Consider the following 125,645-nt stretch of genomic DNA (forward strand, 5'->3'; position numbering starts at 1 on the left):
CAGGACATCCTGGCACTTCCTCCCGGTGGCGGGGTAGGGAGAGGGTGCAAGCATTTGGCAGGTGCGCCTCCCTGCACGAATTCCACCTGATTGTCTGCCACTGCCCCCGGAGACCAAAGTGCCTAGAGCAGCAAGCGCCCCTGAGTCACTGATCCTCAGCAGATGCAGGGCTTAGCTAGTCAGAAATGCACCTGAGCGCTTCGTGCTCTGGGTCCAGAGGTTTCTAGGAACACAGTGTTCCCCCGTCCGTTATCACCGCGGCTGCTGGCCTATCTGATCACGGCGCTTCTCTGCTTGAAAACCACCTGCTCGTTTGTTTATCTTCTGAATTTTTTACATGTCACTGTGTTATCTCTGAAATAAGTCAATTTTTTAGCCTTTACCTATTTTGGTGACGACCACTTTTGATTCCTTTCGTCCTCAGATGGGCTGGGCGCCCCCCTCCCACCTGGAGTATTTGTACATGCTGGTCCCCTTCTGTGCGCTGGCTGCAGGCACCCCGCACCCCTCCTGCCCCCACTCAGCGCCGGCACCTGGCAGGCCCTAGCCTTTGGAGTCCACAGCTTGGGTGCATCCAAGGCCTGATTCTCAATCCCCTAAAGCCCCTTGCCTCCCTGAACAGCAGCACCCACTCAGGCTTCCGTGTGGGTGTGACTCTGCCAGCAGGGGTGGGGGGGAGGTGGTCACCGGCCAGCCTTCCCACCAGGAACCTTCACTTCGAGCTTCGAGTAGGTTCACCCTACCCCACCCCTTCCAGGCCCACGGTGCCCCTCCCATGCAGGGCCTGTCCGGCTCTAGTTTGGGTGTGCATCAGATGGACAAGTCCAGTCCCTGGAGACCTCAGTTTTCCCATATATAAATTAAGTAAATGGACACAGTGAGGCCTATCCCCAGGGTGGGGTGGGGATTGAATGAGATGTCTAGGCCCCTGGACACCCTCCTTCTGTGGGGTCAGGGCGCAGACACACACCACCCTCTCCACCGCCCAGCCAGGTCAGACCCTACCAAGTGTAGGGGCCTGTAATAGCTTGGGGAGGGGATCACAGGCACAGCCCAGCTTCCCAAGGGCCTCAGATAGGACCTGCCCGTGTTGGTGACAATGCCAGCCATGTCAGCTAGGCCCCTGCGGGGGTGGACAGCGGGGCCCCACCCACCAGCCCTCACTGGCCTGGTGAGCTCAGTGCACCGGGGAACTTCTCTGAGCCTAGGAATGTGGGATACCCTTGTCTGGGGCTTGTTAAGGGTGATGGGTACACAGCCCCAGCTCCATCCACAGGCGGGGACAAAGGCCCAGACGGGTCCCCTTGGCCCCCAACTCTCCTGCATCTGGATCTGGACTGGTTCTGGGACACAAGCCCCCTGGCCGGGAGCACCTGGAGGTGGCGGGGCCAGAGGACCTAGAACCATGAGGGAGAAGGCTGACCTCACGGCCAGGCCTCAGCTCCTCGCCTGCCTCACAGAGCAGGTGGAACGGTCCACGGGGGACTGAAGCCCAGCAGCCTGGCGGCTCCAGGCCTGCTGGAACCCCAGTGGCCCACCCGGGCTTGCTAGCAGAGCCCCGCCTGAGCAACACCGTTGTAAACCGCGGCTACCCAGAAACCCTCAAACACCACAGGAGCGGGAAACATCGAAACCTCACCTACCCCAAGCGCTATCACACCCGAACAGCAAGCAGAAGCACAGCCTCCTCACGATGCCCATAAGCAGGTGACGGTAATGCCAGGACTCCGCCCCCTCGAGACCCCCGCCTTCTCAAACCGGGACCTGCTGGCTCAGTAAGGAGCATCCAACAGCGAGCGCACGCATCTCACCACCACGCCCGCATGTACGGAACACACAAATATGCCTACAGGGGGTGGGGCGGGAACACAGGAGCCAGTCCCCCTGGCTCGGGTGCAGAGGCGCCCAGATTTGGATGTGGAGGTATGGGGCTCCTAGCTGGGAAGGCTCACGGTCTCCAAGCTCCGGGGGAGGGAGGTCGGTCAGTCTGGCCGGCAGTGGGCTGGGCCAGAGACCCAGACGAGCTGCGGCAGCGGCCTCACAGCTGACCTCTGCCGGCCAGGCAGCCGCCACACACACAACGCAGAAAACCTCCCGGAAGCAGTTTAATTCCCAAGGTTCCCAGGGATGGGCATCCCTTCCTACTTGCAGGAAGCCTGAGTCAGGACGGATGGAGTCTATTAGGCGAGCAGGGCAGCACCACGGGCCTGCTCCGGAATCCAGTCCAGCCAGGGTGGGAAGCCGGCGCCCGCACCCTGCTCGGCGCTCAGCCTGGGAAGGGGCCCTGGGAGCCAGCGAGGCTGCGCGGACGACCTCAGGAAGGCACGGCTGTGCGTCTGCTTCTCTCTTTTCTGTGCCTGAAGCTGCGCAGGGGATTCTGGGTCTTGGCCTTCTGCAGGGCAAAGCCACAGGTTAGCTGGGCGCACCTGACGTCTGTCCGCCCAGACTCAGGGAGGTGAGAGGTGTGGCCCTTTGGCAAGGCCCTACAGGCCACCGGGCCGAGGGCAAAAGCTGCCGCGGTCACCGTCTGTGGCCCACTAAACACCCACGTTCTTCCTCCCACTGCCTGGAGCAGAGGCTGGGCAATGAGGACAGAAAAACAGACCATCCTGTGCTCCTGAAGCTGCCTGGGGGTGGCCCAGGGAGTGCCCGGCCCCCACGACTCTGCCCCTCAACCCCCGAGTCTGGGGCCAGGCCTTAGGGCCTCTCCCCTCCCTCCCAAAGGCAAGGTGCACGCGCACCCTGATGACAATGGATGAGGGAAGAGGGGAGCCCCGCAGCATGGCCAAGGCCCCGGGGCACATACCTTGACTTTCCTGGAGGCCAGCTTTTTCCGCTTCTTGTGAGGGTGGACGAGGCCACGCAGAGCGGGGGGGACTAGAAGAGGCACAGACTCAGCAGCTGCAACGACCCCTCACACCCCACCCCCTCCAGCTGTGCCCAGCGAGCCGCCCCGATTCTGACCCAGGGCCCGGCACACCAGCCCCAAGTCCGACGTGCCCAGGGCTGCAAGAATGGCCACCGTGGGGGCGAGGGCGCAGAAACTCGGGCTAAGTCGCTCCCCTGCTGCCTTTAAGCCGGCTGCAGAAAGCACGCGGCAGAAAAGAAACATGTGCATGTTTCTAAAGGAAAAAAACACTGCTAAAATACAAGTCTCTCTGTAACTTCTCCGTACACGGCCCCTGATTACCGGTTCATCCCTCACGGGACATATCTCCCCCCACGGCCTTCTGACACCTGTCAGGCCACACTGTCACTGCTGCCACCTGCGGCACAACCCCCAAGGCCCCCCGGCCTCACACTCCTGCCAAAGACTTTGCTCCTACAGGACAGAAGGGGTTCCCTGGTCCCCACGGGGCCGACAGACTCCCCCTGCGCCACCCCAGCTTTACCTGGTGATTGGGCCCATGTCCTCCGGCAGGGGCGACAGCGCCTCCTGCCTGTGCCCCCTTCCACATCCCCATGGCTGCCTGACCAGTTGATGCAGCAGGAGCACCCCACCTCCGTGCCGACTCTGCCCGCACCCACCACACAGGGGCCTCCGTACTGCCTGCTTCCCGTGTCCCCAGCACAGGGGGATCCCTGTCTCTATGGATCCTGGGGGAGCACGCCCACACATTCAAGCAGAGTGTCTGTGTGCTTGTGCGCGTGCCAGCTGCCCAGTCTCTTGAGGTTCCATCCGCTCACCCAGGTAGTCAGGGACGTGGCCCAGGTGAGGCTTCACCACGGCAGGGTGCAAGGGCAGGTCGTGCCGCAACAGCTGGAGGTCCCGGGGGTTGTCTTCAAAGTATGTCTGCGGGGGAAGATGGGCACACGGCAGGGTTGGTCTGCCTTTTGTGGCTCCACGGGGGCCCTTGGGCAGGTGCACTGTGCTCTCCCAGAGGTGCCACCACTCTGGTCTCCCCCCCTCCCTCAGGCGCCGCGTCTGCAGGGACATGGCCCTTCCTGAGGCAGCCATGCCCCACACGGCCTCCACACAGGCCCCCACATGGAACCCCACCATGGCAACATGTGCCGAGGACAAACTCCACAGCGGTGATTCTGCGTCCCCCACGGATGCTGAGCCTCACCTTGAGCCTCTCTGAGTGCAGAAGCTCCTCCTTGATCTCCTTCAACCTCGCCTCTCGAATGGCCTGTTTGGTCACTGAGCGCATGGCATCCTGGGTATAGACACCAAAGGTCAGGATGGGGGGCGGGGCGCTGCCCTGTCCTCCCTTGTGCCTGGAAGCTCAGGGGCAGGGGTCTGACCCAGGGGGACTCACCCCCACCCCCAACCACAAGATCCCGCTCACCCGGCAGCGGTAGCGGAAGCCCTCAATCTCCTCCATGCGGAACTGGTAGGGAAGCAGTACGGGGGCCCCGTTCTCTGTGGAAATCACGGCAGTGAGAGTCCCCTGAAGATTCAGGGTGGGTCTACCGGAGGCCATCTGCTCAGAGGTCCCCCCCAGGCCCTCCCTGGGGCGAAGCAGCCCAGCCCTCAGCCCACGCCTTCCCTGCGAGGAGCGCGTATGGTGAAACAGCCGGGTCTCGTGCACAGCCCGTGACAGTTGCTCCAGCACGCTGTGGCTGGGCAGCCCGTTGTCCCCCAGGTGCCCGTCACAGCAGCCTCAGAACCTGCCCACGTACCCAGTCTCCTCCCCCATGGCCACTCTGGACACTTGACATTCGTGACAAACCAGCGTCTCAGCACAGAAGCAGCACTCGCACTCCTGCCAAGCAGCGCCCTGGCCCCTCTTCTGTACGATCCCACAGGGTCCTTCCAACACAAGCAGAACTGAGGACCCTTCGGGGAGCCTCCTGGTTGGTGGGTAGCCCCACCCACGCCTCCTCTGCCAGCCGCTGCTCACAGCCTGAACAGCGCCAGCTACACTGCCTCAGCGTCACCTCTGGAAGGCCCAACGGGCGCCCAGACCTGAACCTGGCAACTGACCCCCCCACCCCCCACCGAGCTCCCTCTCCCAGGGTCCCTGGGAGACACCACCAGCCCCATCCCCATCTCCCAAAACCCCTTTTCCTCCTTTAGCCCTTCTGCCCCTCGAGTCCAAACCTCGGCTTGTTCGTCTGTGGGGAACCCTGCCTGCCCCATGAGGCAGGAATGAGGATAGAACAGGAAGAAGGCACAGGGCATCTTACCACCAGTGGGCCTAAGGCGTTGTGGGAGGAGAGCGCCGGGGTTCTTACCTCCGCTGAGAAGCTCCTCGATCGTGCCCAGGTGGGACTGCTCAGTGGGCAGCACGAAGGTCAAAACCATGCCCGGGTTGTTGGCGCGTGCCGTCCTGCAAGAACAGACGGCCCAGCCTGAATCTCTGGCCCACAGCCCATGGTCCTGGTGTCTGCCCACCACGCCCCAGCTCTCCCACCTGCCAGCTCGATGGATGTAGGCCTCAGGGGTGGGGGGAAGGTCAAAGTTGAGCACAGTAGACACGTGGTGGAAGTCTATGCCCCGGGCCACGCCTGCCTCCGGATCAGAGGCCCTGTGGGTAGACGTCCCAACGTCAGACCGACCACCCCTCCTCCAAGCCAGCAACCTCAAGCCGTTTAATCAGCAAAATCGCTTAGTAAAGCCTTCCACAAAATCAGAGAACTCTAATAGATTGAAAATCCTAAAACCAGAACTATTTCAAAAGCTGGAGTAGCAGGGGTGGCCGAACCCTCGCCCTGACCTCAGTGCCGGGGGAAGGACAGAACTCACCGTGCCACAGGACAACCTGAGAACCACCCCTCGCCGGACAGCCTGCTGGGCAGGCAAAGACCGGAGCTCCCGATGGCTTCAGAAACCTCCTCCTCACGAGTCACAGCTGCACGTCTCTCCTTGCAGGACGACCCCCAACAACCCACGACAATTTGGCCCTTCCTGCTGCCTCAGGGAACATGCATGCGCGCCCTTCACTCTCTCCAGACCTCGGCAGCCGAACGGGGCCCCACGAGCAGCCAGGCCCCAACGCCGGATCCCTTGCTCTGGGCATCCGGTTTCACCACCTTCCGAAAGATGGGGAAACAGTCTCCCTGCAGTGCACTGGCGAAGGGAGACACCAGCACTCACCTGTCCCCTTTGGATCCTCGGCCCCGACGCTTGCCCTTGACCGGAGCCCCCAGGACTTCGGCGTCAGTCGCTATGACGCAGTCGTAAAAGCCCTGGTTGAACTGTGAAATGATGTGGCACCTAGAGCCCAAGAGCGGAGGAAGGCTCAGCCCCCAGAGCCAGTCGGAGGCTCCCTCCCACCCCCAACATCATTACAATCGTCATCCTGACTCTTCCCTCTTCTCCAGCTTGGCTCCTGCACAACCTTTGTGCCTCAGCTCCTCAGCTGAAGACGAAGCAACGGCAGAAATCTCAAAGCCGTGACAAAGAAAGCCAGTAAGAATCAGTCAAGCCCACAGCCTGGCCTCCACTGCCCACTGAAGACCCAGGAGCACCCCTGCGTCTCCCCTTCCCATGTCTTAGCCGTGGGGTCAGGCCAGGTGTACCTGGAGCACAGCGGGAGCTCTCCGTTGAGCACGCAGGTGGGGATGCTGAACTGCTCCAGGAACAGGCGCAGCCGGTAACTCCTCTCCAGAGTGTTGACAAAGAGCAGGGACTTGCCGCGGATCAACGACAGCTTGAGCAGGGCATAGAGCAGCAGGAATTTATCTTCCTCTGTCTGACAGACTACCTGGAACTGCCGCAGCTGGTCTGGCCCCGGCAGCTGGGACTCCTGCAGCTTGAGAGTCACCTGCAGGGAAAGAGCCCTGTGGTCAGAAAAGAGGAGGAGACGGAAGAGAGGCGGCACAAGAGAGGCTGCTGGCTCAAACCAGGGCACCCCGCGTCCCCTCCCACTGGGTGACGTGACAACTCAAAGCGCCCCAGCCATTACGCTGTGCAGAGGACGTACGATTACGACACGCAGGGGGCACAGAACAGAGAAACACATGGTAAGTGCGGAAGGAAGCCCCGCAGCAGCAGGCTCTCAGGACAGCCAAGTTCACAAACACAAGAGCTTTGGCCGTGCCACTCAAAGCAGCCTTTCTGACTCTCGAGGGCCCCTGCTTCAGCCTTTAGGTGAAGCATGTTTGAACCACCCCCAGCAGACATCTGCAATGACGTAGCGACTGCAGACTGGTGGACGGTGGGTCTTGATGACCACCAGCTTCTAGTGCCTCAGAACCAGGAAGGCCACGTGTCAGGGACCCCGATGCTTCCATAGCGCCCTTACTGGATTATGGAGTACCAGCTCCTTGAGTGCTTGGACGTCCTCGTTAAAGGTAGCCGACATCAAAAAAGCCTGGTAAATCCGGGGCAGATGACTAGAACAAAACAGAGCCAGTCAGCCTCCAGCTCCAGGCCCCGGCCTCTAGTCACAGCTGCACGCAGCCCTCCCTTACCAGAGCAGACTCTTGAGTTCTTCCTCGAATCCAAAGGAGAACAGAAGGTCGGCCTCATCCAGCACCAGCAGCTCCAGGGAGTCTCGCAGGACCAAATTGTCCTGCTGCAAGTGGTTCAAGATGCGCGATGGGGTCCCCACGACTACGTCGGGTTTCTCCATCAGCACAGATCTGCAGGTGGGCAACACCTCCGTGTCAGGGAGTATGCAGCAACTCACACCGCACCCCGAGCAGCCCCGTTTACTGCACACAACCCCAGCAAACCCAATCCCGCATCCCTGTGCAGGTTCACTCCTCTACGGCCCTGTGGCTCTCACCCACCGCTGAGAGGCTGAGTCTTCCGCAGCAGAGACGTCAGCCACCCGGATATCTCGAGCGCAGTAGGCAGCCAGCTGCTGGATCATGGACCGGGCCTGCCGCGCCAGCTCCTTGGTGGGCACCAGGACAAGCCCTCTCACAGCCTGCTCTACTGCAGGGCCTGTCTGCAAGAGCACGAATGAGAGACTTCAGCCAGCCAGCCCGCGACCTCAGGGCCACCTAAGGCCCCCGACAATCTGACCGAACGGTGGGCCTTCCACCAACCCCTCACTGACTGTCACCCTCCCCAGAACAGAACAGAACAGAGCGTAGAACAGAGAGCTCTTTCCCCGGGCACTGACCCTCAAAAGACACAACTCCGCGGTTAGCATGTTACTGAAAATCCAGCACCTAGAGCACTGGACGTTCATGCTAATTCTACAAACAGAACCCGCAGACCTGCCCGCTTTTTACAGCAAGAAGAAGGAAAGGGGACGCGCTCGAGAAGACGCCAAGAAGGATGACAGCAGCGCCCGGATCGGGGGCAGGCGACTCGAACCCCAGCCCGGAGCGCTGAGCACAGCGGCATCCCGGGCCGGCCTTCGGGGTGCGAGGCCGGCGGGAGCCCCGGTCCCCTCACCCCGCCGCCGCGACCCACCGCCTTCCTGTGGAGCAGCAGCTGCAGCACGGGAATGGCATACGCGGCCGTCTTCCCCGAGCCCGTGCGCGCCCGAGCCAGCAGGTCCTTCCCCTCCAGGGCCAGCGGGATGGCCTTTTCCTGGATCAGCGTGGGTCGCGACCAGCCCAGGTCGGCGACGGCCTAGGAGACACGACGCGCGGCTCAGCGCGCCGCCCCGCTGCCGCCCCCAGCCACGTCGGCCCGGCCGCTCAGTACCCCCGGGTACCTGCAGGAGCCGGGGGTCCAGACCCATGTGCTCGAAGCCCAGCGCCTCCGGGTCCGCCATGCCGCGACTCTGCCGGGACAGCGCGCACACACGGCAGGAAGGGCGCGACGGCGCGTGGGACGCCACCACCAATCAGCTTCGCGGGCACCGCCCCCTCCCGGAAGTGCTGGAGCGCGGGCTTCCGGCGTCCGGGCGGGGCTCCGCGGCTGCGCAGGGCGCAGGGCGCAGGGCCCGCGGTCTCCGGGAGGGGCCCTCGCTGGCCGCCTCCGCTGCTCGTGCGCGGGGGCGGCTCACGGCTCTCCCCTCAGTCAGCGCTTCCCTTTAGCAGCCTCGCCCTAGGAGCTGCGCCGGCACCTGCCGTGCCCTCCGAAGCTGTGGTGCCCGGCGGGGGCGGCCCTGGGGGGGGGGCGGAGCCAGAACGGGGTCCAGGGGCACGGGCGGGCGTGGCACGAGAGAGGAAGGTGGGCTGGCCTGTGGGTGCCCATCAGTTACCCGCACAGCCTAGCGAGCAGTGAGCACTCTCGGTCCCCAGCTGTCGGCTCCCTACAGCTGCCATAACCAGTCACCATAACCCAGAGGCAGCTATGCTGTGGTCCTGCGGTTGTCTTGCGGGGTCTGGCTGGGCTGCACTCCCTTCTGGAGACGAGAGGGATGGTTCCTTCCCTGCCTTTCCCTTTGCCTGATGGCCCACTTCCTTCCTCTAAGGAGCCCGCGACGGAGGCTGGAGTCCTCACGTCTCGCCATGGCGACCTTTTGCCTCCACTTTTAATGAACCTTGCGATGACCCTGTGTTCACCCACATAATCCAAGATGATCTTTCCATTTTAAAGTCAAGCGATAGCAACCTTCATTCCCTTTTGCTGGAAAACCAGGCCTCACCACGACGACGACCCCCCCCCCCGCCCTTCCGGTTTTTGTGGTAACGATGTCATACAGTCTAAGAAAGCAAGAATTTCAGAATAGAAGCAGGGTAGTATTGGGAGGAATATCAAAATTCCCTGAATGTGGCCAAACTGCTTTCTAAAAACAACTTCCCTAGACCACGCTGTGATTGTCACACAGCAGCATGGAAATCCTCCCCACAGCCGCCACCCGCTGGCCCATCCTCTGGCCATCGATATTCTACCTGCCCCATCAGTGGGACAAATGCCCCTTCCCATCAAACCTTGACAAGAGGAGACACCCAGAACTTACCGACCTACTGGCAGAAACAAGATGCACTCAATTCTCTCTATAGTGGGACAGACCAAAGAAGGCCGCCCTGGCTCTCAGTGGTGGCTGCCTGCCCTCCCACAGCCGAGAACAGGCACAGGAGCAGGCAGGTTCCCTTCCAGGCCTGTCCCAGAGTCCCCAGGAACCTCAAGCCAGAGGCCCACACGGCTAACCAGTTCCAGCATCATCTCATTTTCCCTGGGTTCATTCTAACCTAAGAAAACTGAAAACCATCCTAAATTCCCAAACTTTAGAGAATAGTCACTTACGGTTATTTCACCTCATTGGACAGTTATACAACCACCCAGAATTAGAAATATGAAGAACACTTAGTTTTAAAAGATACTTTAAAAAGATTGAAAGTCAAAACCTAGAAAACAAACTTTCGTGTTTTTATGAGTAAAAATAGGTACATATGTGAACTGTGTAGGACATAAAGAAAAAGATTTCGCTGTCAAATTAGTGTATGTTAAATAGACATGCGTCATCAGGATGTCAAATAGACGTGTAATCAGTAAAGGCAGGGAGTAAAAAGCCAAGGACAGGCAATTTTTTTTGTTTCTAGTTTTTTGAGAGAGAGGAGCACAAGCCAGCTTGGGGGGGGGGGGCATAAGCAGGCTTCCTGCGGAGCAGGGAGCCCGATGCGGGGCTTGATCCCAGGACCCTGGGACCATGACCGGAGCCAAATGACGCTTCACCGACTGAGCCCCCCAGGCAAGAGCAGGCAAGTTTAATACAGCAGAAGGGCAGAAGGGCAATGTACTAAGATGCTTCAGTGTAACTCCAGGGGCCGAAAAACAGGGACTTCATCTCCTCACGTGATTCCTGGCCGGTGGGCCTACGTGTCTGACCTCTGAGAGTGGCCATGCCACTGCATCCACGGACGCCCATCAGGCCAAACCCTGGCAGCAGGAGCCCCCCTGCTGACACCCTCCCACTGCCAGCCAGCATGGCAGCCAGCAAGGCCAGGGGCCTTTCTTCCACTGCCCTCTGTGCCTCCCCTCTGCCCACAACCTCTTAGTTCATTTCCAACACAGCTACTACAACACGTTTTATTTCACTGGAAAAATCCGTATGAAGAACCAAATGTGGTTCCTGTGAAGAAAACATTTAGCACAGTTTAAATAAAAGTGAAGAGAAGAGCGAGGGGAGGAGGGCCCTGCCTGCGCGTGCTCCGCCACTACCTCAGTCTGGGGCCCCACGGCATGGAAATCCCAGGTGTCCCGGGGAATCCCTGCTTGGCCCTCTCAGAAGGCCTTGAGAGCACCCGTGGTGTCTGAGAGCTGCTAGGGCCCTCAGCAAAAACGTACGGATACACAGATTGCACACAAGGCCGCACTGGTCTTTTCAGCTACTCACACACAGGCATGAACACTTCAACTAGGAAGTAAAATATATATAATTTATCAAAAAATAGTTCTAATATATAGAAAAACATTTCAATCCTCTGAGGCCTCTGCCCCTTATTTACATTCACAAAGCCACGGAGCAAACCCAGGACTCTGACGAGGGAACAGTGAGGCAGGGACCCCCTGGTGGGGCATTTCAGCCGCCTACTGCCTAAGTAGACGGAAAGAGAGAAGTTAAAGGAACAGCAGAGGTTTTTTTCACTTGCTCTTTTTGTGACAGGATAGAGGGGAATCACTGGAGGTGAAAGCAGCAAGACTTCGTCCCGGGTCAGTTTCGACTCTGCACAAACCCCAAAACAGCCCTTTGAAAACTTGGACCAATGTCCTGGGTCCTTGAGAACCCATGTGAGTGCTTTGTTGCCATGGAACCCATGTGGCTTGTATTCTTTTTTCATTTTTTTCTCTCAAAATCCAGATGGATAAGGTAGTGGGTGGGGAAAGTACCAGGTAATTGAGGTGACGGGGAGGGATCATACGAAGAGGGCACTACACCAGCTTCTTGGCCTCGAAGAAGCTTTTGAGGTGGCGCATCTGCCAGACGCCAGTGAGGATGAGGATGGCCGTCTGAGCGATGGACCACCACAGGACCCTCTGGTTGGTGCTCTCGCTGGTAAGACGGAAGCGCTCTTCGCGATACTGCGGGGGACAGCGGGCCAGGGTTAAACGTGCAGGACACACGGTCCCAGCTGTTGGGAGGCCCCGCCCTCCTGCGAGAAAGCCACCTTCAGGACAAATGGCTTTGGAGACACGGCCTCGGATCCCACCGGGAGTGCCCCAGGAGAGTGTGCGCGGCCCTCCACAAGCATCTCTGCTAGGCCAGGCGCTGTGCTCACTTCACTTCCGTCTACAAAGCTTGGAAACGGCCGTGTAGACGGACACTCTCCACCCCGTTCTCTGAACAGCTGAACTCCCAATCGGGAAAGCCCCCAAACAGAAACTTCCAGTGGGCGTAGCAGACACAAAGGTCAACTGCCACATCCGAGCACAGTCAGACGCATGCTTACCCTCTGGTAATCCTGCTCCTTCTGGATCTGTTCCACCTGATCAAGCAGCTGGCGGGCTCGGAGCTGGAGCTCGGTCAGTTTGTCCTTGGCAGCAATCTCGGGGTAGTTGTTGGCATGCTCCCCAACCTGGATGTCCAGGTGCACGCGCTAGAAAGACACGGGGGTGGTGCCCCAAAGCCCTAAGGTCAGAAACCCTCCGACTCTCTGTTCCAGGCTGGGGATCCTACCCTCGTCCCTGGCTGTGGGGCAGAAATGCAACACCCGTCTCTCTGATTGTGACTGTGTCCCAAAGTGTCCCAAAGGACGGTGGCCGTTAACTCAAAACTCGGTGGAATCGGGGGAAAGATTCCGAACTGTGGCCGAGGAGGCAATCTTCTTACCAGCCTGCCGCCGGCAAAGAGAGCCATCCTGGTGGAGTTCGAGTGGAGGCAGATCTGATGGTCACCGGGCGTGTGGGAGGTGAAGGTGAAGCGGCCCTCGGAGCCGTACTGCCGGGACAGCACCACCTGCAACGGGACACACCGTGACAACCCCCACCTGCACGCAGCCCTGTCCTCTGAGCCGGGCACGGCCCAGAGAGCCCCGGGGAAGGGTGGCCCCGTGGAGGCTGCAGACCGCCCGCGCCACAGCCCGAGCACGAGCAGCGGTGGCCCCACCTTGCCTTCCGGGTCCTTCACCTCCACATGCATGCCCAGGCCGGGGGTCGAAGGCAGGAAGACCTCCTTCTGCTTGTCCCACATCTGGGTGCGGTAGTTCCCTGCGGAGCAGACAGAGCTGTCACGACCCGCCTGCTCCGGCCGGCTCCCACACTCCGCGGGGCGCCGTGGCCGCGTCTGGGGGACACACAGGGCCCTGTCCTCCCCCGCCCCGCCTGACCGATGACCATGGTCTCGTCGGGGATCTCCTCGATGAAGCAGCGCTTCTCGGTCTCGCCGATGTGGAAGTAGAGTCCCCGGGCGCCGGCTGCGCACAGCGCGAGCAGCAGCACCGCCGGTCGTCCCATCGCCCGCCGCCACCCGCCCGGACACCTGCCAACGCGCGCCCTGGACCCGTCGCGCATGCCCGCGCATGCGCCCCAGTCCAGGCGACGTAGCAGCGTCGAGCGAAGAGTGCGCATGCGCTGTGACCGCCGCCCTGCCTCCTTCTCCCTCCGCGGGTCTTCCCGGCCAAGCAGCAGGGCCGAGAGGAGAGTGCGCATGCGGGGAACGCCCGGATCTCCTTCCAGCTTTCCCGGCGACGGTACTTACCCCGACACCTACCTACGCGCTTCCTCCGCCCCGCGCGCATGCGCAAGCCTGCGCCCCGCTTCCAGGAAAGGCTGCGCAGCCGGGCTCGCAGCGCGCATGTGCCGATTCGCTCGCTACCGGCTTCTCCGCGGGTGGGACGTGGCGGGGGTCTCGCACTGGAGACGGGGTGTGGGGACGAGGGGTCCCAGGCGGGGGACTGGGAGTGGGGTCCCGCGCGTGGGGGAAGGAGCGTGGGGGCGGGGGTGCACTAGGCGGGCGAAGGGGCGTGGGGACGAGGCATCTCCCGCGGGGAAGGAAGATGGGGGCATGGGGTCCAGCGCGGGGGACAGGGCGGAGAGGAGGGGTCCCGTGTTAGGGGAAGGGGCGTGGGGACGTGAGGTCGCGCGAGGGGGAAGGAGCGTGGGGGTGGGGGAACGGCCGTGCGGGCGCGGGGTCCAGCACTTGTGGGGAAGGAGCCTGGGAAGGAGTACGGCGCGGAAGGCGGGGCGGGGACGGCCCGAGCTGTCCGCGTGGGCTCGGGAGTGGTGACCGCCGGGCGTGACCCGTGACCCTGCTGTTGTGCTGGGGTTTCCTGACCCTTGCGTGGGAGGCACTCACTGGGGGCGGGGGGGGCGCGTTAGCGACCCTGCTAATCACAAAGGAGATGCGGAGGGCGTGGCACGAGGACTAATCAGAAAAGGGTTTCTTCCTCAAGTTTACTAGACTCTGCGTCGCGTCAGCCTCGTTCTGTCCCCTAAGGCCCCGCGGTTTTCTGCCAACCTGTCAGACTGGACTGCCCTTTGTGCCCTGGGTGAAGGCTGAGGACCTGGGGGTCCCTGCGAGGTGCACGGGGTGCTCAGCGCCCCTCTGCTGAGAGCTGTTCTTGCAGAGAAACCCTGTAGCAGCGCTCTGGACCTGGTTGGTGTTGTGTATGCTGCTGTTTATCCCGTTAAGCGCTGGTTCTGAGCCAACACAAATATCCTGGGGATCAAAGAAAGTCGTTTGAAAGGCAAGCTTCCTCAGCAGCAGTTGTGTGAGGACCCGAAGCCTCTGTTTAAAGCGCTCTTCATCAGAAGCTGGAAACTGGGGTTTGGCATGAAACTCCCTGATTTTTAAATATGGGCATTTAACTCACTTATGTCTAATGGATTGGACAATAAATCTGGCCACCCTCTGCAGTCTGAGCTCAGTTCCAATCTGGGGGACAGGCTTGGGTTAACTGACCACCTGTGTGCTGTTGCAGCCCTTCCCCCCCCAGTTGCGTTGAACAAAGTGGTGCAAAATGAGACTGAAAATCTGGGCTAAGAAAATGGAGGGAGAGTATGAGAAAAACAATGAGTAGGGTGACGGGGCGTGTTGGCCTCTCCTAGTTACAGCACCCCTTCTCTGCAACACAGGAAAGATGCACACCAAGCCAGAACATTACAGCACCCCTTCTCTGCAACAGAGGGAAGATGCACACCAAGCCAGAACATTGTTACTGGGCATAGAGTCACAGCTGGGCATGGTTGAAAACTTTGTTTTAAATAAAGAGAATTTCCAAACGCACATAAAAAGGGAATAGTTACAATGAACTTCGATATACTCATCACTTGCCTTCAACAAAAATCAGTTTTTTGCCTGTCTCATTTCTTTTGGCGTGTTTTCCCTGAAGTATATCAAAGTGTACTTTTTCTGGACGTACATCATTTCACCTATAAATACTTGAGTATCTCTAACAGACAAGGACTTTTAAAAATACCATTATCACATCCAACAAAATTAATTCTTTAATGTCATCTAATACTTAGTATATGTTCAGTGCTCCCCCTCCCACCATTGCCTCAAAAAATCACTTTAGATTGCTTAATCAGGGTCCAAACAAGGTAAAGTCACTGCATTCAGGGACACAGCTCCTAAATCTCTTTGTTGCTGATGATGGTGGTGCCATTTCTTACTGAAGCACCTGGATCACTGGACCAGTAGAATCCTCCACGTTCTGGATTGGGTGGGTTGTATCTTAACATGTCATTTCACATGTGTCTTTGTCACTGCTGTATCCTGTAAACCGTTAGATCCACAACCAGGGAGGATTTGCAGTAAAACTACATGTGACTGCATACATTACAATCATTACCCCTTTTAATGTTCAGATTGTCTCAGAAGATGTCCAAGTTCTCTGCCCTTTTAACACAACTCAGTCTTTAGTGGCTTCCTTGCTTTCCATTTTGTACACTTGCCCACCCTACACACAAAATCTGCCGTTTAGGGACGCCTAGGTGGCTCAGTCGGTTGGGCGTCTGCCTTTGGCTCAGGTCATGATCCCAGGGGCCTGGGATAGGGCCTCACAATGAACTCCTTGGTCTGTGGGGAGTCTGCTTCTCCCTCTGCCCTTCCCCCTGCTCATGCTCCCTCTCTCAGAGCTCTAATAAATACAATTTTTTAAAAATCTGCTGTTTATCCAAGGAATCTTGATTCACTTTAGTGACAAGTAGTATTTACATTTCTAATGTTGTAATTTTTTTTCAAGACCCTAAAATTTGTCCTGATGGGTAATCTTAAAAGAGATTGCATTACCCACAGTAGAAAACCTACATTAGGTAATCTAAATCCCCAGACCCAAAACCTTTTCCCCTTAAAGGTGGTGGGCAATTCCTGCCAACATTGACCTAAGCCAGCTGCCCCTTCATTCAACCACTATCTATGAGCATCCACTGTGCCAGTGTTCTAAACCCTGGGGACACGATGGTGAACAAAACACAAAAATCCTTGTCCTTGTGGATTTATTTTACCACCCTTCAATACATACGCTATAGCATGCCAGAGGGAGACAGGTGTCAAGGAGAAAACTGAAGCAGGGAAGAGGTTAGGGAATGTATTGGGTTGAATGGTGTCCCCGCCAAAGAGGTATCATCAATATTGAAATCCCTGGAACCTGTGAATGTGACCTGCTTTGGAGTCTTTCCAAATGTAATTAAGGATCTGATGTGATAATCCTGGATTATCCTGGGCCCTAAATCCAGTGACCAGTGTCTTTATAAGAGACATGGAGACACCCACACACCCACAGAATGGCTGCTATAAAAACCAAATAGAAAATAAGGATTGGTGAGGATGTGGAGAAATCAGAACCTCGTCAACTGTGGGTGGCATCATAAATGGTGCAACCACTATGGAAAATAACATGGAGGTACCTCAAGAAATTAAAACTAGAACTACCATATGACCCAACAACTCCACTGCCAAATATATCTCTAAAAGTACTGGAGACACGACCTTGAAAAGACACTTGCATACGCATGCTCACGGAAGTACTATTCACAGTGGCCAAGAGTAGAAGCAGCCCAAATGTCCATCGATGGATGAACAGACAAGAGATCGTAAGTGGTACGTACACACCATTGAATATCATTCAGCCTTGAAAAGGAAGGAAATCCTGCAGTGTGCCACAGCATGCATGGACCCTGAGGACAGTATGCTAAGTGAAATAAGCCTGTCACAAAAGACAAATACTGCATGATTCCACTTGCAAGAGGGTATCTAAAGTAGTCAAACGAGTAGAGACAGAGAGTAGAATGGTGCTGGGGGAGGGGGAGGATGGGGAGTTGTCTAATGGATACAGAGTTTCAGACTTGTAAGATGAAAAAAGTTCTGGAAATCTGTTCCACAAGGTAACTGTCACTGAACTGTACACTTAGAGAGGCACAGATGAAAGGACTCAGCCATGTGATCACAGAGGTACTAGACATTGGAAGGGATGCAGTCACAAGCCAAGGAATGCCTGGAGCCACCAGAAACTGGAAGACAAGCAAGAAAATCTCTCCTAGAGTCTCTGGAGGGAGCACAACTCAGCTGACATCTTGATTTTGGACTTCTGCTCTCTAGAATTGTAAGAGAATACATTTCTGTTGCTTTAATCCACCATGTGTGTAGGAATTTGTTATGGAGACCTGTAAACATAGGGAGTGTCTGGTTAGAGGCGGGGTCGGGTGCAGTGGAGTGGCCAAAGAAGGCTCACCGAGGTGCTGTGTGAGAGAAGTCCTGGGGGGCAGGTCACATGGCTCCCTGAAGAGCGAGCAAGAGCCCCAAGGCTGGCGTGAGCTGAACGTCAAGGAGGCCAGTGCAGAAGGGGGCACAAGCATGGGAGGGAAGTAGGAGGAGATGAAGTCCTAACTGAGGATGGGAGAACTGGGTGGGCCCGTGAGGCCACTTTAAGGACCTTGACAAATGAGTGAGAACCCCTTAGGGGATTCTGAGTGAGGAATGACTTGATCTGACTCAGATTTTAAAATTCTGATCCTGTCCAGGCAGCAAATGATCACTGTAAAATAATAGGGTCATCAATGGATCAAAGGGTCAAATTGCTGATGTAAGTAATGTTCAATCTACATCAGGTCTTTTGGGGGCGCCTGGGTGGCTCAGTCGGTTAAGCATCTGCCTTCGGCTCAGGTCACAATCCCGGGGTCCTGGGATCGAGCCCCACATCGGGCTCCTTACTCAGCAGGGAGCCTGCTTCTCCCTCTCCCTCTTCCTGCTGCTCCCCCTGCTTGTGCTGTCAAATAAATAAAATTGTTAAATAAATAAATAAGTAAATAAATAAATCAGGTCTCTTGTTCCATCTTGCAGTTCACAGGAAATTTGAAAGTTCTAGGACATGATGAGGAAACAAGAAGGCAAATCCAGAATATGGAGCAACGGGCTTCTTCCAAACACTGAAGTCAAGATGAGAAACAAAAGCAGGGGAAATGTACTTAAAAACTGAGCTGAAAAGAAAGGACTAGAGGTGCACAATACTACAGAAGGTGTGTGACTACCCCTGGGCCTCAGTGTGCTAGAATTGATGTGGGAAACAAAGGCAGAAGAAAAATTATTAAATTTCCTTATTACCTACAGTCCACTGACAAGTCCTTGAAACAGGCAGAGTGACCTTTCTCTAGGGACTCAACTGCCCCGATGTTGACACTTTGCTAAGGGCAAAAGGCAATCTTAGGTCCAACCCCCAGGATCCTGTAAGTCTACTTTAACATATAAAAATTCCTTTGGAAACTTCCTTTATCTCTAAACCCAAGATACATGTTGGCAATCATCCCCCAAGCATATGGCCCACCGATCTACATCTGAAGGTTCTCAGGACTAGGGTTTTATTAGACGGTAATAAATGATCTCTTCCCAACAATAGCTAGCCCCTCAAGGTCCTGGAAACCTTGCTTCCAAATTCCTTAGGGACTCATGCTATCCCTAACCCCCTCCCAACTTGGGAGTATATAATGGGCCACTTTTCCTGACCCCCATGCGGCTCTTTCTGCCCACAGGTCCTCTCCCGTGCTTTACTAAAATCACTTTTTTTGCACCAAAGACGTCTCAAGGATTCTTTCTTGGCCTTGGGCTTTGAACCCTAACATTCTTTCCTACATCAGAACGGCTGCAAAGACCATGCCAAGCACCCCTCCCACCGCCGAGTCTGCACACTGCTCCTTCTGTGAAGAGGTGGAGTGTGTCCCCCGCCACGGGAACCTGGCCTGGCCCTGTGGCTTGCTCTGCTCAATTCAGTGCAGTGCAGGGAGGCTGCGTGGCCCCCACTTTCCCAACCTGGGAACCTGGCAGACATGAGGCTCAGCGCGCCCCAAGCAGCCAGAATAAGCCAGTTCGATCCTCCCGTCCCAGAGGGGTTACCCTGGCCAGTACCACAGGGAACAGAGACGAGCTATCCCCACCAGAACCATGCTATGTCATTATGTGACTGGCAAAAATGAGGACGCTCCCTATGAACTGATACAGGGAGATAGCCAGCACGCATTACTAAGTTAAGAAAGCGAGTGCGCAGCAAGCTGGAAGACACCGAAGACCGTGTGAGCTTCTAACATCAGTGGTTACTTACAGTAACGCGAGTGTTCAGCAGTATGGTTGTACTGGTTAAAATACAGAAATAATTCTTTCCTGGTTGCTACATGGCCATGCCCCACGCCCCTGGACTCCCTCCACCTCTGCTCTCTACCCTGTAATCCAACGAATACAGAGTTGCCCCCGGCAGGGATGGGTCTGGCAGGCCAGCAGATAATGAAGTGGATGGTAAGGGAGGGGGGGTGAGGGAGACTTTGCAAACTAGACCTTTAAACATCTTACTGATTTCTGAGCCATGTGAATCTGTTACCTATTTAATAACATAAAATTCAAAACCTGAAGCAGTGCTCCTGCCATTCTCTGTTTTCTGGATTTCGGTGGCTGTCAATTGCTAGCTTATTGGTTTGTCCTAGAATGTCAGCTCTGTGACAACACAGAACCTGCCCATCTCCTGGGTTTGCCTCTTACCCCAGAACCCCAAGCCAAACTGATACAAACAGTTTTGAATGAAGGCAGAAAGTACAGTTGATGAAAAAGCACACTGAGCAAAAGCCATAGGATGCAGTGAGGGCAGTATGCAGAGGAAAACGTACAGCTGAAATGTCTACATTAAAGCAAAAGAAAGATAGCAAATCAATAACCTAACTTTACACTTTGAGAAACTAAAAAGAAAAAGAAGAGCAAACTAAACCCAAAGCTAGAGGAAGGAAAGAACAATGAAGATTTAAATAGAGATAAATAAAACAGAGACTAGAAAAATAGTCCATGGAAGCAAAAGTTGGTTCCTTGAAAAAATCAACAACACTGGTAAATATTTAGTTAGGTTGACAAAGAAAAAAGAAGACGTAAATCACTAACATCAGAGATGGGAAGTAGAGACATTACCACTGACTTTACAGAAATAAAAAGGCTATGTGAGCACTCTGACCTGCATGCCAACAAGTATGGTAACTTAGGTGAAATCCCTAGAAATACACTAGATTACCCAAAGCGAAAGGCTCAGGACCTGATGCTTTACTATTGAATTCTACAAATATTTAAAGATTTATCACCAATCCTACTTAAACTCTCCTGATGAACTAAGGAGGAGGGAACACTTCCTAATTCATTCTATGAGGCCAGCATCACACTGATACTAAAGCCAGGCAAAAGTATCACAATGAAAGAAAGTAAGACCAATTTCACTTATGAATATAGATGAAAAAAACCTCAACAAAATACGAGCAAATCCAAGAACACATTAAGAAGATTGTATATCACGACGAGGTGGGATTCGTCACATGCATGCAAGGGTGGTTCAACATAAGAAAATCAGTGGAATAAATCACATTAATAAAATGAAAGGGAGAAAAACACACGATTACCTCAACTGATGCAGAAAAGGCACTTAACAAAATCGAACACCCTTTCACCACCAAAAACACTCAGAAAACTAGAAATAGAAGGGAACTTCCTCACCACGATAAAGGGCATCTACAAAAATCCCACAGCAAACGTCATACTCAGTGGTGAGAGGCTAAAGCTTTTCCCCTAAGATCAGGAACAAGACAAGGAGGCCCATGTCCACCACTGCCATTCAAGATTGTCCCGGATGTTCCGACCAGATCAATTAGACAAGAAACAGAAGGCATCCAAACTGGAAAGGAGGAAAAAACTATATTCACACGTGACATGATCCTATATATGGAAAAAAATCCTCAAGAATCCAAGAGAAAATTACCAGACCTGATAAATGAATTCAGTGGGAGCACCTGGGTGGCTCAGTTGGTTAAGCATCTGCCTTTGGCTCAGATCATGATCTCAGGGTGCTGGGATCAAGCCCTGCATCAGGCTCCTTACTCAGCAGGGAGCCTGCTCCCCCTGCTTGTGCTCTCCCTCTCTCTGTCAAACAAATAAATAAAATCTCAAAAAAAAAAAAAAAATTCAGTGAAGTTGCAGGGCACAATATCAGTACACAAAAATCAATATACCAGGAATGGACAATCAGGAAAGGAAATTGAGAGCAATCCAGGGGCGCCTGGGTGGCTCAGTCATTAAGCGTCTGCCTTTGGCTCGGGTCATGATCCCAGGGTCCTGGGATGGAGCCCACATTGGGTTCTCTGCTCAGCGGGAAGCCTGCTTCTCCCTCTCCCACTCCCCCTGCTCTTGTTCCCTCTCCCGCTCTCTCTCTCTCTGTCAAATGAATAAAATCATAAAAAAAGAGAGAGAGCAATTCCACCTACAGATGCTTCTCAAAACAAACATGCTAGTAATAACTTTAACCAAGGTACAAGGCTAGTACACTGCAAAGTAAAAATAATGCTAAAGGAAATTAAAGAAGACACAACCAAATGGCAAGATATCCTTGGACTGGAAGACGCAATATAGTTAGGACCCTGGAATCATGACCTGAGCCGAAGACAGATGCTTAACTGACTGAGCCACCCAGGTGTCCCTGTGGAGATAATTTCTCAGTGTATGAAAGTATCAAATCACTATGATGTACACCTGAAATTAGTGCTACACTATAACTCAAGTGTACTTCAATTAAAAAAAAAGATACTCATCCAGTTTTGTAAAAAGCTAAAACTATGACATGCTCAGAAGAAACACGAGAATAAACCTTCATGATCTTGGGTTTGGCAACGGGTTCTTAGCTGTGACAGGAGAAAGAACAAACAGAATGGACTTCCTCAAAATTAAGTTTTTGTTCATCAAAGAACATTATTAAGAAAATGAAGACAACCTATGGAATGGGAGAAAATATGTGTAAATCATAGATCTGATGAGGGATTATAACCTAGAATATATAAAGGAATCCACCAACTAAACAATGAGCTGACAATCCAATTCAAAAACAGGGAAAGTCTTGGGGCGCCTGGGTGGCTCAGTTGTTAAGCGTCTGCCTTCGGCTCAGGTCATGATCTCAGGGTCCTGGGACTGAGCCCCACATCGGGCTCCCCGCTCAGCCAGGAGCCTGCTTCTCCCTCTCCCACTCCCCCTGCTTGTGTTCCCTCTCTCGCTGTGTCTCTCTGTCAAATAAATAAATAAAATCTTTAAAAAACAAAAAACAGGGAAAGTCTCCAACAGACTTTTCTCCAACAAAGATGTACACATAGCCAGTAAGCACGTGGGAAGATGTTCATCACTGGTCATTAGGGAAATGCAGATCAATACAACGATGAGAATACCTCACATATACTAGGATGGCTATAGTACAATTTTAAAAAGGAAATAAATATTCAGCAGAACGTAAAGAAGTCGAAAGCCTCGCATATTGCTGGTGGGAACGCAAAATGATGCGGCTGCTGCGGAAAACCTAGCTAGTTACCACTGACCCACCGATTCCACTCCTAGGTACACTCACAAGATGATTATAAACACGTACTGCGCTCCACAGATGCTTGTAAGCCACTGGTCACTGCAGTGCTAGTCATGGGAGCCAAAATGTGGAGACAATCCAAAGAGGAAGGGACACACAAGGTGCAGTATAGCACACATGAGGGACCATAATCCGCTCATAAGAAGGACGGGAATCCTGACACCTGCTACAATGTGGATGAACCTTGAAAACATTATGCTCAGTGAACTGTGAACTAAGTTCACTTAGTTTACTTTTGGCAAGGCCAAAAGAACAAATACCGTATGATTTCACTTCTACGAGGTACCTAAAGTCCTCAACTTAGAGCGACAGAAGGTGTAGTAGAGGTGACCAAGGGAGGAGAGGGAAAGGGAACTCGGAGAATGCAAAGTTATTATTGAAAGGGTACAGCGTTTCTGTTGGGAGCCCTGAAGAAGTTTCAGAAACAGAAGGGTGATGGTTGCACAATATCGTGAATGTAATCAATGCTACTCAATGTACATTTTAAAATGACAGCATTTTCCCCTTATGTACATTTTACCACAATTTACTTAAAAAATGAGAGGATAAAGGGGCGCCTGGGTGGCTCAGTTAGTTAAGTGCCCGACTCTTGATCTTGGCTCAGGTCGTGATCTCAGGGTCCTGGGATCTAGCCCTGCACTCATCCTGGAGTTGGCTTAGGATTCTCTCTCCCTTGGGTGCCTAGGTGGCTCAGCCGTTAAGCGTCTGCCTCTGGCTCAGGTCGAGGATCGAGCCCCGCATCCGGCTCCCCGCTCCGACGGAAGCCTGCTTCTCCCTCTCCCACTCCCCCTGCTCGTGCTTCCTCTCTCACTGTGTCTCTCTCTGTCAGATAAATAAAAAAAATCTTAAAAAAAAAAAGATCCTCTCTCCCTTGGCCCCTCCCCCCAATAAATAAAATCTTAAAAAAAAAGAGAGAGAGAGAGAGGATAAAAGCATACTGAAGTTTGCTCGCTGGCTCCTTTACTTCTCCCAGGCTCCGGATCCTTACCCCACACACCCGTTCAACTTCGCTCTTAGGAGCACTTATACTCCTTTTCAAAACTAACAAAAAACAACCCCCCACCCCTTACTTTAACCTTCCCTTCTAAACACTGCTCTAAGTCTATACCACATCCACGAGTGGGTGGCATAGTCCTTGCCCTGGATTCCAACCCAGATTCAGATATTTGTATCCTTTATGGAACTATCATTGTCAGCGGGCTGCCCCTGGTCACCCAGTACCTACGCGGTGTCACAGGACACCGTCTTTGTCTTCAAGACGTGGGCAACACTCAAGGAAAAGGCAGCATGACCCAGCGTTTCCCGATGTCAGTCACCGGGACGCCGCCTTCCCACCCTGACATCCAGCTCTCACGGCCTTTAAGCGCAATCGTCTACTGCAAGACAAAACTTTTTATCGTTGCTGTGAACAGGGAACCAGCACTCGCCGGAAGCATCACAGATAAACTGTCGGGCATCAGGAAGACGGAGCAGCTCCGGGTCCAGCTCCGTGACTGCCCGCCGGGCGGCCGGTCAACAAGGGGCCGCGGAGAGGGAACAGCCGCAGACCCACCCAGCGGCGCCCACTGTCCCCGCGGGTCCTCCCCACGGGCGCCCGGGTGTCCTAGCACAGCCCTCTTCCTTCCTCAGGGAAGCGGCGGCCCCGCGCAGCCGTGGGCGCGCAGGGCAGCGTCCAGCGCCCGCTCGCGGCCCCGCCGCCCGTGGGACGCCCTGGGGTCCACGACGGCCTCCACACGCACTCGCCATTTGCTGAGGCCTCCCGTCCGACCAGCTACTTCCGCTCCGGCCACGCGGGTCCAGCTCGCGGAGCGCCCCCGCAGACCACCGGCACTGGCCCCCACAACGCCGGCGCGGCTCTATGACGCCAGGCCACGCCCACACGGCACGGGCGGGCCTTCTCCAGGGGCGGGGCTGCGTGCTGACGCCACACGCCGGGGCGGGGTCAAGAGTTTGGTGCCCCGGAGTGGGGTGTCGGCGCCTCATTCGGGTGGAGCTGAGCCGGGGACAGGTAAGCGCGCGCTGCCGCCGGGCCTGGCCCGGTGCGGGAAGACCCGAGCCCTCGGGCAGGAGGCAGGGGTTGCGGCAGAGGCCGAGGGCGCCGCGTCCTCGTTGTCGCTGGCGCCGCGGTGACAGGGAGTGAAGCCGGATGGAGCAGGGCTGACGGAGGGAGGTGGGCGGGACGGGGCCTGACGAACGGGCGTGACAGCCAATGGCGCGGTGAGCGCCGCCTGACGGGCGGAGATTGGCGGGTGCGGGCGCGCGCGGGCGACGCGGGGGGTGCGCAGCGGCGCGCCATTGGCTGTGGCGGGCGTGGGGCGGGCCGCAGGGCGGATGTGCGGGAACTGGCGCCGCGGCCCGGGTGACCCCCAAGGTCGAGGAGGCGTCACGAGGGAGCCGCCCGGCGCTGTCCTCTGCCGGGTCGGAAGGGTGGCGCGCCCTTGTTGGAGCGGCTGCGGACTGCGGGCCGTGCTCCACCCGCGCCTGTCCCGGCTGCGCGCCTGGGGAGACGCCCTTGTACGGAGCACCCGCAGCACGCCTTGCTCAGTACTCCTCCGGACTCAGTACCCCGCCTTGCCCAGCCTCCTCCCTGCGCTCCTGGGGGGACGCCCAGCCGCGGACCACCCCAGCACCCCGTGGACTTAGTACTCCTCCAGACTGAGTACCCCGCCTTACCCGTCTTTCTCCCTGTGCTCCTGGGGGGACACGCTTGAGCAGACCGCCCCCAGCACCCGGTGGACTCAGTGCCCCTCGGGACCGAGTGTCTCGCCTTACCTAGTGTCCCTGTGCTCCTGAGGGGATGCCCTTGAGTGTATTTAGTCTCCACAGCACCCTGCGCACTCAGTACTCCTCCAGGCTCGGTACCCTGCCTTGCCCGTTCGTCTTCCTGCTCTCCTGGGGCAACGTCCCTGAGCATGTTTAACCTCCACATGTGCTCAGTGCCCCCCCGTACTCGGGACTCCGCCGTACGAGCCCTCCAGTGAGCACCCCGCGGCATCACCTGTACTCAGCACCCCGCCATCGCCATCCTCCCTGTGGGGTGGCACCCTTGAGCGTATTTAACCGCCGCATCACCCCGTGTACTCAGTACCGCTCTGGACTCCACTCCCCACTCACCCACCCTCTCCCTGAGCCCCTGGGGTCACGTCCTTGAGCACACTGAATCTCCACAGCACCCTGTGTACTCAGTAGTGCCCCGGACTCCCTGCTCCGCCATACCGTACCTCACATGCCCACCCTCCCTGTGCTCCTGGGGTGATATCCCCACAGCTCCCTGCGCACTCAGTACTCCTCCATCCTTAGTACCACTCCATCCCATCACTTCCTGCGCTCCTGGGGAGATGCCCTTGAGCGTATTTAACCTCCGCATCACCCCGTGTACTCAGTACTCCTCCGGACTCAGCACCTGCCTTGCCCATCCTCCTCCCTGCGCTCCTGGGGAGATGCCCTTGAGCGAACCACCCTGCAGCACCCCACCATACTCGTCCTTTTTCCAGAGGTCTGATAGCCCATGTTGAGATGACGCGCATTTCTTGGAGCAGCGCACCAGTCATGCACCTCTTCCACTTCACAGAGCTACCAGACGGAAGTGTAAGTTGTGTGCCGAGACTCAGTGGTTGCAGAATGGAAGACAGATGAGTCTGAGGCCCGAGGCGTGACCTCTGTCTGGTGCTTCTCTGAGCCTTATTCTGCAGGCCCGGACTGTGGAGCAGGGACTGGGGGCGTGCTTCCAGGCTCACTGCTCTGAGCAGCTTCAGGACAAGTGGCCTGGAATGGAGCCTTGTTTGCGTAGTGGCAGGAGCTGTGACAGTCTAACCACAGCGTTTTCGTGCAGAGACGTTTCATATGAAAGTATGCAGTACTCTTCTAGCTTTGCAAAGTAGCCAAGGACTGGATCTTGGAAAGTTGGGGAAAGATCAGAGTTTCCTGATGATTGAGAGCACTTTCCACATTCCAGTTTTTTTTCTTTTGCGACACTTTGGAGATACAGTTCGTGTGCTGTACCATTCACTCACTTAAAATACACAATTAAATGATTTGTCGTTTATTCACAGTTAGGCAACCATCACCACAGTTCAGTTACTTTTAAAAACTAATTTCAGAAGCCTGAATTTCTGTGGGTTTAATTTAAATTTGCACAGTTTATTAAATATCAAACATTTTTTTGTATGTCTATCACACCTACACATGTGTGGACTTATGTGCATATCAGATCTACTTTTAGCTGATTTCACTCCCCACTGCCCCATTTGAAAAAAATACTATACTATCTACCTTTTAAATTTTTAGATAGTTTTTTTAATTTTGGGGTAATTGTAGTTATTGAGCCTTATTTTGATAATTGTACATATAAATTTGTTATATGCAGTTACAACAGATAGTACAGAGAGATTCCAGTGTCCCTTTGCCTAGTTTCCTCAAATGATAACATTTTGCAGAAACTAGAGTATGACATCACAGCCAGGTACTGGCATTGATAACAGCCAAGAGACAGAACATTTCCCTCATCACAAGGATCCCTCCTCTTGCCTTTTTAGAGCCACACGTTCTTTCCTCCTGCTTCCATCTCCTTAGCTCCTGGCAGCCACCAATCTGCTCTCCATTTCTATGATTTTGGCAAATGAAGCGGGTTATATAAAGAGAATCATAAGGTATGTAACCTTTTGGGATTGGCTTTTTGCACTCCTCACTTCTCTGAAAATGAATGCAGCTTGCTGCCTTCATTTAGCTCCTTTTTATGCCTCCAGGCCTTGGATGCAACACCATTGGCTCACCCATCAAAGGAGGTCTGAGTTGTTTCCATTCTTTGCCTATTATGAATAAGGCTCCTAGAAGCATTCCTCTGCAGGTTTTTATGTGAACATAAGTTTTTGTCTCTCTGGGATAGATGCCTAGCGGTGCAATTATGAAGTCATATGGTGGTTGCATGTCTAGTACTTTTAAGAAATAGCCAAACTTTCCCATAGTGGCTGTGCCATTTTACCTTCCCACTAGTAACGTATTTGAGGTCCACTTTCTCCACATCATTGCCAGCATTTCATGATGTCACTATTTTTTTTTTATTTTAGCCATTCTAATAGCTATGTAGTGATGTCTCATTGTGTTTTCAGTTTGCATTTTCCCTGATGGCTACTGATGTTGAACACATTTTCCATTTGCTTCTTTGCCATCTGTATATCCACTTGAGTTATGCCCCTTTTTTGGTCTTCTGCTATTTTATGGTAGTTTTTTTTTTTTTAATGTTGAGTTTTGAGAATTCTTTATATATTCTAGCCCTTTGTTGGATATGTGGTTTGCAAATATTTTCTCCTCATGTGTAGCTTGTCATCTTCTTAAGATATTTTGCAGGGCAAAAGGTTTAATTTTGATGAAGTCCAGTTTATCAATTTTGTCTTTTATGGATCCTACTTTTTTTTTTTAAGATTTTATTTATTTATTTGACAGCGAGAGAGGGAACACAGTAGGAGGAGTGGGAGAGGGAGAAACAGGCTTCCCGCTGAGCATAGAGCCCGATGCAGGGCCTTGATCCCAGGACCCTGGGATCAGGACCTGAGCCGAAGGCAGCCGCTTAACCGACTGAGCCACCCAGGCGCCTCCTGGATCCTACTTTTGGTGTCAGGTTTAAGAACTCTGCTGGCTCTCGTTCCTGGAGATTTCCTGTTGTGTACTTTTCTATAAGTTTCATAGTTTTGTATTGTACATTTAAGTCTCTGATTCGTTTTGAGTTAATTTCTATATAAGGTGTGAACTCTAGTTTGAGATGTGTTTGGTGTTTTGCGGGGGGAGGGGTTGCCTATGAATCTCCAGTCAACACTATTTGTGGAAAAGATTGTTCTTCCTCCATTAAATTGCTTTTGCACTTTTGTCAGAAATCAGATTTGTTTATGTGGGTCTGTTTTAGAGTTCTCTGTTCTGTTCCATTGGACTTTTGGTCCATCGTAACCATCAATACCACACAATCTAGATTACTGCAGGTACATAGTAAGTCTTGAAATCAGGTGGATTTGTTCTTCCCACTTTATTCTTCCTTTTCAAAATTGTTTTAGCTAATTTAGTTCCTTTGCTTTCTCATATAAATTTTAGAATAATCTTATCTCTATCTATGAAAAAAATTACTGGGATTTTGTTAAGAATTGTGTTTTACTTGTATATCAATTTGGAGGTAATCAACATCTTTACCATGTTCAGTGCTCCAGTCTGTGAACACAGTATGTCTCTCCATTTACTTAGGTTTTTTATTTTTTTCATCTGTGTTTTGTAGTTTTCAGCCTATGGGTCCTGCATATGTTTTGTTGGACTTAAACTGAGTATTTCTTTTTAAAAACTTCTGGTTTCCATGTGTTTGTTAATAACTTATAGAAATACTATTGATTTTTGTGTGTTTATCTTGTATTCTGTGACCCTGATGAATTCATTTATTCTGTGAGTGTTTTTGTAGAGGTGTTATATAAAGACAATCATGTCATCTGCAGATAAGAGTGGTTTTCTTTCTTAATCTCTGCCCTGTATGCTTTTCAGTTCCTTTTCTTGCCTTTTTGTTCTGGCAACAGTTCTCAGTACTATGTTGAATAGTAGACATGAGAGTAGACATCCTTGTGTTGCTCCCAATTTTAGAAAGAAGCATTCAGTCTTTCACTATTAAGTATAATGTTCGCTGGATGTTTTTGTGGATGCTCTATATCAGGTTTATGTCCCCCTCTAATCCTAGCTTTCTGAGGGTTTTTATCAGGAGTGGGTGTTGAATTTTGTCAAGTGCTTTATCAGCATCTATTGATATGATCATGTGATTTTTCTTCTCTAGCTTGTCAATATGGTGGATTACATTGTTTTTGTTTTTGTTTTTTAATATTGAACAAGCTTTGCATCCCTGGAATAAACCCCACTAGAGTATAATTGTGTCTGTGTATTGCTTAATTCTATTTGCTGAATTTTGTTAAGGTGGTTTTTTTTGCATCTGTGTTCATGAGGAATGAATTTTAAAACTTTTTTTTGTATAGCTATTTTTGGGTTTGGTTTCAGTGAAATATTACCTTCATAAAATGAATTATCCTCTCATATTTTCTGGAAGAGATTGTGTAGGATGGGAATTAATTAACCTTTAAACATGTGGTAGGATTCCCTAGTGAACCCTTCTGGGCCTTAAAATTACTTTTTTTAAAGATTTTTAATAACACATTAAATTTCTTTAATAATTGTGGGGTTATAAAATTATGTATTTCAAGTTGGGTTAGTTGTGACAGTTTGTACTTTTGTTGAGTTCCTCACGTCTAGCTGTTCTGTCCCTTGTTGAAAGAGGGCACTTCAAGTTTCCAGCTATAACTGTGAGTTTGTCTTCTTCCCTTTTATTAGTCTGGTTAACATATTTTGCACTTACGTTGTTTGATACACATACACTTAATTGCTCTATCTTAGTGGGTTGATCTGTTATCATTATGTAATGTCTCTGTCTTGTAATTTTTTTTGTCCTGATGTCTACTTTATCTGATAATAATATTGCACTCCTGCTTTCCTTTGATTAACGTTTGCATAATATGTAATTTTTCACCTTTTCGCTTTCAGTCTTTTTTTTTTTTAAGATTTTATTTATTTGACAGAGAGAGACCCAGTGAGAGAGGGAACACAAGCAGGGGGAGTGGGAGAGGGAGATGCAGGCTTCCCACTGAACAGGGAGCCCAATGCAGGGCTCGATCCCAGGACCCTGGGATCATGGCCTGAGCCGAAGGCAGACGCTTAATGACTGAGCCACCCAGGTGCCCCTTCACTTTCAGTCTTTATCATTTTTTGAATTGAGTTTCTTGTAGGTTTGCATAAAGTTGGATCCTTTTGTTTTATCCACTTTGCCAATCTCTGTCTTCTAATTGGTGTATTTAGATCCTTTACATTTAATGTAATATGTTGTTGCTATATTGGGAGGTAAGTACCATTTTCTTTACTTTCTGTTTTTTATTTCTTTGCTTTCTTTTTCCTGACTTATTGCAGATTATTTGAACACGTTAAAATTTTACTTGTTTCTATATATAGTGAGTTTTTTTTAAAGATTTTATGTATTAGAGAATGAGAGGTAGAGAGCACGAGAGGGAAGAGGGTCAGAGGGAGAAGCAGACTCCCTGCTGAGCAGGGAGCCCGATGTGGGACTCGATCCCGGGACTCCAGGATCATGACCTGAGCCGAAGGCAGTCGCTCAACCAACTGAGCCACCCAGGCGCCCCTATATATAGTGATTTTGAGTATATTTCTTTGAATAGCCTTCTTAGTGGTTGGGTATCACATTATATGTATGTAATTTATCATAGTCTGGGTGTCATCGTTAGTTTGAGGGAAGTGTAGAAACCGTACGTCCATTTACATCTCTTTTCCTTTCCTTATTTAAAAAAATTTTTTTTAAGATTTTATTTTTATTTATTTGACAGAGAGAGACACAGCGAGTGAGGGAACACAAGCAGGGGGAGTGGGAGAGGGAGAAGCAGGTTTCCCACTGGGCGGGGAGCCAGATGCAGGGCTCAATCCCAGGACCCTGGGATCATGACCTGAGCCAAAGGCAGACGCTTGATGACTGAGCCACCCAGGCGCCCCTAAAATTGTGTTAAGTATTACCTTTATATATGTTTAGAACCACATCAGACATGTTGTAATATTTGTTTCATCTATCACACATAATTAGAAGATTCAAGAGGTGAAGGAAATTATATTTATCCATACATTGTTCTTTTTTATTTCATGATGTTGCAGTATTCTTTATCTTATCGTTTCATTTCTGTTCAGAGAATTTCATTTAGCCATTCGTTTAAGGTAGGTCTGCTGGTGGCGTATTCTCTTAGCTTTTCTTCATACTTTCATTCCTGAAGGATATTTTCACTGGATGTAGGAATCTGGGTTCACAATGATTCTCCTTCAGCCCTTGAACACGGTCGTGCCACTTTCTCTTGGCCTCCATAGTTTCTGGTTAGAAATATGCTCTTCAAATTGTTTGTACTTTTCAGGTTTGATTATGGTGTGTCTTGCAGTGGATTTCTTTAAGTTTATTCCTTTGGGTTCATTAAGCTTCTCAGATCTCTAGGGTTTTGTCATTTGCCAAATTTGAGAAGTTTTTGCCATTATTTTTTTGAATATTTTTTTAGCCCCTACCTCTTTCTTTTTCTCTTGAGATTCTGATGACATTTTCATGTCATCAGTAATATGATGACATTCGTATTCACCATGAAATCTTGTGTTATGGTCCTACATGTCACTGAGGCCCTGTTCATTTTTCTTTTCAGTGTGTATTCCCTGTTGCTCAACTTGAGTAATTTTTTTGTTCTTTGTTCACTGAGTTTTTTCTATCCCTTTCATTCTGCAATTTAACCGATCCATCAATTTTTTTTTTATTTTGGTTGTTGTATTTTTCAGTTCTGAATTTCCATTTGGTTCTTCTTTATAACCTTCATTTCTTTGTTGAGACTTTTAAAAATTTTTTTTTACTTGTTTTCAAGCATGTTCATAGTTGCTCAAGGAAGCATTTTAAAGCTGGCTCCCTTAAACTTTTTGCTAGATAAACTTTTTGCTAGATAATTCTAACATTTCTGTCTTCTTGGTGTCTATAGATTGTCTTTTTGGGGGCGTTTTGGTTGAGATAATTCTGGTTCTTGATGTGGTGAGTGATCTTTGGTTATGTTTTGGACATTTTGGGTGTTACATAATGAGACTTGAATCTTGAATGTCTGAACACAGAGAACAGGTTTCTGCTGATGCTGCTGAAGGTCAGTGGGTGCTGCCTGGTTACTACTGGGCAGGGTGGAATCTAGGCTCCCCACCCAGCCTCCTTGGTATCTGTGGGGAGGGACTTCTTGTTATTGCTGTGTGGGTGTAAGTTCCCCATTAACCCTTTGTGATTCAACCCTGCCTGGGAAGGAAGGGGTGCTGCCCTGTTACTGCTGGGCACAGGTGGAATGCAGTCTCCCTCCTGGCCTCCACTGCCCTTGTGGGGGTCACCTGGTGGGGATGGAAGTCCCTGATCTTCTCTGACACGACTGGTTGGTGTAGAGGTGGGCAACAGTGTTTTCTGTAGGGTTGGCTGCAGGCTGCGGTAGAGTGATGATTGTCTAAAAATTTCTGTCCTGCTATGCAACCCTTTTCTGGTCCTTTGACCAGAGAGAGCAGGCTTTGTTTGCAGCTTGTCTATGTGAGTCGTCATTTCTGGGTTGCCAGCTTCTTCAGCACCTAGTCTGGGATATATGAAGCAGAAAGAAAATTGAGGACTTGATGCTGTGCCTTTTGGGGCCCCCAGATCCCTTTCCAGTCTGCCTCCTTCTCTCCACCTTTTAGAGTCTTATGTTTTCTTTGGTTTAAATGTAATGTCTTATTTCTTCAGGAGCATTTAGTGGGAAACAGAAGTCCTATATGTGCCTTTGTTTGTTTGTTTGTTTGTTTTAAGATTTACTTATTTTGGGAGGGAGGGGCAGAGGGAGAGGGCAAGAGAAACACAAGCAGACTCCGCGCTGAGTACAGAGCCTAATGTAGGGCTCGATCTCATGACCCTGAGATCATGACCTGAGCCAAAATCAAGAGTCAGATGCTTAACTGACTATGCCACCCAGGCACCCACTGTATGTGCCTTCAAATTTTTAATAAATACTGACAAATGGCCTTGTTTTCCATTAATACTTAATAATCTATAGTCTGATCAACACCCTTGAAGAATGCCTGTCTAGCTACACCCCAGAGTACCACACAGTGGTGGTCTGGGTGAAGACAGGTCAGCCTTGAGACCTGCGCACTGAAGCTTGTTGGGAGTTCTGACTTCAGAGATGGAAGCTCTTCTCCGTAATCTGGTCAGCTACCTTCCCCATATTAATTTGTGGTAGGTTTACCTTGAGAACTTAAGCTTTTTAAGAGATATCATTAGTTGGTCTTTTTTTTCTGCTGGTAAGCAGTGATTCTTTGGTCATAGAACACTTTCAGAGTGTGCAAAGTGCTCTCATGTTTGTACCATAATCACAAAAAGCGATGAGTGGGAGCAAGAGTGATCGCTGCTGTCACTTTCTGGCAAAGGACCCTGAACACAGAGCCCGTGACATGTTTGAGGCTCGTGTAGCAACTGAGAGTCCCTTTGCCTGTTTGTCCTGTAGGCTCACTCGACCATCATTTCTACCAAGTAATGGTGAGATACCTTTGCAGTTTGAAAGTGATCCTCACTACCTCCCTGTCCTTCAGTTTATGCTTGATGAGGCGTCACAAGTGAAAGACATCAAATTCTTTGAGATTTTCCTCCAGGGAGGGGAGAGTTCCTATTTGTGCCCTCTCCGTGCATGTCCTTGTGTCACCGTGGGAAGTATGGTAAGTGCAGCCATGGAAGGAACAGCTGTAGGCATGTCGCACACATGATCTTCTTGGTTCGTCATGAGCATCTCAACGAGTCTGTAACCACAAAAGAAAAAAAGAAAGGAGAATGTCTTCAAGATCAGTTGCTGTGCTTTTTAAATGGCTGTCAGGCAACACACATGGGAAACAGTCACTTAACGATGCGGGCTCTTTTCCTCAGACGCATTTCCTGAGGAGCTGCCTGGGCTGTCCTTTCTAGACCTGGCCTCTGTAATTGCACCTCTGCCTCGCCAACGTGACTTTGATAGCGTCAGGAGTCAGTTTATCTCTGCATTCTCTGCATGGGGAGATGGCCTTGGGTAAAGTGTATGTCCAACAGGGGAAGGTCCAGGCACAGATAAAGTCCTGTTCTATGTCAGCATATAATTTCCTAAGGGCAGTATACCGAATCCTTAATCACAAGTTTTGCCTTGGTTTTTGCTTATCTTAAATGTTCTTTTTCTCAAAGGCACAGGTCTATACCTGCATCTTGAAATCAATGGGTTACAAATAGGGTCATTTTATGTACTTTACCAATACTAATAGATTCACTTACGTGTTTTCTTAGACGTAGTTTTTTTTTTTAAACAATGTCTTTGATGCAATTCATATACCATACAATTCACCCATTTAAGTTTCACAATTGGACGTTTCTCAGTATATCGGAAGGTTGTGCAGCCATCAACATAATCTAGTTGTAGAGCATCTTCATCCTCCTCTGAAGAAAACCCACACCCATTAGCTGACACATGTCCTCTCTGCCCCACGCCCTTGCAGCCACCAGCAGGCTCTCTGTCTGTAGAGATTTGCCTGTACTGAACATTCTACGTGATAAAGTCATATGACCTGTTGTTTTCTGTGAATGACTCTGTTCACATAACATTCTCGAGGTTTGTGTGTGTCACAGCACAGATCTGTATCACATCCCTTTTTATTGCCAGCTACTGTCACATTGTGTGGCTGTAGCACGTTCTGTACACCCTTCCATCAGTTAATGGACATTTGGGTTGTTACTGTGTTTTGGCGACTTATGAATAATGCCACTGTGAACATTCACGTACAGAGGTTCATATAGACATATGTTTTTGTTTCTCTTGGTTAGGACCTAGCAGTGGGAGTGCTGAGTCATGCGGTAGCTCTATGTTTAACTTTCTGAGGATCTGCCGCGCCGCATTCCCCAGCGGCTACACCAGCTGTACTCCCACCAGGAGTGCGCAAGGGCTCCCATTGCTCCACGTCCTCCCCAATACCTATTTTCTCTTTGACCATGTCTAGTCTAGTGGGCATCAAGTGGTATCTTACAGTTTTGTTTTGAAGTTCTCGAATGAACAATTTTGAACATCTTTTAATGTGTTTGTTGGCCAACTCTGTATCTTGTTTGGAGAAACGTCTACTTGTGTCCTGTGGTGCTTGTCTGACTTGGTTATTTTTCTCTTTACTGTTGAATTGTAAGAGGGTTTTTAGACATATTTTGTATATAATCGTGTGATTTGTAAATGTTTTTTCCTATTTTGTGTTTGTGTTTTCTGTTTCTTGATGGTGACTGTGATGACGCACAAAGGATTTTATTTTGATGGGGTCTAATTTATCTGTTTATTCATTCGTTTGTATTTTTGGTATCCTAAGAATCCATTACCTGACTCAGGGCCTACAAAGATTTCCTACATTGTAACTTCGAAGTATTAAAACTTCTAAGACTCTTAGAGGTGTTTTAGCTCTTGCATTTAGTTCTTTGATCCATTTTGAGTTAATTTTCTATGTGGTGTGAGATAGGGATCTAATTTCACGCTTTTTTGTGGAACTGTCGTTATCCCATCACCATCTTTTGAAAGGACTACTTTTTGGCATCCTTGTCAAATAAAAACCTTCATCCAAACCAAAGTCAGAACACGTGGACTTTTTGGCTTTCATGAAGGCATTTGAACAATTGAACGTCTCTACCAAATGATGCACAGTTTTTGGTTTTTTTTTAAGATTTTGTTTATTTGACAGAGAGAGACACAGAGAGGGAACACAAGCAGGGGGAGTGGGAGAGGGAGAACCAGGTTTCCCGCCGAGCAGGGAGCCCAATGTGGGGCTCGATCCCAGGACCCTGAGATCATGACCCAGGCTGAAGGCAGACGCTTAACCGACTGAGCCACCCCAGCACCCCTGATGCACTGTTCTTATAGTGACTCTGGGATTGGAAAGACAGAATCTGGTTCTTCCAAAATCTGGAATGTAAACCCAGTGTCTGCTCAGGTCCATCAGATCATGGGCATCCTTGGGTGGAGCCATCCACTGACGAGCAGTCTTTCTGATGAGTCCTGTTAAAGGGAGTTTGACAGTTGTCATGTATCCCGGTGACTGTCTGGGCAGCCGTGAGCTGTGTGTCAGTTTCAGTGACTGCAGACAGCAGCTAAGATAACACGGGCTATTTGCAGCGTCGTGTTGGAAGGACCAATTTTGGCAGAACCGAAGGAATGAGTGGTTTTGTGGTTGTCAGTGTGGTACCAGTGTCACTGGGCATCACAGCGGCTCAGTAATGACAGTTGGTGGCGGTGAGACTACTGCGTCCTGGGAGGAGAGCCCGATGCAGAGACCGTGGCGTGGCTCAGGAGGCTCGGACGATAGTGACGCTGGAGGGGAAACACAAGCGCTTTGCTTTGGATGTACGTCATGAAAAGCAGCAGCGGTAGTTTCTGCCATCCCTGCGTTGGCTGGGGCTCGATGGAGAGACGCGTGGTGGGGGCAGGGAGAGTGGACGTGAGCGTGTGACTCCTGGGGTGAAAATAGCGCAGCCTGAGATTTCGTTCTGTGGCCACATTCGAAACCCGCGGCCTGCCTGTCTTGAACCTGTGAGGGGCAAGATGTTGTTGGTTGTGCACCTGCTTTCAGAGCACCTGCTCTGCTTCTTCCTTTTGCTGGCCTGTCTTTTTGAAGCAGCAGGGCGGGCCGGCGCCCTCTGCGTCCGAGGCCGTGTGTGTATTCTGAGCATGTTTGGGCCAAGAGGAAGAGTTCCTGTAAACAGTACTCTGAGTAGTTTGCACAACTGTTATTTCTGGGGAATTCTTAGCACAATTCAGGGCTTGGATCTCCTTCAGGTAGGTGTAGAGCTGGGTGTGATTCCAGCCAGGGCGTCTGCTTCGAGGCACAGGCTCAGGCAAGGCCTTAGGCCAGCATGCATGGCAACCTGGGGCTGTGGTGTGAGCCTTGCTCCCCTCCCCTCCCTGCCCGGGGCTCCTGGGCACCCAGGATTCTTGGGGAGGGGGAGCAGCACTATGTCGTCGCTGCCAACAGGGGCCCTGCCCGCAGGCGTACTGGGTTCTCAGGCATGGTTGGAATTGGTTCAAGATACTCTTGCATGGTCTGGCGGCTACAGTCGCTTGTTTTATAACACGGCTGTGTTTGTTAGAGGTATGTGTTAAATTTAGTAAAATTGTGACCATCAAGCGCAAGGTCCACTCAGAAGCAAAGAAATACCTGCCCCCCCACCCCCGCAGTCCTTTCCTTCTCGTCCTGGGGCCTCACCCTTCCTCTCCAGCTGCTGAAGGGCCAGGCAGAACAGGAAGTCGGGCATTGCATCCTGGCCCTGCTGTTAGTGGCCCTATGACCTTAGGGATTTTCTTTCGAGAAAGAAACTAAAACTCAGAAAGGCAGTCGGTAAACAGAAGAGCTGGTTCCTGCCTTCTAGGGGGTTTGCCAGGTTCGTGAGAAGTCCTAATGTGTCACAGGGCAGGTAAACATTTCTGTCACGGTCGCTGTGTGCACTTCCCCTTTGGAACTTGTTTAGAGTGCAGCCCCTGCCCTGTCAGGTCTTCCCGAGCTCCCCGGTGCTTATGAAGGGTGGCCATGCTCTGGGGGTGGCGTCAGGCCCTGTCCAGCTCACCCCCCTCCCCCGTCTCGTGTCAGACAGTTCTTGCTCTTCTCCGTGTTCCTCACCCTTTCCCACCTCTCTGTCTCTCCCGCTCCTGATTCTTCGGCTTAGAATGCCTCCTCCCCTTCATGGCTAAATGCTTCCTCGCAGCCTGAAAGCCGCAGCCTTCCCAAAGCTTCCCTTGTCTGCTCTTTCCTCCCACCTGGAAGGAAGGGGCCTTTGGAGGGGTTCTCTTGGCATTTTGGGTGCCTCTCAAGGACTGAGTGTCTTCTCTGCAGTGTTTTTTTCCTTTTTTATTCTTTTTCTCTTCTGCCTGATGATAAATTATTTGAGGGTGACCAAAATATTTTTCCAGTTTCTCTGTATGTTCCAGAACACCATGAGTCCAGGAGGTGCTCAATAGTTTCAGGATAGACTAGAAATGTTTTTCTTCATTTTATGGTTAATCTTAATCTAATCCTCATGAAGTAATCCTTGCTGCCTTTTCTGTGATTGTCTTACGCACAAACTTAAGGGTGTTCCATGTGTATCGTCGGCCTCACATCCCTCCAGCGAGACCACAGCTGCGTCCTCGCCTCTGTGTCATGTGGAGCACGGCCCCATATGTAGAAGATGGGGTAGGGTGGCCGCGTGTGCACACGCTCTGTTGTCTCCTCTGCGCCCGGACCCGGGCCCTGATGCGGAGCCCACGGCCACGAGTGTCTCCGCCAGCCACAGTCTGCACAAGTTTTCCCTGTCTGATGAAATGCCCTTTCTGACTTTTCTTCCTTTTTGTTGTGCAGACCGTCGTGAGAGACGTCAGGACAAGGATGTTTCACTTAAGGACTTGTGCTGCTAAGTTGAGGCCATTGACGGCTTCCCAGACTGTGAAGACATTTTCACAAAACAGACCAGCAGCAGCTAGGACGTTGGGGCAGATTCGGTGCTTTACCGCCCCCGTTGCTGCTGAGCCCTTCCTCAGCGGGACTAGTTCCAACTATGTGGAAGAAATGTATTATGCGTGGTTGGAAAACCCCAAAAGCGTACACAAGGTAAGGCTCTCAGAAGCGGATGTCTTCGTGTGTTTGGAGTCTTGGCCTGATGTTGGCCGGCCGTCCAGGTAAGTGCCTATGTCCTGAGGAGCCTTCTGGAAGGCAAGCCGGCCGGCTGGCAGGCAGCAAAAAAGCCCACCGAGCGGAGTCCTCTGCATCAGCAGCTCGGCCATCAGCCCGGGCCCTGCAGCGACCACCTCTCTGGAGGAGCGCTCCCCTCTTGCTTGACGCACCGCACACTTGAGACCCGCTCCCTGGGACAGAAGGCCTGTTTGACTTGCAGGGGTCTGAAGAGGCTCGTGCACCCTTTCCAGGGCCTCCCCGAGGACGCTGTGGGATAGACACCAAAGACAGGATGCAAACAGAAGCCACGACCCTGCCGGATGCTCCATCCCATCTTCCTGAGAAACCTTAAAATCATCGCATGCGAATGCTGTGTAAATGGCATTTTTGATCAGTATGCTCCTGTATCTGAAAGTAAATTCCATGCGGGCTTCTTTCTAATTCCCCTCTGTCGCCGGTAAGGCACGTCCTTGAGAGTCCCTGTGTGCACACGTTTGCTCGATACAGGGCGTGCCTGGCGGCCGAGTTTCTTCCTTGCATTCTGGCCGGCGATGTTTATGGGTTTTCAGGCTGGGCAGTTGGCCCAGTTGCAGGAACTGGAGGGTGGGTCCCCAGGTTGCCATCTGTGCCCCATTTGCAGGCCATGGGAGTTTGGAGGAGACATGGGTATGTGTGGGGTGCCCAGGGTCTGCACAGAGGAGTGCCCGACAGAGGCTGGCCACCATTAACTGCTGCTTTGGCGTCTTCCTTACTCGTGAATCTTGGTGTCTTGTCATCAAAAGGCAGCCTGCTTCCACTGGGCCCCTGAGAATAAGCTTCACCCTGAAATGTTCATGACATTTAAGGGTGGATACGTTCGTGTGGCTGCTGGAGCCACTGGCCCTGTTTCATCCTGGTCTGAGCCTCCTTGCTCGGCAAAGGAGGGCATCCAGCCGGGTCCTTCCCCGTTCCCTTGGCAACCTGGGGGCCACGTGGCTCCCTGAACAAGGTGAGACCTGGTTTCCTGTGAGAGTAGATGTTTCCCTGGCCTGTAAACAAAGGGACCACGCAGAGGTGACCCTCGAAAGCGGCCCTCCCTGCGGTGCTGGCCGTCAGACACTCTGAAGACAGGTGCGCAGTGGGCTCTGGACTAAACCTTGCCAGAGGCTTCAGGGGTCACACTGTCATCTGGTGCCCAGGCCTGTCCCTCGGCCTTCCTCTCCCCAAACATAACCTCTGTGGAACCAACCACATCTTCTGTCCTCTGGGCTGTAGCAGTGTGTGGGTTCTGGGCACGGGGCCATGTGCTTTTTCACTCTGCAGTGTCCTGACTTCATTCCCACTCCCGGGGAGCACAGCACGGTGACGGCTCCACTCACAGGCCAGGGAGGAGTCCAGGGTGGGCACTGGGTCCTTGGGCTCTGCTGGTCAGAGCGAACACTCACAGAGATGCTGCAGAGCAGGTGTGCAGGGTCTCAGAAAGGGACTTGCCAGTTGAATACGAGAATCCATGCAGGTCGCCTCCTTGGGCCAGATTTTATGTGCTGGTTTCTGTTGCGGGGATTCCCCAGGGGACACCACGTCTTGGGGGGGGGCAGGGCGGTGTAAATCAGGGGGCGTGCCCCTCATCCACCGTCCCAGCCACAGGGAATCGATTGCCTCTCCATGGTGGAACCGGCCTCCTACCTGATGTGTTCACGTTTCTTCAGAGACACAGTCCTGAGCTTGCATCAGATTCCAGTGGCCTCTGTAACTCAGGGAAGTCCTTAGAAATATTGACTTTATGAAGAATGCTTCATTTGTGCTCATGTTTTAGAACATGTACTTCAAGCAGAAATGATGAATTGGATTTGAAGCTTGAGATCGATTGGCTTTCAGACCCCCCCACATGTGGGTTGTGCGGTGTGGGCTCCGTGCCCTGAGGGCTGGTCCCGTCGTCTCTCTCCTTTGTTGACGCAGACTCGGTTCATATCTGGTGGAAACAACAATTTTAGCATCTGCCCTCCCTGCCCTGCTACACTCAGCTTTCCAGTTATTTTTTTGACTTTTTATGATGTTTTCAAACAAATGGTAGAAAGAAGAGAGTAAAGCGAGCCCCTGCGAGTAGACCCATGTCCAGCCTCGACAGCACTCCACAGTTTGCCAGTTTCCAGAACCCCTTCCTGCCCCACTTGTTTTTGCTTGTTGGTTTTGCTTGGGTGGGGGCCCAGGGGAGTGTTTGAAGCAAATCCAGACCCGCGTCATTTCGGCACGACTCTCACTAATGGGAATGTTGTCTTCACCACACCTAACAGACTTCACAAGATAACTCGCCAGCATCTACTTCTCAGCGTCAGCCAGCTGTGCCTCTCTTAAAGTGTATGTGCTTTTTCTTTGTTGTTTTTTTTTAAGATTTTATTTGTTTGTTCAGCAGAGAGAGAGAGAGCATTAGCAGGGGCAGAGGCAGAGAGAGAAGCAGACTCCCTGCCGAGCAGGGAGCCCGATGCGGGGCTTGATCCCAGGACCCCGGGATCATGACCTGAGCTGAAGGCAGACACAACCCACTGAGCCACCCAGGCACCCCATGTGTGCTAGTTTTTAAAGAAGACTTGTATTTTCAAATGTTTCATCGTGAACATTGTTTGTGGTGACGTACGTGAGCAATTCTGAGCTGGAGCCCCTCGTGCTCCTGGTGCCCAGGCGGGCGGCTGGCCCCGACTGCACCCCTCCCCGTCGTCACCTCCAGTCTAAACGCCTTGTCAAGCGTGGCCCACCGTTGGACCCCATTAGGAGCCCTCAGCAGGGGCCTGTTGTGTCAGCACGCGAAGTCTCCCTCATCAGGGTCTCAGCCATGTTGGGGACAAGTCAGATCTTTAAGTCTTAGAAACACATAGAATGAAAACCAGATTGCCCTATCAGTATTTAAGACAAGCAGGTATTGGGCACTGCCAAGCCCCATTTGTGCGCGGAGGCACGCCCCCCCACCCCCCACCCCAGGTGGAGCGTGGTGTCAGCCCCACCAGGCAGGACCCTGGCTTGCTCCCGGTGCTGGAGCTGGAAGGAGGGCCTTCTCTGCCTCTGGCCATCCCCAGAGCCTCAGAGCTTGCTTTCCCTGCCAGGCCTTCTTAGTGGCCTCAGCCCACTTCCGAAATACTATCTTCTTCCTGTTAACCACACCCATTTCTTATGCCATCGGGGCCGCTCCAAGGGTAGTGACAGCTCTGGTCCCTCGTGGTCACTGCACCAGAGGCAGTCTCCACCCTCAGTCCCACCTCCTGGGGCCTGGGCCATTTTGCCTCTTCCTCCTGTGCTCATGAGACACAATCCTGTCGTTTTGTTTTAGGGGGGCAGACAAGCAGAGAAAAAACACATCATCCCCAGTTCACAGTGACACGTGCCTTCTCATCCTGCAGTTTTGAAACCTCCTTGGCTGTGCTCAGAGACCTCTGTGCCAGCCTTGGCGACAGACACACATATAGTGCAGGTCCGTGGGGTCCTTTGTGGATTTCGGTGATGGAGGCCGTGAAGCAGCGGTGACACTCTCCCTCGATGATGCTCAGCTTCCGACATCAGAGGTACCTCCACCACGGTGGTTTGTGTATGGAGTCACCCAGTAGGCAGAGTACCTTCGCTAATGGCAGCACGTACCTCCAGGGGGCCTCACTTGGACAGTTCTGGTAGGGAGCTAGGGTTTGCAGCCTGTCACTGTCGGTCTGAGCGCGGTGGCAAGGGGCTGCGGGGAGACATGCTATGGCAGGGGCCTTGTGCACGCCGGCCTGGGCGCCACCTCTCAGGCCTCGGGCCGCAGGTCTGCCTCCCCTGGAGGGGGCTGTGGTGAGCCAAGCCCTGAGCAGTCTGAAGGTCTGCTGGCTCTTGGCTCTGCGGCCGTGCCCTCAGGGGTTGGGAAGGAGGCCTCTCCTCTACGTGGTCATGACTCCCAGACTCATATTCTCTGGGAACCTGCGGGGTGTGTGCTGCAGGCAAGGCCACGAGACAGCCCCCCGAGGTCCTCTCTGTCACGGTCCAAAGGGGCTGCCAGCCTTCGTCTTGTGCAGAGGCCAGGGAGCGGTGGTCAAGGTCAGCAGATTGCACAGGGCAGAGCTGAGGCAGCGTTCCTTTGTTCGTCTTGACGGGTTGCTGTGGTTCTGCCCACACGCCCTCACAGAGGGAAGGTCACCGAGCTCGTCTGCAGACATTCCCTCACCTGTGCTCTGCTGGGCTTTCAACACGACAGTGTCGCTCTGAGATCAGTTCTCTTGGTTTCTGTGACCGAGGGGTACCCAGGCAGAACCCCCAATTTTAACTGCTTGCAGTATAGACAGTTCCGTGGCAACAAGTCAGGCAGGCCCAGACTCCAGGGCATGGAGTCCCTGCCTCCCAGACGTGGTGCTGGGCCAGGGCCAGGTGCGGCCCTGCCAGTGGACGGAAGGGGCAGAGCCACACGGTGGGACCTTGGGGCAGGCACACACGGTGTTTTCAGGGAAGGCTGGGACCCAGCAGTTGGCACAAAGAGGGCACATCGGGCACGTGTGGGGACTGTCCAGTGCAGCCTTTTCGTGCACAGCAGGGACACGAGACATGTGACCGCACGCCATGGCTGGACTGCTGGGCACAGTAATCTGAACGCATACAACACGGTGCAGAGCTTCAAGCACACCTTCTAAGCTGGAGGACCTGTGTGCGGGGGGTGCTGGAGAGGATGGGAGCCTCAAAGCACCACTGGCGGCCCGAGAGCCACCAGTGACCACCCTTAGCCACTGCCTGTCCATCTGTTTGACTGAATTAGCCTGAAGCAGCCAAACCCTTGCTTCAGGATGGCCAGTGGCCACTTATTGCCCTGACTTTCATGCTCATGGCAGTTAGGAAGCATTGTTAATACCAGGACTTAATAATGCAGTTGTTTGTCAAGGTGCTGGGGTCCAACCCAGACCCAAAGTTCATCAGCCTCGGTCTGGCCTTTGAGCCCAGGGTTTGGTCCAGTCCAGAGGCTGCCTTACTCACTCCCCACTCACTGGATTTACGTCAGGGTCCTTGGCAGGGCGCTGGCACAGGGCGGTGGTGGCATCAGGTGACATGTACCAGACCGAGATGTGTTGCGCGGGCGTGTAGGGCCAGGTGAAGCAGCATCTGAAAGAGACTTTGGACAGGAGGAAACAGGGTGGTCGGCCCAGAAGCCAGCGGCGTGGAATTGCGTGGCTAGAGTAAAATCAGTAACCCCAGGGTTGAGTGTTGATCTCAGCTTCTGGAACAAATCCAAATATCCTGCGGCTGCTTTTCACAGTGTGAGAAGGTGTGCAAGTACAGGGGTGTCTCCCTCAGCTTGCGGGTGAGGATCTGGCACACATACAGCTGAAGTGGCTTCCCTGGCCCTGCCCAGCCTGTGGGAGGCAGGCTCGCCGCCACGGTGCACTCGCTGCGCATGGGGCCCTTAGGTCACTCACTGCGCTGGCTGCCATGTCACACACACCCTGGGGGCCTTCCAGGCGGGTGAAAGGGTTCGGGGTGGCATGTTTGCCGCTCCTCCAGACCCTGAAGCGCTCCATGAACAGTCTCTGATGGGAACTGCACAGCCAGGAACTGGGCCCTGAGGTGCCTGTGATCTGCTGACAATACATAACTGAGGGCAGAGTTCACTTGCCTCACTGACCCCTCACACCTGTGTGCCACATTCATCAGCATCAGCACCTTTTCCAGGTGAGGTGGAGCCTCTGGATTCTGGAGGCCACAGGCGTTTACAGCTGACACCCCACCTGACACCCCCACCTGCCACCCCGCCGATACTGCACCTGACATCTCCCTCAATACCCCACCTGACACCCCTGCCTGCCACTGCACCCAACACCGCACTGACACCACACCTGCCACTGCACCTAACACCCCACCTGACACTGCACCTGACACCACGCCTGCCACTGCACCTGACACCCCCCCAACACTGCACCTGACACCACACCTGCCACTGCAGCTGACACCCCCCCAACACCGCACCTGGCACCACACCTGACACCCCCCCACACACACCGCACCTGGCACCATACCTGCCACTGCACCTGACACCCCACCTGACATTGTACCTGACACCCCCCCCGACACTGCACCTGGCACCATGCCTGCCACTGCACCTGACACCCCCTGACATTGCACCTGACAACACACCTGACACCCCCCCCAACACCATACCTGGCACCACGCCTGCCACCGCACCTGACACCCCCCCGACACTGCACCTGACACCCCACCTGGCACCACGCCTGACACTGCACCTGACACCACAGCTAACTTGTCAGACTGTTCACCCTGTGGAGGAGTCTGAACCTGTCTGAATTTGACTCTACTGTGTGCAAAGCCTGGAGTAGCCTCCTTAGGACGTTGCAGAGGAAAAGGGACATGTGCGCAGCCTTCAAAGGGCTTCCTCTGCTTAGGTAGAGATGGTGTGTGATGACCAGGAGAGCCCGTCATGGGTACGGGAGGTCTGGGAGGTTGGCAGGGTGTGGGGGTGATGGATTTTGGAACAGAGCTTCGTAGGCTATAGGTGAATGCTTTCGTTTACGTAAAATTGAAAATAAGAATTCTAATGTCGTTTCAACCATAATACTCTACTCATTCACACTTAAAACCTACCGTGTTTTGGTGAGGTCGTTTTAGCAACAAGTGATGGTCTCAGCTCCGCTGATGGCTGTCCCCTCTTCCCACGTGGCCTGTGGCCTGGCTCCATCCAACTCTGCAGTCTTGTCTCTACCGGGTCACCCTGTCCTGCAGGGCTCATGGCACTGGCTGCCCCTGAAGTGCCATCTTCCACCTTTGCCCCCGTGCCTGTCCCGAATTCCCATGCTCACTCCTGTTCCTGCCGTTCCTGAGGGAGGGGTTCTGTGTGGTCGTCCACCTGTCCCCAAACCTGAAAAGCAGGCTGCGCAAAGGCAGCCTCAGCGGGTGTCCATGGGATTAAACTTGTGAGTGACAGTGCTCACCTTGTCACAGAGCACTGCCTGCGCACGTCCTGAGTGCCTTTGGGAAGACCGCTCCTGCGCGGGCAGAACATCCCTGGAAGCCTCCCGTCCTGCTGGGTCGAGGAGCTGGCCCCCCGGAGGCAGGCGCCTTCTCTCATCCTCCTGGTGGTCAGGCCACCACTCCCTCTCCAGCGGTGCACAGAGGACAGAGTGTCCGTTAGCAGCCACTGGTAGGTTCAAGGGCAGGCAGGGGGACGGAGAGTTTCGTCGGTGGGTTAGTTGTGCGCCAGAGGCGGATGGAGAGGTTGGCGACAGGGTATCTGGACCCCGGCATGAGTCTGTGGCGGCTGGTGGCTTGCATGGCACTTGGAGGAGGCAGTGAGCGCATGGCTGGACGGGGTGGGCTGGGCCTCGTGCCCAGCTGCGTCTGACATAGAAGGCCACCCTCTGGGCCCAAGTACCGCAGCCCCAGACCGCAGCCAGGGTCGACTGTGCCTTGTTGGTCGTGGATGTTCCAGAGACTTTGCCGGTCGCGCTCTTAGAGTCTGTGCTGTGAAATCTGCCCCACTGGCCGGTCCCTGGACTTCTTTCACTTCTGCTTTGTCGCTGCAGTTACTGCTGGAGCCACAGGGTTGGGGTGTCCAGACGAGGAATGAGTTTGGCTCGGAGAGGAACACGAATGTGCCGCGTGCGCATGTGCACACGCACACTCAGAAGCCTGGGGCCACTCGCCTCAGCGGCATGACGGCCTCACACTGCCAGCCTCAAGGAGCAGGTGGGCAGGGGCAGACATCCTCTTCTGGAAGCTTCCTCCTCCAGAGGGAGGGGCTCCCCTGACAGGCCGCTGCAGCCTCGCAGCCCCCTCTCCACCAAGTATGGCAGCCGGCGAGCTTGCAGGTCTGTAAAACCTGCTGCCCAGGTGTGCACCAGCGAGGGCTGCACCCCTCAGACAGGAAGCCCTCTCTGGGTGATGACAAGGCCCCGTGTCCCTCCCTCCCCCCCCACCCCCCGTGTTCGGGTGCCAGGGGTGAGGGAGGGAGAGAGGTTCCTTGGGCAGCAGAAACCATTGGAGGGATGGAAGCGGCTCTGTGGGGTGGTGAGGCCTGCAACCAAAACATGACCTCCACTTCCAGAGACATATTCAGTCAGCTTTGGTGAGGTCTGAGTGACCCTGAAACGTGCCCGTTTTAGGTTGAGGGGCGATGGGTGTGCAAGTGCGTGCAGTCACGCCACCCCGGACTCCCGCTGCAGAGGTCTGCATGTGAAAGCCTCCCGGGTCTTGGTGGAAGGCGGCTTGCTGCTGTTGGGGGGGGGTGTCCAAGCCGGCTGGGTGTGGGGGTGAGTGATGGGAGGCAGGCGCCGCATTCCCACCGTGGTCCTGCTGCTGGCTCCCCGTCCTTGCAAGACTGGCATGAACCAGTTTCTTCTGACCGCCTCCGGTACCAGCAGAGTTTGCGGCTGTGCGTTTGTCCTCAGCCAATTGGAAATCACCTGGAGTTTTATTCCAAGCACAAAAGAAGGTCAGAGAGAGGAGGCCTGATTGAGAGGTGGCGATTGCCTGTGCCCCCCACTTCCTGGACCTGGGCTGGATGGGGCCCCTGCAGCTTTTGTCTCTGGCTGTGCCCTCTGCCTCTGCTGGAGAGGCCTTTCGTGTCTGCATTTCCTCGGCAGGGTGGGCGGGTGAGCGATGGTGTTTACATGAGGGCTGCCCGCTGACCCATGTCCCTGCAGCCGTCCCCATGGCCTGGCCATCCAGTGCTCTGGGTGGCATGCTGTTGGCTTTTGCCTCATTGCCGCCTCCGAGGGGCTCCTTCTGGGCCAGGCCCTCAGTCACTGGAGGCCTGGACGGAGGCCAGCGAGAGCCCTGGGCCAGAGCCCCACCCCAGATGCAGGGGCTCACTCGGACATGCTGGAAAAGCTCCACAAGGTCAGAAGTATGTGGGGGGTCCGGTGTGTTAGCTCCTTGTGTCCTTGTAGTGAAGCAGGTGGGAGCAGAGAGGCAGCGTTCCCTTCCCTAAGGAGTCGATACTCAGGTGGCCTCTCTTTCCCTCCCAAAATGAAGGCAGCTGTCTTCCCTCATGAACACGCTGCCTTTCACCCATGTCGGAGGAGGGCCAGAGAGTTGGCGGCACCAGTTTGAGGGGTGAAGGGTGACGGGATGGCCTGGGCCCCCGAGTCCTGGATTGCAGAGGGTGCCCCGGCTATCAGTTTTCATGGCACAAGGGGCTTTATGTCGGTGTTAAGGCAGGTGCCAGGAGAGAGCCCCACATCCTGTCTACCATCAGCTGACACGCTAAAAATTAACCAGAAAGATAGAAACAGTAAAACCCGGACTAATGAGTTAAAACATTTTAAAATTGTTATTGAGACACAAAATCACATGAAGTGTACAACTCCATGTTGGATGGTCATCCCGCTAATGGTTTGATTTTTAAAAATTATGTTTTCTGAACACACAAGGAATATGTTCTTATTGTAGAATGATTTAAACGTTCTGCAAAGCTTCCTCCAAAGCAGTTGTAGGGAGAGGCCAGACTGCTCCACGTGACGCAATGCGCCAGGCCTGCGCTGGTGACAAGCCTGTGACGGGTCAGTCAGGGGCCCCAAACAGCCCTGAGCAGAGCCTGCCTGAGAAAGCCAGAAGACCATGAGGACCCACGCCATGGCGTTAGTCCACATATGGGCCACCCGTGCGATGCCCCCCGAGCCCCGGCCGAGCTCCTCGGGACGGCGTTCCGGTAGCTCCTCCTGGGATGGTGAGCACAGAAGTCCAGCGGTGTTTGTCATGGGTCTCAGTCTGCTTACTACAGGAAGATCCTCAGACGCTGAGGAAGGACGACATTTTTGTGTGTCTGAACTTGCTGGTTTTCAATAGTGTTCTTTTTTCCAAAGGAATGTTACTAAGCCTTCATTTCTCTGAGCTCAGAAATATGTTTTTTTGGAAACCTTACATCTTTGCTTGAGGTGATAAATTGTTACAGTTCATGGTATCTCTGTAAATTGCAAATGGAATCTTTCAAGCACAGAATACCGAGAACAGAAGGTCAGAAGGAAATGAGATCGTTCGTGTTAGCACAGAGGAAATCACAAGCAGCGGTAACACCAGTGAAGTTCTTGCTGCCCACAGACTACGTTCTGAGAGTCTTTAGCCACGTGATTCGATCTCTGCAACAGACCTGCGAGGGTTACACACGGGTGTCTTCCCTCCTCTTACAGGTGACAGAGCACAGGAAGTTGGGTGACTCCCCATGTATCGGAGCTGAGATCCCAAGTTCAGTCTCTGAGCCCGCACCCCCGCGTCTCCTAAGTGGCCCTCCTGAATTACGGACAAGGCTGTTTCTCTAGCAGTCAGTGAAGGAGCATGGCAGGCTTCCAGATACGAGCCCTGGGCTCCTTACAAGGGCCCCAATTCCATCTTGCACCTGGGAACACAAGCATGAGCAAGGCCAGCCCGGGCCCCCCAAGACTGTGCCCAGCCTCTGGGTCTGGAGAGACACTTGGAATGCTCGGCCCCCCTCAGGTGGTCCCGTCGGCGCAGCTGCAGACAAGGGCCAGGAGCACTGGTCTTCCAGATAACCGGGCCGGGGCCAGATGGGGCGGGAAGGCCTCTGTTTACCTGTATCCCAGGCCGCCTGCCACGGAAGCAGTTGGCATGTCACTGGAGTGCCGCAGAGCTGCACAACCTTGGGCCTTCGGGGTTTTGATGGAAGGGCAGCCTTATATCATCTGCGTCTTAGGGGTGGGGGGTAAGAGGGGGCATCCCGGGGGAATAATGGAAGCAGGGCCCCACCCTTCTGGGGTGGAATCGGGCTGTCCAGCGTAGGAGCAAGTCGGCCCCACCAGCCTGCTGGTGGGTGAATATAACCAGGACGTGACTTGCCTGCCAAGAACACTGTTCTTTGGGGCTAAAAATGAGTCCTACATCCTAGGTGAGCCATGGGGTAATGCGAATTCCTTCTTTGTCTTTAGTCATGGGACATTTTTTTCCGCAACACCAATGCTGGAGCGCCGCCGGGCACCGCCTACCAAAGCCCGCTCCCCCTGAGCCCGGGCGCCCTGTCTGCCATGGCGCGAGCACAGCCCCTGGTGGACGCCCAGCCCAACGTGGACAAGCTGGTGGAGGACCACCTGGCAGTGCAGTCTCTCATCAGAGCCTACCAGGTAAGGCCCACCCACCGGCCGGCAGTACATCAGTAACGGAGGGCGCCCCAAGTGACTTGTCTTGGAACCAGGCACCTCTCCCTGCCCGGGAGCCTGGGGAGGCAAACACGAAATATGCCAGGGGCGGAAGAGCGGGACAGACAGTCTGACCCTGCTTGAGCACGTCCTTGCTGCCTGTAGCACCTGCCCTGTAAATAGCTCCCGATTTCTTTCCACAAGTTGACAAGAAAAACTGGTGGGCAGGGAAAAGCAGTCCTTGCCGGTCTGTCAGGGGGACTGCTGATAACCAGGAGGGAGCAGTGACCGGAAGGGGTGTGCCCCCTTCTCAGTCGCCAGCACCCACGTACGACAAGAGGAAACGAACCCGTAGAGTTTGGGACAAGCAGAGCCCATGGGTGCATGAGAGGTGGGTGAGGGGCAGGGCGGCCTCCAAGAGCCTTCCAGTTAGCAGTCCATGCCATCAGAGGCTGTTGGGCAGGACACGTGGGGCTCCCCCCACCTTTCTCCACCTGGCAGGGAAGAGCCCAGAATTCAGACCGGAACACCTGTTCTGAGAGTAGCTCTGAGGACAGGAGAAGAAGTCAGGCCTGGGGGGAGTCCTTTCCAGGGTCCCTAGGCACCTGGGCTCCCCTGCTGCTGCCTCTTCCATGGACCACATGGAGTTCTTGTCTCTCCTGGGTACGTTTCCAGGAGACGCCACGGGTCGGGACAGCAGGTCCTGGTGAGTGGACAGACGCTCCGAGCCATGTGGCCGGCATGGCCGTGTGCTCTGGAGCATTGTTCAGTGGGCATTTCTGGAGGAAGGAAGTGCATTTGGTGTGTTCTGACTGTTGCCTGCCTCGTGTAGCCTCAGTAGCTTCACACAGTCGCAGGTCCCCCTTGGCAGCCACCCCCTCTCAAACTGCTAGCAAACAGTCGTGGGTCAGGTAGCCAAGACTTGAAGTTGGGAGGGATTGTCTTCCGCCTTTGGCTTCTTAGACAGTTCAGATCAGAGACCGAAGCCCTAGCGCCCTTCGGCGGGGCCTGGGCTCCGCTCCTTGGGGCACTAACATGCTGAGGTGCACGGCCCCATGCAGGCACAACCACGTCCCACTTCATTTACCAGGGGAACTGCAAGGGTCCCCAGAACTGCCAAGTTTACTGTGACCCGAGTTTATCTCTTTTTATAAGCACAAGACACTTTCACGATAAAATATTTGAAGGCTTTTTTTTTTAACTAATTTTGTTAGTTTGGGTTCAAGTTTGACCGAGTGTAACTTTTCCCCCCCACAGCCCGCGGGTCTTGCTTAACGACTGCTTGTGTTATTGCTTCCAGGTCAGGGGTCACCACATTGCAAAACTTGATCCTCTCGGAATTAGTTGTGTAAATTTTGATGATGCTCCGGTAACTGTTTCTTCAAACGTGGGTGAGAATTAATCTGTAAATGCTAATTTTAATGTAATTTTACTTTTTTTTACCCCTTCCCTCTTTTTTTTCTCCTGTCCTTTTGTGTGTGTCCCCCTACCTCGCTGGCCCGTCCGTAGATACGAGGGCACCATGTAGCGCAGCTGGACCCCCTGGGGATTTTGGACGCCGATCTGGACTCGTCCGTGCCCGCTGACATTATCTCCTCCACAGACAAACTTGGTGAGGGTCTGGGAGCGGCCAGCGCTGCGCTGCTTAGCTGCTCTGCGTCACAGCTGTGGCGGCCAGGACGTCCTCAGACGGAGGGGAGAGGCTCTTAAGTTTCCTTCGTTCTGATCACTTGAAATTTAGCATGTTTGGGGCAAGTTACTTTTATCCCAGCTTTTCAGCCAGACTCCATGAGCTCAATTGTCTGAGTCTCAAAATTGGAGAGTAAAATTTGGGGCAGACAAGGTTTGTGGCACCGAGGAAAAGATGACCTCCCGGGCAGGGGGGTCACCTGACATGCCAGACGCCGGCTCTGCTGGCTTGGTTTCCAAGTCCTGGTTCAGCATAGCCTCCGCCCGACGACGCGGCCTCACTGCGTGCTGGGCTCCTTGGCACACGGCACGGCCTGCCTTTAACGGGCGGGTTCCAGAGCGCGCTGTGCACTGGGTGTTGATTCCTAAACGCTGGTGATCACACTGAGGAAGGAAACTTTGGAAGGCACCCCAGCGCGCGGGGAGGTGCGTGGCGCTCAGGCAGTTGCTGTCACGCGTCCCTGCTCCCTCCTCTGCCACCAGGAAGCACACACAGGGGCACGGCTGGGCTCACCCTGCAGTTGCTTTCTCAAGTTAATCTGCTCTCAGTCACCGTGCCGCTAACCTGTGCTGAGATGACTGATCCGGAAATGGCCAGATGCCCACCGGACGCACTGTGCATGCTAATAAAACTCACAATTGCCTCCCTGCCCTAATACTGCTCTCCGGGAGGGGATGGAACTCACCTCCTCGAGCAGTGGTCTCTAACCCTCTGTGATGCCCCAGCACTCTGTAGGCACCCCTGGGCTGTGGCGTGGGTGGTCAGCCTCGAGCCAGGTAAGGCGAGGTTTCTGATGGCATCGGCTCCAAGGTCCGTGTTAGCTAGCAGTCTGTCACCACTGTCTTCACTGGAGAAAGACCCCCCACTGCTGGGGGGGTCCAGGGCTGCTTCCCCTCTCCTTCTCCCACGCAGCCCCAGCGGCACCCCGCCCCACACAGCCTGTGCTCACCTGTCCTGAAGCCCCTCGGTGGCTCCCCCAGGTGTTGAAGTCCTGGGGCCTCTCTCCAGAGAGGGGTGAGGGCCTCTGACACCGTGAGGCATTCCAACAGGAAAGGGGGCACAGGAGGTAGGGGGCACCCTCTCCCGCCCCAAACTGCATCACCCTGTGGCTCATTCATGGTCGTCAGTTTCTTGGTATTAAAATGGGTGTTTTTTGGTGGTTCTCCGCTCTTCATTCAAACTTCGGGGGGTGGGGAGATGTAAAGCTGTGCTCGGTCCCACGTGAGACTGGTAAGGCAGGACAGAGCCGCAGCCTGCAGGCACCAGCAAAGGTTGCTTAGAGGTCCCCCGACAGTCCCAGCCCGGCTGGTCCGTGCAGGGACACTCCAGTGTCCCTGTCCCGGCGCTGGTCGAGGGCAGATGCAGAGGTGGGGGCAGGGCCTCTGTCATTCTTCCCAGTTTGCTCCCGGCCACCGTGGCCTCACCCTACATTCCCCCCCTAGAGTAGTGCCCTGAAAGTTTGTGATGCACGAGGAGAGCCACACAGATGTGGCCCCAGAGCCCCCCGGGCTCTTTTGAGGAAGAGATGCTGCCTCCCCTGGCCAGGAGCCCTTCAGAACCACCAGGACCAAGTCGGGGAGCAATCCCCTGCTTTGTAGAGGAAAGTGCATTTTCATCTTGAGAATTTGAAATAGTTGTGATGAATTCTTTCTCTGGGTGCAAAAAGCAGAAATAGTGAATCTGCAGGAAAGTTAGTTTGGAATTGTATCACCTTTGGTGCGTGCAGGTCTTCTGGAAAACAGCCGGTCCAGCCCAACTGCTGCTCATGGACCTGGACACTTCTGGGTACTTCCATGCCCCTCGCTTCCTCTGGGCCACGGGCCTGGCCTCAGAGTTAGCTCCCCGGGCGGGAGCCCTGGCTCAGCCAGGACCAGCCGTGTGTCTGCACCTCCTCATCTGTAAGGCAGCTTCAGAATTAAATAAACTCCTTAGAACAGTGCCTGGAGCTTCCTAAGCTCCACGAAGCTGTGAGCTAGTGCAATTGTTTACAATCTTTCGAGCTAGGTCGCTGCTAGGCTCTCTGGTAATGAGGTAAACTCAAGAAACCGAGGGACGGAGCACGCAGCCTGGGGTCACACCAGAGCTGATCGTGGTGAGGGAGCCCTGGAGCTGGGGCCAGAGCAGGGTGGCCTGCGTGTTCTGTGTGGGGCCTGCGTCCTTCTTGTGCCTCCTCTGGGCTGACCTCTCCTTTCTCCCTGTGGATGCAGGCAGTTTCTCCATCCCCTTGTGGGGAACCCAGGTTCGGGAGATGCTCGCTCCCCACACGTCTGAGAGCACGCTGTAGTGCTGGGGAAGCAGGTGGGTGGAGGGGCAGCAGTGGTCAGGCGTGAGCCCAGGGGGCAGCAGGCTATCTCCGAGGGCCACTGATGCTGGTCTGCCGCGCGAGCAGGGCTATGTCCGCTCCTAGTTTTTTAAATAAAGTAGATTGTGTGAAATAATTTCCATTAAGCTCTTGACCTTTGACTGGTTTGGAAGGTTGGGAATTGTGGGCCTAGGGTCCCTACCCTGATGTCACATGCATTCTCCTGGTCCCCAAAGTGACGGGTGGAGAGAATTCACGGGCAGGCTCTTACCTGTCACAGGAGACTCGGCGGGCGTGCAGGGCTCCTGGGTGGTCAGGATGCTGGGGTTACCAGCAGATGTGGCACACACACAGAACATACTGCCTTCCACCAGTGCAGCAGAAACATTGTTGAGGAGTGATGATGGTAATTAAGATTTTAAATTTAAACGAACGTCAGTACAGTTTCTCAACTGGTCCATAATTGGGTGGATGATTATTAGCAACAGGGTACCTTTCCCCAGGATGTGTTTTGTCAGGAGCCGGGTTCCAGGTAGGCCCCAGGAATGCATCCTCATCTGTACCCGGTTGCCCCGTCAAACCCACGCCCGTGGACGAGGGTCGGGAGCACTGACATGAGGTGCATGTTCCACCTTGAATCCCTCAGGAGGTCCGGACAGGATCAGGTTTCCTAGCGAGGCCTTTCTGGTTGGCCCTAAATTAGGGTTAGGGTGTGACTATCAATGGAAAGGTCCAGATAGGGAGTCCTGCAGGGTCAGGGTCATTGCTGTCTTCACTACAAACAAACTGTGTGTAGCCACACCTCTGTCCTGTGTGGGCATGCAGCGCTGGCTTTGTTCGGGTGGGGAGGGAGCTGAGCCACCCTCGGCTGGTCTGGGATGCGCAGAAAGGTCCCACTGACCTGCCTTCTGTGTCTTGCTTTCACGTGCAGTGTGTGAATTAGACTCCAGCTTTGATGTGCCGGCGCCTCTGGGTCTGTGTAGATGTGTACCGTGATTGCTCACGGGGACAGAGGTGACAGACATTTACTGCGATGTGAGGTTGAAACGTAATTACAGGGGAACTTGAAACCCATTCTGTAGATCACAGGGAGGAAACCATGACGCTTCTCTTGTTTGCCGTTGGTGTTTGCACACCGCCCGTCTCAGGAAATGAGCTTGAGCTGAGGTCTTGCGGGCTTAACTCCAGACCAGCACAGGAGAGCCAGCGCAGCCATAAAGCGAGCTCTTTGGTTCCCTGTGCGCCCACGAGCAAGGTCTGCACCGTGGCCGAGCAAGTGTGCAATAGCCACACTGTGTCAGAGCAAAGACAGCGTGCACACCATCCCACCAACTGCCCTCTGAGCTATCAGGGGTCAGCACATCACAGCACCGTGCAGGTAGGATAAGAGTGAAAAGTTTGGAATATGGTGAGAATTACCAAAATGCAACGCAGAGACAGGAAGTGAGCAAATACTGTTGGGGAAATGGGGCCCGTGGGTGTACTAGGTACAGGGCTGCCACAAAGTTGTAAATTCCTAAAATTTATAAAAGAAAGAAAGAAAAACACAAAAAACTCAGTATCTGTGAAGTGTGATCAAACAAGGTGTGCCTGTAGTTAAAAAGCCAAATCAGAAGTCCAAAATGGCAACACTTTGACCGTGTCAGTGGGCTAGCTCATTCCGGCGGGGCCAGGACTGGGGTCTCGCTGCCAGCCTGCTGACCTTCTAGAGCACTCGTGCCCACCACGGCCACTTTTGCTCCCCTGACATCTGGGGAGGGTAACTAAAACAGAGTTGATCTTTAGTCAGCTTTCGTAGTTTCGGAGCAGCACAGAGCAGTTCACTTGACACCTGTGGGCTGCCGTGTGCGGCCATGAGTGAAGAGCTGGGGGTCGGGCTCACACCGAGCCAAGGTCGCAGGGGCCATGCCGTGCAAAGGTGTCCTCCCGGACGCCCAGGCAGGCCGGGGGGCACTGTGGCCGAATCCCAGCCGCTCCGTGTCTCCAGCAGGGTCATGTGCTCATCAGGGAGTAACGTGTGGGTTGCAGGGACCCCCGTGTGCTCTCTGCAGATGACACAACACCGGCTGTTCGTGTCTTCTGTTAAATCTGCCAGGAAGTACAGATAAGAATGCCAGCATCCACAGAACCAGTACCCGGAATGAACAGATGTCAGCATTTGAAGACATTCCACATGTCACCTATAGAGTTTCTAAAGATAGGGCACGCTTGCAGTTCGCTGTTGGGGTGGGGCATGGTCCTCTGTCTCAATTCTGAGGATTGCAGGAGAAAAAGGAAGATTCTTTCTTCTTGCCCATAAGCAAGGCGTCCACACTTCTGTGAGGAGCTTGGATGATCTGTTGTCTTAAGAGCCACTGGCTCTATGGTCTTTGCTGGGTGCTGCTGTCCCCACGGGCAAGGAGTAGGGCTTGCCCACCCCAAGCAGGGGGCCCTGCCTCCTCTGACTCAGTTTTTGCTCTCCACCTCCAAGGCAGCGTCCGCTGGCCTTCCTCTGCACTGCCGGGCAGGGAGCAGCTGCGGTGACCGTGAGCACGCCCCCACCACTCAGCTGCCTGCCCTTGTGTGCCCTGCCGCCACAACCCTCCCAGACCCCGGTCCCCGGGGGACCAGGGTCAGGAGAAGGAAGGTGCTTTTTGTCTCCAGATGAACACCTTGGCTTTCACCAGCGGCCCTGAAGGCTTGCCGCAGGAGGACCGTGGGCAGTCCTGGGGCGGTTCTGTGCAGCTGAGCTCCCTCCCGGTTCTGCCGTGTCGCTGAGCGGGGACCAAGGACCCACCTCTGTCCTTAGAACCCGTCAGACTCTGGAGGGTTAGGGTCTAGCCCGTTATCTGCTGCCCCACTTGTGAGGACCGTCTGCTAGAAATTAGGCCTTTTCATTTTCTGTTCCCTGGTTTTGTCACCCCAAAGCTAGGTTGGGTGGGTTTGATTTCCCAGGAGAGCGCTGTGTCAGCCTCTTCTTCAGGACGAGGAAGCGAGGAGGTCTTTCCTGAGTCAGGAAGTGGCCTTTCCCTCCTTTGGGCTCACCTCATTCCAGCCGTTTCTGAGCAGTTCCCACAGGTACCCCAGTAGTGGCCGCTCCCTGAGCCCCACCCTGTCCCCCTTCGGTGTCTGTCTGTGTGACGGTGTCTGTGACCCCCGTGACCGCGGTGACGGTGCAGGGTTGGGATGGCCGGGTCCTGAACTAACTCTCGCTGTCTTTTTCCTTCTGCGCTCACCCACGCCACCTCACTCTGCCTCTCAGACCTTGCAGTGTTCAAGGAACGACTCCGAATGCTAACAGTAGGAGGTAGGAAAATAATGCGCCTTTCACCTTTCTGGAGCTGAGGACCTCATTTGAACAGGATGTGCAACTTTTCCTAGCATGCAATTTGGGGAAAGTTGACTGTTAATTGTACTGAAGTGCGTTGTCCCGTCATTCAGCTGTCACCCAGCAGGGATCGCCACTTCTGTGTCATACCTGTTTCTGTCCATTCTCACCCCCCCCCACCCCCCCCACCCACCCCCCCCCCCCCCCCCCCCGTGTGTCTTGCCTCCTCCGCTTGGCTGAGCTTGTTTTCTAGCGCAGGCTGCCTGGAGCTCCTGCCGAGCCGGCAGGGGGCGGAGGCCACACGGCATTCTGCATGTCGGCACACCCTTTCCTCCACCTCTGCACTGTGTCTTTGACTGGGCTCTGGATTCTTTCAGATTCTGCTTCCTGGGCATTTGGGATGAGACTTCTCTGTTGATCTTCCCATGTTTGAAGGATAATTGAAGTATTGATAAAAACTTACTCCATGAAGTAAGGAATCCTCAGTGACCCATGGTTCTGGGCAAAGCACCTTTGAAGAATCCAGAGTGAGGTGCTGGGGGCCATCTGCCTGTTGTCACTCCCCCGGTGGCCAGTCTTCCCTCCATGCTAGGTGGCCCTGAGAAGTTCTCGTTTTCCTCCATCTGATCGTAGCTGTGAGACCTCAGTTTTGATTACACTTTTTCTTTTTGCGATCATCATACATTAATACACAGTTGTAAGAATTCACAGGGAGCCTCGTGCCTCACAGCCAGTCCCACGGTGGTAATGTCTTGTACACCATAGCACACCCCACCAGGGTGCTGGCCACACGTCACCTCGTCACCTCGGGGGGCCTTCCTTAGCCACCCCCGCTTCTCCTCCATCCCACTCCCGTTTAACCCCAGCAGCCACTACCCTGGGCTCCATTTCTGTAATTCGTCAGTGCAAGAATGTTATGCAAATGCAATCACAGTGTGTAACATTTTGGAATTGCCAGTTTTCAATCAACCTGATTTTTCTGGGATTTGAGCCAGGTGGCTTTGTAATACTGGCTTTTCCCTTCTTGCTGAGCAGAACTCCTTGCCATGGGTGTACCACACTTGCTTCCACTATTCATTCACTCGGATGACCTTTGCATTGTTCCCATTCTTTGGCTAATCAGGTCTTTTGCCGGGCAAAATCTTAAATTCTGATAAAGTCTAGCTTGTCAGTGTTCCCTTTTATAAATTGTGCTTTTGTTGCCAAACCTCAGAACCCAGATTTTCTCCTATGTATTTTTTTTTCTTTAGGATGTATTTATTTATTTTAAAGAGAGAGTGTGAGTGGGGAGAGGGGCAGAGGGAGAGAGAGAATCTTAAGTAGGCTTCACACCAAGCAAGTAGCCTGACGCCGGGCTTGATCTCCCAACCCAGAGATCATGACCTGAACTGAAATCAAGAGTTGGCCTCTTAACCTTCTGAGCCACCCAGGCACCCCTCCTATCTATTTTTCTAATGGTTTTCTAGTTTTGCATTTTATATTTAAATCTACAATCCATTTTGAGTTAATTTCTGTATAAAACCTGAAGTTCAGGTCAAGGGGTTTTTTTTTGTTTTTTGCCTATGGATGTCTGGTTTCCCCAACACCTGGAAACTTTGTCTTCCCTCTGTTTAATTGCTTTTGCATTTTTGTCAAAAATCAGTTGGATTGACTTGCGCCGATCTGTTCCTGGATTCTCGATCCTTTCCTATAGTCTGTGTGTCTGCTCCCCAACCACTGTCACTCTCTGGGTTACCGTAGCTACTGAGCTTTATTTTCCTGCTTCAGAACTGTTTTGGCCTTTTCCTTTCCAGATGAATTTGAGAGAAGGCTTGTTTGTGTTTACAAAACAACTTGCTGAAATTTTGGTAACAATGGTGCTAAACCTACAGATCCATTTAAGAGAATTGGCGTGTTTACTCCATTGCCTCCCAATCCATGAACATAGTACACCTCTCCATTTATTTAGATCTTTTTTGATCTATTTCATCAGCTTTTCGTAGTTTTCAGTGTACAAGTCCTGTGTGTGTTTTGTTAGATTTATACCCAAGGTTCTTTTTCTTTTTAATTTTAGTGTCTACATATCATTACTAATATATAGAAATACAGTTGATTTTTGTGTTTATATTATATTCTGTGGCCTTGCTGAGCTCACTTATTCTAGGACTTTTTTTTTTTTTTTTTTGGTAGATTCCTTAGGATTTTCTGTGTAGATAATCATATCATCTGACAAGAGGAACAATTATTTCTTTCTTTTTAACCTGTGTGCCTTTCATTTCCTTTTCATGCCTAATTGCCTTGGCTAGAACTTTTAGCACTATGTTAAGAGTCCTGAGAATGTACATCTTTACCTTGTTTCTGATCTTAGGGGGAAAGTTCTGTCTTTCATCACCAAGTATAATATTAGCTATAGATTTTTTGTAGATCTTATCAAGTTGAAGAAGTTCCCTTCTCTTCCTATTTTTTTGCTAGTTTTTATTTTGAAGAAGTGTAAAAATCTTCTCCATCTATTGATACAGTCGGGTGATTTTTCTTCTTTAACTTCATAGTATGGCAGATTACACTGATTTTCAGATATTGAGCCAACCTTGTATCACTGGAATAAACTTCACTTGGTTGTGGTGCCAAATTCTTTTTAAATATTGCTGCACCTATGTATTTCTTGCATCTATATTAATCAGGGATATTGGTTTGTAATTTTTTTTCATTTAAAATGAGTTGTTGTTTTTCCTTTTCTGCTTAATATTTGAAAGAGATTTTAGAGCTAGTGTTAATTCTTTAAGCATTTGGTATAATTGTGCAACAAAACCATGTGGGTTTGGAGATTTCTTTTTCAGAAGCTTTTTATTTCAGAATTCAATGTCCTTAATAGTTGTAGAGCTATTGGGGTGCCTGGGTGACTCAGATGGTTAAGCATCTGCTTTCAACTCAGGTCATGATCCCAGGGTCCTGGGATCAAGACCCACATTGGGCTCTTGGCTCAGCGGGGAGCCTGCTTCTTGCTTTCCTTCCACCTCTCTCCCTGCTCATGTTCTCTCTCTCTCTATGTCTCTCTCTTAAATGAATAAAATAAAATAAAATAAGTCTTTAAAAAAAATATTGCAGAACTATTGCAAATTATCTGTTTCATACTGGGGGAGTAGTGGCAGTTCGTATTTGTTCTAGGAATGGTATGTTTCATCGGAGTTGTCAAGTGTACATATATAGAGTTGTTCATAGTATTCCCTTAGTATCTTGTTGATATCTGTGTGGTCTGTGTTGCTATCTTGTTTTGTTCCTGATATTGGTAATTTGTGTCTTTGTTAGTGTTTTCTTTTGTTTTTTAAGATTTTATTTATTTGAAAGAGAGCGTGTGTGCACAGAGGGAGAGTGAGAGGGAGAAGAAGACTCCCAGCTGAGTGGAGAGCCCGATGCAGGGCCCAAACCCAGGACCCCAGGATCATGACCTGAGCCGAAGGCAGACGCTTAACTGATTGAGCCACCCAGGCGCCCCTTTTCCTTTGTTCGTCTTGTTAGAGGTTTGTCAGTGTTACTGATCTTTTCAGAGAACCAGCTCCTTGTTTCGTTGACTTTTCTCTGTTGTTTTGCTGTTTTCAATGCAATTGATTTAAATAGATTTCTGTTCTTATCTTTATTATTTCCTTATTTCTCCTTTTTGTGTGGGTTTTTCCCCCTCCTTTTCTAGGTTCTTGTGGTGGGAGTTTAGATTACTGAGTTGAGCTTTTTCCTTTTTTTTTTTTTAAAGATTTTATTTATTTATTTAGAGAGAGCGAGGGAGAGAGAGAGTGCACAGGGTGAGGGGCAGAGGGAGAGGGAGAATGCCAAGCAGACTCCATGCTAAGCATGGAGCCTGATGCAGAGCCGATCTCACGACCCTGAGAGCATGACCTGAGCTAAAATCAAGAGTCAGACGCTTAACTGACGGAGCCACACTCAGACACCCTGAGACTTTTCCTCTTTTGTAATGTGTGTGTTTAGTGCCGTAAATTTCTCTCTGGGAAACTGCTTTAGCTGTCCCACAAATTTTGGTATGTCATATTTTCATTTTCATTCAGTTCCATGTATTGATACCCTTTAATACTTCCTCTGTCATCCATGGATTATTTAGGAGTGTGTTGTTTCATTTCTAATAATTTGGAGACTTTCCTTTTATCTGTTACTGATTTCTAGTCTGATTCCATTGTGGTTAGAGAATGCATTCTGTATGATTTCAGTTCTGCTAAATTTGTTGACCATTTTTTATGGTCCAGTGAACTGTCTGTCTTGGCATATGTTCCATGGGCACTTGGGAAGTACGTGTATTCTGCTGTTGTCGGGCGAAGTGTTCTGTAAATGCCCATTAGATCCTGTTGGTTGGTGGTTGTTGAGTCCTTCTATATCTTTGGCAATTTTCTATTTTCCTTTTAAATGAATTATTGAGAGAGAAGAGTTGAAGTCTCCAACTATACCTGTGGGTTTCTCTGTTTCTCCTTTCTTTCTTTTTTTTTCTTAAGGTTTTATTTATTTATTTGACACAGAGAGAGAGCCAAAGAGCACAGGCAGAGGGAAGAGCAGAAGGAAAGGGAGAAGCAGGCTCCCCACTGAGCAGGGAGCCTGATGCGGGGCTCGATCCCAGGACCCTGGGATCATGACCTGAGCCGAAGGCAGACGCTTAACCATCTGAGCCACCCAGCCACCTCTTTTTCTCCTTTCTCTCCTCAGTTTTTGGTTCACATTATTTGTAGGTCCATTATTGAGTGCATGCACAGTTGGGATTCCTCTGTCTTCTAGATGGATTGACCTATGATCGCGTAATGCCCCTTTCTGTGTCTAGTAATTTTCTTTGCTCTGATGTCTACTTTATCTGATAATAGTGGAGTGAGCTCTGCTTTTGATTGTGTTTACAAGTTATATCTTTTTCTATCCTTGTACTTCTAATCTGTCTGTGTCATATTTGAAGTGGGTTTCTTGTAGACAGGCATATCGTCAGGTCTTTTTTTATTTTTTAATCCACTTTGCCAATCTCTGTCTTCTAGTTGGCATATTTAGATCATTTATATTTAATGTAATTATTGATATGCTGGGGCTTAAGTCTAACATCTTGTCCTTTATTTTGTGTTTGTTTTCTTTTTCATTTCTCTGTCCTCTTTTTCCTGACTTCAGATGGGTTTTTAAGCCTGTATTTTAGAATTCCAATTTTATTTGTGTATGGTATTTTTATTCATATCTTTGTGTTTTTAGCAATTGTTTTCAGGCTTTTTAGTGGTCGTCTGGGTATGGTATTATATATACACAGCTTATCACAATCTACTGGTGTCATTGTTTTATGAGTTCAAATGAAGTGTAGAAAGTGTACTTTCCTCTATATCCGTTTACCTTTTTCATTTAAAATAAAATTGTTTTAAATATTTTCTCTACATGTTTAGAACCACATCAGACAGTGTCATAAGTTTGGCCTCGACCATCAGCCCTAAGTTAGAAGACCCAGGAGGAGAAGGGAAGTCTGGTTTATTAACCTGTACTTTTTTTATTTTATTTTATTTTAGATTTTATTTATTTATTTGACAGAGACAGAGATAGCAAGAGCAGGAACACAAGCAGCAGGAGAGGGAGAGCAGGCTTCCCTCCGAGCAGGGAGCCCAATGTGGGACTCGATCCCAGGACCCGGGGATCATGACCTGAGCCGAAGGCAGACGCTTAACGACTGAGCCACCCAGGCGCCCAACCTGTACTTTTTTTAAAAAAATTTTCTTTATTTGACAGAGAGACACAGCGAGAGAGGGAACATAAGCAGGGGGAGGAGCAGGCTTCCTGCTGAACACGGAGCCCAATGTGGGGCTTGATCCCAGGACCCTGGGATCATGACCCGAGGTGAAGGCAGACGCTTAACAACCGAGCCACCCAGGCGCCCCTAACCCGTACTTTTTATTCCATATTCTGTCTTCCTTCCTAAAGTCTAAGATCCCTTCTGATGTCACTTCCTTTCTCTGCAGAGAATTTTCTCTAGCCATTCCTGTAGGTGATAGACTGTCTTCATTCCCTGCAACTGAGAATGCTCCATTTCCCCTTCGTTCCTAAAGGGTGCCATCCCTGGACACGGGGCTCTGAAAAGTATGTGCCCCTGTCCTGCCCCCCCCCCCCGATGAGAAACCCTCTGCCTTCAAGTGTTTTTTTTCCCTCCTTTTATTCTGGCTGCTTTCAGGATTTTTTTCTTTGTCTTTAATTTTGAGAAGTGTAATTATGCTGTATTTTGGCGTGGTTATATTTGGGTTTCTCCTGTGGGCTCACGCTGCTTCTTAGATCTGTGGGTTGAAGTCTCTGGCCATATTTGGGGCATTTCAGCCATTATTTTCCAGGTCCCTTTTCTCATCTTCCCTCACCCTCCTCCCCTTCTGGGATTCATGGGCACAAACAAGAAGGCTTTTGTTTTATGTTACCTGTCCCCGAGGGTTTCTTCATTTCTCTCTGTTGTTCAGATTGGTTCATCTCTTTTGTTCTGTCTTCATGGTCCCTGGTTCTCTGCCCTCCAGCCCACCTGCCCAACTTTAATTCAGGTGATTGCATTTTGCAGTTTCAGACTTTGCCGTTTAGTCCTTTTCTGCATCTTCAGTTTTTGTAGATACTTGGCTTCCCACCGTCCCTGTAACATTCTGAGTGCTCACTAAAGTCGTCTGAGGATGGCTCCTGGAGAGCCCCAAGCGGGTAGTTCCAGTGTCCGTCTAGGAGCTAGTGTCTATTGGTTATCTTTCCGCATTCAGTCTAAGGGATTCCTGGTTCTTGTTGTGAGGGATTCTTTTCTTGAAACCAGAATGTTTGGGTATTACCAGACTTGGAATTGTACTCCGATCTCTGTTACAGCAGGGCCCGTTGAACACTGCCGTGGCAGGGAGGGGCCCTGGTGTCCACGGACTCTGCCGACGCCAGGATGGGGAAGTGGGCTGGTGCATCCTCTCCTGGAGGGAGCAAAGTCTGGGCTCCCTCCCTGTTGGTCCTTCCGTGAAACCCTGGGATGGAGCTGGACTTTGACATGCCTCGAAGCCTGCAGGGGTGTGGCTGGGCTGCAGTGTGTGCTACATGTTTGGGTAGAATAGAGCGGTCATTGTCTGAGTTCTCAGCCCTGCTCAGCTGCCCCTCTCCTGACCCTTTAGAGAGAGCAGTTTTCATTGGGGCTTTTTTGGTCTACATCTGGAGGAGTTCTCAGGTTGTTCTTTGCCCCAAGTTTGGGATGTGGGAGCCCAGAAGGAAATCTGGGGTCCTCACTGGCTGGTCAGCTGCCTTCTCCACCTTCTGGCTTTGGCTTATGTTTCTTTTACCTATGATGTCTGGGCTCTGTATTGCAGCTAGTGGGGAATGGATAGGAGTACGTCTGCTCCACTTTCCTGGAAGCACGTGTCCGAGAGTCAGTTTCTTGTGTGACTGAAGAACATAGCAGCAGGGCTGGCCGTTTGGAGGCTCAGCAGGACAGCCCGGGAGTGGTCAGCACAGGGTGACAGAGCCAAGGAGCTGCCCTCGCCCTGAGGCAGGGTCCTGCCAAGCTGAGGTTCCCTGGATCAGAGCGTTCCCGGAGCTGAGGAGCTGCCCTCGCCCCGAGGCAGGGTCCTGCCAAGCTGAGGTTCCCTGGATCAGAGCGTTCCCGGAGCCAAGGAGCTGCCCTCGCCCCGAGGCAGGGTCCTGCCAAGCTGAGGTTCCCTGGATCAGAGCGTTCCCGACGGGGTGTATACGCCTGTTCTCAGCATCTAGGAAGAATGGCCCCCACCTGATTCTGGCTGTCCTCCGTAAATACCACGAGCCGGGCGGTGAGCGCCCGGAGCCTCAGCAGACCTCTGCGGTGGCCCGTCCCCATTCTGGGTAGAATAGCAGCAGGAAAGGGGCACGTGCGTTTCTCCAAGCCACCGCGGCCGTCACTGCCCCCATGTGAAAAAGCGTTTGTTTCAAGAAAGCACAAAGGGTTTGGAAAACGTAGAATTTGCTTTTAAGACTTAAACAGTGTGTGCTGAGGTGCTAAATGCATACAGGCTGTGGTCCCCATGGCAGCTTGGATGGGCACAGCTGGGCATTCCTGGCCCCCACGCGCCCAGGGAGTCAGCACTGGGCTGGGGCCTGCACGTGGGCGCTTCTTCAGCCCTCCCAGTGGTTCTGCCTGCAACGGCCGGAGGCCCGCTCCCGGCCCTCCTGTGCCGTCACTGCTCAGTCAGGCTGACACGAGGACAGAGTGTGACCTTGCACAGCCGGGTGTCCCGGGCCGCGGTGCGCTGGCGTCCTGCACATTGGTGTGCCCTGGTGCATCCGCCTCGCCCAGCCGGCATGAGTTCTCAGGGTCAGGGTCAGCGGGAGCCCAGTCTTTGGTGCCACCCAACAGTCCTCCAGCCTCTTCCCCACGATGGTCGCCATGATGGGAAACAAGCCCGTCGTGCCTGACAGAGAGCCCTTCCTTCGCGTGGTGTGTCAGTTCAAAATACGCTGTCAGAGGTGCCTGGCGTAGCGGGTGCTGCGGGACATGCTGGTGACGAGTCAGTAGATCTGTGTTAGTGGGGGTCGGGGAAGCCTGCCGAGTGCCCTGTACAGGACGGGTGCAGACAGGTGGTCAGAGCAGGGGGCAGCCGTCACCCCTGCCTCTGTCCCCCCAGCTCCTGTCCCCTCCTCACACGGGGCCCTTCCACACCAGGTCCTCAGTCTCTGCTTGAACCCCCTCCTTAACTACTTCTCATTTGCTTTCCGATTAACTTACCCAGTGCCTTTTCAAGTCAAAATTTGTGTCCCTGGGGCCTTGAAAGACATTTATGTCTAGATTATGAATAATTAGTGCACTGGACTAATACACGCATAATATGAATTTTATTCTTGTTGAAGCTGTGATGGTAGTAATATTCTCAGCTTCTGTTTGTTGCTACAGTTTGTGTTTCTGGCTGTAAAATATTACTTATTTTCACGTATATCAGAGATTTTTATGATTTTTTCTCTTCTCTTTTCTCTCCTCCGGGGAGTCCCTTCCCCTTTCCATAAACTGTGGCCTCCGTGTGGCTGTGCCCGTCTCTCCTCACCCCTGCAGGGTTCTATGGCCTGGACGAGTCCGACCTGGACAAGGTCTTTCACCTGCCCACCACGACGTTCATCGGGGGGCAGGAGTCGGCTCTTCCTCTACGGGAGATCATCCGGCGGCTGGAGGTAAGGGCACGCGGTGGCGTCCACGGAAATCTCGTGCACTTGCCTGAAACCTGTGTTGGCAGGAGGCCTCCTGACGTGCTTATTTCTCTTGGTCCTCCGTTGTTTTAAAGTGGAAGAAAGAGGAGAGCTTTTTTGCTCTTTTATAGATAAAAATTCATGCTTTTCATTTTTACCATCAACCATAGAGGAGAAAAAGCGTGTCTGTGCGTTTTGGTCTCCATGGGAGCTTATTTCAGGTGTGGAGGTTCCCCAGAACCCGCTCCAGCCACCGGGGACCAGGCCTTGGGCCGCGGCTGGAGCAGGGCTCCCCAGCCCAGACAGAAGTCTGTCTGCTCGCCCGTCCTTTGCTGTTTTCCTCTTTTCCTTCTCCTTTCTGGACCTGGTTTGCATGGAGCCTGCTGGGCGTGCCGCGCGTACACGTGGCGGCTACGTGGGGGGCTCCGCTGCCACCTGCCTGTGTCGAGCCCCTCGTCCGTACAGCGTGGGGGGTCTCTGCCGACGCTGCCCAGTAGAACAGACGGAGGAAACAAGTGCTATGGATGGGGCTCCCCAGAAGGCATCGTGCCGTCACCTGGGGTGCTGCCAGGCCACACGCTCTGGATCGTGGGGGGCACCTGGCGTCCTTGGCAAGCCCTAGCTGCCTGACGCCCAGTAGTGGGGCTCTTCAAGCCGGGCACCGGCACTGCTGCTCACACCCCCATCCATGACTCAGGTGTGATGAAGGGGGACCCACTCCAGCCAGTGGGGTCTGATCAGAATGCTCCCATTGCTGGTGCCACACGTGGCTGTGGCAGCCTAGAAAGGTCTGAGTGTCTGTTGGTGACATTGTCTTTAACTTGCAGCAAGCGTCCTGAGGTGTCAGCATTTCAGCTTGGCCTTCATCACTTCCCCACAGGCTCTTGGGAAATTGTGGACACTTGGTGACCTGGTACCAACATGAGGGTGTGGACACGGGGAGGGGTGTGGGCACCAGGCAGGGTTGGAGAGGGGTGGGCATCAAGGATGGGGTGAGGAGGGATGTGAGCATCAAGAAGGGGTGGGGAGGGGGCAGGATTAGCCAGTGGACCGACCCAGGACCTGGGTCGTCCTTTTCCTCCATTTGCACTGGCCTGACCACTGATTGCAGTGTCTAGACCCGCTCTGTCCCAATGTGGCCGGCAGCCCCATAGTGCTGCGGAGTTCTGGAAGCGTACAGAATATCTGCGTGACTTAAGTATTGAAGTGAGAATGTGTTGATGCATTGACCAAATAGAGTCTGAGAGTTGATTCATCTCTGTTGGAAAAATTTAAATTTCCCCTGTGGTCATGTTCTGTTTCTCTGGGACATTTCTGACATAGGGGTTCCCTTAGTCTGGACCCCAGAAACGGCACCCCTTATAGACCAGTCCTCCTCCACATGAGCCTGTCTGAACCTGTGCCCCGCCCGTGGGTGTCCCGGGCATCTGGGGCTGGTCTGTTTGTCTGGAAAGCAGAGGTTGGAGCAGTCTGCATGAGAGCTGGTGCAGCGCACCCGCCCCTCCTTCCCTTCTCCTACACGGTCTCCAGTGGGGAGCTTACCCCTCCTCCCAAGCCAGAAATCTTGCAGGCATGCCAGCCCCTCCTCTGGGGGCACCTTCAGCACCTTCCCTCCCGCAGAGCGGAGTGCTTGGCCTCCTCAGCCTTGAGTCCCCCGTGGCCCTGAGCCTGGCGTTTGGAGGGCCAGAGCCCAGCGGCTCTCACTTTCAGCCCAGGAGTCAGGCTCTGGTTGTGGGACCTTGGCCGTAGCTCCCCGTGACCCCAGGGTGCCCACATCCCAACCTGTGTGCTGTGTGAGCCGCCAGGAGCACAGGCCGGCCGGGGACACCGGTGGCCTCTGAGAAGCTAGAGTAGGTGCGGCTTCAGAGTGCCCTCACGCTGGCTCTCGCAGCTAAGAACCAGACCCTGGAAAGGCACAGCCTTTTCTCCTGGGGATTGAGCCAAGACCAGGAAAAACAACACGCGATCCAGGGCCCGGTAACCACGAGTCCCAGTTAATAGCTAAACTCACGCCTGTGGTGGTGGAGACACCCTAGTTTCTGGACTCTCCACTTCGTCGTTTCCTTCTAGATTTTAAGTTGTTCAAGTCAGGGAAATAGTGCCCCTGGGGTGCAAGGAGCCTTGTTCTCCTCCGTCGCCACTTCTGTGTACACCTCCTCTCCCTCCCTCCCTCCCCTGCCCCCTCCCTCCCTCCCCCTGCCCTCTCCCTCCCCCTCCCTCCCTCCCCTGCCCCCTCCCTCCCTCCCTCCCTCTGCCCTCTCACTTCCCCCCCTCCCTCCCTCCCCTGCCCTCTCCCTCCCTCCCCCTGCCCCCTCCCTCCCTCTGCCCTCTCACTTCCCCCTCCCTCCCTCCCCTGCCCCCTCCCTCCCTCCCTCCCCCTGCCCCCTCCCTCCCCCTGCCCTCTCACTTCCCCTCCCTCCCCCTCCCCCTGCCCTCTCACTTCCCCTCCCTCCCCCTCCCCCTGCCCCCTCCCTTCCCCTCTCCCCCCTCCCTCCCCCTCCCTCCCTCCCTCCCCCTGCCCTCTCACTTCCCCTCCCTCCCCCTCCCCCTGCCCCCTCCCTTCCCCTCTCCCCCCTCCCTCCCCCTCCCTCCTCCCTCCCCCTGCCCTCTCACTTCCCCTCCCTCCCCCTCCCCCTGCCCCCTCCCTTCCCCTCTCCCTGCCCCCTCCCTTCCCCTCCCTCCCTCCCCTGCCCCCTCCCTTCCCCTCCCTCCCTCCCCTGCCCCCTCCCTTCCCCTCCCTCCCCCGCCCCCTCACTTCCCCTCCCTCCCTCCCTCCCCCTGCCCCCTCCCTTCCCCTCCCTCCCTCCCCATTCCCATCCCTTCTCTCCCCCTGCCTCTCCTCCTGTCCTCCCTCGGTCCCTTCTCCTCCCCACTCCCTTCCACCTCCCTCTGCTCTCCCCTCCATCTCATTCCCCTCCATCCTGGCCTTGCAGCTCAGATTCAGGCCCCAGGAAAACCTTTTTTAAGCTAATGGAGGAGGGTTCCTGTTAACAAGACACTCCAGTTGGGCCGAGTGGTTCTGTGGCTCAGTGGATCTGGGACCGTGAAGCTCAGGCAGAAGCAGGGGCTGTTGCTGACTCTGAAGCCAGGAAGTCAGCGAGGACAGCCCAACAGGCCCATCCCCCAGGCTTCTTGCTCCCAGTTTGTCACCTGAGATGTTGTCATAGAAGAACCCAGGCCCTTCCCAGCTCCGCTTCCTCTTGGTCCTTTGGCGAGATCCTCCTCTCCTGGCCAGGATGATGGCGCGTGTAGTGCCTGGTGGTTACTGTGAGCTCAGGCAGACTTTTCTCTGTTTGTAATCGTGGAGCTACGTGCAGAGATGCCCACCCCTGCTCTGAAGGGCACACCCCCGCACTGCACCTTGCCAGCCGATTCCATGTCTGTCATGAAAACCAACGGAGCACAGACGGACCCTCTGAGCAGAGCCTGGCGGTCTGAGTGCTTGGACAGTGTGGCTGCTGGAGATGGTTTTGGGGTTTATAAAACCTCCCTATGCCATATCAGGGTGCTTCCTTCTTTAACTCTGGTGCTGATTTGGGGTTTGCTGTCACCCTGGACGGCTGGTGGGTGGAGGCAGAAGAGGGGCCCAGGTCACCTGCCTCAGGAAGGCATGGGCCCCTGCAAAGGCCCCCACCCTGCGGCCGAGCACTCGTGTGGCCTTCCTGTCCTCTCCCACTCCAGCTTCCTTTCCACTGAGCCTGTGCTTCCCACAGGACACACGGCCTCCTTCCCAGCTGTAACGGGAGTGCCAGGGATGGCATACACCTGCTCTGTTCAGGGCCTTCTGTTTTGTAATGTGTGCAGTCACACTTCTGTAGGACCCAGCCTTCCCAAGAGGGCTCACTTACTAAAAGCAGAATTTAAAATCCAAACACCTGCAAATCTTAAGTGGCCACCGAGCTGTCACCCACCAGCAGCACAGTCCCTTTCTCGTGGCGCTGGCCACGGTCTAACCTTGAGGTCAGGGAATCTGGCTTCCCAGAATCATCCATCCCCTGGCTGGGGCCTCCATCTTCCTGCCACAAAGGAAAGCGCCTTGGCCTCACGGTTCGGTTCTCGCTGTCCCCTCCCTGCTCGCTGGGCTGTGTGACCCACGGAAGCGTCTTGTGGACCTGCTGGGAGTGAGGAGGCTGCAGGCCCAGGCCTGGCACCAACCCCATCTCCTCCCCGGGTCCCAGCTGGCTCCGCAGGCTTTGAAAGGGAAGCCCCCGTTCCCGCCAGCTTTCTGGCTGGATAGGCAGTCGATCCCCTGGGGTGAGCAACCCTTGACGGGGGTGTGTGTGTGTGTGTGTGTACAGATGGCCTACTGTCAGCACATCGGGGTGGAGTTCATGTTCATCAACGACCTAGAGCAGTGCCAGTGGATCCGGCAGAAGTTCGAGACGCCCGGGGTCATGCAGTTCACCAGTGAGGAGAAGCGGACCCTGCTGGCCAGGCTCGTGCGGTCCACCAGGTGCGGGCTGTGCGGGGAGGGGGCAGGGCTGGGCATCGTGCTGTGCCATCTCTCCACGGGAGTGTGGGATGCCACGGCCCTGGAAGTGGCACTGGCCCACGTGACGTGGTCCCTGGCCAGGTTTGAGGATTTCCTGCAGCGAAAGTGGTCGTCTGAGAAGCGCTTCGGTCTGGAAGGATGTGAGGTGCTGATCCCTGCGCTCAAGACCATCATCGACAAGTCCAGTGAGAACGGGGTGGACTACGTGATCATGGGGATGCCCCACAGGTACGCGCCTGCCGTCCTGGTGACCGTCCCCGCAGACCCCACCACCACCGTGTGGGGCCCCAGCCAAGGCTGAGGGCAGAGCGCTCCCCACGGGCCTGTTTTCCACCTGCCCTCCTCGCACTGCCGTGGCCTCGGGCTCACCCCTCTCTGTGTCCCAGGGGGCGGCTCAACGTGCTTGCCAACGTCATCAGGAAGGAGCTGGAACAGATTTTCTGTCAGTTCGATTCCAAGCTGGAAGCCGCTGATGAGGTGAGGCACCTGGTTTCTTCTCGAGAAACCCACCCAAGACCCTCAGCTCCACTTGTCGCTCAGGACAGCTGTGCCCTCAGCAGGCCGGGGGCCTCCACACCGTCACACAGGTGGTGGCCACCGGCTCACAGGCCTCCCACTGGGGGCAAGGCCCTTCTCCCATAGCCATGGATGGGAGCCATCTGGGGGAAAACCTTCCCACACCTGCAGGAATGGGGGTTCTGGGAATAGAAATAGCACAGAGCAGAAGCGTCATGAAGCCTGAGCATCTCCCGCCCTCCAAGGATAAAGCCCCATGTTTGTGTGTCAGGGTTCTGGGGACGTGAAATACCACCTGGGGATGTACCACCGGCGGATCAACCGCGTGACCGACAGGAACATCACCCTGTCACTGGTGGCGAACCCTTCCCACCTTGAGGCCGCCGACCCCGTGGTGATGGGCAAGACGAAGGCGGAGCAGTTCTACTGCGGGGACACAGAAGGGAAGAAGGTAAGGTCGTGGGGGCCGGCCAGGGCAGCCCTGAGGCCACAGTGTCCGGGACGGGCTCCGAGCCCCAGTCATGTCTTCTACCTCGGGATTCAAACAAAGTATTCTGAACAGACTTGGGCAGAGTCCTAGATAGTGACCCAGTCGCACCTCCAGAGGTGCTCCCTCCCAGGTCGTGAGTTCCAGAGCCGGGCAGGGGGTGGGGCACTCCTGTCATCACACCTGGAGTGAAGCCAGGCTTGCAAATAAGAACCTTCTCTGGAGGTGAAAGACGCGGGTGAGGTGCAGGTAGATTGGGGTGCTGGGGGCAGAGCGGGGTGCACTGGCCTGGGGGTGCCCTTAGAGGAGGCAGACTCTCTAGAGGTGGAGCCAGGCATTAGCTTATTTGAAGTTCCATAATTCTAACTACCATGGGTCTGCTAGTTCTGCGCTCGGAGAGTGACCCAGGAAACTGCCGTCAGCGGCAATGGGTCAGCGGTGATGGGTCTGGGCCAGGCATGGCATCGGGGCTGGAAGTGGTTCCTGCACTGACGGGCACCCCCGCCCTCGCAGAGAAAGGGCCTGGCCCACGGGGAGCGGGGAGCATGTCAGAATGTAAAGGTCATGCTCCAGGTGGACGGGGGCCTCCTGGGCGGGCCCTGGGAGCAGCAATGACACGGTGGCTGCAGGGGGTGGTGGTGGTCACCAGGACCTCTAGCACTCCCGTCGTCCTCGGCTAGGACACAACATGTGGAGCCAGGTTGGGGAACGAGATTGCAGGAAAGTCTGTGCGATGTCCTCATTTGTAAGTGAGACAAAAAGCCTCTCGAGCAGTGCTCGCTCGGAGTGCTGGACACGTCCTGGAAAGCAACAAGTCACTAGGTGAAAGCCGAAGGACGTTGAGCATGCTCCAGGTGATGGCAGCCATCAGTCCCACCATGAGACAGGAGGCCAGGACAGGCTGGTTAGCCCCATGTGCTCACCAGGCACTCATTTTCAGGAGGGCTCTTTCCTGGTGCACAAAGCCCACCCCTGGAGCACCCACCTCTGTGTAGGAGCCACTCCGACCCTCGCCCGCCCCCAGCCGTGGATCCAGACCCCACAGTCCTTCATGCCTGTTCTCCCTGCTGCTTGTCCAGAACCCCCAGCAATTAGCTGATTTCTGTTAAACTGAAAACTCAGAGAGCTGGAGTCTGTTATGTGACCTTCCACATTTTAGAAAACTTATGTACTCTCTGTACACGGACCAGGGTTATTCTGTGACCTGGGAGAAGACGGGGCCTGACCCGGTTGGGCCCTGGGGTGTTTGTAGGGAAGCAGCCCCCGGTGCAGGAGGGCGGCCCGCTCACTGGGGTGCCATCAGACACAAGGAGCGGCAGGCCCCATGGTGTCAGCACCGAGCACCGCACTGAGGGAGCCTCGGCGAGGGCCCCAGTGTGGCTTCCCCAGGAGGTCCAGACGGGAGGCTGCCCAAAGTGCCCGACAGCGGGAGGCCGAGCGTGTGCAGAGAAGGCTCTGGCAAGACTCCCCGTGGCCTTCCTACCCGCTCCTCCGAGGAGGCCCCTGCATAAACCTGTCCCAGTGAGCATCCCTGCGGCCAGAGGCAGGACACGCAGGGTTCCATTTTGTCCCCAGAAAGGACACGGTAGACCCTCCCCTCCTGGCAGGGGACACACAAGGGCTTCCGGGAGCAGGGGCAGCGGGAGCAGTGTCTCGCAGTGCGGGAGGTGTCCGTGGATGCAGAGGGAGGATGGCGCTTAACAGAGTTGGGTTGCGCACGACAGCATCGCGTTCTCCCGTGGACACAGACACTGAGCATCACCTGTGTGCGCAGGCTGGTCTCCCTGGCCATCCCTGCAAGCAGGCTCCTGGAGAAGTGTCTCCTTCCAGGCTGTGCGGGGGCCACCGTCCAGATGACACGGGGTCCCCACGCTGAATGTGGGACGGGGACGATGGGAGCCGCACAGTGTGATAGAAGTCAGTTACGGCCGACTGAATAGAATAGGAACCGTGAGCACACGTGAATGCAAATAAAAGGCAAGAAGGGGAGGCTCTTGCAGAACACCTGCAGATTCCTTTAGGAGGGACACCTAGCAGCACCCAGGAGAGGCTGCTGCTGCTGCTGCCGGGCGGGGGCTAGTAAGGAGCAGACAGAGGTTCTCATGACCGAGGGGGAATAGTGAGTGGGAGGGAGACACTGTCCAGGAGCACAGGGAGGCCTGCTGGCGTGGGGCAGGCCAGCTGGGGCGCCTCCTGGTGTGCAGTGCGCCATTTGTGGGTGTGGTCACGAAGGCCTGTCCGGGCCGTGGAGACAGGAGAGGCAGTGGGCTGCCCCCCCCCCCCCCCAGGGCAGACCCTGGCCAGCGTTGCCCTCCTGCCAGGAGGGTCCCACAGGCCGTGTCCAGCATGGTGTCTGTAGGCTCTGCAGCAGACGGTGGCCGAGTGGCAGGTGTGCCAATGGCGCAAGGCAGGGCCCAGGCGGGGCCTGGGGGTCATATGTTCTCCTGCCACTTTGTTTTAGTTTCTAAGTTTGAAATGATCTCAAAATGCATTATTTTTGGAAAAGCAGATTGTGACTCAGTCTCTGGTGTGGCCTTGTGGCCGTGGTGGGTGGGGCTCTGTTGCATTTGGGGTCTCCTTTGCACGTCTGCAGGTCATGTCTATCCTTCTGCACGGAGACGCCGCCTTTGCCGGCCAGGGCATCGTGTATGAGACCTTCCACCTGAGCGACCTGCCCTCCTACACGACTCACGGCACCGTCCACGTGGTCGTCAACAACCAGGTAACCGGGGCCCCGGGACCACAGAGGCCACAGACTTCCTCCTGAGGGCTCTGTGCTCACAGCCGTCTAACGTAGAGTGACACGTCTCAGTTATTTAGGACAGTTCTCTCGTTATAAAGATATGTCTTTTATGAAAGATGTGGACAACGCAGGAAACGTTTTTTAAAAAAGGAGAGATTTTGATGATGGTATTTAAGACAGTGACGTTACCTTGGAATATTTTCTTCCAGCCCCACAAGCATATAGATGGCTGTTCTTATTGAAGAAACTGAGGTTTTGTACACGGTGTTCTACCCATTTCTTACTCATCTCATTATTTCATGTCCTTATATACTCTTAAAATATTAATTTTAAAGATTGTAATTTTTTTTCTTAGAGCACGTGTGTGTGTACAAGCAGGGGGCGGGGGAGCAGAGGGAGAAGCAGACTCCCCACTGAGCGGGGAGCCCGACGTGGGACTCGATCCCAGGACCCTGAGATCATGACCTGAGCCAGAGGCAGACGCCTCACTGAGCCACCCAGGCGCCCCTTAAGATACTAGTTTTAATGGAAATATCTGTCATAGGTTGCTTCATAAAACATGTTGCCACGTTGTGAGACTTCTGGGATTCTCATTTCTCACTGTTCTAAGTAATGCTGTGATGAACATTCTTGTGAGGGGATATTTCGGCCCAGTTCTGACGTATCCCTGCCATGTCTTACTCCCGTTGCCTGTCGCCAGCCTGTGTGAACTGTCCTGTGACAGAGACTCTGGGGCCTCTGCGTGCAGGGGCTGCTCTAGATTACAGCAGAGAGACAGCGTGCTCCCCGCTGCCTCGGAGCTTGCGGTTCGGTGCGGCCTGGGGGCCTGCGGGTGCCATAAGCAGCACGAGTTTCCCCGAGGGTTTGATCTCTAAATGCAGATTGTTGGTCCAGTAGGCAAATGACGGGGACCATTGGACCCAGGCAGGGAAGGGGTCCCTGTGTCCAAGGAAGGGGATGAGGGCATCTGCACTGAGTTTGGTCAGCACACGGCCATCGGCCAGCTTCTGTCGGGCCCCACATGCATGAGGAGGCCACTGGAAGGACAGGAGCAGTGGAGAGACGGGATAGCTTCATCTGCACAGGTAATTTGTTCTATGGTGGTGGGGGTGGTGCTTAGAGGAAGCAGGGACAGTTGCAGCTGCCCCCGCGGGGCGCAGGGAGGGAGCAGGAAGAGCGTAAACATCGAAGTCGACGCGGCGGCCATTCTGCCGGAGAGCTCGAAACGTGAGAGGTCTGGCACGAACATAACGTTCGGTATGACCTACCATGTGCTAGGCGCCAAACTAGGCATGCACAGTAGCTCCTACCGCGGCCACTCGTGCCCTAGGTAGAATCGTTCCGGTTCTCCAGAAGAGAAGCTGGAGCAGAGAGTGAATAGTTTGCCTGAGAGTCAGTATTCGATGTGCTTTGTTTCAAAGAACGGTTATCAGGAAGAATTTTGAAAAAATGCCAAAGACACCGAAAGGTCTAGAAACCCACAAAAAACCCGTCACTGCAGTATATTCTGAACAGACGACCAAGAACGGAGTAGACTCCTTGCTTGTGGGTTGGGGCTGCCGTGCTAACAGGAGAGCAGTCTTCACTCTGGCGGAAGGACAGACGAGGTCAGAGTGACTGGAAGCCCAAGACACAGGGTAGCTCACTAGAATCTGGGTAGAATTTTCCAGTTGTTTCCAGACTGAGGTGAACCCTGTCCCAGGAGACCGTAAAAGGTAACTTCTTCGGGATCCTGGCAAATAGAGCTGCCGGACACCAGCAACATTTTGTCCTAGGGAACAGGCTCTAGTCCCGGGAAAAGGCCTGACCAGATTCTCAGCCCAGTCTCGGGAGGCGTCCAGCAGCACTCAATGTAGACACGGGAATTAGATGAGCTCTTTATTGCTGTCCTTTCTGTATGGTAGAGTCCAGCCGTGCCAGCGTGCACTCCTCCGGTCCGGGACAGGTGCACGCGGGCACACGCTGTCCTCTCCCTGCCCACCGCAGTCGGTGAACAGAGACCTGCAGTGCTGGCTGCACCCCCCCGGCGACACTGCTCTACGTGCACCCGTGTTCATTGGGGTCGGCTCCTCCAGCCTCTGCGTGGTTCTCAGTGGCGTAGTCAGTCGCCACGGTGTGTAGGAATTTGAATCATTCCCAGCTTGGCAGTGAGGACTGAAGTCACTGTAAAGGTTCACAGACAGATTTTGGCATGCACGTCAGTTTCTCACTCCGTGAGATTACCACATCCACAATAACTGTCTGGGGGACTTTACCCGGAACGCCCGCGCCATCTGCAGTGAATGAGGCCGTCGGCCTTACTAACCTGGGTGTTGTCAGATCTGACGGCCTGCAGTGTCGCATGTGGTTCACTCTTCCTTCTCCTAAAGGCTAAAGACGGGGGCGTCCGGTACATACCAGCTACCACACGTGTTCTCTGCGGAAGGGGGCTCCGGGGAGGCTGCTGGTTTTATTGCTAAAACTCGAGAATCCTTATACTTTCTGGATGCAAATCCCTTATACCAAAGATGTGTTTCCAAAGGTTTCTTCCCATTCTTTGGCTTATCTTCGTTCTCCTACCATTATCTTTCACAGACCGGGAATTTTTTATGCTGGTGAAGTCCGATTTATGATTTTATCGCTTTTACGGATCATGTTTTTGATGCCAGGTCTAAGGAAAGTTTGCCTGACCGAGGTCACAAAGATTCCCCTCCAGCTGCTGGAAGTTTCACAGTTTCATGTTTTGTGTGTAAGTCTGTGTTGCATTTGGAGTTTGGAAAGGGATATCGATATCCCTTGTTTCAGGACAATCTGTTGAAAGGACTGTTTTTCCTGGAAATGAATTGACCACGCGTCTGCGGGTCTGTTCTTCTCCACTGATGTGTGTCTGTCCATTCGGCCGACACCACACCCCCTTGATGACCCTTGGCTCTGCCGTCAGTCTGGAAACTGGCGTGAGTCCTCCAACTTTGTTACTTCTCAAAGTTGTTGTAGCGATTCTGTCACTTGCCGCTGGTATTTTGATTAAAAGTCTGTGGAATCAGTATATGTCCATTTGGGAAGAATTGCAGCCTTCACAGTACTGAGCCTTCTGATCTGACAACACAGTAAGTCTCTGAATTATTTTGATTTTTTTTTCTCTCATAGGTATTTTATAGCTCTCAGCCTACAGATCCTGCACGTTTTGTGAGGCTTACTCCTAAGTATTTGATTGTTTGGGGGCCATTATAAATGATACTTTTTAAAAATTTCAATTTCCGTTTGTTAGCAGGATGTAGAAATAGAATTCAGTTTTGCGTTTTGTACCCCACAACCTGATTAAACTCACTTTTAGTAATTTGGTTGTGATGCTGTGGAATCTTGTATAAACAGTCATGTCTCAACAAGAGATGGTTTTGTTTCTTCCTTTCCAACACTTGTAGATAAGTGCCTTGTATTACTGTTTCTCAGCCTACTGTGTGGCCAGCACGGTGCGCAAGTGGGCAGCGTGGGCAGCCCGTCCTCATTCCTGATTTAGGAGAAAAGCATTCGGTCTTGGCCTTTCACTATAGTACTTACTGAAGGTTTTCTGCAGTGTCCTTTGCAGGCTAAGGGAGCTCCCTTCTGTTCCTGATTCGTGGATGGTATTTATCACAAATGGATGGTGGTTTTTGTCAGATGCTTTTCTGCGTCTATTAAGATGACCCTGTGGTTTGGTGGTGGCGGATTCCATCCTGAGTGTGGAGTCCTGTGTCTGCGCTCATGTATTCTTGTCGCGTCTGCCTGGGGTTGGTGTTGGTGTCGGGGTCGTGCCAACCTCGTCAAGTAGGTGGGAGACTGCTCCCTCCTGCTCTGTTTTCTGGACAAGTCTGTGTAGGACTAGTGTTAACTTCCTCTGTAAGCGGTCAGTGGAATCTGCCAGTAGGAGACCTCTGGGCCTAGAGTTTTCTTTACGGGAAGGCTCTTTCCCTTTGTCTTCCATTTCCAGAAGCTCGATGAGATGTGCCTTGGCATGGATGTCTTTGGGATCAGCCTGTTTGGGGTTTGCTCAGCTCTTCTCTGTTTGTTTTAACAGCTTTCCTGAGATCTAATTCACACACCACACACTTTGCCCACTCACAGCATACAATGGAGCCGCTTCTAGTGTCTTCACAGACAACACAGCTTCCACCCCAGTTGTAGAACATTTTATCATCTCAAGAAATTCTGCATCCCTTAGCCATCACGCCCCTGCCCTGTCCTTCCCAGCCCTAAGCAGCTGTTAGTCATATCATAATCGGGACTTTCTCCCTTTAATGCCCATGCGATATCTGGTATATGGCTCTGGCGTGTTTCATTCCCCCATTTATCAGGTGAGGGACGTTTGAGTTATTTATACCTCTTGGCTGTTAATGTGATGTGATGCTGCTCTGGGCACAGGTGTCTGTGTGGCATGTACCCGGGAGTGGAATTGTGGGGTCACGTGGTAGCTCTGTGTACCCCTGTGAGGACCCACCAGGCTGTTTTCCAAGGTGGCTGCACCGTTTGAGCTGCCAGCAGCGCGTGAGGTTCCAGTCCTCCCTCCTCCTCACGATGCTCATTCTTGTCTCCTTTCTCTTGTCGCCAAGTCGGTGCGAACTGGTTTCGGTTTGCATTTCCCTAGTGACTGATGACGTTGAGCATCTGCACATGTGTCTATTGGCCTTCTGTATGTCTTCTTTGGAGAAATGTCTACAAAGATCTTCTGCCCGTTTTTACTTTTTTTAATTTTTTTTAAAAGATTTTTATTTGACAGAAAAAGAGACAGCGAGAGAGGCAGAGGGAGAAGCAAGCAAAGGGAGAAGCAGGCTCCCTGCCGAGCAGGGAGCCCGATGCGGGACTCGATCCCAGGACCCCAGGATCATGACCTGAGCCGAAGGCAGGCGCTTCACTGACTGAGCCACCCAGGCGCCCCTCTTCTGCCTGTTTTTAAATTAGATTGTCTTTTTATTATTGAGTTGTAAGAATTCTCCATACAGTGTGGATACGAGCCCTTTATCAGGTATATGATTTGCAAATATTTTCTCTGGGTTTTTCACTTTCTTGATGTCTTTGGAAGCACAAAAGTTTTGTTTTCTGACTCCTATGTTTTCCTCGAAGCTCTTAATGTCTGTGACCCCCTGGTGTTACCTTCTGCATGTGGGGCAAGGAAGGAGCTTCATTCTGTTAGACGCGGACACTGCCTGCGGAGAAGATGATCTCTCCCCTGCCCAAGTGACTTGGCATCATTCAGCTTCTCAAATCTGTAAATTTACAGCTTTTGACACACTTGGGGGATTTTCAAACATTTTTTTTTTAAGCCACCGTCACCCCTTTCACCCATGCTCCCCACCCCTCACCTCTGGCAACCACCAGTATGTCCTCTTGTGTCTGTGAGTTTGGGTTTTTTCTTGTTTTAGGCTCCACATACAAATGAGATCATAAAGTATTTGTCTTTGCCTTATTTCACTTAGTGTAATGCCCTCCAGGTCCGTACGTGTTGTCACAGACGGAAGATTTCCTTCTCTGATTTCTGAATAATACTCCATTGTATATCTGTACACCACGTCTTCATCCATTCGTCCGTTGGTGGATACTTGGCCTATTGTAGACAATGCTGCAGTAAACATAGGGGTGCATGTATCTTTTTGAGTTAGCGATTTTATTTTCTTAGGATAAATACCCAGAAGTGGAATTAGTGGATCACATGGTATTTCCATTTTTAACTTTTTGAGGAACCTCCATACTGTTTTCCAGAGGTGGCATTCCCACCCTCAGTGCATGAGGGGCTCCCTTTCTCCGCATCCTCACCAACACCTGTTGTTTCTGGTGTTGTTGATTTAGCCATTTTGGCAGGTGTGAGGTGATATCTCATTGTGGTTTTGATTTGCATTTCCCTGATGATGAGTGATGTGGAGCATCTTTTCAGGTGTCTTTTGGGCATCTGGATGTCTTCTTTGGAAAAGTTTCTATTCGGGCCCTCTGCCTATTTTTAATTGGATTGTTTGGTTTTTGCTGAGTTGTATCAGTTCGTCATATATTTTGGGTATGAATCCCTAATCAGACATACAAGTTGCAGATATTTTCTCCCATCCCATAGGCTGCCTTTTCATCGTCAATCGTTTCCTTTGCTGTGCAGAAGCTTTTTAGTTTGACATAATCCCACTGGTTTATCTTTGCTTTTGGTGTCAGATCCCAAAAATCACAAACACTGATGTCCAGGAGCTTATTATGCCTGTGTTTTCTCCTGGGAGTAAAAGGTCTTACGTTCAAGTCTTTAATCCATTTTGAGTTTATTTTTGTGGATGGTGTAAGAATGTGGTCCAGTCCCATTCTTCTGCATGTGGCCGTCCAGTTTTCCCAACACCACTTGTGGAAGAGACTGTGATTTCCTCATTGTATATTTTTGGCTCCTTTCTCATGACTTAATTGGCCACGTAGGCATGGGTTTGTTTCTGGGCCCTTTGTTCTGTACCTCTGGTCTGTGTGTCTGTTTTTGTGCCAGCACCACACTGTGTGGGTTGCTATGGCTTTGCAGTATCGTTTGCAGTCAGGCAGCGTGACACCTCCAGCTCTCTTCTTTCTCAGCACAGCTGTGGCTATTCATGGTCTTGTGGTTCCATGTACATTTTAGGATTTGTTGCTCTATTTCTGTGGAAAATGCTCCTGGTATTTTGGTAGGGATTGTGTTGAATCTGTAGATTGCTTTGGGCAGTGTGGGCATTTTAATTTTAATTTTTCCAATCCATGAGCATGGTATGTCTTTCCATTTGTCTGTGTCATCTTCACTTTCTTTCGTCAACATGTTACACAGAGGACAGTTCTCTCACCTCCTCGGCTACATTTACTCCTACAGATGCTATTTCTTATTTCAGATATTTATTCAGCCCCACGTCTCCTGTTTCTGGGTCTCCAGTGGCACCAACGTCAGACCTGTTGTTACAGCCTCACATGCCCATCAGGCTCTCCATTTGTTGAGATTCAGGGTGACCTCAAGGTCACAGGTTCTTTCCTCTCTGCCCCCGTTCTGCTATAGAGATCTCCATTTGGGTTTTTCCCCCCAGTTTTTTGTTTGTTTTTGTTTTTTTAGAGAGAGAGAGAGCACGAGTAGGGTGGAGAGGCAGAGGGAGAAAGAGAGAATCTCAAGCAGACTCCTACACTCAGCATAGAGCCTGACGCAGGGCTCAATCCCATGACGCTGAGATCGTGACCTGACCCAAAATCAAGAACAGGACGCTCAACTGACTGAGCCACCCAGATGCCCCCACCATTTTTTTATGTTTCAGTTCTAAACTTTTCACTTCATTCTCATTTCTTTTCTTTTATGTCTTTGCTGAGAGTTTTTATTTTTTCATGTGTTTAAGGCATGTTCATAATTTTCATCGAAGCATTTTTATGACGTCTTTTTTAATGTCTTTGTCAGATAATTCTAACATCCGTGTCATCTTGGTGTTGGCTTCTGATGATCGCTTTTCTCATTCAACCTGAGGTTTGTCCAGTTGTTGGTTTTCAAATGAAACCAGGACATCTTGGGCTTTGTGTTGAGACTCAGATCTCACTTAAATCTTCTGTTAGGACTCACCTCCTGGGCATCTCAGTTGGGGGTGGGAGTCCAGGTTCCCCACCCGTATCTTCCATGACCCAGGGAGGGGAGGGCAGGCAGGGTAGCACAGGGGCTGTGGTGTGCTGCTCCCCACATGGCCTCCACTGGCACCAAGGAGGGGGTGGGTGCCTAATCAGCTCATTGCCGCTGGTCTGGACTCCCCACCCCAGCCTTTGTTGGTGGGGGTGGGGAAGGCCGTGAGCTGGCAGGGTGGTTATTAATCTAAAAATGTTGGCTCCTAGGGCGCCTGGGTGGCTCAGTTGGTTAAGCCACTGCCTTCGGCTCAGGTCATGATCCTGGAGTCCCGGGATCGAGTCCCGCATCGGGCTCCCTGCTCGGCAGGGAGTCTGCTTCTCCCTCTGACCCTCTCCCCTCTCATGTGCTCTCTCTCTCTCTCATTCTTTCTATCAAATAAATAAAATCTTTAAAAATAAAATAAAATAAAAATGTTGGCTCCTAGAGGCGCTTGGGTGGCTCAGTGGGCAGAGCATGTGACTCTTGATCTCAGGGTCAGGAGTCCAAGCCCTACGTTGGGGTGGAGATTACTTTAGAATAAATAAATAGTTCAAAATTTAAAAATCTCAAAAATAGAACAGTATTAATTTTTAGAAAAAAGAAATGTTGTATTTTCAGTTTCTTGTTCTTGGTCCTCTAGCTTTTCCTCATCTGTTCCTGCTGGTGCGTCTGCGCTTACCCGCCTCTCTAGCGCCCAAGCTGGGGCACGGGAGGAGACAGACAGTGCTGGGATCTGTCAGAGTCATTCCTTGGAACCCAAGGCCCCTGGCTGGTCTGCCTTCTTCTGTCTGCCGTCAAAGTGTCGTGTTTGTGCTGCGTACGACGTCCTGGGGTGCTAGCTGCCCTTGGCAGGAGGAATAGGGAAAAGTTCATCTCCACCTTGCAGAAGTGGAAGTCCCTATGAGAACATTTGTTGTTTTAAGTATAAATTCAGTTTCTTTAGTAAATATAAGACTATCCAGGTGTCCCGTTTGTTCTGAAGTGGCTATACTGAGGGCCCTTCTCTCACTCCTGATAATTCAGGTTTTTTCTCTTTTTTTTTTTTGTAGTTGGTCTGGCTGTGGATTTGCTGTTGCTTTCAAAGGAATAGGTTTGGTTTCGTTGCGTCTTCTGCATTTCCCTGTTTTTTAGTTCATAGATTCTGTTCTTTGTTAGCCCTTTCCTTCTACTTGCTTTGGATTTAATTTAACCTCCTCTCTCTGGTTTCTTAGATCACTGATTTGAAACCTTCCTTCTTTGCAATATAACATTTAATAACATTCTAGCGTAAGGATCACATTACACAAATACAGTATATAGGTAAGCTATGGGTTTGTCAAGCTTCTTGTGACAGAATGTGAAGCATTTTGGTGGCACTTAAGTGAGACCGTGTCCAGGGACGAGTGTCACAGGACGGCACAGGGTCTGGAAACTACCATACCGGGAGTGACCCAGGAAGCTGGAAGACCCCTGGAAGCATGAGAGCTGTTTTATCAAAATCAGGGACTCGTGCAGCAGGAGTGTGATGGCAGCGCCAGCACCAGTGGGTAGCAGCTACCAGGAAGCAGATCTCGGTTGAGTGACAGGAAGACCTTCCAGCAATCAGATCGGCTCCACCCAGGGACCAGCTTCAGGGTTGGAGGAAACAGGGCTCCAGCCAGGGATGACGAGAGTAAACATTTGGCTTTGGGGTCTCTGGCGCTGACACCAGCAGCTCCACTTAGTGGGGTCTTCCCCCTGGTACACCCTGCCGGATGTCCACCAAGAGCTGTCTTTGAAGACCTCACTGCTGCACCAAGACCAGAAGCCAGAATTTTCATCACTAGGTCAATAGGGAGCTGGTTAAATAATTTACGGTGTACCCATATGTGTGTTATAAGACTTAAATGAATTAACTCATGAAAATCAATATATGTAAAATGCTCAGAGTAGTGCCTGGCCCGTAAGTAGGCACCGTGTGAGTTAACTGCAGTGAAACTATTTAGAAGACTGTTGAATGATCCACAAGATCTATTAAGTGGAGGGAAGTAGAGAGCAGTGTGTACACACACCTGTCTCCCTATGTCCATGTGCGTGTCCATGTCCACACGTGTGTGCGCGCACATCCACATGTGCTCGAAGACACAGAAGTTGGTAGCAGTGGTGGATATTTGGAGGGCAGCCGGCAGACCGAGGTCTCAACTTGTCAAAGCAGCACACGTCCCGTGAGGTTCTAGAAACAACGTGCATATCGTGACCACCTACTCACAGTTCCCTACACTTGTTTCCCTAAATGAGGAGACCTGGATGGGACGATGAGATTGTTCAAGACGTGTTCATCAGAATTCTCCCTGGTACTTCGTTCTTTAATGTTCTCATCGGTTCCTGACCATTTCTGATCTGTTCTTTAGGCAGCGTGTTCAAGAGATTACGTAAAAGCGGTTCGAATTCCCAGACTTCGTCAGATCTCTGGTTCTGCTTGAGTTATCTTTAATCTCTTCACCGACTTGGACGCCACAGATCATGACCTGCCATGGGGGTCAGGCCCGTGACATCTGTAGCAGGAGAAGAGGTGCTGCTTCCCTGACGTTCCTGTTGCTCTGAGACCGCACCTAGGATTTGACCTTCTGAAATTCTCTCCTGAGGAAGCTGTCAGATGCTCAATATTTGTCTGTGTTTGTCAAAACCGTAATTGTACTACTTTGAAAAGTAGTAAGGAAGCCACGTGTCCGACACCAGAAGTCTCGGCATACATTTTGGCAAAGTCATAGGAAGCAGTGCTGTATGATCACGAAAACATTTAACATCCCAGAGAAATGGTCAGAGTCTGGGGCGAGGCGGTACAGGGCACTCACTTGCTGCTGGCCGGAGCGTGAGGGGCACCCCCACGTCTGACAGCAGTCCACTGGCGTTGGCGGCCTACAGCTCAGTGCTCCCTTCGCGGGTGCACTCAGTGTCCGCTGGAGCAAACCTGTGTGGGAATGTGTCCACCAACGGGAGAGTGGACAGACGCCAGTGCCGTGAAAACCAAGGAAGGCGGGCAGCCTTCCAGATTAAGGGAGACGAGAGAGGACACAGGGTACTGGATTGGACACTGGGCTGGGGCAGAAAGGTCGGGCAGGCATCACGAGGCAGACAGAGCGTGTGTGGAGACAGTGGGTCAGGTGACACACGCTGGGACATGGAATTGGTCAGGCTGGTCGGGAAGCATCCCTGTTTTAGCAAATGGGGACTCCCTGCAACTTAGCCCTGCACGGCCAGGGAAGAGCAGTGTGCACACGCTCGTCAGGGAAAGAGCATGGACTGCAAAAGGCAAAAGGAAACAAGTGACAGGTGGCAAATCTAGGTAAAGACTCTGTGGGAATTCTTTGTGTTATTCTTTCAACTTTCTCAAGTCTGAAATTGTATCAAAACTGTGAAGTAGGGACAAGCCCAAGAAGATAGTGTGTATTGTACGGTCCGCGAAGGCCCCACTGCAGCAGAGGTGGGTCATGTTCTGGGAGCTCAGGCCTGACTGCTGTGGTATTATCACAGTGTGTGTGGTGTGAAGTATTTCATGGAAGTCAATAGGAAATGTAGGTTACAAAATTATGAATATAGACTTTTTCGTACATCGACAAAGTAAGGACTATCGTGAAGGCCTTAAATTTTCCTTTCCAAGAAACAGTGCTCATAATGTTAGCTCATCATGTTAAGTGAACAAACTGCTGAGTTATAGAACAGCGTCCAAAGGTTCAAATATATATTACATGTATATGGGCAAAGAAAAACATCAAAATATATACACTGTAGGTAGTGGAAAGACACAGAACTTGGTTTAAATTAACTTTAAATTTTTTGTATTGTTTTCCAAACTGTATGTGTTGAACATGTATAAAATTTGTTTGCAGAATAGGAAACAACAAAACAATAAAAAAAAAAAAAAAAAACCCAGTGGCTCCTGGGTGGCTCAGATGGTTAAGCATCTATCTGCCTTTGGCTCAAATCGTGATCCCAGGGTCCTGGGATCGAGTCCTGAGTCAGGCTCCCTGCTCAGCGGGGAGCCTGCTTCTGTCTTTCCCTCTGCCCCTGCTTGAGCACTCTCTCTCCATCAAATAAATAATCTTAAAATTAAAAAAAAAAGAAAAGAAAAACCTGAATAGCCGCTTGGGGACTCAGGAGGGCAGGCTTGGCCGGGTGGCCACCAGCTAGTGGCGCTCCACTCCACCCCCACCCCCCACCGCCAGTGCCCAGCCCTGCCCAGCAGCATGTCCCTTGCAGATCGGCTTCACCACGGACCCGCGCATGGCCCGCTCCTCGCCCTACCCCACTGACGTGGCCCGCGTTGTGAATGCCCCCATTTTCCACGTGAACTCGGACGACCCAGAGGCCGTCATGTACGTGTGCAAGGTGGCAGCCGAGTGGCGGAGCACCTTCCACAAGGACGTGGTGGTGGACCTGGTGAGTGGCTTCCATCTGTGGCTGGGAGAGGAGGGGCGGGCTCACCACATTGCTCCCCACACAGGGTCCCACACACAGTGGACCTGCCAGCATCCACAGGCCTTTCCGGGGTCACCTGGCTGCCCCTCCCCAGGACTTCTGAGGCCCCAGCCTGGGGTCTTGTGCCAGGGTGTCCCCAAGTCACTCGTTTCATCTCCTGTAACAGCGACTGCTGTGAAGGAGGTCTAGATGGTAGAGGAGGTACACTGGGGTGCTGTGCAGGAGAGCAGGCAGGTGCTGCTGGGTCCCTGACACCGATGTGTCCCTGCTGTGTCCAGGTGTGTTACCGGCGCAACGGCCACAACGAGATGGACGAGCCCATGTTCACGCAGCCCCTCATGTACAAGCAGATCCGCAAGCAGAAGCCCGTGCTGCAGAAGTACGCTGAGCTGCTGGTGTCCCAGGGCGTGGTCAACCAGCCTGAGTACGAGGTGTGTCCCCAGCTCTGACTCGGGAAGGGTAGAGAGGGGCCAGGCGGGGACGGGGCTCCGACTCCGAGCAGGCCTGCAGCCAGCAGATGTGGCGAAGAATGCAGGGGCAGAGACGATGACACAGCAGGCTTCTCGTGGGCCTCGGAGCGGTTGTGCACGTGACGGGCTGGGGGGGCGGCCTGTGCAGAGCACCCCCCGACAGCTGTGCTGTGCCCGACCCTCCAGGAGGAAATCTCCAAGTACGACAAGATCTGTGAGGAGGCCTTCACCAGGTCCAAGGATGAGAAGATCCTGCACATCAAGCACTGGCTGGATTCCCCCTGGCCCGGTGAGCCAGGGACATCACCTGGGCACCTCTCCCCCGCCCCCACCACACACCCTTCGGGCCCCAGTTGGCTCCCGGAAGAGTGTCAGCTGTGTGTCAGCTTGTCCTCCTGTCTTAGGCTTCTTCACGCTGGACGGGCAGCCGAGGAGCATGACCTGCCCCTCCACGGGCCTGACGGAGGACATCCTGACGCACATCGGGAATGTGGCCAGCTCCGTGCCCGTGGAGAACTTCACCATCCATGGAGGTGAGGACGCCCACTGACCTGTGGAAGTGTTGGGCCATGTCCGTGGACTTCTCTCCAGCACGGGGCAGGCCCCGTGGTGGAGGACAGGGTGGGACATCACGGCTGCTGGCCAGGCCACTGAGGTGCTGCTCTCGTCACGAGCGGGCGTGCCGGGCGGCTGGTGAGCACCGTGTCTGCGCAGGGCTGAGCCGCATCCTGAAGACCCGCGGGGAGCTGGTGAAGAACAGGACCGTGGACTGGGCTCTGGCGGAGTACATGGCCTTCGGCTCGCTCCTGAAGGAGGGCATCCATATCCGGCTGAGCGGCCAGGATGTGGAGCGCGGCACCTTTAGGTAACGCTCTCGGGGTTCTGGCGGCACCGCGAAGCGCGGCAGGCAGAAAGGGAGGGCTTCGGCGTTTCTCAAGAAGATAATCCTGTGTCGGCCCGGAAGCAGCCTTCCCCTGCTCTGACGTGGACACTTCTGGGAGAAGCGGCTCCCTCTTGGGTCTGCGTGTCGGGGCGGAGCGCAGGCGCTGTGCTTCCTAATCTGTGCTGTTGTGCCTCAGCCACCGCCACCACGTGCTCCATGACCAGAATGTGGACAAGAAGACCTGCATCCCCATGAACCACCTCTGGCCCAACCAGGCCCCCTACACCGTGTGCAACAGCTCGCTGTCTGAGTACGGGGTCCTGGGTGAGTGCCCTGGCCCACAGGCCCTGCTCCCTGCTGCCTGGCCCGCCACAGCCCCCTCCCCGCCCGCCCGCTGACTCACTCTGCTCCTGTCCCGCCTCCTCGCCCTGCAGGCTTTGAGCTGGGCTTTGCCATGGCCAGCCCCAACGCCCTGGTCCTCTGGGAGGCCCAGTTTGGGGACTTCCACAACACGGCCCAGTGCATCATCGACCAGTTCATCTGCCCGGGACAGGCCAAGTGGGTCCGGCAGAACGGCATCGTGCTGCTGCTGCCCCATGGCATGGAGGGCATGGTGAGCCCCCCACCCCACCCCCGGCCCCAGAAGCTGGCGCGGCGCAGTGTGGTGCGCCCCCGTCTCTGAGGGCAGGTGTCAGTCCTGCTCCACCTCTGGTGAGGAGCAGGGGTGCCGGCACAGGCTGCCCTGTTTCAGACGCCCCTGCTCACTTTGCTGCAGAGGCCCTGTGGGAGACCGTCTCAGAACCAGGGGTTAGAAACCGTGCAGAGCTGGGGTGTGGGCCCCTCCACGCTCTGGGGGCGGGCAGGGGGTTGAAGCACTAGTGGGGTCAGTACAACTCGGCGTTTTTCAGACCAGAAGTGACCCAAGTCCATTAAGGAAGAGATGTGGCAAGTGCACCTCCCACCTCTGCGGACCTCCCGAACCGTAATTTGTGTGTGGTTCCAGGGCCCAGAACATTCCTCCGCCCGGCCGGAGCGGTTCCTGCAGATGTGCAATGATGATCCGGATGTCCTGCCGGTGAGCAGAGTGGCTGCCCCACACAGCCACCGCGGCTCCGCGCCCAGGCCTCGGGGGTGATGGGTGGGCGGCTCCTGCTGGCCCCCCGAAGTGAGGGTCCCCCTCCTGCCACGTGAGGAGCAGCTGTCTGCACTGGGCTCGGGCAGACGTCTTAGAGGAAAGAACTCGGGCACCTCTGGGCTGGGTTCAGTGGAGCATTATGACTTGGCACAGGGTAACCGGGAGTCGGTTTCTAAAGCAAATTAGACTGGGCTGTAGGTAGACCCGAGGTCCAGGTGTGGCCGTGCTCTCAGAGGAGCGGGAGGGATGGAGTGGGACAGAGACCCTGCCGTGTGAGCTCCTGCCAGGGTCCCCGGTGGCAGCTGGGGCAGCCCTGCGGCAGGGGCTCAGTCGGCCGGCCCCCGGCCTCTCCCTCGAGCTGCAGAACCTGGAGGAAGCCAACTTCGACATAAACCAGCTGTATGACTGCAACTGGGTTGTCGTTAACTGCTCCACTCCCGGCAACTTCTTCCACGTGCTGCGGCGTCAGATTCTCCTGCCCTTCCGGAAGCCGGTTAGTTGGGGGCATCCCTGCCCAGTGGGAGGGTAGCCGTGTGCGCGGGTGGCGGGCGGTGGGGCTCCGAGCATGGACGAGGGCTGCGCAGGGTCCCCGCCAGCAGGCTCCCGGGCAGGGCGTGGAATGGTGAGTAGAAGGGTGTGTGAAAGGCCCACAGGTCTAGACAGCCCTGGCCCTGGGTGGGGACCCCAGAGAGGCTGGGGTCTCTCTCCCAGGTCCAGGGTAGGGGCACCGGGGCTCAGCAGGCTGGGACACGTCCCGGAGGAGTGCACATGCAGCTGCACGGGAAGCAGCATCGTCCCGGCCCCTCCTGCCCGCGGAGCTGGGAGTGCAGTACCAGGTCCCCAGCCTGGAGACGTGCAGGGGCCGCCCTCGCCGTGCTGTGGGCTTCCTTCCAGAACCCGTGGGGCCTGATCCGTCGCGGGCCTGTGCTTCTCTTCCAGCTAATCATCTTCACCCCCAAGTCCTTGCTGCGGCACCCCGAGGCCAGAACCAGCTTCGATGAGATGCTCTCAGGTGGGTGTGGGGCAGGCTGTTGCTCTGTGGGGCTTGGGGCCTATACCTGAGCATCTCACCGTGGTCCTTGCCACCGTTTTGGTCATTGGATGAAGACCAGCGAACACGGCAGCCCACAGGTCGGAGCTTGCTTGTGAGGTGCTTAGGTGTGTCTTGCGCCCCACCCGGGTCTGCGGCCTTCACCTGGGTGCGCCCCAGGCCTCCTTTAGAGGCGGGGAAGCGAGTCTGAGCTCACGGTGCACCTGTTGCCCGGCCGCTGCTCCCACAGGGCGTGCAGTGAGGCCCACAGCGTTGAGATCCCCTCCTGGACGGTAGGCAGCGGACACAGCACGGAGCGGCCCCATGTCCCCGGGCTCACTGGGCCAGGGGAGCCCACCTCCTCCCAGCCGTGGAGCCCCCTTAGTCAGCAGTCAAGGTGAAGCCCTCCTTGGTTGGTTCGTTTTCCCATTTATCATTATTACGGTGAAATACACATAAAAGTGAAAACATAGGTGTTTTCACCTGTGCAGCTCCTGAGCATTAAGCACGCTCACACAGCTCTGCGGCCACCTCCAGAGCTCCCGCTTTCTGTCTCTGGTCCCAGCCGTCAGAGGCCCCACGTGTATGTGCGGGTGTGCGGCAGGTGTCCTATGTCTGCTCCTTGCCCCACGTCATAGCAGGTGTCAGAACCCCTTCCCGCTTTAAGGCTGATTAAGATTCCAGCGTGTCGATGAACCATTTGGCTTCTGTCCATCAGTGGACACTGGTTGCTTACACTCTGGAGCGATTGTGAACGATACTGCTGTGAGCATGGGTGTGCGGATATCTCTTGGTTTGGGTATATCCCCAGAGGTGGAACTACAGGGTCGCAGGGTGATTCTGTTTTTAGGTTTTTGAGGAACCTCTGTACTATTTTCCCCAGCAGCTGTGCCTTTCTATTTCCCCACCTACGATGGTGAGGGTTCCAGCTTGTCCACATCTGTGTCAGCCCTTGGTTTTTGTTTATAACAGCCATCCTACCGCCCATGAAGTAGGACCCCTTGTTGGGGTTTTGATTTGCATTTACCTACTCATGAGTGATGGTGAGCCTCTTCTCATGCATCTGCTTTGGAGAAGTGTCTGTTCAGTCCCTCGCCTGATTTTGTCGGGTTGTTTGCATTGTTGTTAAATTTTAGAACTTCTTTCTATATGCTGGGTACTAATCCAGCATCAGGTAGATGACTTGCAGCTCTTTTCTCCCATTCTGTGGGCTCTCCTTTTTTTTTTTTTTTAAGATTTTATTTATTTATGAGAGGGAGGGAGCAAGCGAGTGAGTGAGGGGGAGGGGCAGAAGGAGAGGGAGAAGCAGACTCCCCTCTGAGCAGGGAGCCTGACACAGGACTCTGTCCCAGGACTCTGGGATCATGACATGAGCCAAAGGCAGATGCTTCACCGACTGAGCCACCAGGTGCCACCCCCCCATATGTTGTCTCTTGATGCACAAAATGTTTAAAATTTCATGAAGTCTATCTTTCTCTTTTGTTACTGGCACCGTTGACGTCACTTCCAGGAAATCACTACCACATCCGCTGTCGTGAAGCGTTTGCCCTGTTTTCTTCTAAGAGTTTTATCATGGTGGCTCATATGTTAAAGTCTTTAGCACATTTTGGGTTAATTTTCGTGTGTGGCGTGAGGGTCGTTCCTCTGCACGTGGACGTCCAGTTTTCCCAGCATTTGCTGGGAAGACTCCCTCCCTTTCCCCACTGAACGGTCTAGATGGGCTGTGTGTCCGCAGTCTGCACGTCTCCGTGCCGGCTTCTGAAGTCAGGAACTGGGCCTTCCGCAGCCTCGCTCTCCTGTTCTAGGATCGCTCCGCCTACTCAGGGGCCTTTGCAATTCCACGAATTTTAGGATGGATTTCTCGATGTCTGCAGAATACATCACTGGGCTTTTGGTCGGACTAAATCTGTAAATCACTTTGGGGACCGTGGATGTGATAGCAGCAGCAAGCAGGCCTGCCTGCGGGTGAACACACACACTGTTCCTTTGGCTCGTGTCTTTTATTTCTTCCAGCAACGCCTTGCAGTTTTCGGTGTGCAAGTTTTCCCTGTCTTCATTTATTCTTCAGTATTTTATTCCTTTTGATGCTGTGGCAAATGGAGTTTCTTATTTGTGTTTGGATCGGTCGTCGTTAGTGTGCAGAAATGCATCTGTGCTCTAAGTGTTGATTTTTTTATCCCGCAACTTTGCTGAGTTTGTTCATTCTAATTTGGGGGTTTTCTACATATGAGATCATGTCATCCACACACAGATAATTTTATCTCTTCCTTTCCAATTTAGAGGTCTTTTATCTTCTCCCCCAGCTGCTCTGGCTGGGACTTCCAGTGCGAGGCTGGATGCGAGCGGTGACGTGAGCCTCCCCATCTTGTTCCTGATCTTAGAGGAGAAGCTCAGTCTCGCGTCACTGAGTATAATGTTTGCTGTGGGCCTTTCATATCTGGCCTTTATCCTGTGGGGGCAGTGTTCCTCTGTGGCACAGACGTGCGTATGTGGCGGGGTGCACATCACCAGGGGAGACCCTTTGCTGGGCGTCGCTTCCGGAAGGCAGCTCGTTCCCCTTGTGGGGCCCGGCGCTGACAGTGGGGATCTGTGCGGAAGGCTTCAGTGTTTGTAAACTCGGGGGGAGCCTGAGCAGAGTGATCAGACTCCGTTGCCCTGGATGTCCTGGATGGGCTGTTTGGAAGAAGGAACTGGTGTCACTTGCAGTCTGCAGCTGGCCTTGGCCTACTGTGCACTGTGCACGATGTGCTTCTCAAGGCTCTCTTGGTCTGGATGGATTCGGCGGCATCCAGGGCTGGTGCACGTTGGCAGCTGTGTATTGAGGCGTCTGCCCGTGTCATGGCCCTGCCTTGGGGGCCCCACTTGTGCACGGCAGCAGCGGGAGGGCCCCGGGTGTCCTCCGCCAAGTCCTGAGGCAACCCCAGCCGTGGGGATTCTCTCATAGGAACCCACTTCCAGCGGGTCATCCCAGAAGATGGCCTTGCAGCCCAGAACCCAGAAAACGTCAAGAGACTTCTGTTCTGTACGGGCAAGGTGTACTATGACCTCACCCGGGAGCGGAAGGCACGGGGCATGGCGGAGCAGGTGGCCATCACGAGGATCGAACAGGTGAGGGCAGGCAGTGCGCAGCCGGAGCCCCCGAGTCTCCTCAGAGCTTCTGGAGCAATCCCCAGGGTCGCTCTTTGCTCCCTCCTGACCGCACCCCTTGCTCTGTCCACAGCTCTCCCCATTCCCCTTCGACCTCCTGCTGCGGGAGGTGCAGAAGTACCCCAACGCCGAGCTGGGCTGGTGCCAGGAAGAGCACAAGAACCAGGGCTACTACGACTACGTGAAGCCCAGGCTGCGGACCACCATCAGCCGCGCCAAGCCCGTGTGGTGCGTGGGGGCCCGGACAGCCACGGGGGCGGGGCCGTCCGCGGCTTGACCCTCACCCCCCGCTGTCACCCCCTCAGGTATGCCGGCCGGGACCCCGCCGCCGCTCCAGCCACCGGCAACAAGAAGACCCACCTCACGGAGCTACAGCGCCTCCTGGACACGGCCTTCGACCTGGACGCCTTCAAGAACTTCTCGTAGACGCCGCCTGGGCCGCTGCCCTCCACAGCCACGGCCGCCCCTCGCTTCTCAACTAAAGAATAGTGCCTCAGCGCTGCCCGCACCTCTGCCCGTCTGCTGCACCGCACTCCCCTCTCCCGCTTACCCATTAGGCTGCTGTCCCCCGTGTGCTTGGCTGCTCCCCCAGGCCAGAGGCCCCCAGGCGCTGTGACTTCCGTGCGGCTGAGCATCCTTCGTGGAGGCCGCAGGGAGCAGGAGGAGAGGGAGCCCCTGCAGGTGTCCTGGGAGGGTCAGCTGTGCCCCAGCCCTCCCGCTGCCCCCGCAGGACCAGCCTCGTGCGGCCTCCCAGGTACCAGCCGTCCTGGTCACCCAGCACGGGGGCTGCTGCACCTGGACAAGGTGGCCGCCTCTTCCCAGCCCGAGCCCCAGGCCCCTCAGAGGGAGCCGTCGCTGTCCAGACTTCACGGGGTGGGCTGGGCTCTGGTGGGACTCTCCCTGTGCATAGAGCCGTGGCACTGCTTGGGGCGGCTGGCAGGAGGGGGGCCTTGCCCGGCCTGGTACAGAGAGGGCAGGTCCGCTCTCTGCAGTGTCCACTCCCACCCCTCGAGAGGGTCCCGGACCACGGGTGGAGGCCGTGCAGGTTTCACCCACCTGGGGCTCAGGGCTCAGGCCAGGCTGCTGCCCGCCCGCCCGGCAGGCTGGCCCACTCCGACACCGTGGAGACGGAAGGGTTCTTCTCTGTGCCGCCACGCCACAGCTGGTCGGGAGGGGAGAGGAATGCCAGGGCCGACAGGCAGCTGGAGGAGAGGGGTGGCTTCCCTCATCCGTCACAGGGACAGATCTGATTTATTTATTTTGGTTAAAAAAAAGAACAAAACAACTTTGCATTGCATTTGGCTTGACCCATAAACGAAGTTACCCTTGGGCCTGTCTGTGTGTCCTCCTTTCTGTCCGGCCCCGCCCCTGCCCCCAGAAGAGGCTGACCCAGGCCTCCCCACCCTGCCTGGGAGGCAGCCCCTCGCTGCTCGGCCCTGTTGTGCCTGGTGCACCCCGCTTCTGAGCCTCCCCTGCTCCCCAGCCGGTCTGCGCCCCTGGAAGACCACACAGCTCCTCTGACCTCTGCCGGGGCACCAGCCATGCCAGCAGGGCCCCAGGGGCTCCATGGCCCCTCTTCACAAGAGCCCCACCATCTTGAGCCCACAGCACACCGTCCTTGGCCTCCTGGGAGACTCAGGGAAAGGCCAGGGTGAGGACATAGGAGCTGATGACCACCCCATCCTCTAGGCCACACCTGGTCCCTCGTCCTTGAAGCCTGCTTGGGATCTCTTCCCTGTGTGTCCTTTATGCTCCCTGCAGCTTGGGTCCTCCAGCCCTGGTGGGATGGTGGCCGCGCACAGGCGGAGCTGGGCGTGGGGTCTGGGCAGCCCGACCAGCACACCCCTGTGTCTGACACAGTCGGCTGGCTGGATTAGGGCATGTACACAGAGGGAGAGCCACGGGGGCATCTGTGCGGGGAGGGGGACACTGGGCCCTCCCAGGTCAGCTCCGTCCACTCGGGCTGCAGTCATCCCTGCCCCGTGATCGCGCAAAGGAAGCTTCACATCCAGGAGAGCATCCTGTGTGCTCAGCCGGGGCTTTGGATAGGACGAGTGTGTGAGTGCAGGTCAGCCTAAGCACACGTGTGTGTGCATGCTCGGGTGTGCATGAGCCTGCTGAGGGGGTGGCCCAGGGTTTTCTGGATGGACAGGATCTTTCAATGCCCACACCAGCTTGAAAGCGGTGGGAGCGGCGGCCAGCACTGCCGGGGGGGGTCGAGGCCTGAGCAGGCTGCAGCCCCCAGATGGGTGCGCCTGGACCCAGGAGAGGCCTGGGAGGGGCACAAGGGGGCGGGTGTTGTGTGACACGGTGCCCACCCACTGGGCTGACTCCACCTTCTCCAGTGGAAACAGGGAATTGGAATCCGTGTCGAACGTGTTTCTGCCTGGAGTTAGCCGGGGCCCTGAGCTCCCCATCAGGACAGTGTTCTGTTGGGACTGCACGGAGCAGAGACGGTAGAAACTGTCAGAGCGAGACACACGTGTCACAGTGCCCAGCTCAGGCCCTGCTGCTCCCCCCCCGCCCCCCACCACGTGCCAGCCCCTCACCCACAGCCTCATCAGGCCCTTTGTGTAGCTGAGCTGTAAGTGACACGTGACATTGGTTTCAGGTATATGACACGGTGACTTCATGGTTATACAGACAGCAAAGGGATGGGCACAGTAGCCCCATCTGTGACACATACTTAGAATTACTGTTTCATGTGATGAGAACTTTTGAGCTTGGCTCTCTTAGAAACTTTCAGTTGTGCAACATGGTATCATTAACTACAATCACCCTGCTGCACACTAGACCCCAGGACTTCCCCACTGTAGGACTGGAAATGTGTACCTTTGACCCCCTCCCCCAGGGCCTCAACAACCCTCCCTTCACCGCCCCCAGCCTCTGGGACCATTACCTGAGCTGACAGCGGACGCTTAACTGACTGAGCCACACAGGCACCCAGTGCATTTACTTCTATAAATTACCCTCTCAGCACTGCTTTAGTTATGGCTCACAAATTTCAATATGTTGTATTTTTTTCATTTTCATTGGGTTTGGTTCATTTAAAAATTTTTCCTTGAGACTCCCTCTCTAAAATATGTGTTGTTTCCTGTTCTCTTTCTGTTATTGATTAGTGTGATTTCATTGTCACTAGAGAAAGGCACTCTATAGGGCCTTTCAGTTCTGTTACATTCATTGACATTTGCTTTATGGCCCAAGATATGGTCCATCTTGGTGTGTGTTCCATGGGCACTCAGAAAGAATGTACATTGGGTGAAGTGCTCTGTCAATGTCCAGTAGATCCTGTGGGTTCAGGCTGTTGAGTCCTTCTGTGTCCTTGCTGATTTTCTATCTAGTTTCCCATCAGTTGTTGACAGAGGTGGTGAAGTCTCCACCTAGAGCTCTGGGTTTCTCTGTTTCTCCTTTTGGTCCTCAGTGTTTGGGTTCACATATTTTGTAGCTTTGTTGTTTGGTGCATGCATACTTAGGATTGCTGTGTCTTGGTAGGTTGACCCTTTTTTCATTATGTAATGTTCCTCTCTGATAATTTTGTTTGCTCTGAAGTCTACTTTATCTGAAAATAATAGAGCTGCCTCTGCTTTTCTTTGGTTAATATTTGCATGTATATGTACATCTTTATCTCTTTCTATCTTTTTACTCTCAGCCTGCCTATAAGTGATTTTTTAAGTGAGAGTCTTGTAGACAGCATGTATTTTTTATCCACTCTTCCAATCTCTCTTTTAATTGGTACACCATTTACATTTAGTGTAATTTTAATATGTCAGAGCTTAAATATGCCATATTATTTTTGTTTTCTGTTTGTTCTTTCCAATTTTAATTTCTCTCCTTTTTTCCTGCCTTTCTGTGAGCTACCACATTTTCTATAATTCCATTTTTATTGATCTGTGCTGTTTTTGACCATTGGTATTTGTCTATGGTATAGCTTCTTAGTGGTTGCACTAGGTATGACATGACATATACACATGACTTACCACAGTCTGTTGGCGTCATCATTTTAGTAGTTCAAGTAAAGTGCATCCTATTACCCTTCCCACTTAAAATATAATTGCCCTAAACATTTCCTCCATGTACATTTAGAAGCACATCAGACAGTGTTAAGTTCTGCTTCAACCACCAAACGTAATTTAGAACGCCCAATTCTATTTTATTTAACAACATGTTTTGTTGTCTGTGTTATTTTTTCCTTTCTGATATTCAAAGATGCTTTCTTTTATCATTTCCTTTCTGTTTAGAGAATGCGTCTTAGCTATTCTTTTAGGGTGGGTCTACTGGTGACAAATAATCTTATTTCTCCCACATCTGAGAATGTATTGGCCGCCTCTTAATTCCTGAAGGACATTTTTGCTGGATAGAGGATTCTGGGTTGACAGTTCTTTTAGTATTTGGAAAATGTGTCACTTCCTTCTGGCCTCCTTCGTTTCTGATGAGGAATCCTCTCTTGTATTAACTGCCCTGCATGGAAAAATTTGTATTCAACTTCAGTTTTTAGAAGTTTGCTTATGATGTGTCTTGGCCTTGGTTTCTTTGGGTTTATTCACTCTGGGATTTGCTCACCTTCTTGAATCTGTATGTATCTGCCTTCCATCGTATTTGGGATGCTTTCAGCCGCTCTTTCCGTGGGTGCTTTTCCAGCTGCCCCCTTTCTCCTCTCCTTCCAGGACTCTGATAAACACAAATGTTAGACCTCTTGTTATAGCCCCACAAGTTCCTGAGCTCTGTTTTGTTTTTCCAGTCAATTTTCTCTCTCTTGTTCAGATTGGGTAATTTCTATTGTTCTTCCTTCCAGCCGCTTGATCCTCTGTCCTCTCCATTGCCAGTAAGCCTATCCATTGAGTTTTTAAATTTCAGTTACTGTATTTTTTACTTCTAAATTTTCCATTTGGTTCTTCTTTATATCTTCCATTTATTGAGGCATTCTGTTTTTTAATATTTGTTTTGAAAGTGTTCAGAAGTGCTTGTTGAAGCATGTTCACATGGCTGCTTAAAATCTTGGCCAGATAATTCTAACATTTCTTTCACTTTGGTGTTAGCATCTATTGATTGTCTTCTTAAATTTGGTTTGATATCTTCCTGAGTTTTGGTACAAGTGATTTTTCTTAAAAACTGGACATTTTGAGTATTATGAGACTCTGGAGCTTGTTTAAATCTTTTATTTTAAATGGCATCTTTGTACATCTGGGATGTCTCCACTGGGATTTGTACTATCACCGAGAGTGGTAAAAGTGCACTTCTGACCCCATGCACCTGGCTGGCTCAGTCAGTGGAGCATGCAACTCTTGATCTTAGGGTCATGAGCTCAAGCCCCACATTGGGCATGGAGCCTACTTTAAATAAATTATTTTTTTAAAAAGTGCTTGCACACTAAAGCCAGCTGAGGATGGAGGTCTAGGCTCCCCACTCACCCTTTGCTTGGGTGGTGGTGTTGGCTGGGGTAGGGTTGTTATTGTCTCAAAGTTTCCTGTCCTCCTTGGCTGCCCCTTTCTTGGTCCCGTGGCCAGAGACAGCTGGCTTTTCTTGGCGCTCTCTTGGTCCACACAGGTTGGTGTTTCTGGGTTGCCAGCTCCTCTAGCACCCAGTCTGGGATACGGGAAGGAGAAGAAAACAGCAGATTTACTGCTTGGCCATTCCTTGGGTTCTGAGGTCCCTAGTCTGTCTGCCTTCTTCAGAGACTTCTTATGTTCTATTCATATATAATGTCAAATGTTTTTGTTGTACTTAGGAAGAATAGGGAAAGTGTATCTACTCCATCTTTCCAGAAGTAGAGTCTCCATCAATAAGTGGTAAGAGTACAAACTTGTCCTGAGACCAAAAAATATGGGAGCCACTGACCCAAAGAAAATAAGGGAATAAGACCTGTAGGAATCTAGGAAAGAAGCAAAGGAGTGAAAAGACAAGGAGTTGGAGAAGTTTGGGGTCAGCGGGTGGCCCAGCATGACCCGAGCACAGCGAGCATGGAGAGTCCCCAAGGTGAAGGTAGGGGGTCACTGGGCAGAGTATGCAGCCATGGGCTCTGAGAAGAGGTGCGTCACCCGCTGAGCTACGCTTCAAAGGGCTCACTCTGCTGGCTGAGGGAGGGAGGGGCAGAGACGGGCCACCATCGCCAGGTTTGCACCTGCCCCAGGTGAGGCACTTGTCACCACTTCTGGTCAACACCACGTGGAAGTCCTAGCCAGGACGCTTGGGCAAGAAAATGAAATAAAAGACAGATGGCAAAAGAGGAGAAGTAAAACTGTTTCCATTTGCAGACGATATGATCTCATATAAAGAAAATCCTACAGAATCCATTTTCATTAGAATTACAAAATGAAGCAAGCTGCATTGCAGGATACAAGATCATTACATAAGAATCTATGTTTCTAGAACGTGGCAACGGACAGAATGAAAATGAAATTAGGACTTCCATGTACAACAGCATCAGAGAGATAAAGTGCTTCAGAATAATTACCAACAAAGTGTGAAATGTATACTCTGAAAACTACTAACTATTGTTGAACACAAAGAACACCTAATCGGGGCGCCTGGGTGGCTCAGTTGTTAAGCGTCTGCCTTCGGCTCAGGTCATGATCCTGGAGTCCTGGGATCGAGTCCCACATCGGACTCCCTGCTCAGCGGGGAGCCTGCTTCTCCCTCTGACCCTCTTCCCTCTCATGTGCTCTCTCTCTCATTCTCTCTCTCAAATAAAATAAATTTAAAAAATCTTTAAAAAAAAAGGTTTAAGGGCGCCTGGGTGGCTCAGTTGGTTAAGCGACTGCCTTTGGCTCAGGTCATGATCCTGGAGTCCCGGGATCGAGTCCCACATCGGGATCGAGTCCCACATCGGGCTCCCTGCTCAGCGGGGAGTCTGCTTCTCCCTCTGACCCTCTTCCCTCTCGTGCTCTCTGTCTCTCATTCTCTCTCTCTCAAATAAATAAATCTTTTTTAAAAAAAGGCTTAATATCGTGAAGATGGCATCACTCTCAAAAATTATCTGCAGGTTCAACATAATCCCTATCAAAATCCCACATTTTTCTGTAAAAACTGGTAAGTTGATTCTAAAATTCATACAGAACTTCAAGAGACCCGGCATATCCAAACCAACCTTGAAGAAGGAAAAGAAGGTGGAGGACTCACAGTTCCCCATTTCAGAACCTTCTACAGTGCGGCAACAATGAAGTCAGCGAGTGCCGGCATGAGGACAGACGTAGAGGCCAGTGGAATAGGGCCAAGAGTCCAGAAATAAACCTTCACTTGATGCTCAAGTGATTTTCAGCGCGGGCTTCAAGATCATTCAATGGGGAATGAATAGTGTTTTCAATGAATGGTGCTGGGGCAACTGCTATCAATAAGAAAAAGAATGAAGTTGGACCCATCATTTACGCTCTTTATTCAAAAATTAACACAGGGGCACCCAGGGGGCTCCTCCTCTCCGCTCGTGCTCTCTCTGTCTCTCTGTCTCTCTCAAATAAATAAATAAAATCTTTAAAAAAGAAAAAGAAAAACTAGTACAATTTGCTAAGCCTGGGTGGGGCCTGGGGATGAGGCCTAGGGTGGGGCCCGGGTGGGGTGGGGCCCGAGAGGCCTGGGGTGGGGGTGGGGGTCTCTAGGGGGGTGGGGCCCAGGAGGCCTGCGTGGGGCCTGGGCAGGTTTTCTCAGGACCATCTCTGAAGGGGCCAGGGTCCCTACAGCAAGGAAGACAGCACTTTGCGCAGGGAGCCGATCCCTAACCTGCTGCCCCCCATCATTGCCATGACCCTCTTGTGGAGGCACCGGACTAGCCACCCAGGCCCAGCCAGCCCCACCTCACCAGGGGCCAAGTAGACCCTTGAAACGAAGCTTGGTCCCCTCTCCCTGCGTCAGCGTCCCTGGGAGACATGGCCCTCGAGCGCCACCGTGCCCCGCAGCAGCTCCCCGTCACCCCGAGTCTGACAGGGGCTCCCGGCATGGCCGCTCGGCACAGCCTCGCAGACCCGCGAAAGCCCCTGTGCCCGGCCCACCCTGCCCCGATCGTTGGGGTCCCTATTGCCTACGACGTAAATCATAATACACCTGTAAAGAAGGTAGTCATCAAGAGTGTCTTAGAGAATTTTAAATCTTTTTTACCGAATTTACAGATAATGCATTTCCTTCCTGTCGTTTCTTCATACCTTTGAAAAGACTCTGAGCCTTTATTTCCAGCCCCACGCTTTGCGGACTCGGTTTAACGGTGGGAGCCCTAGCTGCCCGCCCCAGGCGCTGCCCCCCCGTGCGCCCTGCTCCTGGAAGGCCTCCCGGGAACCAGGGCACCCTCCCAAGTCCCCCCGGCGTCACCCTCGGGCACCCACCCCCGGGCCACGCTAGCACAGCACCTTCAGCCTGCAGCCAACCTGCCCGGGCGCAGGGTCACCAGCCCCACCCAGGATCCCGCCGCGCGCCCTGCTCTCGGGTCTCCTCTGACCATTCCCCCAGGCCGGTCTTCTGGAGGTTTCTGAGTCCAGGCCAGCTCTGGAGGCTGACCCCTGTGTGGATTTGTCATGATTAGATCCAGGTGAAACATTCTGGTTGTCACCTCACCCGGGGGTGGGGGGTGGGGGTCTCTGTGTCCTTTCTCGGACCAGCTCACCAAGGGCACAGATGTCAGCCGCTCCCACGCTGGGTGAGGCTGACTTGGTCCTTTGGTTAAGGTGGTGTCTGACCGACATCTTCACTGCAAAGGTACTTTCCTCCACTCCTGAGGAATCAGGGGCCTGGAGGAAGAGCTTATGCTCCATAAATGTCGTTGTTGTTATTTGTTTTGTTTTTAGAAACTATGTTGGCTGGGTGCTTTGGGGGCTCAGTCGGTGAAGCGTCTGCCTTCCGCTCAGGTCATGACCCCAGGGTCCTGGGATCAAGTCCCACATCGGGCTCCCTGCTCAGCGGGGAGCCTGCTTCTCCCTCTGCCACTCCCCCTGCTCATGATCTGTCTCTCACGATTCCTCTCTCAAATAAACAAATAAAATCTTAAAAAAAAAAAAAAGAAACTATGTTGGCATCATACAACTTTGTATCCTGTTTTTCACTTAGCAAATCGTGAATGTCTTCTCATACCATTAAATACCTCCCAAAACGTGATTTGGGTACTGCGTGAATTCCAGCCTGCGGAGGTATTTGACGTAACTGTTACCCACGAGAGTTGAACTACGAGCTTACTGGTGGAAGCTCTGTGCCGGCAGGGTTTTTCTTCTGTTTTGCTGGCTGCCATGCTTTCCACAGGGAACAACACCTGGCAAATAGCAGAAGCTCAACAAAAGTTTTGAAGGAACAAATACAGCTTGAGTCTAGTTTTTCAGTATCCCAGGGAAGGCCACAGCAAATGTCCTTGCATGTAAATCTTCACATTTATTTTAGGAGGATCAGTTATAAGAAGGGAAACGTTTATGTGGATAGAGTGAAGGAATAAGGGTGCAAAGTCACGTATATGCTATACTCTCCAAACTGCAAAAATATGCAGAGAACCATCTGGGAGAAAACAGACCAAAAAATTAACAGGGATTAACACTGAACATTTGGATGATGAAAGGTTCCCATTGATTATGAAAGTTCCTCTGCATCTTCTACAGTCGGAAGAACACTTGTATGCAAAGAAGTGGTAGCGTTTTCTTTTAAAGCTAGTCTTGCGGGCGCCTGGGTGGCTCAGTCGTTAAGCGACTGCCTTCGGCTCAGGTCACGATCCCAGGGTCCTGGGATCGAGTCCCACATCGGGCTCCCTGCTCAGCGGGGAGCCTGCTTCTCCCTCTCCCACTCCCCCTGCTTGTGTTCCTGCTCTCGCTGTCTCTCTCTGTCCAATAAATAAATAAAATCTTTAAAAAAAAAAAAAAGCGAGTCTTGCAGGGGCGCCTGGGTGGCTCAGTTGGTTAAGCGACTGTCTTCAGCTCAGGTCATGATCCTGGAGTCCCGGGATCGAGTCCCGCATCGGGCTCCCTGCTCAGCAGGGAGTCTGCTTCTCCCTCTGAACCTCCCCCCTCTCAATGCTCTCTCTCTCTCTCTCAAATAAATAAATAAAATATTTTTTAAAAAAGCTAGTCTTGCAAATCAAGAAGCGACAAAACTATGTGTGCTTAGCAGCCATTCATAATAACTGAGGGTCCGAGGTAACAACCAAGTGCAGGTTTTGGCCACTTTCAGAGTATCGTGTCCTCTCTGGTGTCACTTTTTTTTTTTAAGATTTTATTTATTTGAGAGAGAGAGAGAGCGAGAGAGCGAGAGAGAGCATGAGTGGGGAGGAGAGGGGGAAGCAGGCTCCCCGCTGAGCAAGGAGCCTGATGTGGGGCTTGATCCCAAGACCCTGGGATAATGACCTGAGCCAAAGGCAGACGCTTTACCGACTAAGCCACCCAGGCGCCCCTGGTGTCACATTTTAAAAAGGATTTTGTCTAGCTGTCGTACACCTGGAGAACGGCCCGTTGGAATGGGGCCCCCGCACTCACGTGGCTGTTAACACTTAAGGGAGTGGGCTCATGTGTCCTCCACAAGGAGATTCAAGGGGATGGGAAGTTCCTTCTAATGCTTGAAGAGCCGTCAGATACCAAAGAGGGGATTCCCATTTCATGCAGTCCTAGAAGAAAGGTTTGGGGAAGGCATATTTTCCCAGTAAATAGGGAAGACTTTTCTAACAATCCATATGGTCAAAGATGAAAACACTGGGTAGAAGGGGGTGGGCACCAAATGGCATCTTGGAGGGTCCCTGGGCAGTGGTCGCACCGGGGAGAGGACAGATCCGCCTGCCAGTCCCAGGCCCAAGACTCTGCTGCAGCCAATTCCCGCCTCCTGGAGGCAGAAGAGGGTCAGGGTCCCTGCGTGCCCGCCTCCCCCCTTCATGCAGGCCAGCTCTCCATAGAACCTTCCCCCGAGCTGCACACTCCCCATCCTCTGGCCTTGCTTTCTTTGTCTTCCTAACCCTGTCCCCAAAGACACACTGCGACTTGGTGAGTCCTGCTTCTTTCTGTGCCTCTGCTGGGGCTGAGGCACAGACCAGGGCTCAGAGCCCAGACCAGAGCCTAGCACACAACAGGCTCTCACCATGTTCAGTGAACTGATGGTTCTCAGAAGCAACAGAGCACAGGGTACAGACAGCCTCGAGGGAAGAAATGCCCACAATGTTAAAAACCCTGGCGCACCCCCCAAAGGATGAGTGGAGACATCAAACGTGGTCCATCCATAGGACAGAGTAGCATCAGCCTTGAAAAGGAGGGAAGGCCTGGCCCCCGCTGCACGTGCACGAACCTTGAGGACATGGGCCAGTCACAAAAGGACAAACACTGCGTGACTCCACGGACATGAGCCGAAGACACAGAGCGGAGGCGCAGCCCTGGGGGGAGGGTTTGCTGGGGGCAGAGCTGCGGGTTCGCAAGACGACAGGGGTGCTGACGGCTGCGTGGCGCTATGAATGCGGTAAACACACTTAACTGCTATGCTTACAGTACATGCGTATTTTACCACAGTAAAAAAAATTAATTGTGGGTGACGGGGAGAACACGGTCTCCCTAAACCGAGGGTAGGAAAAAGCGGAGAACTTAAACGGTGAGACTAGCACTGGGAAGGAGCCGGCTGATCCGAGAACGCGCTTCATCCCTAGAGCTCAGCCGCGACCCTGAGACTGGAGCAGCGGGGGCGGGCCGCGGGGCTTTCCCTCCGGGCCCCGCCCCCCCGAGAGGGCCCGCCCCTCGGACCGCCCCTCGACCAGGCCCCGCCCCCGACCGGACCCTCCAGAAAGCCCTGCCCTTGGTCAGGCCCCGTCCCTCCGGCCCGCCTCCCTCTGACAGATCCCGCCCCTCCGGCCGGCCCCTACTGGAGGCTCCGCCCTTAGACAGGCCCCGCCCCTCCGGCCGACTCCCCCCACAGACCCCGCCCTGCCTTAGGCCCCGCCCCCGGCCAGGCCCGCTCCGCCAGGCTCCGACCTCCTCCTCTGACAGGCCCCGCCGCCGCCGCCCGCCCCCGCCGCTCCATTAGGCCCCGCCCTTCCATCAGACCCCGCCCCGGCGGCAAGCAAGCAGGAAGCGCAGGGGGCTCTGCAGACGCGGCGTTCGGAAAGGTGTGGAGGGGGCAGAGGGCGCCGGTGGTGGTCTCTCGCCGCCCGCGCTGCCCGCCCGCGCGCCTCCGGCGCGACCTGCCGCCCCGGCCCGCGCAGGCCCGCGGCCGCCCCGCGCGAGCACGGCTCTGGCTCGGGGCTCTACTGCTCTGGCCTGGGGGCGGGGCCGGCGCGCGGCGTCATGCATATGCATGAGCGGCGCGGCGGCTCCATTGTGCCCTCCGAGCGGGCGGTGGCGCGATGGCGCGGGCGGCGGCGGCGGCGGCCCCGGGGCGGCGGGCGACGCGCAGAGCGGGCTGAGCGCATGGAGCGGCGCGGGCCGGTGACCGCGGCGGCGAGGGGCCGGGCCGGGCCAGGCGGAGGTGAGCGGGCCGGGTGGGCAGGTGCGGGCGGCGGGGGCGGCAGGTGCGGCAGGTGCGCGCGGCAGGCAGGTGCGGCGCCCGGGGCCCGGCGCTGCGGCTCCTCCGCCGGGCTCGGGCCGGGTTGGAGGCGGCCCTGACGCCCACCTGCCGCACCTGCCGCGTGTGCGTCGCGCTCTTGGGCCCACCGGCCCCGCGCGCGCAGGACGACCCTCACCTGAGCCTTTGTTCGGGCCGGCCGGAATCCCGCCGAGCGCCCGAGGGGTGTGCGCGGCCCCGGCGACCTCCTGAGCGGGGAGGATGACCCGGGGCCCTCGCCCCACCTGGCTCCGACGCCTCCACGCCGCGTTCTGGCCGGCGGGCTCGCCTTCCGGGCTGGCTCTGGGCCGTGCCCGCCCACCGGCAAGGCGATGTGGGACCCGCGCGGGTCTGCCCCGGGGGCGGCGACGCTGGCTGACCTTTCAGCCTCTGGCCTTGGTTTCCGTGGGGACACCCTTTGCCCAGCCGGACGTACTGAAGCTCAGGCGGGAGGGTCCCCTGCTCCCTTCATCCTCCTCTTTCTCCTTCTAAGCTGTTCCCAACCATCCTCCCTTCTCCCCCTCATGAGCTGCTCCCTCCCTGCCCTGGTGCCGTCTCCCCACTGCCCTGCTCCCCCTTCCCGCCCCCTGACTTGCTCTCTCCCTGCCATGCTCCCCCTCACCCCCCCACTTGCTTCCCTCCTGCCCTGCTCCCCCCCAGCCTGCTCCCACCCCTGCCCTGCTCTCTTCCTGAGAGTTGCCAACATCCGTGGCCCCGTCTGTAAGTCGGTTGTGTGATCTGAGAAGATTTCACAGGGACATACACAGAACATGTGACTTGATCTGTAGGACGGTGGTGGGTGCAGAGTGGGTGAACACAGACTCACCCACCAAATCCTGGCGTGCTAGAGCCAGAGGGCTTCTGTTGAAGAGGCTTGAGAGGGGTAACAGGATCCCAGAGGGCGTCTTAGCTTCACCCCGTGGGTACTGGCCCCGAGGACTTGTCATGCCCAGGGGCTGGTTACAGAGGCTGGGAGTAGAAGTCAGGGGGGAGGAAGGTAATGAAGGACAGGCAGCCAGGCCTCCCCCTGAAGTGTCCGCTGGTAGCTGCCTCCGCTACAGGGGTCAGGGCTGAGAGCATAAAGGCGGGCGTGTGCCCCCCCGCCTTTCCTCAATCCCAGGATGGTCACCGTGTACCCATTGTACACATTGTAAACTGAGGCTTAGAGCAGTGAAATGCTTTAGCTGTTCCCTGAAGCGTCCTGAGTCTGGGCTGTGGGTAAATGCTCATTCCCCGGGGGTTTTGGATGAGCACCAGCACTTAATGCTGGTCGGTGTTGTGGCCTCACAAGGAGAGCTGCAGGACTTGCAGTCACCTGAGCGTATGAGTCCCCGCCTTGTGTCGTCCTGCCTCCCTGGAGCCATCATTTATACCTTCTCTGAGTCTGGTGGACTCCCGTGTCCCTTTGGTTGGAGACACTCCCTGGAACCACGGGCTCCCTGCTCTGGGACCGTGGAGTAGGCCTGTCCTCCTGAGATCAGGTGGCTTGTCATGGGGTGTGCTGCTCCTGGGTGACCAGGCAGCAGGGACGGAGTGGAGGTGGAAGAGGGGTGACCCACATTAACGTCTGCCTTTGGTTGGCCTGTGGGAGACTGGGTGCAGCTGCTCTGAGCCCCTGGGGGAGAGGGGTCTGAGTAGCGAGTGTTTTGGAGGAAGATGGGACCTGACCCGCAGAAAGCTGTGGGGCCTTCTAGGCTAACCGCATGCCAGGGCGGTGCTGCCCAGGGGTCCTGGCTTCCTGCTGGAGCTGTGCACAGGAGAGCCTCTGGCCAGCAAAAGCCGCCAGGGGCCTGCTCAGGCCTCCTTGCACGCACACATGCGCGTGCGCGCGCGCACACACACACACACAGACACACCACCACCACCACCACCACCACCACCACCACCACCACCACCACCACCACCCCCACCCCACCCCACCCCCGGGCTTCCCCAGCTCTGCCTTCCAGGCCAGGAAGTGGGAGGAGGGTCTGCACTCAGAGCTCCCCTCTCCCTTTGTCGGGAGCAGAGGGTCATGGGGTCCCCAACTTGGAGAGTGTGGGTCTTCTCAGGGAGGAGACCAGACGTAGTTTGGCAGGAAGTCTCACACACACACACACACGCACACACGCACGCGCGCGCAAGCCGTCGGCTCAGGGGGAACTGGAAACGTCTGTGGTCTCGTCCACAGCAGAGAAGTCTTGGGGGTGGAATTCCCCCAACCATGTGATGTAGGAGTCTGCCCGGGGCCCCAGACCAGTAGCCTCCACAGAGGCCCTGCCCCACCCCCGCATCCCAGCTCTCAACCTGGGGTCCCTGTACCAGCAGCATCCTCACCCACAAACTCTTCCGGCTCCAGCCCTCCAGGTGAGTCTGATGTACTGGAGCCCGAGCTGGGGAAGCACCTCTGGCCCGGGGACTCCAGCCTTTGCTTCTGGGACCAGAGCGGGCCTGGCCAACTCAACCCAAGCAGCTTGGGGGTAGGGAAGGGTTGCCACGGGCATCTCTGTGGAGAGGGCCAGCCGGCGGTGGTGGTTTTTTTTTTTTTTTCCCCACTAAACTTTAATTTTGAGGGAATTATAGATTCACGTCACCCGTAGGAAATACCCCTTGTGTCCTTTACCCGGCTTCCCTAGTGGTGACATCTTACAAAGCTCTAAGACACGTCACAGCAGGAGGCGCGGTGACGACAGTCAAGATACAGACACTGCCTTCCCTGTCTTCTGTTTGCACCTGACTCCCTCCTGCCCACCTGGCAGCCACACTCTGCTCTCCATTTCTGGGATTCTGTCATTTCAGGAGTGTTACATAAAAGGAATCCTACCGTGCGGAACCTCTGGGGACTGGCATTTCCCACGCAGCATGGTCCCCCAAGATTCCTGCAGGCTACTGCCTCCTCGTGCCCCCAGGGCTGTGGGTGCCCCTCCGGTGGGTTTGGTCCCCAGCCGTGGGGCTGGCCTTGAGCCGTGCCCGGGAAGGCTGCTGGAGACACACACACAGAGATTCTTATGTGAACGGACGTTTACATTTCTCGGAGATGGATGTTCAGGAGTGCCTCCGCTGGGTCGCGTGGTAGCTGCTCCCTGTTCCCTTCCCAGCCGCAGTGGGGATGAGATCCAGGTTCTCGCTGGCTTGGCATTGGGCGCCGAGGGGGGTGCGGCCTCACTCCGCCCTTGCCTGATGGCCGTGATGTTGGACCCCTCTCCACGCGCTGACCTGCCATCCCTACCACCTCGTCGGTGAAATGTCTGTCTCCTGCCCAGTTTCTGGGCGGGATGTTTTTTTTCTTTTGAGTTTTGAGAATTCTTTATATATTCTAGATACTAGTCCTTTGTCAGGGACAGTGGCTTACAAACGCAGCTCCCGGACTGTAGCTTCATCCTGTCGCCGAGCCTTCCACAGAGTTCTGTTTTCCCTTTTAAGGACTGTGCTCTCGGTATATTGTGTAAGGACTCTTGGCTCTAGATCCCGAAGATTTGCTCCCAGGGGTCTCCAGAGGGTTTATAGCTTTGTGCTGTACGTTTGAATCTGTGGCACGTTTTGAGTTAATTTCTGTACAAGATGTGAAGATTAGTTTGTTTTGGTTTTTTTTTTGCGGGAGTTCAGTGACTCTGGCACCTCCTGTTGAAATGCCAGGTTTCCTTCAGTGCGTGCTTTTTGTACCTTTGTCAGAGATCAGCTGGCTCCCTGGTCTGTTCCACTGGCCCGGCCTGTTGTCAGGTCTGTCCGTCCGTACCCCCTCTCCTATCCCCACCCTGGAGTTGGACAGGAGGGACACAGGGACAGCAGCCTTCCCTTCCCTGGCTGTGCAGTCCTGGCTCCCACGCCTGCCTCTGCCCAGATTCCAGGGGCCCAGAGCCTTCTGGACCCACTGGCCCCTGTTTCCTGAGCGGGACCTGTTCGGGGGGGGAAGGGAAGCAGAGCCAGCTGTGGGTGGGCAAGGCTGACTGTCTCTCCCTCCCCCTCCTGCCCAGCCCCAGCCCCAGCCCGGCCGCAGCTGCGGAACCCACTTACCTCAGTGCTCTGTGGTGGGGGGCTGTGGATCGCAGTGCCCATTATACCCCTTCCCTGCTCTGGGTCCCCGCGGAGGGACCCACCCCCCACTCTCCTCCAGGACTGCATTGCAGAGGACATGAGCATCTTGAGGCGCCTGGGCGGCACTGAGGAATGTGAGTCTCGGGGTTAGGTGGGTGCTGGAGCCACTTTTTTGCTCCTGGGCCAGAGGGATGCCCCATGAGTGCTGAGGTGGCAGATCTGAACCACCAGAGCTTAGCTTGTCCCAGGTGACGTGTGTGTGTGTGGGTGTGGGTGTGGGTGTGTGTGTGTGGGTGGCCTCGCAGCCCCAAAAAGGCAGTGGTGCTCCAGGACAGAACCTCAACGCCCAGAGGGCGGGGTGCAGCCTCCCCATCCAGGACCTCCACGGCACCCGCTGAGAGCCATCACCAGCATGCATCTGCGGTTAGGCCAGGCAGAAGCAGGTGTGGAAGGTGGCCCCAGCGGTGCCAGCAAGGGCTCGGGCTTGCTTTTCGGGGTGTCTGAGACATGAGTGGCCTGGCCTCCCCTCGCTGGTTTTCCTGAGACAGTAAATGGGAGAGCGCGAGCCTCACGGGGTAGGAGAAGCCCCACGGCATGGGCACATGGGTCCCGCGAGCATTCACCAGTCCTGCTACTGTGTTCCCATTGGCCCTTTGCCATGTCCACGGGCACCTGCCAACCCTCTGCCCATGGCTCTGTGTCTGCATCCCTCCCCTTTGGGGAACTGTGTGGGGGTCAGGGCTGCCCGCCTGGCCCTGTGCCCACATCAGTCCCAGGTGGCCCCCCTTGCCCAGAGCAGCTCTCGGCGGACTTGCTGCAGCAGGCGGCCTGCCCTCCCCTCCCCCCGGCCAGGGCGGAGGGCAGCTGAGCTTTCTCACCCCTGGTGACCAGCGCCCCCTCTGCAGCCGGCAAGCTTCGGTGCCCGCCGGTTGCTCTTCTCCACCCTCCTCCTGGGCTCCCTCCACCCTGGGGCTTTCTTGGGGAATTCGGGCAGTCAGGTCCTGGGTGCTGCCTACCATTTACAGATATCCAGGCCTTCGTGCAGGAGTGGGAGCATGGAAGCTATTTGGGTTCAGAAAGCCTGCTCCCAGAGCCGTTCCAGGGGCTCTGAGTGGCAGGGCCTGGCCAGAAAGGGTTAATGCTGGCTTCCAGGCTGGGGTTTGGGGGTGAGGAGGACAGAAGTTTGCCGGGGTGAGCAGTCCGGGGCGAGGTGGCCCTCAGACACCAGTGTCACCCTGCCCTCCATCAGTCGGCACAGAGCAAGGGGGACCTGGTGCTCAGGGCCCCCCCCACAGCACTCTGACAGCCCTCAGCTGCTTCTCCACTGATCGCCTCCTTCCTGTCCGCACAGCCAGAGCAGCTGAGTCCCACACCACCAGCAGTGAGGGCTACTTCCTGCCACCCACAGACCTGGCCTTTAGGCTGCTCCGAAGCCAATGAACCCCATGCACCCCGTGAAACCCGCCCTGCCCCCTGCGCCACACGGGTGAGTGGGGCTCCTGCCGCCCTCCCTCTTCAGGCTGCGTGGGTGCGGGTGGGGTGGCAGAGCGGGACCTCTCTTCCTAGTGCTCAGCCTTCTGGGCAGGGGTCTCCTGACCTGGGCCTCCCCACCCACCTCTCTGCTCGCAGTGATGGTCCATTTGCTTACGAGGCGGTGCCTTGGCAACAGAGTGCCACTCAGCCCGCAGGATCGCTGTCGGTGGTCACGACCGTGTGGGGCGTCGGCAACGCGGCCCAGAGCCAGGTGAGCCCACACCTGGGCCCACCCCTGAGAGCTGCCAGGGTCCCCCTGGACCTCAGAGAGAAATGGAGTCTTCTGGCCTCCACGCCGCCCCCGCCCTGCGCCCCACACCTGCTCGCTTCCTCTTCTCCCCTTGCCTCTGCCCCCCCACCCCCCACCCCAGGCCTCTCCTTGGAGCGACTGCATGAAGTAAGTGTTTGGATGGTGCTCACTGGCGGTTCTTGCTTCCCATAGGTTTTGGGGAACCCCATGGGCCCTGCAGGAAGCCCCCCCGGCAGTTCCGTGATGCCTGGCATGGCCGGCAGCGGCTCTGCCCTGAATTCCCCGCAGTGCCTCGGACAGCAGGCATTTGGAGAGGGTGCTGCCAGCAAGGGCTTCGTGCAGCAAGGGGTGTATGGCCGCGGGGGCTACCCCGGGGGCCCCGGCTTTACTACTGGGTAAGCAGGAGCCCCTCCCCCCCCAGGCAGGGCTGCTGGGAGCCCTCCAGGGGCAATGCTTCCGGCTTGGCAGGTGCCTAGGCCTGTGCGGACCAGTCTGTTGAATGTTGCATCTCTGTTCCTCCTGTGGGCTCCCACGGGAGCGTGTAGACACGAGCGGGGCCCCAGTAAGTGCCATGTGCCCCTCCCCCCCCCGGTGACAGGCAGGTAGGCACTTCTGAGCCTGGCCCTGTGTGTCTCTCGCAGGTATGCGGGCGGCCCGGGGGGGCCCGGGGGCCTGGGTCTGCCCTCACACGCCACACGACCCTCCACCGATTTCACTCAGGCGGCGGCGGCGGCCGCGGTGGCTGCTGCTGCGGCCACCGCCACGGCCACCGCCACGGCCACCGTGGCCGCCCTCCAGGAGAAGCAGAGCCAGGAGCTGAGCCAGTACGGAGCGGTGAGGCCCGGCCGCTCCTCCTGTGCCGCGCACGTGTGCTGGTCTGGAAGGCAGGGACCAGCTGGGCAGCTGGGGTCGGGGTCTGGGGACGGGCGTGTAGTGAGATGAGGTGGGGGGGGGCGAGGCGCTGAGGGGGGTCCCTGGGTGGCACCCACAGGGTAGGGGGGGTGGCCTGAATGGCTTCTGTCTTCTCTCCCTAGATGGGGGCCGGGCAAGCTTTTAGCAGCCAGTTCCTGCAGCACGGAGGTCCCCGGGGGCCCAGCGTCCCCAGCAGCATGAGCCCTGCCGGCGCGGGAGGGCTGCTGGGCCCCTCTGGCATGAGCCCCATGAGCATGAACCCCACCCGGGCAGCGGGCATGGCACCCCTGTATGCAGGGCAGCGCCTGCCCCAGCACGGGTACCCTGGGCCCCCCCAGGCCCAGCCACTGCCCCGACAGGGGGTCAAGAGAGCCTACTCCAGCGAGGTGAGTGTCCGGGCCTCCCTCATCCTGAGCTGCATCCAGAGCTGCGGCGAGCTCAGGTGTCCGTGTGAGAACCGGTTGTGCCTGACGGGGTGGGCGCCGCACCCTCCCTGGGACCTGGCCTCCCCGACACCCGTTGCCCTGACTGTGCCTCTCTCTCCAGGTTTACCCCGGGCAGCAGTACCTGCCGGGAAGCCAGTATGGGCCTAGCGCCACCCAGTACGCGCCTGGCACCGGGCAGCCTCCTGCTCCCTCCTCCTACCCCGGGCACCGGCTGCCCTTGCAGCAGGGCATGGGCCAGGCCCTGCCTCCCTCTGGCCCTGCAGGACTGCACTACAAGGTAGGGTTGGCCCCTCCGGCCTGCCGCAGCCCCTGCTGGGTCCCGTGCTGGCTGCCTCCAGACACACAGGCCTCGCCCGGGCTGACTAGGTGGTGGGCCCGGGTGCACGGAGGGTGACCAGGCAGCCTGGAGCTCCGCAGGGATCCTGACCGGTGCAGGGTTCCGGTTCTGAAAGGACCCTCTGTGAGACTTGTGTGTCTGCTTGGAAATTGGCTGTAGGGAGCGGGGAGGGCGGGGTGGGGGAGGGTAGACACCCAAGCCACTCAAATGTCCTTTAGGGCAGGGTGACCATATTCCCTCTGCCTGCTGGGGACAGGCCTGTCAGGGGCATGGCGGGGAGGAGGTGTGTTTTTTCAGCCTTTCTCTGGCTCTCCCATAACCCCTTCTAAACAGGGGGCGGAAGGGTGTCATCTCTTTTCCTGGAGTAGTAATTTTGTAAATTATGAAAGCACTGCAGGCTCCCTGTCGATTATTTGCAAAATGTAGAAATCATCCAAAAAAGAGACTAGAGGCCAGTGCCCGTGTGTGCCATGGGCGCCCTGCCCCCAGCCCCCTCCTTGGGTCAAGCGCAGGGGCCGGGCAGGGGGGCAGGCGGGGGCCCTGGGCACACGCAGTTTTTTCTCCTGCAGCCTGCAGAGCAGTTCAACGGGCAGGGTGCCAGCTTCAGCGGGGGGAGCATCAGCTACAGCCAGCCTGGCCTGAGTGGGGTACGGGCAGACGGGCAGGGGGCTCCCGGGGCGGGCATGTGGAGAGAGGGTGCCCGAGCAGGAGGAAGTGTGGGTGGCCAGCCAGACCTCCTCCCCCCCCCCCCCCCGGGGCTGCCCCCTGCCCGATTCTGTCCTGACCGGTCCCGGGTGCTCCAAGAACAAACCCCACCCCCCACCATTCTGCCTTGACTGTTTGCTCGACCCCACAGCCCACCCGTTCCATCCCTGGCTACCCCAGCTCCCCACTGCCGGGGAGCCCCACGCCGCCCATGACCCCCGGCAGCAGCGTCCCCTACATGTCCACCAGCCAGGAGGTCAAGTCCCCCTTCCTGCCCGACCTCAAGCCCAGCGTGAGCTCCGTGCACCCGTCACCCCCCGGTGAGTGTCATCTGCTCTCAGGATGTTGGGCTGGGGCCCCAGGTCTTTAGAGTCCTGCAGGGAACATGGGGGTTGGGGAGCCCACACCTTCGTCTTCTACTCACATACCCATTGGTGGATCTTCCAAGGTGTGGATCTTCTCTCTAGAAAAATACGCATGCGCTAAGAACTTTGTGTATCATTTCAGGGGGTTTATGAGTCCCCTGAGGTCCACTCCTGGTTAGGAGCCCCCTGCTCTGGAGGAGTCTGCCACAGCAGAAGCTGGGGTCCCAAAAACCTGGCTCAAGCTCTGGGATGATGGCAGGTGGTCCGTTCACACCTCCTCAGCCTCCCACCCCTTCTGAAAGCACCAGCGGCACCCTCTTTCTGGGTCGGGGGCATGTTCTCCAGTCATAATTTAGGGGACCCTGGCCAGGTGACTGAGGCAGGACGGAACAGCGGGACACCAAGATCCTGTTCCCGTTGGAGGTGACGGCCGGGCCCGGGGTCCTAGGGGCCCCAGGGGCCCCAGGGGAGATAGGGGAGGAGGGGCCGTGCTCCGCGGCCTGCATCCCTGTGATGTGGTGGGGGGGTGGGGGGGGCTGCGCCGCGGGCCATCCAGCCCCATGTCCTCCGTACCAGCTGCCGGCTCACAGCAGCGCGGCCCGCTCCCAGGCAGCGGCCCCTGTGACGAGCTGCGGCTGACCTTCCCTGTGCGCGATGGGGTGGTCCTGGAGCCCTTCCGCCTGCAGCACAACCTGGCCGTGAGCAACCACGCCTTCCAGCTCCGCGACTCCGTCTACAAGACCCTGATGCTGAGGTGAGCAGACGTCCGGCCCGGCGTGTGCCACCCCGCCCCCGCCCCCGCCGGCCCGGGCTCAGCGCCCGCCTGCCCGCCTGCCCCACGCAGGCCTGACCTGGAGCTCCAGTTCAAGTGTTACCACCACGAGGACCGGCAGATGAACACCAACTGGCCAGCCTCGGTGCAGGTCAGCGTCAACGCCACCCCGCTGACCATCGAGCGCGGCGACAACAAGACGTCCCACAAGCCCCTGTACCTGAAGCATGTGTGTCAGCCGGGCCGCAACACCATCCAGATCACGGTCACAGCCTGCTGCTGTGTGAGTGCCCCCCGCCCCCGCCACGGCCCATCCTTTCCCTTCCGATCTGGTCTCCTGGCCCCACCGTTTCCAGCAGCCTCTCCGCTTCCCTAGACAGGGCGCTCGCGAGGGGGCCCAGTGCTGGGAAGCAGCTGAGCCCGTCTTCCCGCGAGGAGGCTCGGGAGCCCCACAGGCTGCCTGTCCCCGAAGCCTTCCCGGCAGCCGCTGGGGCCCCGGGGATGCCGTGGGCGGGACACGGGCAGGGGGCCCTCGGATGCCGCCGGGCTCCCCGGGTGGGCGTGGGCCGGCCTGCGGCGCTGGCGGCGGGCTGCTCCAGCGCAGGACGGGCCCCCGGGCCGCAGCCCCTGACCGGCTCCTCCCGCCGCAGTCCCACCTCTTCGTGCTGCAGCTCGTGCACCGGCCGGCCGTCCGCTCGGTGCTGCAGGGTCTTCTCAAGAAGCGCCTCCTGCCCGCCGAGCACTGCATCACCAAGAGTGAGTGGCCCCAGCCGCCACCCAGCACGGCCCCACGGCCCGTGAGGCTGTCTCCTCTGCGACGGGGACCCCGGGCCAGGAGGGTTGGGGCACAGCGGCGAGCCCCACGCGCTGCCTCGGAGCTGTGGCACCGGCAGCGGCCCCTCAGCCCAGTCCTCTCCCTTGTCGGCACCAGTCAAGCGAAACTTCAGCAGTGGCACCATCCCTGGCACGCCTGGGCCCAATGGCGAGGACGGAGTGGAGCAGACGGCCATCAAGGTGTCCCTCAAGTGCCCCATCACCTTCCGCAGGATCCAGCTCCCCGCCCGCGGCCACGACTGCCGCCACATCCAGGTGGGTGGTCCCCGTGGAGCTGTGCCAGGACTTCTGGCGGCTGCTCTGTGTCGTTGGTGACCAGGCACCCCCACGCCCTCCCCATCTCCGAGGACAGTTACCACTCCCCTTCAGTCTCGGGCTCTCACCTCGAAAGGCAATGAGGCTGCGGTTGCGGCCCCCCCGCCCCAGGAGCAGCCCCTCAGAGATCCCGTGCGCAGACGGGTTTTGGTCTTACGTGCGGTTCTCGCGGCTCTGCCGCGGTGTCTGCTCAGACACCGTGTCCTAGAGGTGGGCCTCACCAGCACAGATGCCCAGTCTTTGACCACGTGGCATCCCGGTCCCAGTGGGGACCGTGTGGGCTGTCCCCAGGGTGCATCTGTTAGAAGGGGCGCCCCTGGGGAAGCCTGGCCCACGTGGCTTCTCAGCACGCGAGCAGATCAGCCCAAAGCACGCAGCCTGATCGCGGGGTGCGGCCAGGTCGCCCCTGGCCCCCATGTGAGAAGCCATCTCCCATGCTCCCCACAGTGCTTCGACCTGGAGTCCTACCTACAGCTCAACTGTGAGCGGGGGACCTGGAGGTGCCCCGTGTGCAAGTGAGTATCCCCGAGACGGTCCTCACAGGGGCCCGGGGCACAGTGCGGGGGGGGGGGGGCCCTTGTCAGACCGCCCCCCCCCCCCCCGGCCCATAGCACCAAGAAAACCCCAAGTCAGGTTCAGGAGGTCACAGCACAGACGAGGATGTGCAGCCCAGGGCAGAGGCGTCATGGGGTCACCTCACACAGTCTCCTTCATGACCGGTCACTTCCCACGGGTTGGCCTCGGGCTCAGTGACAGAACAGAGAGGTGACAGGCCTCCAAGCCCCGTCCCCTTGGTTTTCAACAGCAAGACGGCGTTGCTGGAGGGGCTGGAGGTGGATCAGTACATGCTGGGAATCCTCATTTACATTCAGAAGTAAGTGTCTTCCTGTCACCCCAGACTGCGGGCGGCCGCTGGCAGCCCCGGAACAGCCGGGGCACGCGCCCTGCTCTGCCGCAGCCGGAACCCCCAGCCACCCCGCACGGCCAGGGGAGCGTGCTGGGCGGCCCCAGGGCTGGGAGAGGCGGCAGGACGGCTGGAGAGCAGCCCGTGTGTCCCTGGTGTCCCTGCGCAGCTCCGATTACGAGGAGATCACCATCGACCCCACGTGCAGCTGGAAGCCGGTGCCCGTGAAGCCCGACGTGCACGTCAAGGAGGAGCCCGACGGGCCCGTGCTGAAACGCTGCCGCACCGTGAGCCCTGCACACGTGCTCATGCCCAGCGTCATGGAGATGATCGCGGCCCTGGGCCCCGGGGCTGCCCCCTTCGCCCCCCTGCAGCCCCCCTCGGCCCCGGCCCCTGGCGACTACCCCGGCCAGGGTGAGTACAGCGGGCCTGGCCCCGAGACGGGGATGGCCATGAGCAAACTGTCCGTTCTCTTCAGACCAGTGAAGTGTCACCGCGTGGGTCCTGTACCTGGGGGGGGCCTGCTTGGGGATGCGGCCGTGGGGCGGGCAGTAGCTGGGCCCACCCTCCCCGGCGCTGGGGTCAGCACGCTTCTGGGGCCTGGCCGTCTCTGACCCCACCTGCGGGTGTGTTCGGGTGAGGCAGGTTCCAGAGCAATGTCGCGAGGCCCGTTCCCCTGGCCATGATGAAAAGAGATGCCCTTCTCTGTAAGGTCCGGCGCTGCGTGCCAGAGAGCACTGGGAGCCCCCCCGCCCCAGGCCATTCTGCCAAGCGCCAGCCCCCAGGCCTCACCCAGCACTGGCTCTGCTCTCAGGTTCCAGCTTCCTGGGACCCGGGACCTTCCCTGACTCCTTCCCGCCTACCACGCCCAGCACCCCGGCCCTTCCTGAGTTCACCGCGGGGCCGCCCCCCAGCTCCTACCAGTCCGACCTTCCCAGCAGCCTCCTGACGCCAGAGAAGGCTGCCCCCTGCCTCCCAGGCCAGGTCAGTGCCGACGGAGAGTGGGGGGCCGGCTCCCTGGGAGGGAGGCCCAGGTCCATTTGACCTGGTTCTTCTCTCCTTCCTCAGATGGCACCAGCGGGTCACCTGGACCCGGCCCACAACCCCGGGCCACAGGGGCTGCACGCCCCCAGCCTTGGGGGGCCCCCGGGGCCCCAGCTGCACCATCCAAACCCTCCCCCAGCATCCCGGCAGCCCCTGGGCCCAGTGAGCTCGGGCCCCATCGGCGAGCTGGCCTTCAGCGCAGCCACAGGCGTGATGGGGCCCCCCATGTCTGGGGCGGGGGAGGCCCCGGAACCGGCCCTGGACGTGAGTACGGGCCCCAAGCTGGGGAGCACGTGGGAGCTGGGGCTGGGGACGGCGTGTGCATCGTCTCCAGGGTCCACACGCTTCATAGAAGGGAGGACGCTGACGCCCCAGTGACTTCCAGAGCCAGGAGAGCGGGGCAGATAGCATCGGCTCTCGTGATGAGTGCCGGGTACCTGCCGTAGCCTCGGGGTTGGCTCTGGGGGCCTATGCCGAGCACTCGAGAAGACTGGGCTTGGAGCTGACCACACCGGCTCGGGGTGTGGGCTGACCTGTCTGACTCACCTTGCTGTGTGAGCCAAACTCAGCGTGTAAGACGCAGGTAACCTTCGTCGACTCAGATAAACCAAACTCCCTGAAGTTCATCATGAGAAAAGTTAGAGCAGCTCAAAAGCAGCGAGTCGCGGACACTGGACACCCCACCGGCGTTTGCCCTGCTTGCACCGGGGCCCCCGTGCTGCCCCGGGCGTGCCGGCACCGCGTGTCCCGGGCTGGCCTTGGACAACTTGAGTGGAGTGATTCGTGGTCAAAGAGAGCCTTCGGCAGGGAGAGGCCCCGTGCAGGCTGAGGGTCAGGGTCCCATGCAGGGGTGTGGTGGGTCCGAGGCCAGAGCTGCTGATGGCTTTGCTTTGTCCCCAGCTGCTCCCAGAGCTGACCAACCCCGAGGAACTGCTGTCCTACCTGGGCCCACCTGACCTCCCCACAAACAACAATGACGACCTGCTCTCTCTCTTCGAGAACAACTGATCCTGTAGACCCCACCCAGCCGGCGGGGACACGCCCGCAGATGTCACCGTGCCCCGCCCCTCCCCCCCTGCGTCTGCCCCGGCCCCCCCGCCCCCCAGCACTGGAGGCAGCTGCGCTGGGGGGGAGGGGGCTGCGCGTGGACCCCCTGACCCCCACTCTGCTGCAGAATGGTGTTTGATGAGATGCTCAGCCCCATCCCCCCCGGCCCAGCTTTGCCCCATCCACACGCCCCTGCTACCCCAACTTCGTGCCTCGCTTCTGGTCCCTCCAGCCCTGCCTGCTCCCACCAGCCTGCATCTTGTCCAGCGTTGACCCTTCTGTTTCAACAACCCCTTGGCTCACTGGCGAGGAGCCGGGCTGCTCTGTCCGGAGTCTGAGCTCGCGGTGGGAGCGGGACCCCTCTTCCCACCCGCGGCTTCAGGCTAAGGCTGCAGGGTGGGGAGCTCTAAAGCACAATGATGTACATAGCGTAGGAACACTAGGAGGTGTGGATGGCCAGTCCCTCCTGCGCTGCCAGGGACGCCGCGGGCTCCTGGCCCCTCCTGGGTACAGACGGCGGGGGGTGGGCGCTGCAACTCCGCTCTGTGTGCGCATCCTGCAGCAGGCAGCTCCTCCGAGGTCCCCTTTTCCGTGAAAGTGAAGAACCAGTGCCGCCGTGTTTTTTACAACTGCGTCTCCCGTGCCCACCCTGGGGCCAAGCCAGGTGGGGGAGGAGGAGCCTCCGCGTCATGTCCCCTGTCTGCCCGTCTCGATTAAAGGACTCCCTCACGCGGGCCTGCTGAGTCCCTCCTTCGCGCCCAGCCCGTCTTCCCCACACGGGCGGGGCCCTCTTCCCAGCCAAGACCCGGCTATTCCCGCCTCACGGTAAATTTCCCCGTCCCTGGAATTTTCCAAGTTGGCTTCGGCGGGAGAACTATTCTGTGAAGTGTCACCAGGGCCAGGAGACACATGTGCCACCCTGTCACCTCGCGTGGGTGTGCCTGGGGCAGGGAGCCAGCTGTCAAGCCAGGGGCCTCGGGAGGGGCCAGGGCTGAAGGCCCGGCCGACGCCAGACAGCAGTTCCAGGAGGCCCGGGGATGGTGGCCCTGGGCTCCCGGGCCTGCAGGGCCCCCCTCCAGCTGTGCCCCGGCTGCCTGGGTGGGCTTTTCTTCCTGGCCCAGCGGGAGAGCCTGAGGAGCCCTGTGGTGGAGAAAGGGGAGTGCCCGTGGGGTGCCAGAAGCTGGGCAGGGGTGGGGGGGTTGTCCAGTGCGAGCAGGCCTGGGTGGCTTTACCCACTGACCTCTTAGGACCCAGACGTGGGCCTTAGTGTCTCTGCAGCCTGTTTCTGGCTGAGGGGACAGAAGCGCGCTCCCAGTGCCTGGGGGGACAGGGAGGCCCAGGGACGAGTGGGGCCTGTCCAGAGCTCCGTCCGTCATCCATAGCCTGGCTGCGGTTGGAGGGGAGGGGGAGGCCGAGCGGGGGTGCCATGCATGCTGTGGTCTCCCTGGACATCGTCCTGGGTGCTGCTGAGCAGAACGGAGAAATCTGGAGATGAGCCAAAGGGTGCAAGCTGCTCAAAAGTCCACCCACGGGAGCGTGGACCCAGGCCGAGACATGATATAGCAGTGGGACAGGGACCACAGCCCCGACAGCGCCATCGGCGCCCCTCAAATAACGCAGGGTGAAAGAGCAAGGTGCAGGAGTTACCACAAGACCATGCCATCCTAGTAAAGCTCGGCACCAAATTCGGATTTCCTGGGACTCCCACGTCTGCTGCAGCTCAGGAGGAAGGCGCGGGCGTGGACTCACTGCCCACAGCACTTACGCACGGGCGGCACAGGGGTGCGTTTGGGGAAGGGGGGCACCGGTGACAGTCGGATCTTCAAGGGGAGTGGTGGCTTCTCGGGCTGCCACCTTATGCCTCATCTGTCATGTTCTCTGCTATGTGCCACCACCCGCCCGCAGAACACGTGCCTCTGCACCTGCTGGGGGCCACAAGACCCGTGCACAGAAATGAAAACCATGCAGATGGTGCCAGTCACCTTCCCTGACCACAGGGAAGGAAGCTGGGTGTTACTAACGGGTTTCGCTGCAACAATGTGTCACATTACGTGGAACAACAGTAACGAATACGTGGTTAAATTAAGCCACTCGACAGGCAAGGGGTCCAAGAAGGAATCTCGAGTGAAATTAGCCACCTTGAGATGAAACACAGCCCGCCCAGCCTTCAGAGGGGCAGTGTCACAGGGACGTTGGATAACCACGAATGTCTGCGATCCAGAGCTCTTGATGCCTCTGTCCACCCGAAGGAACTAGAAAAAGAACACTGCAAAGCTGCGGAAGGAATGAAGACACGCCAGGTGCGGAGACCAGAAAAGTGGCAGCACATCCGGGCGAGCAACCCTTTAGTTCGACCAAGTGACTCGGGTCAGAAGTGGGGCCGGAGCTGCTGTCAGAGGGACGTCCAGAGGGACAAGATGGGCCCCCCCGTGAGCTGCCGGCGGTCAGACACCCCCCCGCGAGCCGTGAGTGCACGGTGCCCCCAGAGAACCGGCCTGAGGAGCGGCTGCCGCTGGAGCAGACTGCACAAGGAAGGGGGTGGAGACCAGGACCAGACGCTACCAGACGTTGCAGGAATGTCCCCGATCCCGTGGCCCCCGCCCACCGGCGCCCTCACCCCACCACCTCCCAAGCTGGGCCGGCCACAGGGAGGTGTTGGGACATCAGAGCCACCATCAGAGGGAGGGGGTTCTGGACGGGATCAAGGAAAAGTTTCAGGGACCTGGGACTTTGGATGCCTTTTTAGTTGGGGGTCATCAGCCACTTGCCCGCTCTGTTTGTTTAAGCTGAGAAGCAGTGAATCGCCCGGATGCCAAGTGCACTAGGCTCTGTGAGGTCATGCAGCCATCGCTGTCCCCTGCAGCCACCTCTGCCACTGTCACCAGACACTGGCTTAGCGTGGTCTTGAACCTGCGAGTGGAGCCACAGGGCTGCACCCCATCATTGGCTGTCAGCTAGAAGGCTTGCAGTGACGCTGGGGTAGAGAGTGGGATTTGGGGACGCTCCTCCCAGCCTCCGCACCCCTTTTCCACGTGCATTCGCCACGGCTCAGGCTGCAAATGACCCCAGCCTGCTCACTGGGAGGAAAGGATTCAAGACCGCCATCCTGGAAGAGCCGCCAAGTGCCTTGGGGACGGCCAGACACAGGCAGACACAGCCCCAGAATGACCAACCTGGCCCCTCGGAGAGCCTCACTGTCCAGAGCCTCCAAGCCCTGCTCTCGCTGACGCCACCGGAAGGTCTTGACCTTGTTCCCTGGTGGGGTGGCTCAGTTGGCCCAGCTAGGGGGCTCCGCGACCAGGGTGGGGTCGGGAGTGCTCCCTAATGGAGGGAACAGCTGCTTCCAGACGGGGGTGGGTGCAGGTGGCCCCTGGGGCCCCTAGGATCATTCCCCATTGGGCCCAAGGCCCACCTGACCTGCCGCCCCCCGCCCTGCACCTGCCACACTGGCCGCCCCTGGGGATTTGTGGCTCCTTCACATCCTACCCGATGCAGGCCACAGCTGACCTGCCCCTGCCCCAGGGAGCCCTCTGCTTCCAGAACAAGTGGCTGCCCCTCCCCCCCGTGGCTGCTTCCATGGTCCCCATCGTGGCTGATCACAGACAACTCGATAGTGATCATTTTCGTGGTTTTTTTTTTTTTTAAAGATTTTATTTATTTATTTGACAGAGACACAGTGAGAGAGGGAACACAAGCAGGGGGAGTGGGAGAGGGAGAAGCAGGCTTCCCGCCGAGCAGGGAGCCCGATGCGGGGCTCGCTCCCAGGACCCTGGGACCATGACCTGAGCCGAAGGCAGACGCCTAACGACTGAGCCACCCAGGCGCCCCAATTTTCCAGTGTTTTATTTAAAAACACTTGAGCCTTTGCAAACAGGGAGCGCCCGCACAATCCCTGGGGTTTGCTGACGGTCGACATTTCGCCAGCCTGCCGGGCTCTGTCCGTCTTCCCACACAGCTGCACCTTGTGTGCACACGCGGGTTTAGTGGGTGCCAACTCTGGGGAGTCAGTTGCAGACAAACATCTCAGAGTGCATCTTGGAAAAACAAAACCGTTCCCTTACGTGCGCAGCAAGGTGAGCCGGGTTCCACACCGTGCTCCCTCACGTCCTGATGTCCTGCCGCCTCCCGTAACTTCACTCAACCCCAGACCCAGCCAGGGTCGCACTTAGTGTCTGCTTGTCGTGTCTCTATCTTCTCTCTTCAGTGGGAGAGTCCTGGGCCTTTTCTCCTCACGCCAGTTTTCTGAACAATTCAGGCGAGTTGCCTCACAGCAGGCCCCACGGTCACTTTCTCCTTCACCCCTGTGTGTCGTGTCCCCTGTCCCCTAGAAGGGACGTCTAGAGCTTGACTAAACATTCTGGGTCAGGAGCATTGTTACCTGCCTTTCCTACGAGACCGTGAGCTCCATGGGAGCAGAGCCTAACTAGATCTCTTTTGAGTCCTGATTTATTCCAAAGCTGGCAACGTCTGTCCAAGAGATTAAGCAGGGGCGAGCAGGGGGCACGTAGGAGCCGGCTCCCTGTGGTCAGCGTGCAGGGGGGGGCTGAACACCCAGCACCCCCATGGGCGCCCCAGCCTGCCCCAGTCCTGGCTGAGCACCTGTGCCCTGCAGGGTCACCGTGGGACGGTCAGCAGGTGTCCGGCAAGCATCAGCTTGGATAAGGTTTGGCTCCCAGCACGGGCCCCCCTGTCCACTCTTGGAGACCCCTGAGCCAGCCGGCACCTCCCACCCCGGGAACAGTGGCCCTGCTCTTCCACGGGACTCGGCCAAGCAGGAGAACCGTCTCCCTGCCCAGGGGCTACCTTCCAGTGGAGGGACCCCGGTGGGAGCGGGCGGGATGGTGCTGCCCCTCCTTCCTGAGCAAGCGGGGCAGCAGAGCCCCGACTCCAGGGCGTGCCCCTCATGCGCCAAGGCCGGCGGCAGCCGCTCAATGGGAGCCTGCCCGCCCTGTGCAGTGGTTTCTGTCTCAAAGCCAAACCAGAGCCTGAGGTCCTGCTTTCCAGCCCTCGGCCAACCTGCTTTTCCAGTTTCCCTGGCTGGTGGCCGGTGGCCGTCCGCTTCTGTGTCCTCTAACCACCCCCCCAAACACCCCCCGGAGCCCCAAGTGAGGAGAGCTCGCGGTGCGGCCCTTGGAGCTGGAGGTCAGCCACCAGGGGCACGGTCCCCCAGGGTTCCTTGCGACCAGGAAGGGCTGCTTCTGTGCAGGAAAGACACTGTCATGGCAAAAAATAAATAAAACCCCAGAGGCACCAGGAGCTCTACCCGTTGGAGGGGATGCCGAATGGGGCCGCCGCTTTGCAGGACGCTCAGGGAGTTTCTGACAAAACAGCACCCTCTTGCCGTCCAGGCGGGCGGTCACGCCCCTTGGTCTTTACCCAAAGGAGCTGAGAACTCGTGTCCACACGAAAACCCGCACGTGGGTGTTGACGGCAGCTTTATAACTGCCCAAACTCGGACGCACATGACATCCTTCAGCGAGCGAACAGATAGCACACTGTGCCGTCCAGACAAGGGAATCCTAGCAGCACGAAAGCAGAATGAGCGGATCACGCCACGGGAAGATGTGGAGGCCCTGAATTCCCAGCTCTCGGGGACCGCCGCCAGTCTGAGAAGGCTGCACCTGCAGGATCCCAAGTCTCTGTCCTTCTGGAGAAGGCACAGGTCTGGAGACAGTGAAGGTCAGCCAGGGGTGAGCAGGCGGGGTGAGCAGGGCTTTTGGGGGCCGGTGAAGGTGCCCTGTGGTGGGCACGGGTCAGACGTTTGTCCACATCCCGAGTGAGGCCTGAGGTGCGCCACGGGCTCTGGGTGACAATGATGGGTCCGTCCGAAGCTTCCACTCAATTTTGCTGTACACCTGACACTGCTCTAAAAAAACGTCTATTTAAGGAAATCTGCTAGGGGTGCTTGGGTGGCTCAGTCGGTGAAGCGTCTGCCTTCGGCTCAGGTCATGATCCCAGGGTCCTGGGATCGAGTCCCGCATCGGGCTCTCTGCTCGGCGGGAAGCCTGCTTCTCCCTCTCCCACTTCCCCTGCTTGTGTTCCCTCTCTCGCTGTGTCTCTCTCTGTCAAATAAATTAAAGAAAAGAAAGAAAAAGAAAGAAAGAAAGAAAGAAAGAAAGAAAGAAAGAAAGAAAGAAAGAAAGAAAGAAAGAAAGAAAGAAAGAAAGAAAGAAAGAAAGAAAGAAAGAAAGAAAGAAAGAGAAAGAAAAAGAAAGAAAGAAAGAGAGAGAGAGAGAAAGAAAAAGAAAAGAAAGAAAAAGAAATCTAAAAAGTTGACCTTTTATATATTATTCGTAATTCCCAAATAAATTCTTACTGATGGTCATTGACTTTAACACAAACAAAATGGCCTCAACAGGTGGAAGTGGGAAGAACCCCTGCAAGCACCCGG

At 54.9% G+C, this 125,645-nt stretch overlaps 4 protein-coding genes across 19 annotated transcripts in view; 2 read left to right on the top strand and 2 right to left on the bottom strand.

Moving 5' to 3' along the window:
• Window positions 1-8,673, bottom strand: part of DDX56 (DEAD-box helicase 56) — a 9,425-nt gene extending 752 nt beyond the window's left edge. The window contains exons 1-14 of one of the 2 annotated variants that reach the window (XM_028095405.2): window positions 8,565-8,670; window positions 8,318-8,479; window positions 7,684-7,844; window positions 7,363-7,533; window positions 7,194-7,284; window positions 6,469-6,713; window positions 6,044-6,163; window positions 5,361-5,474; window positions 5,182-5,276; window positions 4,293-4,366; window positions 4,071-4,160; window positions 3,688-3,793; window positions 2,807-2,877; window positions 1-2,392 (exon numbers count right to left, since the gene is read on the bottom strand). The exon at window positions 1-2,392 is cut by the window's left edge and continues 752 nt beyond it. In XM_028095405.2, the coding sequence (XP_027951206.1) occupies window positions 2,315-2,392; window positions 2,807-2,877; window positions 3,688-3,793; window positions 4,071-4,160; window positions 4,293-4,366; window positions 5,182-5,276; window positions 5,361-5,474; window positions 6,044-6,163; window positions 6,469-6,713; window positions 7,194-7,284; window positions 7,363-7,533; window positions 7,684-7,844; window positions 8,318-8,479; window positions 8,565-8,624 (1,638 nt within the window). In that variant the 5' untranslated portion in view covers window positions 8,625-8,670 and the 3' untranslated portion in view covers window positions 1-2,314. Of the gene's footprint in view, window positions 2,393-2,806; window positions 2,878-3,687; window positions 3,794-4,070; window positions 4,161-4,292; window positions 4,367-4,626; window positions 4,757-5,181; window positions 5,277-5,360; window positions 5,475-6,043; window positions 6,164-6,468; window positions 6,714-7,193; window positions 7,285-7,362; window positions 7,534-7,683; window positions 7,845-8,317; window positions 8,480-8,564 lie in introns of those variants that run through there. The other variant, XM_028095406.2, reaches the window with a different exon arrangement.
• Window positions 8,674-10,814: 2,141 nt separating this feature from the next.
• Window positions 10,815-13,257, bottom strand: TMED4 (transmembrane p24 trafficking protein 4). The gene is made up of 5 exons (XM_028095417.2): window positions 13,066-13,257; window positions 12,846-12,946; window positions 12,570-12,695; window positions 12,190-12,336; window positions 10,815-11,821 (listed from the first exon to the last, which is right to left on the bottom strand). Exons 1-5 carry the CDS (start codon window positions 13,247-13,249, stop codon window positions 11,672-11,674), a joined length of 708 nt encoding a protein of 235 aa, XP_027951218.1. The 5' UTR covers window positions 13,250-13,257; the 3' UTR covers window positions 10,815-11,671.
• Window positions 13,258-24,534: 11,277 nt separating this feature from the next.
• OGDH (oxoglutarate dehydrogenase) lies at window positions 24,535-94,641 on the top strand. Of its 7 annotated transcripts, none has more exons than XM_028095410.2 (23): window positions 24,535-24,604; window positions 38,569-38,817; window positions 49,755-49,946; window positions 51,262-51,352; window positions 66,268-66,383; window positions 70,697-70,851; window positions 70,972-71,118; window positions 71,277-71,367; window positions 71,678-71,857; window positions 74,487-74,615; window positions 86,428-86,607; window positions 86,925-87,077; window positions 87,303-87,405; window positions 87,521-87,649; window positions 87,831-87,981; window positions 88,196-88,323; window positions 88,434-88,612; window positions 89,003-89,074; window positions 89,499-89,627; window positions 90,074-90,146; window positions 93,109-93,272; window positions 93,385-93,539; window positions 93,617-94,641. In XM_028095410.2, the coding sequence occupies exons 2-23, from the start codon at window positions 38,596-38,598 to the stop codon at window positions 93,735-93,737; spliced, it is 3,060 nt and encodes a 1,019-aa protein (XP_027951211.1). In that variant the 5' UTR covers window positions 24,535-24,604; window positions 38,569-38,595; the 3' UTR covers window positions 93,738-94,641. The 7 variants fall into 7 exon arrangements, with proteins under 7 accessions (XP_027951211.1, XP_027951210.1, XP_027951215.1 ...); XM_028095409.2 differs by lacking the exon at window positions 51,262-51,352 and adding an exon at window positions 51,471-51,573; XM_028095412.2 differs by lacking the exons at window positions 24,535-24,604; window positions 51,262-51,352 and adding exons at window positions 37,526-37,615; window positions 51,471-51,573.
• A 10,616-nt stretch (window positions 94,642-105,257) lies between these two features.
• Window positions 105,258-119,988, top strand: ZMIZ2 (zinc finger MIZ-type containing 2). 9 transcript variants are annotated; one of them, XM_088018316.1, is made up of 19 exons: window positions 105,327-105,342; window positions 109,870-109,924; window positions 111,142-111,276; window positions 111,420-111,534; window positions 111,766-111,968; window positions 112,215-112,407; window positions 112,608-112,871; window positions 113,032-113,208; window positions 113,838-113,915; window positions 114,125-114,293; window positions 114,915-115,092; window positions 115,183-115,393; window positions 115,761-115,866; window positions 116,042-116,199; window positions 116,707-116,774; window positions 117,065-117,133; window positions 117,333-117,577; window positions 117,978-118,147; window positions 118,232-119,099. In XM_088018316.1, exons 3-19 carry the CDS (start codon window positions 111,227-111,229, stop codon window positions 118,583-118,585), a joined length of 2,808 nt encoding a protein of 935 aa, XP_087874442.1. In that variant the 5' UTR covers window positions 105,327-105,342; window positions 109,870-109,924; window positions 111,142-111,226; the 3' UTR covers window positions 118,586-119,099. The 9 variants fall into 9 exon arrangements, with proteins under 9 accessions (XP_087874443.1, XP_087874442.1, XP_087874440.1 ...); XM_088018314.1 differs by lacking the exon at window positions 105,327-105,342 and adding an exon at window positions 105,576-105,701 and having other exon boundaries at window positions 107,947-109,924; XM_088018315.1 differs by lacking the exon at window positions 105,327-105,342 and adding an exon at window positions 105,576-105,701.
• Window positions 119,989-125,645: the final 5,657 nt, after the last annotated feature.

Source organism: Eumetopias jubatus, unplaced genomic scaffold, assembly GCF_037043125.1.
Source record: "Eumetopias jubatus isolate StellerSeaLion01/CBP00866 unplaced genomic scaffold, mEumJub1_p1.0 scaffold_14, whole genome shotgun sequence".
Classification (NCBI taxonomy): Eukaryota; Metazoa; Chordata; class Mammalia; order Carnivora; family Otariidae; genus Eumetopias; species Eumetopias jubatus.

Excerpts from the sequence above, each read along its gene's own strand:
- ZMIZ2 (XM_088018317.1), top strand. The coding sequence starts at position 111,227 with ATGAACCCCATGCACCCCGTGAAACCCGCCCTGCCCCCTGCGCCACAC. Across the intron at positions 113,916-114,124 it reads GCCAGCCTGGCCTGAGTGGG|CCCACCCGTTCCATCCCTGG; the intron begins GTACGGGCAGAC and ends TCGACCCCACAG. Across the intron at positions 117,134-117,332 it reads ATCCTCATTTACATTCAGAA|CTCCGATTACGAGGAGATCA; the intron begins GTAAGTGTCTTC and ends GTCCCTGCGCAG.
- OGDH (XM_028095409.2), top strand. The coding sequence starts at position 38,596 with ATGTTTCACTTAAGGACTTGTGCTGCTAAGTTGAGGCCATTGACGGCT. Across the intron at positions 90,147-93,108 it reads CTTCGATGAGATGCTCTCAG|GAACCCACTTCCAGCGGGTC; the intron begins GTGGGTGTGGGG and ends ATTCTCTCATAG. Across the intron at positions 93,273-93,384 it reads CCATCACGAGGATCGAACAG|CTCTCCCCATTCCCCTTCGA; the intron begins GTGAGGGCAGGC and ends CTCTGTCCACAG.
- TMED4 (XM_028095417.2), bottom strand. The coding sequence starts at position 13,249 with ATGCGCGACGGGTCCAGGGCGCGCGTTGGCAGGTGTCCGGGCGGGTGG. Across the intron at positions 12,696-12,845 it reads TGAAGGACCCGGAAGGCAAG|GTGGTGCTGTCCCGGCAGTA; the intron begins GTGGGGCCACCG and ends GTCCCGTTGCAG. Across the intron at positions 12,337-12,569 it reads TCTTTGCCGGCGGCAGGCTG|CGCGTGCACCTGGACATCCA; the intron begins GTAAGAAGATTG and ends GTGTCTTTCTAG.